Source organism: Eublepharis macularius, chromosome 5 (genome assembly GCF_028583425.1).
Source record: "Eublepharis macularius isolate TG4126 chromosome 5, MPM_Emac_v1.0, whole genome shotgun sequence".
Classification (NCBI taxonomy): domain Eukaryota; kingdom Metazoa; phylum Chordata; class Lepidosauria; order Squamata; family Eublepharidae; genus Eublepharis; species Eublepharis macularius.
This window is the reverse complement of record NC_072794.1, coordinates 120,802,963-120,947,141: the sequence shown is the minus strand read 5'-3', so window position 1 is coordinate 120,947,141 and position 144,179 is coordinate 120,802,963. Positions and strand designations below refer to the sequence as shown.

Here is a 144,179-nt window from a genome sequence, read left to right as displayed (position 1 = left end):
TTTGAAAATAGCTAGCTGAAATGGGACATCAATGGTGAAATGTTTAGTAAAAAAAAGCTTTTTACAGATACACTGAGGGCCATATTAAGTTGTGATTCCTGAGCTTATGTCCCCAAGTCTCTCCTCCAGATTTTATATATTTACCCTAGAAAATATGGGGGGAATGCTAGTCTATTAGGGCTGCTTCATAAAAGTGTGAAGCAGCTCTTGATTTGTCTGTAAAACAGAAGGTCAGTTCTGCAGCTCACTCAAAGTTTTGAGGAATAAATAAATTCAATATCATGAAGTGTTCAAATACTACAGACCATGGGGAAAAAGGATTAGTTATATATGCATTCTGGACTTGCTCTATACACTCTGCTGTTCAGTAGAAAATGAATCATAAACCCCATGAGATCTTTTTCAAATTCAAAATTGCAGTTGCCCAACTGGATACATTATCACAGCTCATGCTGATGAAAAAGCCTTCCTAATGCTAATTTGCCAATTTAATGAAATTCAGAAACAAGTTGCATGCTCATAATGAACACAGATGCCTGCATGATGGGATTATAACACCGGGAAAGAGAAGAAGGGCAATTTCAGAACAAGAGATCAGTATAACTGTTGAATAAAAACACATTCATTTGTAATGAATGCATAAGCCATTGGTATTATGTTATTAGTATCATGAAATATGGGAAGTACTGACTTCATTTGGATCATAATAATCTACATGCATCTACTTTTAAAACTGTGGATAAACAGGATTTTATTGTCTCCACCTCCAATGTCAGTGATTTCAAATATACAGTCTAAGAATAAGCACAGCTAGAAGACTTGCTAGGACAAAACAGTCACAAGGACCTCTGAAATATGGGCATACAGATCACTCCTCCAAATGCTTACTCTAGTGTATCATGAGATTCAATTAGTATTAACAAGGCATAACACTCACTATAACATTTTTACTGTGCTTGAGGGTTTTGTGCATTAAAGTGAACACAAGGATCACCCATTTCTTTGGGACTCAAGTCACAGTGCTATGCAACAGTTCGATGTAATGCACCAACCCCCCCACAAATTCTCCACATGCAAAATTTAGACCATATTAAATAGTTTTAAAGGCGTGTTTTCTTCAGCAAACCTGAAGATATCATAACCAGTTATGCCAACGATCCCCCACTACTCTCCACCCCCCGCCTCTACTGCCGGCGGGGGAGGAAAGCTCGTAGAACAGTCCTCCCAGGCACACTCCCAGTCCAGCATGACAATGTCATCTCTGGGAGTGACATCATTGTACCGCTCCTGAAAGTGCCCCTGCACTTCTTAGAGGGCTGATTTTGGGCCCAAATCAGCCTGATGAGAACCGCGTGTTCGCTCCCACACCTACATGATGACATCAGTTCCTGGAAGTGGTGTCATTCCGTGGGTACAGAAGCATGGAATTCTGAGAAGGTAAGCACTGGGTCAAACCCCCAGCTGAAAGGGTAAAGGGACCTGGCATCCCTATTTGCCACCCACCCCAAACCTCCCTTCATAGGTTTAGGGCCTCCCGGGTAGGTAAAGTGCCCCTGCACTTCTTAGCCTGTCTAGCCTGTCATGATACTTAGCCTGTCTAGCCTGTCTAGCCTCCACTTCAGCAGGCAGAGAGCCTGACCCAAACCCTCACAGGATCCCCTCTCACCTTTTCCAGAGGCTTCACCAGACAAGGAGCCAGTTTCCTGTATGTACCTCCCCTCACTCAGCGACAGCCCAAGGCTATTGGGGAAAAGTAACTCAGAGGTTACTTTCCCTATATATACATTACCACCATTTAAACTAGGCCCATTTAACATGACCAGAATGTTTGAGCCCTGTGTGTGAGATCTTTTCACTCAGCCAATGATTTCAAGCCAGCCAGGGTTAAACAAAACAAAAACAAACTTTATTTACAAGATGGAGCATAGGAGTGAATGGATTTTAAACTAATAAAAAAATTGAAGTTAAACAGAGAATGTTTCAATGTAACAGGTTTGTAATCAGTGTTGGGGATTTGCAAGTGTTTCCATTTCACTCATGAAATAGTTAAACTATTTGTGTTACTTACTTAATTAGTAAACTTACTTTGCATGTAACCATTAGGGCTTTGGGTAAAGATTGCCACCATAGAAAGGGGAGTCTCTAAGCATAATGAAGTAGAATTAGGATTTTCTTTTGGGCAACTTGTTTATTGGGGGGAGGGAATTAAGTGATGCTATATTCTGAAGTTTTATTGCTCTTTGTTCTGTAATCTTCAGTCCTCTGTTAGTTCACTATCTATACTAGCAAGATGTAGTCTGCATAGCATTTATTATTTTCTTCCGAAGTAACCCCATTTTTATCATCTTAGTAAAGTATTTTTCAGAGCTACACTGGAGTCCGTGTCAATTCTCATTACTTCCAATGCGCAAATTCTGCATAATCTCAGCTGATTTCTTACAATCAGCTCTCTCTTTCTGTTACCTTCCCTCAGCAGAGTCAAAAACCTCCCTCTGCAGCTCCCAAAAGACTTCTTTCCCTCCAACAGTCACTAATTCTCCTTGGCCCAGCAGACAGAACTGGAGCCAGTCCTGTCCATCACATAGGGTTCCCAGGTGCCTGCTGGTAGCAGCCAAACTCCTGAGGGTTTGCCCTGTTGCCAACTGCTCTGCCAGTGATTGGCGGGAGCTGACAAGCCCCCCAGTGCTACTGGCAGGCACTCTGGGAATATGCGCAGTGCATGCCCTCCCAGGGGCACAACATCAGGCATAAAGGGAAACAAAGTGACGCTGTCATGTCAGCCGCAGGCATATTTCCTGCTTTGCTGAGGCCAATTTGCACCCCAAACAGGTGAGAATTAGCCTCATGCAAAGTATAGGAGCACACCCGTCACTAGCATGATGACATCACTTCCTGGAAGTGACCTCATCACACAAGCACTAGGAGCAAATGTACAAAAAGGATCATGGTCAAGGCACAAAGTAAGTGCCAGGTCCCTCCTCCTTCTGGAAGAGTAAGGGGATCTGGCAATGCTACCATCACACCAGCATCTTCAGTTAAAATGATTAGGGAGTAAGGCAATATGGAAGACCTCCTCTACCTGAGATTCTGAAGAGCAGCTGCCAAACAGACAGTCTTGAACTTGATGGACCAATAGTCTCTCAGCATAAGGCAGCTTCATTTGTGACTGTTTATATAGCAGTGAAAAGAGCAGGAAAATGGTTTTATGGGTTCATCTGCTCCTTTCATCATGTCGTCAGGCTGTGGTCTCTGCAGTCCATTGCTGCTGATACCAGGGTTTGCAGGGGCCTTTTTGCACTGGGACTTTAAAGTGTTTCAGTATCTGTTCTGCTTCCCATGTTTGCAGGAGTTTCACACTTGCAAGATAGTAATGGGACGCAGTACCAAAGTTTGTCCGTGGTATCCCCAATTTTTTCTCCTGCGGACATACTGTAATTTCATTTTGAAGTCACTGCTCAGTTGTGTCTGGCCCGATTAATGTCAGTGTGAACCCTATACTCCCCTTCTGCTTCTCTTCTCTTCCCTCTTTTTTCCCCTGGGAGCTGATTGGTCTGTGCAGAATTAACCACTCCCACCATTCTCAGGTCTTTGAACTCCTGCCATTTTAAAGCAAGGTAAGGGTCATAAGGCTGCTTCTCTGTTGGCTTCCTTCCTCCCAGGTATGCACCACTCTTCCCCCCCCCCAAAGCCGGGAACAATTCCTAATGTTGCTGCTGCTTATTCCCTGCTGGCTTTAAAAGCCAGGGAAGGGTTAAATGACTGCTTTTCCCTTCTTCTCTCGAGGGTATGTGCACTCTCTCTCTTTTTTTCAAAGCCAGGAATAAGTTGAAAGGTTACTGCTCATTTCTCCTGGCTTTAAAAGTCAGGAAAGGGTTAAATGGCCCCTTTCCCCTCCCTCACTGTGTCTTCTGCTAATGCCAGAAAACCCTAAGTACTTTGCACAGCCCTTTGCAAAACAAAGTAGCAGGGAAGCTGCCAGGAGGGGATGAAGCAGCAGAATTTTAACCCTTTCCTGGTTTGGCTTTAAAACAATAAATGAGAGTGGAACAAATACGAAAAGTATATTTCCCCCCCAGAACTCTGCCACCAATTGCTTCTCCAGTGGACATGGGCCAGCCCAATAAACAAATATGGGGAGGGGGGATAGGTTTCAACATTGCAACATTACTATGCCTGCTCAAAGTGTTTTTTAAAAAGTGTGATTTGAATTGCAAAGCCCCAAAAGCCTGAAACTGCACTGAGGTTTCAATGCCCACCTAAAATGAATAAGATGCCAAATCAAAACTGCCTTGGACAGTGTGGAACTTGGGGGTGCCATGCCGAAGCCATTGTGATCACAGTGAATGCTTATACATTGTGGTTTAAACCATAAGTACGAAAAGGGCTCAGGTCTCCAGCTCTGGTGGGAGACCTCCTGCCACTCTCTTTCCAAAGACACTCCAAGTGGCAACAGGAGAAAAATAAACAACAAAATAGCCATTGAGCCATCAGCATAACATCACTTTCAGGAGAAACCCAGAAATTATGCCAGTCCTCTCTAGGAATCATTGGGAAGTCTATGGTAAAATCATAGAGTTTCCAGTGATTCCTACAGAGGTATGAAGTCCCTTTCAGGTTTTCTCCAGAAATGACATCACTGTCTCCAATGGCACCCCACTTTCTTGCTCCCCCAGACTTCTGCCAGTTGCCTGGCAACTCAAGCTGATACTGTTAAATCTCTTTGAAGGAGACAACTGTGCAATGTTCCTTTGTACAGAGAACAGTGCATCAGAGCAGGTAACGGAAGTAGCAAGACTAGACAGGTCAGTTCCTATAAGCTTTCTTTTGTCTACTCTCCTGCCCAGAATCTACTTGTAGGTAGAGGTTCCTTTATCTACCCAGAATGCTACTTGTAGGTAGAGGTTCCTTCATTCATGGTAACTGAAGAATTTTCAAAAGGGCTATTTGTCCATATGAAAACAGCGAGGTTATGGGGTTTTTCTATGGTAGGTTCAATCCTCTGGAATGGTTTACCACAGCAGGTGCAGAGGGCACACACTTCAGCTTCGTCATCTAGCCCTCAGCTGTCCTACTGGATCCCGACAACAGGTCTCCCAAAGCTAAGGATATCAGGTGTCTGTCAATGATAAGCAATCTCCTGGGAATCCTTGTCTCTGCCTGTCAATTACTAGTTAGTCGGCCAAAGGAGGCTAAATGGGGAGCATGCACTCGGGAGTGCCCTTCTGGTGCAACACAGAAACACCAGAGCCAACTATTTCGGAATTGGTCAGTGTCACATTGCTACGTCCAGGTCACACTGGAAGTGACTGATGTGCACACGCACATAAAAAGGCAAATCATAAGCATTCCCCCTACCTCCCACCAATTGCTAGAGGAGACTAAGCAACCCTACCCAAGAACTCAAGCAGAAGGCATCGCTTCACCTGAATCTTTCTCTGTCTCAGGATAGTCACTCTGTCCTCCTTCCTCTTCAGCCTCTTATAGGAACATTTCTTATAGAGGCAATCTACCCAGCCCTTCACCACCACCTGCCATCCCACCTTCATGGCCACACCTGGTCCAATTCTGGGGCATGGTGACTGTTCCTTCCTTTCCCTTTCCTCCTGCAGTGCTGCCATCCTTCCTTCCTCCTCCAGCCACCCTCCATTAGCTGTGCCCTGGGGCTATCTGGAATAAGCTCACTCCTGCTTCCCTTGGGCCCACCCTTTCCCCAGGCCTCAGTAATGGCCTTGCTGGTGGTTGCTGGTGCCAATGCCTTGCTGAGGCTTCCATGAGGCTTGGCCCCAGCCAGCGTTGACTGCAAAGGCTGTTTCGCCTCCAAGGGGCAGCTTGGAGTCTGGCACCATCCCCAGACACAGGCATTCAGGAAGTCATGAAAGATGGTTTTATTTCAGGGTGGAGGATAAAGTATTTTGGCAGGTTTGGCAGTGATTTTTAATGCTGTTTTTAATCTTGTTAATGGCTTTTCCATTGTTTTTGTGTCCTTGCAACTTGCTGTTACAGGGCTAGCCACCAGAAGTCTAAGGAGATAAGGTGGGATATAAATATTTTAAATAATTAAATCCTTCTATTTTCTGACCTGCTGTCAGACTCATCAACTTGAAGTAACAGATTTTTATTCTACCCACTTTGAAAGAGAAAATATCATTTTGAGTCCCTTAGATGTAGCAAGAATTCTAGACTAGTTGTCCAACTTTTATTCACTAGCTCCTAGCCTCCTAGCTCCTAGCCATCTTAAATGACTACCTTTTTAATTTATAAAGAGCTTTACAGTTTCATTTTGTTCATTTTCACAAGTTTCCTGTGAGAAGGATACTTGTGAAATTAAAGTAAGTTGGATTGCATATTATAATTAGAAAACTTTTGTTTCAAAGAGCAAAGGAAGGAAAGGGAGATTTAGATGGATATTAATACCTAACAAAGGATTATTATTTTATACCCCCCTGTGCTGTTCCAGCAGCAAGCTGAATATATTACTCAGTTAATAGGACTAGAATGTATGCTTATAGTTTTAAGAGAAGTGCATCTTGGGAGTTGTAGTGCCTTACCCCACGGGTTTCAGTTCCTGAGGCATTCAATGTGTCATATACGCCTGCCTGCATATCTGCCATGTATTCTGTCTGCATAACTTCCACGAATGTATTCTGTGTTCTGTACTGGTCATCTGAGGGCATGAGAAGTTTCTTATTGATATTAAGGCAGTAGGTTATCTCTCAAGTATTTACTTTCTCTTTCCCCGCTGCTTCCAGAAGTGTCCTTGAAGGCTGCTTGCAGCCTGTCTAGACCTAGCTCTTCCCTGGTGACCCCCTTGGCTCTTTCGTGCCCAAAAACTTTAACGGTCCTTATCCTGATGGTGGGAACGTTCCCTGTAATTAGCATCACCAACCCCAGTTACGTCACTTCTGCCAATGCGCTTGTCTGAGCACCTGGAACTTGCTGAGTCTATAATAAAATTACTTCAACCAATACACCTGCGTGTTTGCTGTGGAAAACTGGGGGATTCTACCTGCCAAGGACTGACACAACGCCCACCAAAACCTGTTGGCATGTATGCTAACCATGGGAGGCTGAGGCCGGCGGATCACTTGAGGTCGGGAGTTCGGGACTGCAGTAAGCATATAACATCAGAAGACGAATGTATGCCAGCATACCTGCCAATATTGTGTTTTGCATTTTGTACTGATTATAATTGTTTGCCAAAGTTGTATATCATCTGAGTGTGTGTAAACTGCTAACATGAAATGTATAGGAGAGCCCGTGGGGCCTCTCTGTTATCTGTTGAAAATATTTACTTTCACTTTTGTAGCAAGTATCCTTGGATGCAAGCTGCGGGCAGCAAGCGATGTATCTTTTCTCAGAGACTGGGATGATTTCACTTTGTCTAGCCTAAACTAATCAGTTCCCATGTATCTCCTTTGAGTTTTCGTGCCAGAATGTCAACGGACCTGAAGGGTGGGAAGTTTCCCTATAATTAGTAATGCCTTTGTTTGAATGGTCACTTCTGCCAATTGCTACCTTTTGTGTGAACACCTTGGACTGTAGGGATCTCTAATAAAGTTACTTCAACTGGAACACCTGTATGTTAACTGTGGAGAACTTGAAGGGACCTAACTGCCAGGGACTGACACCTGTTAGGGCCATTTCCTCCTTTGTTCAGTCACACCTCTGCAGGGAGAGGAATGAGTCATCTGTTTTTGTTCCACTATGCCCATGCATGTCCAACATGGTGGAATCTGTTACTCACATACTCTGATTCTGTGAATTCTATTGTGAAGAACGGTCTCGCCTCATATTACCTCTCTTGTCTAAATTTAATCCTTTGCAATCCTATTTGGAATTTAGACCAGAAATCTTGCGCAAATTTCTTCTAGAAGATTCTCAGAGCTCAGTAACCTATGCTGTGGCCAAATTTTGCTCTTTAGCTATTAGAAAACGTAAACTTCTTTTAGTGGAAAACAATATAACTTTTTATTCCCATTACTGTCATTCTATTTTAACTTTTATCCCTTTTATATCCTAGATCTTTTTGTAATGATAGTATTCATTTATTATTTGGAACTGTATTGCTTTACACTGCTGGCTTTTGCTGTAATAAATAGAATTGTGCATTGTTTTTGTTCCACCACATTCACTGGGTCTCTAAAGCTCCACCATGGACCTTTAGCCATGAAAGATGCACTCTCTATTTTCATTGTTTAATAGAACTGTGAGTAGAGATTCCTTGCATGGTATGAAGACATTAAATAAAACAATTTAAGCTTGTAGCCCGTGCTTGTGCATTGACACTTGATGACAAAGGGCTGGGATTCCCTCCTCACATCAGAATACCCCCAATACAACCACCTTTTTGATCTGTATCAATGATGCAAGTCTGTTGTTTATTGGTTGCATGTTGATAGGTAATGGATTTCAGGGTCCTGAAGGCAGACCAGTAGAATTGCTATTATTATGGCAATTCTTGTGCCAGCACTTGCATGGGATTTAAAGCAGCAGCCAATTGTTCCTGGTTTAAGACATGTAATGTACCAGGGGCATTGTGAAGTGAAGATATAGTTCATGGGTGTTTTTAATGAGATCTGACATAGGGTGTAAACAAATGAACATTTACAACTGACCACAGCATAAATGCAACCACATGGTAAGCTAGTTGACTTTGTCATCCTGCCAAATGGTAAGAAGTTACTGCGCATCAGATGCAGATGTGAAATATAATGGTTGTGAATGGGAATGAACATTTGCAGAATCCAACCAGGAGCACATGCATTGTTAATATAGTCAATTTAAAAAAATGGACCAAATTGTGAAAAGCTTGCAATGGGGGGGGGCGGAATCTTTGGGGTCATATTACTTGCTGTGTGTAGTTTCAATGCAGCAAGAAATCAGAGACATGTGATATGTGATTGACAGAGACATTGTCCAATCAAGGCATTCTGCCAATATTCACGATTATGCTGATTGGCCTTTATGTGCACAGCATTTCCACTTGCCACCAATCATTGTACTGTTTCAGTGGCTTGGGGGCAGGGCTCAGATTCTGTATTAAGTGTGAGTTCTGTTTTTATGAGCTGTTTCATTTTCTGAGACTTGGCTGTAACCACTCAAAGATAAACAGTGTTGTATAAAGCGGGAAGGAGTTCCAGCATGGACTTTTCTCATCCAAACTGAATGACACATGGTATCTAAGATGAAGAAGGAGCTAAGTTCTCTCTCTATGCAGAAAATGAATGGTGAGAATCAAATTTCTGAGATCTTTCAATATCATTATTTCATGTAAAAGAAGACACACTGTGTTGTATCCTGTCTAAAACTTAGATGCATGGAAGTATGATTTTTCCACCTCCCTCTTCCCACAACAGCCCCAAATCTGCCCCCAATGCTGTCCTGGTGGGTGGGGTACCCCTAGGAACAGCATCAGGGAGAACTGGCAGGGGGTCAGCAAAAATTCTTCCCCTTCCACATCTGGATTGTTTCTAACAGGATCCAAGCCACCATTTCTCTGATATGCTCCCTGGCCCCTAGCTCATCCATTATCTTCAGTTCTGTGTAAATAAAGAAGGTGGAATGTTCAGTCCAGCAAAGCTCAACCCCTGCCCACACCAGTTCCTTATTTCAGACTTTGAAGCATTTTTCTCCGCCTGGCTGACAAACAAATGCTTCAAGCTCTAAAGCACAAGGTGAGACAAGGAAGGGGGGCAGATTTACCCCTCGTCACCCTTGAGCACATTCCATTTGTGTTCAAAAACATGCACCTCAATCCAGTTGGGAGAATGTGATCCCAATTAGGTAAAAAACAAAACCAAAATTACCCATAGATGTGTGTTTCATATTGAAACAAATAGAAATGACAAACCAACAAAGGACTGAAGCCATCTTTTTTTAAAAAAATAAAAAACCTCTAATTTCCAGAACTTTATCTTCATGAAGCAGAAGACAAACAGGCAACATTTCAAGAGGCAGCTCATTGTCCCATTGGTTGTCCTTTCCTGAGCCAACGTAGTTGTTATCTCCACGAAGTCCAGCCGATATAAGAAGTTGAACTGGTCTCCTCTAGCCATCCTTGCCTTTATATGGGCAGCTGATGCATTTCTTTCCCACTGACTGCAGTCTTCTAATTGAATCTCCCCGAAGCCAGAAGAGTTGGCTGGCAAGAGCAGCCTAGAGCAGACCTCCTGCTGCTTGGTCCTGGCAAGTGCCTGCTCATTAGCACAGATGGGGGTTCTCATTTTTTAAGCTAATGGGAACTTAATGGACTGGTTTTATTATCTAGCTGCTCCAAGCAAAAGCACCACTGCCTACAGCATTGCAAAGTTCTACTTCAGCTGCCAGGTTGTACTGCAGGTTGAGGAGTGACCTCAAACAAGCAATGACCTAAGCAAAGAACTCTTAACTCCAGTTGTATCACTTCCTTCCTTTAAATCTTGTCCCAGGAGCTTATTTCATTTCTATATTTGCAACAACTTTCCTGGCAATCTTTTAAACCAATCACTCTGCACTGTGCTATTTTATTCAGGGAGGAGAGAATGCCATCCACAGTATTTATTTATGGATGAGTAGCAGAGGGAGTTTTCTGCTTTGCCATGTGGGAGTTACACTGTGGGAATGATTCGCCATTGCCTGGTATACTGCGAGTTCATTGTCACTGGAGCAATTTCAGAGGAAAGTCAATGGGAAACTCTCCTTGGGCAATGTTACACACCACCAAGCTTTCTGGCTACAATTTGCTGAGCAAAACACTCTATAGCCCAATGACCTCCTAAAAAGTCATAGTGGCAGGGTTGTACCTCTTGCCAGTGCGCTGCTGCTAATTTTTTTCAGCTTTACCAAGCCTGTTTACTTTTTTAAAAAAATCTCCCCAGGCAGCAATAGGCAAGACTGGCTCAAGATCATTCTCTAGCTAAAATTGGATTTGCATGGAAGGAAACTGGAGGGGGCATATCTTAAAACCGGTAAAATTATCTGCTTAGTTCTGGCAATGAGGCCCAGCAAAAAGTGTGTGCCGCCAATCAAGGACCTGCTTCCTCCAGGCAATTAGCAACGTGCAATGTGTATATGAGAGGCTGATGAGGCCCATTTAAATGATTAATTAATTCAGAAGAACAGGGTAGAAAGGTGGCTAATAAAAGTTTTAAAATATATATACATAAACAAATATATGGCACGCACTTCTAAGAAAGGTCATCAGTTCCACCTCCTCTGTATCCACTTTACCTACAGGCAACAGACCAGACATTCATTTCCTAGAGCAATTCTAAGATCTCCTAAACCTAAATTCAGTATGGAATCCATATAGCAGCATAAAGGAAACAATTTTAAAAAATGGTAGTGCTTGATGTCTATAAAGTCCCTTTAACTTGGCAAGAAGAGGCCTGAAAAGATGTATAAACGGATGAAAGCTCAAGGTGCAAATCCCATCCAAACTTTAGGATCAGGTGATCTTAGGCAGATCTCCATCTCTGTTTCACGAAGGAAAATATGACATCATAATACCTACAACACAGAAGTGTTATTGGGATTAATGGATATTATGAAGGGACAGAAGTGTCATTGGAACAAAAAGAAACATCTACTGCCTAATGCCACACAAGCAAGTTATATAAAGAAACTATATACAAAATTTTTTTTAATTATCAGACCAGGGAGCTGGTTTAATATAGTGGCCAAGAGAAAGTCTGTTTGAGCAAGAAGATAACCAGTTCAAATCCCATGTCATCCAAAAACCCTGCAAGAAGAAGTTAAGAATACTGGCCTACCTTATAAAGCAGTTGTAAGTAGTATTGTGATAAATTATATTTATTTATTTATTTGATTTATATACCGCTTCTTTTCAATTAAGAGCTCAAAGTGGTTCACAACAATTTCCTCAGTTAAAACCAATACAAAACATAAGATATACAATCTGAAAGCTCTACATAAATGCAAGTTTTATTACTAGGAAAAGCCTGGTTGGGAAAAGTGCAAGATGCTTCATGTTTTAAAGTGACAGTTCTTGTTTCAGAACATCCTAAATCCACAAAGCTGTAAAAAGGACATTATGGGAGCAATCGCAGCAGGTCTATTGGGGAGTAAATACTATTTTGGTCATGGGGCTTACTTTCAAGACGATGTTCTTTGAACTGCAGCCTATATTCATCTTGACAATATACCTTACTTTTACAAGAAAAATTCTCTGTCATCAAAGATGTTGAATCCATGTAGTGGTCAAGGAGCCAGCCTTTAGATTTAAGAGGGCAGAGTGCAAATCATGAAACTCTCCTGGCAGGAGCTCTCCAAGGTTTCAGGAAAAAGGTTTTCCACATCACCTAACAGTCGAAACACACAAGATGAAATACCTAGGTTCAACTTGTGTTCTCTTACCTAAAGGTTTGTCGTAAAGTGTAGGCGTCCTTGCAGCTTAAAGTTTAGCATTTACAGAGCAGCAGAGAGGGATGTGCGGGGGTCCTTGCAGCTTAAAGTCTCCCGGTGCAGCCAGGGAAAATGCCGTGATGCACCTTGAGAGTGGGAGGAAAGGCGCCCCACGCCTGCACTTACCTCCTCGCTGCTCTGTAAATGCTAAACTTTAAGCTGCAAGGACGTCTGCACTGTAAGTGCTAAACTTTAAGCTGCAAGGACGCCTGCACTGTAAATGCTAAACTTTAAGCTGCAAGGATGCCTACACTTCCCGGCAAACCTTTAGGTAAGAGAACATGAGTTGAATCTAGGTATTTTGTCCCGTGTGTTCTGACTCTGTGTATAAGTAAAGTGCCATCAATTTGCAACCAACTTACAGTGTCCTCATGGGGTTTTCAGGGCAAGAGACATACAGATGTGGTTTGCCATTGCTTGCCTTTAACATTACCTACTACCTGATCTAATTGTTTTAAAGTTCAAATGTTCTAATGTCTGTTGTTCACTACCTTGGAGACCCTATGTGGGTGGAAGGCAGTATGTAAATGTTTTAAATAAATAAATCCTTAACTGAAGATGCCAGAGACTGAACCCAAGACATTCTGCATGTCAAACAGATGCTGTACTACTGAGCCACAACCTCTTCCCTTAAACTTACATTTGCTTCCATAGTGACTTCACCTCTAAAATGATGTGCATCTCTATGCATCCAAAAAATGTGAAGGGTAAACGGTTAGGTGCCAAATCTCCATGTAGCCATGAACTTATTAAGTGGTTTTAAGCAAACCAGCAGAACTCAGCCTGTCCCATAGCTGCAGTACTAGGGCAAATCCACATTACTCATTCTAAGTCGCATGTTCCCCGCATTCCCCACGCAATCCCGAGTGCCGGTCACATTACCTCATTAAACAGATGCACTTCATTCGCATTTCTCCCGAATATGTGGTCACAGGTTTTCAACAGGAGTTTCATGGTGGCCGTGAACGGGCCAATGTGCAATTTACGCGGTTTTTTTAAAAACCACCCCCCTTCCTGTCTCTCTGGCTGTTCCGAGAGTTCCTATTGGCTGATTCAACTTGCAAGTGCTCCGTAGTCTGCAAAAGACTGTTTTTGACTTCATAGCATTGGATTTATTGATTATGCTGTTTCTGAATCAAATCTGGTAGTTTGAAAAATCATTTTGGGGTGAATCCATCCTCAGAACGGACTCGCGAAACTTCCTTTTTAACTGTTTTTTATTTTTTTATTTTATATTACTGTAATATCGAAATTACAAAATATCAAAATAATGACACTCCAAGGAAGTGAAACTTCAGTAAAATTCAGGCACTGAACTGTCCTGCATAGGAAATGCCCACGAAAGCTTCCCACATGCTTCCAAATTTCCAAAAAAGAAACGGGAAAGAGCCATCAGTGCTGTCAGTGGGGGAAAGAGAGGCATCATTATCTTCAATGATGTTTCTTTATAAGGCAAGATCGAAATAATGGAAAAGTGCGCTCAAAAAAATTTTAAAAAATGGGCGGGGAAAAAAGGTCTTGCCCCAAAAAACAGGTTTCGAGTGGCCGCGTGACCGGAGGGACGCGTGAGAAAGACGGATTGGAAGCAGGAATGTGAACGAAGAGGAAAAAATCGTGGATTGGAGGCAAATGGAAGATATCTGATAAACATGCGGGTAATGGGTGAATGTGGATTTGACCCTAGACTAATAATACTTAAGTGTGAGGATCAAGTATGGAGAGGTATTACCCACACACCACTGTTGATTAAACATTTTTCAGAACAAAGGAAGTACATCAGCATGCAATTCCTGGTCATGGTGGCTTGTAAAAAAAAAAAATCATGGCTTGTTGCCATCTTGATTAACTCTTCTCCTGCCCTTAATCTTGCCAGAGCCAGACACTTTTGCAACTCTATAAAATTTCCTCTTTTTGTATTTTAACACATAAAAGCAAACACACATCATTACACCAAATTGTTTAGCTGCAATCATGTCTGTGATCGTGATGGTCTCTTACATTAAAAGCTCAAAATGATTAGAACAAAACCAGATCCGTGACGGTGATGATGCAAGACTTTCTCCCACTGACCTCCTGGCTGTTTCTCTGGCTTCATTATTTAAAGCCCTAAAAGCTGCTCCTCCACCTTATTGCTGTTGAGGCTTATCCCAGAAGGATCTACTCATAAATCTTTCTTCCTGGAGCAGTTGCATGCCATCTCTAGCTTTCCAAAACTCCATGAAAGAACAACTAAAAAGATTACTTTCTGGTTGCATACTGCTGGATATCATAATGAAACTGAGTAAGAATTGCATTGAAAATGTATTTGTCCACAACCAGAAATTTTGAAACATGAATCAGAACACAACCAAAACTAATTTCAAGTTTTCAGTTCCGATTAAGGATTTTAGATGTTGCAATATTTTCATTGACCCCAAGCAGAATGAATCATTAACTCATAAAACCTATATCTGTGAGGATTTTTATATATTTTGGAACTTTTTTTCAGGTGTGTGTAGTCTGCTTTCTTCAGAAGCAAGGAAGAAACAGGTTTCTTTTACGACAGTTACTTTCATCATAGGACAGCAAAATTCTAGTCCAGTGACACCATAAAGACTGACAAGATTTTCAGTGTATAAGCTCTTGAAAGTCAAGGCTCCCTTCTTCATATACATGAAGAAAGTATCTGAAGAAGGAAGCTTTGACTCTCAAAAGCTTATACTCTGAAAATTTTGTTGGTCTTTAAGATGTCACTGGACTTGCATCTTGTTATACTACTGCAAACCAACACAGCTCCCTACCTGAAACTATTATCATAGGAGAATAGTTGATTTCTAGGCAAAGTCCCAGATACAATTCCTAATATCTCTAGTATGGCTATCAGGTAGCAAAGCTGGAGAAAACATGAGTGTGTTATCCTGGGAGTTGTTGAGCATGCTATACTAAATACACTCTTGGCTTCATTGTGGGTAATATGAATTCATAAGACCTTAATTGCCAACTACGGAAACACTGAAGCATTCATAACTCAACCCAGCAAAACAAACGAGTCTTAACATTTCTCAAAAGGCTAGGAATCAAATGAGGTTCAGGAAGCAGGGCATCCCATCATGGGAGTAACAGCCAAGGAAGCTCTGGCTGTTTTCACATTGCTTACCGGCCACGGAACATGATGCCGAGCTCCTGGAACGACAGCGTCTTCCTGGCGCGACTTCATGCAAGAACGATCGTTCTCGCACGAAATTGCGCCAGGAAGATGCTGTCATTCCGGGAGCTCAGCACGATGTTCCATGGCCAGTAAGCCATGTGAAAACAGCCTCTGTCTCAGGTGCTCACTGCCTTCGCAGGTTCACAGAGCAGAGCATCACCAGCTGATTTCAGGCAAGTTCACATTGGTGGAAACATTTCACAATTCATATTGGTGTACATACATTTTCTTTAGCTCTTAAACCTTGGTTAAACAGGAAGCTCACATGATAAGCTACTGGTTTACTTCCTACCAACACAGTTGAGCTGTTGTGTACTGGGCCGAGCAAGGCCTCTAAAGTACTTACTGTATTGATTGTAATGCACTATACTGTGTTGAGCTTGAGGTTCAGTCAAGGCTCCCAAAGCCTGCATTCTCATTGGTCCATAATCCCTGCAATATCACTGGTTACTTTCTCAAGGCAGCAGCCAATCGGTCCTCTATAATAAAGACCAATCAGTGGCCTGTTTACTTCAAACATTGTATATAGTTTATGCAAATGATGGTATTCTAAAATATGTATTCTCATTGGCTATCAGTTATTCTGGGGGTGGAGCTGCTGTATATATATTGAGGGCTTCTGTTCAGTCAGTCAGTGTGTGTTGTGTTCCTGCTAAATAAAGAGCTGTTGAATCACTTCGTGTCTGAACCCACTATTAACACTGGCAACGAGGATGGGATCTCTGATTGGGTATGCAGCCCCAATATCAGAGCAAAATCACTAACAGGGTGCTTGGGTATGCAGCCCCAAGACCTGAGCTGAAATATTAAGCTTGGGTAGGCAGCCCTGAGAAACAGAGCAAATGACTTGCCGGTGAGGAATTGTCGCCTCACCCATCTGGCATACGCTTGCTTTATCCAGAGGGCAGACATGGCCGCTAAGGGCTACTTGGAGCTGTTTGACTCAACAGCCGAGGACTGGGAATCATACATTACCCAGTTTGAATTTTACCTCAAAGCGAACAAGATTGAGGACGCAGATCTTGCGAGAGCGATGTTCTTCAAAGTGTGTGGGCGTTCCACGTTTGATATAGCGTGGGCACTAGTGGCGCCAGCCCCGCTTCAAACTACAGTGTTTGACATAATAAAAAACAGACTCAAGGAGCACTTCTCACCACAGCCATCTGAGATAGCCTGCAGACATGCGTTCTACAGCCGAGACCAGGCTCAAGGTGAATCAATAGCGGCATTTGTCACAGCCCTCCGACAGGCAGCCAGACAATGCAACTTCCCTGACCTTGAGATGGCACTACGTGATCGCCTGGTGTGTGGCCTTTGCGATGAGAAGCTACAGCGCCAGCTTTTCACGCAGAAGAACCTCGACTTCCAAACAGCATTCAAAGAAGCACTAGCAGCTGAAGCAGCAGATCAGTCCACCCGGGAGGTGCAATGTTGGCAGAGTCCAGAGCTGCCCCTGAACGAGGAGCCAGTCCACTATGGGGATTTTGACAGTGGCTCTGAGGAAGAAGACGGTGTGCACAGATTCCATGCAGTGCAAGCCCAGCACTCTGAGAGGCAGCCATACTACGGTTCCCCTTGTTCTAGTTGTGGGGGAGACCACGAAAGAAGGAGATGCTGGTTTCGTGATGCCAGCTGCCGGGCATGTGGAAAGAAGGGCCACATCGCTCGGGCGTGCATAACTGTCAGGAAAGGAGGCTCTCTGCAGCAGTCTCCTCGCCTCACTCCGCGCTGCCAAAGGCCAGGAGGGAGAGAGCGCCAGCTGAATGAATGCCACACCACAACTGTCATCATGCACACACAAGCAGGCAACAAAGACAAGATCTACACCACGGTTTGTATTGAGGGAACACCGTGTGTCATGGAGGTTGACTCCGGGTCAGTGCTCTCAATTGTCTCCAGGGACACCTACATCCACTTGTGCTCCAAGGGCAAGAACCAGCTGCTCAAGCCCAGCAGTCTATGCCTGATGGATCTCCAGGGTCGTCGGGTTCCAGTGGTCGGAGCTGGCCGAGTTGCGGTCAGCTACAAGGACTTTCAAGGCCCCCTTCCTATTGTTGTGGTTAAGGGGCACTGCACGAGTTTGCTGGGACTTGATTGGTTCAAGGCATTGGGCATCTGTGTTACCGGAGTCCAACAAGGCAGCCCATCCATAAGCAAAGCGGCACACAGCAAGTTCCCTGCCAGGCATCAGGGCGCCACAAAGGGCCACCCATCTCCACGCCAGCAGTGAAGACAAGCCGTCGGAAGGAGCATCAGGTCCACTCCGCACTCAATCACATCAGCTTCGACTGCCTTGGCCGCTACAGGAGCAGAAACAGAACCGGGACTTTTCCCTGCAATCCCTGGCCTCAAGCGGCTCGCAAACTCCCACAAGAGACTGCACCTCCAGAGCAAAGCCGGCAAGGAACACTGGGCTGTCAGCCCCAAAGAACTCTGGCGTGACTGCACCGCGCAGGCTCTGGCAGGCTCACCCTTCCCCAGTCTCACTCCTGGACTCTGTTGGCAACAGGTAGTTCCACACTAAGGGGGGAGGGGTGTGATGTATTGGGCTCAGGGCCTGTAATGTATTCTGGCTCACCTTCCCCAGCCTATCTGCGAACAACAGGGTATTCCAAACTAAGGGGGGAGGGGTGTTGTGTACTGGGCTGAGCAAGGCCTCTAAAGTACTTACTGTATTGATTGTAATGCACTATACTGTGTTGAGCTTGAGGTTCAGTCAAGGCCCCCAAAGCCTGCATTCTCATTGGTCCATAATCCCTGCAATATCACTGGTTACTTTCTCAAGACAGCAGCCAATTGGTCCTCTATAATAAAGACCAATCAGTGGTCTGTTTACTTCAAACATTGTATATAGTTTATGCAAATGATGGTATTCTAAAGTATGTATTCTCATTGGCTATCAGTTATTCTGGGGGTGGAGCTGCTGTATATATATTAAGGGCTTCTGTTCAGTCAGTGTGTGTTGTGTTCCTGCTAAATAAAAAGCTGTTGAATCACCTTGTGTCTGAACCCACTATTTAACATGATCTATGATCCTCAGGCTCTATCTTCTGCCCTCCAAGTTTTTCCACACTGCAATATTTTTTGGGAAATAGGAAAGGATTACAGCAGCAGTAACACAGTAGAATGAAGATCCAGCAATGCCGATGTGATATGCAGGCATATTTTGGGCAGCGAGCCCATTGTGGATCAGCATCAGCACTCATTTCTTTTTAACAAACATACAGACTTCTAAACTGAATTTACTTCAACAACCATTTCTGCCTCTTTCCAGTGCAAGTCAGGCATGTGAAGTGCTGATTGGCTGGCCCTTGGGACTATCCATTACATTGCAAACCCCTTTCCCCTTCTCAGCTGGCTGTGCAGAGTTTTGATTGGCGGCAATAACAAAACTGCTTCACCCAGCCTGTGTTCCGAACAGCATTTTAAGTTTTAAAAAATGGACTGACTTCTTTTTTAAAAGTACCAAGTAAACAATTAGATGGATGATATGCAAGGTTTGGGGTTGGAGAGTGGGTCAGAAGCCTTCCAAAAAGCAAGAAGGAGGGGGAAATACACAATGGAATGAATTTTGTTTGGTAGTAGAGGAGGCAGGGCACATCAGGGGGAGACAAGAGAGCTTTTCCCCCAGCAGAAAAGCACATGTCCCCTGCTGTATGCATAATATGCATGCTGGCTCAGAATAGGAGATTCACAGAAACATGAGTTTCTGTGAATCCAGAGCTGCAGTTTCTCAAGATGAGAAAAATCAAACGGCTAACTCCTCTGGATCAAGATGAGAAAGTATCTCTTTTCTCTTCTTAAGCTGAGGCTGGCTCTATCTAGGTTTGCCAGCTCCGGTCAACAGATCAGACTCCTATGTATCTTTCCTTTTGTCTGTTCCTCTGCTCTTTATTTACCCAGAATGCTAAATGCAGGAGACTCCCTCTTTCTGACTTCCATGAGGGCAACATATGCTCTCTGAACCTCCCTCAAGTTTAGGTTAAATGTATAACTAGAATATCTGTCTCTCTTATCTCATAGATTTCTCTAACAATGAAGGAAATATGGTGCTGAACTCCATGCATGGGACTACACGTTATAGGTAATTGCATGAGCCTTTTAAGGAACATTTCCCTTGTTTAAACTATCAAGTTACTGAAACTTCAATTTGAAGCCGAAAAATAGAGAAGGGAGAGGAATTTCTTAACCCTTTCCCCTCATTGTATTAGGTGTTAATCATTTTCCAGAATAGAAGAAACAGCGGGCAGGAAGACAATTTTCAGATGGAAAATACACAAGGGGAAAAGGTTGAAATGATTCTGTCCCTCCATGGTGATCTTTCCTTTCAAAGTGCAAAATCAGCAGCTGTATTATATAAAAGAACAAAGCTAAGAAGAATAATAGAACTTTGTGTAACATGTCTAGATAGGCAGGCAGGCAGGCAGGCAGAAGTCAGTCCTTGGCTGATTAAAGGGAAATTTTGTTTTCTACCCGCAATTGCTAGATTAAACTCCAAAAATAAAGAGCACCCATCTTTTTTTCCTTTAAAGGGTAATATGAGCATGATTTGCAAAACTATTTTGAGATGGAACGGTTAAGCCCCCATCCTGCCATCCGCATGTGGCCCCTAATTCAAATCAGGGTTCCTCACAGCTGTAATTGAGTATTTAAAGACCAATAAAAATCCATGATCTCTGTTTCATCTACACTGACTCTGAAGCATAAGTTTTTCCACCAGAAAATCCAGGAATAGAACACACATTGGATATGGTGTGGGCTATACTTCTTCCCTTTCTATGCATAATTTTCGGCAGCAAATTGCATGACTAAAATGCTACTCTGTATGGATTCCAAAATATACTATTTCTATAAAAGTATTTTCTCTAACAAGTCTAAAACTCCTTATCACTTACTGTGCCTGCATTTTGGTGCAAGAAAAATAACAACTAAGAATATCCAGGAAGTTCTAGATACCAGCTGAGATAAGCTGCACTAGCTCTTATTTGAACGTTCTGTGATATATCACAGGAAAAATAGCCTGTGCTGATGCACCTATGCCTCTTCCATGCTTGTAACCCCATCCTCATTCAATTATTAGTGTTTTATTACCTCCCCAGAAATATGTGCGCATATTTAATTGCCTCCTTTTCCTTAGGAGGAAAAAAGGATAGCAAGTCAAAATTTCATCAAGATATACTCTGATCTTGCTTTGGGAAATGCTTGATCTCTCTCTCTTTCATACACACACACACTCGTTCTAGCCCCCCTCTCCCATCATGTAGTTGTAAAAGGAAAGCCAAGTGCATTTTTTTCCATTTCACAGAAGAAACAAAGTCTTCATCATAAACATTGCTCTAGGCTTTGGATATAAAGCATGGAGTTCAGCTGACAGAATGCCTCATAAACTTTCCATTGCAGAGGTAGAGAAGACTTTGATTTACTCAGGTACCTGAACTGTGAAAAGAAGCAGCATGCTGAGCATTTTGCACATTCCTTCCCTGAATTCTTCAGAGTGACACTGGGACAACCCTCTCTTTCTCCCCCATGACACATCTTTTTATTTGCTCTAGAGCTTGTGAGCAGTTTTCTCCAACCTGCGTGTAATTATTCATGATCTCACATTCTCTCTGTGATGGGCAAGTTTCAATGTGATGTTTGATTTTAAAACATCCCAAATGGCAGCCCCTCAGCTGAAAAGCAAAGAACAGTGGGCTGATCCAGCAGGGCTCTTCTAAAGGTCCATCAAGGCCAGTATCCTGTTTCTCACACTGGCCATCCAGACACCTTTGAGAAGCCCTCAAGAAAGCACTGTTGCCATCTAGCAACTGGTATTAGTACATCTCAGCCACCATACCTAATTAGATGGTGCAAAAGCACATATTCCCCAAGGTCACAGTCAGGTCATGAAAATGACTGACTTGTAAATAACAACAACAACATGTGACTTATATACCACCCTTCAGGATGACTTAACACCCACTCAGAGCAGTTTACAAAGTAAGTTATTATCCCCACAACAAAACACCCTGTGAGGTGAGTGGGGCTGAGAGAGCTCCTAGAAGCTGTGACTGATCCAAGGTCACCCAGCTGGTTTCAAGCGAAGAAGTGGATAATCAAACCCAGTTCTCCACATTAGAGCCCTGCACTCTTAACCACTACACCAAACTGGCATGTAATCATTTAACATCATTTCAGTCTTTTCACCTATGCAATCACAAGCATACTTTATTTTTTTTACTTCATTTATATTCTACTTTTCTTGACAATAGGGACCCAAGACAGCTTGCATCATTCTCTTCACCTCCGTTTTTTCCTCACAACAACAACCCTGTGAGGTGGCTTCTGCTGAGACTGTATGAATGGCTGGTACTTTAAATGAGTAACATTGGCTAGATTTCATTGCCTTCTTCTTGTGCCTGCACAGTCTTGTACCCATCTGAGAAGTGATTGCAAGAACAGATTGCAAATTAACTGAATAATGATTAGACATTGTAGCACATAAAGATATCTAAGTAGTAAGTCTCAACTAAAAATTACAATTCTTTTTGCTTTTTACTATGTTTTTTATAAAAATAGAGGAGGTGGCAGTAAGGACAGCACATGAGAATACAGTGTGATAAAAAAGACACATCTAAATTCAATCAAGCAATCTAAACAGCTTGCTGAATGATCAGCTTCTTGCTCAGTACTGGTGAGCAGGACATGAGTCAAACTGGCAGGTAATAAACCATTGATAGAGTAGTTGCAACTAAGGTAGTCCAATAGCTCTCAGCACTTTAGGTAACTCCACCTTGGCTCCAAATATGGCCAGCACTACTGCCAATTTTGTTTTTCCTAGCCAGTACATTAACTGAGACAAGAGGTGCCAAATTTCATCCCCACTTCTGCAATGTGCTGCTCAAACAACTAAGAGTTTGATTGCTGCTGCTCAGCACCAAGGGTGTTCTCTGTCCAACCTGCCCCACCATTCCAGCCAACAGCCTTTCACCCTTAAATGACTTAAGATGCTCTCCAGCTGTCCTTACCAGTTTTAGTAACTAGCCCTTCCTATGTTTGGTCTAATGTTTCATGAGATCAGGCTTAATGATACACCATACCAAAGATCATCTTGAACAGGTGGAAAAAGATTCCTTAAAAGAACCAATTTGAGGAGATCCCCAAAATTGCTGCTCAACTCTTAATGACAATCTATTAACCACCCCTCCAGTCCCAAACAAGTGGGTGGATGGATCACACACATGCTTAGAGAAGGTAGGTCTACTTTTAAGCATCTCCCTTCAGCCTTCCATTGGCTGGAGCTCCAGCCCTACTTACCAATGATGACTCATGATGACACATTTGAAAAAAGGGGCAAGCAAAATGACATCCCTAAAGCTATGACACACATGCCCACCCACCCACCTACCTTGCTGACCTTTAAACATGTCTTTCAGTATCTTTTCTGTCAGCAATACCTTCATAATTGCATTACACCCAACACAAGGGATCTTTTCACTCAGAGGTTTTTCTGAGTCTGACCTGCAATGTTTTTTTCTCTGAGCTTCTTCATGTCCCTGTTTTCCATGGGTTGTTCTTCTGTGGTTTCTTTATAGTTTTCACGTTTTCTCAAATCAGATCAAAGCTGACTTGAGAAAGCATAGAGAAATGATGAGGAATATCATGGAAAGACAACAAAAGGAAAACAAGAATGCAAGGAAGATTGGAGAAAAACTACTGTAGGTCAGCAACCAGACTACAGAAGACCTCTGTGGGGAAAGGGTGCAAACATATGCACGTTTATTTGTTTATTCTGTCAAAGTGACTTACAGTCAAATACATTAAATTACCATAGAGCATTAGCAGCAAACAATTAAGCAACATTAAACCACCTATATAATTAATTCAACCCCACCACATTTGTAAAATCTAAACTACAAACATCAACAATGTCAGTGCAGGAAGAAAAATCTCAGTTCACATCAAAGGTTTCCCAACATGAATATGTTGTGACATTGCTTTGGAGTATGCTTCACAGAACACAAGTGGGTCTTACTTTTGACTAAACATGCATAGGATGGGACAACATATCCTAATGGCTTCACACAATGAAATCTTCAGGCTGTTGTTTAGGACAAACTTAAGAACTTTAATTATATGTAAATCATAAACTAACAAAAAAAATTGAAGCAGACCTTTCCTGTGAATTTAATCCCCTTCAATTCATTTTAAAACATAAGATCTCCAAGCTGACATCTAAAAGGAAATATAATTTTTCTCCTCTTTCCTTTTGAAAATAAATATTAGTTTCCAAATCTGCTCAGTCTTTTTTTCTCTGAAAAAAGAAACGTTCCCTGTTCAAAGTTGTTTTACAGTTAGATTCCACATTTTTTTTCAAGGAGATCAAAGTACTGTTCTAGCACAATTAACTTTATTGCTGAGTGGAAATTTAAGCTGGGGGTTTGTACAGCTCTCTTACCATAGTGGTTGTCAGAAAGAGGAAAAAAAGCCCTAAGCAGCTAGAAAACACAAATAGGCCCAACAAAATGCACCACCATACAGTTAAAATCATGTCACAAATCATTCAAGAATCAGGGGAGACACAGATATCCTCCCTGTGTTACAGGGATCAAGCCCTCCGACGGTAAGACCTGGGTTCAGTCATCTAAGGGATTTGGGGGATGAACTGTTATCAGCATTCATGTAATTAAAAGTAAATTCTTGGAAATTCATAATAGAAGGGAGAAATGCTTTGTGAGGAAAAAATCCACAAGGCACAAAACCGGCACATTTCCATAAAATGCCAAGCTTATGAAAATTCACTTTTTAAAAAAATCCACTCTTCTTTACCACACAGACAGGTATTTTGATAGTTTTGGTTTAGGGACATATCTTAGTCCTGATTTGCACCTGTTGCTGTTCTCCAAATTTGCTAGTCATGAGCAATTCAAGACTGTACCCAGGATGGACAGCTTGGGCTGAAAGGCACTCCATCACGTTTGGCCATGACATGCAATGACAGAAGGAAGCTTAATGCATCATCTCATTTCATCATTCGAGCTGCATTTCCCAAACTTCTTTTCATCTCATTACAGAAACATTTACTTTGGTGGAGATCTATGGCAATCCCCTTCTGATCCAGAAGTCATTCAACAGCTACAGGCACTCTGGTGAACCAATCAGCAAGGCTCTCGAGTTCTATGGATTGGTTCTCGCTCACCACTCAGAAATCTGCCTCACCTCCATCCACAGAGCTATTGTGCTATGCATTGTTGCACTAATCCTCTAATTCAGGCCTTTCCTCAACACATTAATCCACTGTGGCATGTGTCCACTGGCACCTTATGTAATGAGCTGAAAATAACCGTCTTCTGTCAACTTAAATGTACCAGGGCCCAGGGCATCCTCATAATCTTTCCAGCCTCTTCTTCTAACTCATGTGTCGACAGACTACATGTAACTCCTAGATGCTATGAAGCATCTAGCTATTTTGACAAGTTCCCTTATAATTCTTTCAAAAACCTTGCCTCTTGTGATTGTGCAAATGAATTTGCAAATACAATATGAGAAGCGTTTGCAATTTGCAATAGGAGAAGAGTTTGGAACTACTCTGCAAAAAGAAGCCCAAATTGCTTTTTCATATTTTATGATTTTTAAGCGTACTTCACTGCATTGGGTGGAAACATGAATCTGTGCTCAGAATATGATGCAATTACACACATGCACCAAAAAGTATGAGTGTGTACAAAGCAACCCACACTAAAATTGTCAACCTTTTTCTTGTAGATCTCCTATTGCTCTTAAGAAGTGCAAGAAAAAAACCCCAGAATATATGAAGCTACCTTATATCAAGTCAGGCAATTGGCCTATCTAATGCAGTATGGTCTACTTTAACTGATGGCTGCTCAGATAAAGATAAAGATCTTTTCCAGTATCTGCTACCTGAGATCTTTTTCAGCCAGGGATTCAACTTGAGCACCTCTAACATGCAAAGCCTGTGTAGACCCACTGAGCCATAGCAATTCCCCCCTTCAGGATATGAAGCTTGTCCTATGAGATGGGGAAAACTCCCTGCTGAATTTTGCCTGCCATGGAACAGTTCAAAAAACAGAGGCCTTCTCTGTTTGGCTGAGAGCTGCTGTAGCACAGAGGTTAAGTGGCTGCAAATCAGTACTCTACTGGTTAGAATCCCACTACTGCCATGAGCTCAGTAGGTGGCCTTAGGTAAGCCATTCTCAGCCCCAGCTCCCCAGCTGCATTATGGGGGTAATAATAACACTAACGTTCACTGCTCTAGGTGAGGCACTAATCTGTCTAGAAGAGCAGTATATAAGCGCAGTTGTTGTTATTTCTAGTCAAAGGCAGGCAAATGCACACATAAGCATGGTTAGGAGAATGGCAGCTTCAGTCTGGACTGAACTCTGACCTCTCTTTCTTGAGCACAACACTGGCTGATTGTTCACACTTGAGTAACAGTTCTGAAGTATTTAGCACATACACTTTCCAAGTAGAAAGGATGCACGAGCCAATTGCCATGATCATGCAGATCCTCTGGGCTACCTGCAGCTAAACCACGTAAAGCAAAGGTAGCTCTTGACTCATGGAGACTTCTCACTATGATGCCTGGAGGAAGCTGAAGGAGTTTCTCAACCCTGCAGTTAGACCTGGATTTTTCCCCGAGTCAGAAACAGACGGAACCCCTGTTTAATGCTTCCTACCAAGGCCAGCCCACTTATCTAAAGCCATATTAGGCACCATTTCAGTCAACTTCAGTCTTACTCATGAAAGTGTTGCTGGCTGTGTGCTGAGGAAATGCATTAGGCAGGAAATAGACCGGGACCGGTTTCCTTTCCCATGGGGGAGGGAGGTGATGAGCCTACAGAGAGGGTGGAGCCGAACATTACACAGCTGGAGCAGAGTTCCACTGTGCAAGGATGTTATTCTTGGGTCGTGGGAGGAGAAGAATTGCCAGCAAGGAGGCTCCAGGCCCTTGGGCAATGGCACAGTCAGCCACTCCCTTGGAAAGACTAATTGATTCCAATTTTGCACTGCATGAAGCTGTCGTTTCAAAGAGCAGCCTAGCAAACAGTCAGGATTTGATGGAAGAACTTTCCAATCCAGAGAGTTCGGTTTCCAAATAGTGATGAACATGAGTGGGTGGGAATATAGATGTGACCTTTCCAGGGCACTTAGTTATGGGAAGCAGGAAAGGGATAAAGATGATTATATGTGCCTGGCTGCTGGACTGATATTTCTTCTTTTTCCGGCAGTCACAGAGCTTGGGGCTTGTGTTGTTTTCTTGCAAAACTTTTGTTCTGCTGAAGGACAAGGGCAGAAAACAATGCATTTAAAGGAGAAAAATAATTTAACTATGAGGATTTTAACACATATCAAAGCTGTTTAATTCTGCCTAAATAAAGAACAGTCAAAACAGGAAAGCAAGACAACTTTCCTCTGGCAAAAAGTGAGACTGCTGTATGCCCCACCCAGTCTGCAAAGCCACTCCCATAACTACTAATCTTGGCTCCACCCACCCAACCATACTGACTTGTGGTGCCAGTTTTGTGCAGAAGCTTTGACAGACAGCTATGCCTTGGTGGATTGGCATACCTGGCTGCAATCCTGTGTGCAGTTACACTGTGTGCAGTGTGCAATTCTCTTACACCTTTCTAAATCCACTGAAATCAATGGGGTTGTTTGTAATTCTGCTTGGGACTGTGCTAACTAACTGAATGCAAGAGTCTGGGCTCTTAATCGTCCATTAAAAACATATACATTTCTTACCAATTTTACACTGGATTATGCAGCTGAGGAAAGGCTACTTTTCTCTTTGGCATGTTGGAGAGTTCTATGTAATCTTAATGTTTTCATTTGCATTCCACATATTCCAGTGTTAAAGAAGCTACCCATTGGTCATTCATGCAATAACTGTCATCCCACTGGGAGTTTACCACTGGGGATTTACTTTGTAACTACTGGTAGATGAACTTTAACTATGGCGAAGTTCACATGTGTTGACCAGTGGTACTTTGATGTTACACTACTTCTAGAGGATTAGGTAGTTGCTTTTTCTTATTTTCACTTGGGATGCTTGAAAGAAATAAAACAGATGACACTGGAATGGAGTGCAAATACATTTGCTCCCTGGGAAGAATTAGCTAGGTAAAGTGCCCTTTTCAAAGTAAGGATGTTCCATACTCTTTTCCTCAATGCTTGGCAGTATAGGATAATTTTCTTCTCAGAATGGGGACAAAGTAATAGGATAAGACTAGCAGTTGTTTGGATACTTTACTGCCAAAGTGAATGTGGGAATAAACTATGTAGGTTTTAAAGAGTAAGTATAAAAGCATCACAACTGTCAAAGTATACATTCTGCAGGATAGCTATGTTCTAATCTCCCAATGTTTTTAGCACAATGGCACTGAAGGGCAGGTATCCCCAGTTGGGTAAGTAGCAATTTAAATTTGGAAACTGGCAAAGGGAAAGAGTTAAGCCTTCCTTACCACATCACTGCTGTCAGTTTTCTGATGTTTGTTTCCATGAAAGCTTTTTTTAAAGTATTAACTGAATAAAAGTACCATCCAAAGCCTACAGGAGTACCATCTAAGCTCACAGAAGGGTGTTGCTCTGTTTAGGATCGTCTAAACAAGATCTACTGAGGCTTGTTCATGCTTAAATGGTCCCTTTCGCAGTAAACTGTAGTTCATTTCCCCCTCAACTTAAGGGGAACTAAATTAAACAGGGCATATTTGCCATCAAAACAAAAGAAATAATTTTAATATGGCTAAATCAATATTTGGAGAAAAGCAATGGAAAATGTAGCTTAAGATAGAATGGAACAAAAGCCCACAACCAGGTTGTTTGGGTAGAAACTTTAATTATGGGTCTGGTTTCAGCTGGAATAAGAAGCTCCTCTACATGAAATGTCTAATATATTGAATAAAATCATTTGTACAGACACACACACACCAGCATCAGGTTCTCATTTGAGAAAGGAATCAGCAAGTTCAAGAAGAACGTGATTTCCTAAAACTATAGAAAGTTAGTCATGATGAGACCCACTGGACAGTCATATTCAATGTGGCAGCATTCAGCTTTAGGGGTCTTTGATATGACTCCGTAAAACAATTCCTTATTTCCTTTTCGAATAGTATTTTTCTTGAAGTGAAATTTTACCATTTCAGAAAGTGAATGAGTTACTAATGGCCTCAAAATTTAGAAGACGAGCATATTAATAGTTCTGATGCCTTACATAGGGAAGGATCCTGTGAGCAATCAGCAGAAAGCATTGATGAATGTGCATCTTCCTGGCTTCCCATAAACAAACATAGGCAATCCACAGTCATTTCTGACCACAGGGAGGTTTATTCATGCAACCTGCATGGAGAAATAACCAGGTTGTTTTGTGGAGAGGTAGGATGACTGACTCTAGCAAATGGGGTGGAGCATACAAGGGACTATACAAGGCCAAGAAGGAAATTTTCAGGACTGCTCCTTTTCTTCATGCCTGCAAGAGTGGGGTGGGGGCAATCCAACAGAAGATCAGGGTGATCCTAACTCCCTCCCCTTCACATCTGAGGGCTAAGGGGCCTGGAGGCCCTGGACCAACTCCACCTCAGAGGAAGCTAATGCCAGCCAGGGCAGCTCCTCCCTGCTCAGCGTCAATACTTTGCCTGGTCTTGCATGGCTGCATTTCTACAGTCATTCATCCTTGCGGCAGCCCAGGCCTCCCACATGTCTTTTTAATAAATCTTAATTTTTAAAAAACCTTCCCATCTGCAGAATTATAGTGACAGACATGCAAAGAATGCATGCATAGCAGCAGAGGTGAGAAGCCACTTCTAAATCTGTTTTCTATGTGTACACACAACTAGAGATGGGCACAAACAGCAATCTGAACTAAAAAAACTCACGAACAGCCCAATCTGCTGTTTGCGAACAAGCTGTTCGTGAGGCCCCATTCTAAACGAACAGGTGGTCGTTGCAAGCCTAGTTCGTTGCTGTTCCTTGCTGTTCATCAAGCCAGACAGTCTGGCACCTGCAATCAATTCCATTGGCAACTTAGGCAGGGATTGTCTGAACTCTGTCTGAACTCCTGCTGTTGCCCTAGAAACCCCAATCTAAGCCCAATTTAGCTTGATAGGCAGGTCTTCCTTCCAAGTGTGGACTGGAGCTCCAAATGTGTTACAAGAGGAAAAGACCAGGGGGGAGGGGGGCTCCCAGCTCTGGCTTTCAGGGAGAGACAGCTGCTGTCAGAGAGACACGGTAAGTGCACTGGAGCTTGAATTTTCTTTGTGTGTAGTGGGATAGGGATCTATCCTTTCAGGTTCCAGGGCTGCTGCCAGGCTCTGGGGCCAAGCTACTATTTATTATTGGTACCTTTCCTGCTGCCTGCTCAGGTAGGGTTTCTGGGAGTGGTGCAGTAGGGATCTACCTCTTCAGGTTCCAGGGCTGCGGCCAGGCTCTGGGGCCAAGCTATTATTTATTATTGGTACATTTCCTGCTGCCTGCTCAGGTAGGGTTTCTGGGAGTGGTGCGGGAGGGATCTTGATGGCTGGAGGAGAGCCTGCTGGCCCTACAAACAACGAATAACTAACATGTTCATGAACAGGATCATGTTCGTCAATGTTCATTGTTTGTTGTTCATGGATGGCAATGAACAATGAACAACATGTTCGGGGGGTTTTCTGTTCATGCCCATGTCTACACACAACTGGGGGAGCAGGATAGCTTCCTTTGCATTGGGTTGCTGGTACTCCGGCAGTGCCACAAGAATTTTTTTTTTTAAAAAATGGCTGTTGGAGAAAAAATAGTGGTGGAATCATGCTTCTCTAGGAATCTATGGTGAAACTGTAATTTCTGGTGATTCCTAGAGAGGATTGATATCACTTCAGTGTTTTTCCTGGAAGTGACAACACTCCATTCCTGATATCCCCCCAAGTCTCCAGCCCCTACTCACAGTCTCCTGCTGACTGCCAGTCTAGGCCTGACAACCTGACTTTTGCCTCTAAGCATCAATTTCTCTTCACTGTTACTAGACAGCAGTATTGAAGAAGACCAATATCCCTGGCCTATAAATTACCCCTTTGACGCAGTTTTGCTGCTATTTCAGGAGCTCTTTAAAGGTTTGCTTTAGATTACCTAGTAACCTGAAATGCAGGACTTTTCCCCTATCTCACTGATTCCCTCATTGAGCTTCCTTCAGTAATAACACTCATATAGTGTATGAGGTCATCCTGATGCCAGCCATGTACAGGGAGGTGGGGTTTCCTCCATAAATGGCACTTCCATGTGATAAGAAAGTCAAACATTTGCCAGCATTCAGCAAACAACCACATAAAGGCTATAGAGACACTGAATGGTAAATGTCATGAAGAACTTTTCTTCCATGGAAGCCTTTCTCTCTAAGCACAATATAAAAAGTAACATTGCAGGCCAGGTACTTTTCTGTAGTCAGACTAAAGTGCAACAGAAAAAAGAAGAAGAAGAACTGGGTTAACAATAATATACATATCCTCAATGGGCAAAGGTCATGTCAAAAGCACATCTGAAACAATGGATTGCCTACCTTCTCAGATCTAGCTCCAAGTTTTTGTGGGCCCTGAGTAACAGAGTATAGATAGGTAATCCAGCTTTTCCACTTTGGTACCACTCCTCCTTCCTCCTCTAGCCACACTTCTTCCTCACAGGCTCCATCCTTCCCCGGTCTAACCACACCCCTTGAGGTGGTGGCAGCCATCAGGCTCCAGCAAATGTTCCAGCTCACCAGCTGCTGATGCCAACCCTTGGTTCCACCCTGAAGGCTGGCTCAGAGAGCTCCCACTAGTTGATACCTTGGACATAGCACTTCCAGTTACTCTGGAAGCTCTACCTGTCTCTTCAAGAGCTTACAGGCTGCAAGAGAGTAGGAACACCTTCCTTTGAGTACCCTTTTGTCCTGCTTTCTGGGCTTTGAGATGCAACTAATATCCTTTTTACTTCAGTTAGCTGAAGAGGATGCTGAAAGATCTGATCACTAGAGTACACTGATTTTGGTTTTTCCAAGAATTGACAGCCAGAAACAGAGTCTCCAGATTTGTCAGTAAACTCTAAATTCAAAATCTCATTCCAGCCCTTCCTCCAACCTTTGCCATTCCCCTGCCAAAACATCTTTAATTTCTGATGATGATTTTTAAGGTTAATAAAGAAATCTAGGAGGAACACAAAATTGTAATGGTTGGAGAATGAAACTACTTTACTTTCACTGAACAAATGTAGATTTGGGTCAAATCAAAGACAAACTGTCTAGGTGGGATAAATGACAAAACTGAAGACAATACCTGATTTAGTACTGATTCACTACACCAGGATTTATTTTATTTTTTACATATATATTTACATCATTTATAGTCCACCTTTCTCACTGAGACTCAAGGAGGGTCACATAGTATGAAATTAGGACATTTCAATAAACAATGCCATAGGGTATATAAATGCAAATTTACAAAGACATAACATCAGCAAAAAGCTTATACCAAGTTGAAGAAATGCTGAAAGAGAGTATAAGCAATTCTAAGACTGACATTAAACAACATAGAACTATCCAGTAGGATCATATTTAAAGCAACAGATAGTACATAGTAATGAAGTATATGGTCCCTATCTCTTCAGAGAAGCATCTCTGTGAGACCACCTCCGTACAGTACAGCCCTCCTATCTCAGTAAAAAAAAAAAAAAAACCCTGTTGAATAATTCATTTTTGCATCGTTTGTGGAAAGCCAGGATAGTGGGGGCTCTTCTGACCTCTTCAGGCAAGCTGTTCCATAGGGTGGGGGCCACCACAGAGAATGGGCAGCTGTTGATTTTGCCCATGTGCTGTGTGGCACCTGCAGGAGACTGTTCAGATGTGTGAAGCTGCTATGGAAGAACACAGAGAAGAACATAGTTTAGTGTGAAAATGTAACTATTGCTGAATTGTTGGGGAACAGTGACCACAGAACTATAAATTTCAGCATAGATTTGAATGGAAAATTGCCTCCAAGTCCAGCATAGCCAGACCCATTTGATTTCAAAAGAAGGGGCTTCTAAAAACAAGCAGATTAACTAAAAGAACTATGAACTTCCTTCAGGACGCTTAGAGATTATAGCGGATTTAAATAGAGGCTCAGGCTCAAAACAGAGGAGATGCAAGGAGATCTGTGACTGGATCTTCCCAGTGACCTTTTAAGTTCAATTGCAATTCCTCGGGTCCCTGACTCTTTCACACATACCTCCAAACAGTTTTGCAAATCAAAACCAAGCCCCCTATGCTGTAATCATCTTTCCCCTTCCTTTAAGGAGCTGGCAGCAATTACAAGGGCTTGGTTTTGATTAATAAAGCCTCAAAGAGGTGGAAAGATTAAACCCCCTCTATCTTCTCCTCATGGTACCACATAGACACATGGAGATCCAAGATGGTTCATCATGTCTAGTTTGTCCCACAGATAAGAAAGAATGCAAACAAGTCCAAGAGTTTGTGGATCATGTTGTTAAACAGACATGAAAGTTGTAAGAGGGCTTCTTTTAAAAACGGAGGGACTTGCCCCCAAATAAAGAAAGGGGATGGGCAGGAGTGCAAAGTTTGGCACAACAAATGGTGAAATGGGAGATGCTATGTAATGATTGTTTTCCCACCCAACCCTTCCTTTCTATTCTCAGATACGAGTAACTTTAATGGGGAAAAGAAGGAAGACCATATGAGGATATAGGAAACATATACAGGCAGGGTTCCCAAGTTCCTGCTGGGGTTGGGGAAATCCCTTGCCCATGGTTCTTGCTTCCCACTGCTAATTTGACAGATGATAGGAGGAAAAAATTGCTGTTGGACCACATTGTTACTTCCTTTCTAGGAAAAAAACTGGACGTGGCACCAGTCCATGATTGGAATCATGGTCTTACCCAGGGGTCATTTCATAGAAAAAGAGCTGGAGGAACTCATTAGCATAACTCATTAGCATATGTCACACCCCTTGACATCACCAGCAGCATAACTGATTTGCATATGCCACACCCGCTGACCTTACCTATCCTGGCTGTTTTGGGCCCAATCCTGACCATTCAGAGCCAAAATTGGGCCCAACATGGCAAAAAGGGGCTGAAAATAGCCGAAAAGGGGCCCAAAATGGTCAGGATTGGGCCGCTGCTGAGTGGGAGAGTGATCCATCACCCATCAGAGGCCCGATCCAGGGCGTTCGGGCCCCAATCCAGGCTGAAACAGGCCCCAAATGGCCGAGTCAAGTGGGCGGGGCCACCTGACATGTGACCTCCTTGGGGTTCAACCTCAAAATGAGCCCTGGTCTTACCATAGAACTTTCATTGATTCAGAGAGGCATGGTGTCACTTCTGGGTTTTCCTCAGAAGAAACATTGCACCATTGTCTTACAGTGCCCTTCCCCCCCCCATGTCCTTGCCCTCCTAGTAGGACTTGTCCTAATGTCCTATCCCAGCACCTGTACATGTGCTCTAGCATGTGCATAGGTGGAGGTAGGAGACATAGCTCTCTTGAGCCCTACTAGAATCAGCTTGAGAGGAAATTGGCCCTCTAGAAAACAACAGTGTGAATGGACAGAGCTGCAGTGCCTGGTTACAGTGGTGAGTATTGTGATAGGGCTGTGGTCTTTCAGAGTTTGGAGAGGCTTGAGGGTTCAGTTGAGGAAAGACCTCTGGTGCAGCAGTCCATTTTGGAGTGGAGGGTTCAGGGTCCAAGTCTTTGGTCTGAAGGCAGGGTTGCTTCCCAGGGTGAGCAGACAGACTCTTGGGGCTCCTCTTGTGCATCAAATGGGGCTCCTGGAGATGTCCCAATTGCCTCTTTCTATGGTGGTGTTAGGAGCCCTCCTCCTTTGAGTCTTTGGCCTGTTCATCTAATACTGGTCCATAACCTTTATATAGAGAGAGGACAAAAAGATGAAGTTGTAGAAAACTGACAAAATTCTCTGGGAGTACATGGCATTCTCCCAAGAGTACTTAAAGAGCAGAAATGTGAAACTGCTGATCTAATAAACACACACAAGTTATCATTATAATCAGACTCCTTACCAGAGGATTAGAAGGTATCCAGTTGTTAAAGGGGGATCTAGAGGAGCGCTAGGAAATTACAAGCAATCAGCCTAACCTATTTCTGGTAAATTGGAGGAAAGCATTATGAAAGTTAGAATTGTCCTTGAACCCTTTTCTTCAATAAGGTTGCAACTTTATTGCATTGCAGAATTGAAACAACTGTTCTAATTATCTGTTATAGAAGATCTCTGTGTTTTGAAGAAATAGGTCCCTTCTGCTTTGAGTTTACAGTGAAGTACAAAATGTCATTACATGGAAAGGAACGAAGCATGTAAGCAAAAAAGTTTGGAGGGAGGGAGGGAGAGAGAACCAATGTATAGATGTCACACCCAGCATCTATCACAGTGGCTTGTTTAACTGTCTATCTTGGAAAATCAGTAGAGAATTTCCCCTAGTCTGACACCCATTCCCGGCCCTTTGCACCCTACTTACTCTTTGTACTCTGTACTATATAATGCCTAGGAGCCTAAGGGGGACGGGGAATGGTTTAATCTTCTTTTGATGAGAGTTTTGAATGATCCCACCTCTTCCACATACACATTCTTCCTAACTGGATTGAAAAGGGAACTCCGTGCTTCAGCAAACCCTTTGAAATATAGGGCAGATAGGAGCAAGCCTTTATCTCTCTTTTTCAAAACCAGATGTTTGCTATGGAAAAGGGGAGCCATCTCCAGGAAGGAGATGACTCAAATAGTACAATTCTTTAAAAAGCTATATCCTGTTAAGTCAATAGTCTTAGAAAGGTATAACTCTGTTTAGGTTTGCATTAGAAGTTCTTGTAAGGATCCATACATAATTGGATACTTTGCTGTGCACTACAACAATCATTTTTAGCTGGATTATCCTGTGTGGTCAAGTCAATTCAGTTGTGACAATAGTACAGTATCTAAACAGTGGGGATACAGATAAAATTGGCAAGCAAATTGTGTATTTTCCTCTTTTCTGAATCCTTCAGTTCTCATCTGTTTAGATGTCCCTATTAGTTTATTTTTATGTGCACAAAATAAAAAAAACCCTGCTTGCAATTTGTTGTTTTGCCCTTTAGAGACTTTCTGGGTTATTCTCATCCACCAGCTAGCTGTTTTGACCACGCATACCAATGAGACCTAAGAGGGGGGAGTATGAGCTTTTCCTTATCTCTCATATGCATGTAGATTAGGGCTAACCTAGACGTGACAGCATCCACAGGTCAGAACCATGGATCCACTGCTGCCATTTTAAAGTAATTTGAAAATGCTGTGAGGCACCTTTACGAGTTCTGAAATGGCAACACACACGGCTGTATTGGCACTTGGAAAGGTGCACAGAGAGGGGGAAGAATGCCTCAGCCCACTCCTTGTTGGCATTTTTAATCAGTTTGCAATGGTGGTGGCATCTATGAGTTGAACCCATGGACTTCGGGATCCCATTCCCACCTTTTGCCCTCCGTCACCGCTTACCTTGCTGGCAAGGGGGAGGGGGAGGGAGGCAGAGAATGAGCCTCCCAGGTGTGCTCCCAGGGGTGGTGTGACAATGTCACTGATGCCATCACACTGCCCGGAGAATGCTCCCGTGCTTTGCAGTGAGCCCAAATTGGCCTGCTAGAAAGCGCACACGCACTATTGCATTGGTATGGGAGCACACACACACTTTGCATGTGCATGAGGGACAACAACAAGGTAAGCACTGGGTCTCCACCTTCCCATCAGGAAGGAAAGGGGACCTGGGAACCCTACATGGACTCCATCCCATCTAGTTGGGCCCCAAGTTAAAGAGGAAAATACTAACTGACCTAGGGCAGCATATTCTAAAATAACACTAGGTAGTGGCAACGAGACTACCCACGGTGTAACTCTAGTGACCAAGAAGTCTGGGGCACATACACACAACAGATTCAGAAAAACTTGGGGAATTGCCACAATCCCAACCTCCACTGAAATGGAATGCTGATGAGCACCGGCTCTCAGCCCTGGTTGTCTGAACCAATAACCCGGGGAAATTGACAGGCCTAAGGAAGATTCTGCTCCAATATACTTTCCATTCAATAGCCTGAAAGAGGATGGTTCAGGAAGGATTCCTCAAGAGGTTGTATACAGAAATCCATTGGGACAAGGATGACAGATCTTGCCATCTTCTCTTCTACTTGCAACGGTCTCTTCTAGCTCTATGAAAGTGAATTCCTGGAGTTACACGACCCATGTAGCCAAGTAGATCAGAAGTTGTAAGGAGAAAGAAGGGGACAAAATAATTTTCTCTCGGTTGTTGCGGATTTTCCGGGCTGTATAGCCATGGTCTTGACATTGTAGTTCCTGACATTTCGCCAGCAGCTGTGGCTGGCATCTTCAGAGGTGTAGCACCAAAAGACAGAGATCTCTCAATGTCACTGTGACACTGAGAGATCTCTGTCTTTTGGTGCTACACCTCTGAAGATGCCAGCCACAGCTGCTGGCGAAACGTCAGGAACTACAATGCCAAGACCACGGCTATACAGCCAGGAAAATCCACAACAACCATCGTTCTCCGGCCGTGAAAGCCTTCGACAATAAATTTTCTCTTGCTTTTTCCTCAAGTGCAAGAAGGCTGAATGCCCCAACCAGATATTGTGAGAAAGGTGAAGCATCTGCGCAGACTAAGGGATCTTCCCATGTAGTTATTAAGGGGCCTATATGGGTGTACACGCACCCATTGGCTGGATGCAACATACCAGTTGGCTCTTTAGTGTTATGGGAACAGGATGGGGGAAATAAGCCAAACAACCCTTCCTTCACATAACCTTTAAAAATACCAGTTCCTCTTCCTCCCCCTTTCACTAAAGATCCCAAAAGAGGAACTCAAAAATATGCCTGCTTCAAACTAAAGATGCAAAAATAACAGCTAGACCAAGCCCCACTACCCCTGCAGAAAGACAGGTGTTCAGCCATCCCAACACAGTTAAAACTCCAGCTCAGATTCTCAGCAACCTCTGGCTGCTGCTATGGCTACTCCAGGAAGCACAACTGGTGCCAACCCTCTAGCCTCAGCATGGCAGCCATGGCTCCCACTATCATTGATGCTATCATCACTTGCTATGCAGAGGGCTGATGGAGCAAATCTTTCTGTATCAAGCATATAGAAGACCAAGCCTTGCTGAGGAAGGATCAGTCTGGTAATTACAAACGTAGTCCTGCCTCACTGACCACTTATAATTATTTGAAACTGTATTAACAAATGTATGAGATGATCCAGTAAATATTATATACTTGCATATTTATTTATTAGATATAAAAGATATACCAAATATGTAGTTGCATACTTCTATGCTTATTAGGTATAGTAGTAGCTCTTAAACAACAGTGCTGGAAGCACTGTTTGCTGGGAGATGTAGTCAGATAGGACTAGAACAGGTAGGAGGAGGGAGGAGATTTGGCCTTAGGCTATTTTACTCTGTGATGCAGCCATTGTTATGCTGTGTTTAGTTATACAGTAAAACTTATTTGGAACTTAAATTGACACAACTTGGCCTTCCAAAAAAAAAGAGGTATTTTTATGAACTGGCAACTGGTTAAAGAACAGGAAGTTTAAAAAGACAGTTTTCACAATGAGGGGAAGTAAACAATGAAGTCACTAAAAGTTCTGCTTTGGAATCAGTACTATTTAACTTATTCATAAATGATCTGGAATCATGGTCTTGTAGTGACCATGGTTCAAAGACAGAGTAGCTTCTGTGCATGCAAAAGATTCCATATCCAGTTTTTTGCATCTCCAGGTAACAGGATCTGGTAATAGAAGATGTGAAAAACTTTTACGTGAGACCCTGGAGAGCTGCCAGTGGTCAGAGTAGACAATACTGATCTTTATAGACCAATTGGCTGACACAATATAAGGTAGCTTCTTATATTTAGGGAAGAGGAATGGGACAGCCATGTTTGTGGATGCCACCAAATTCATTTAAGGCAAGGTAAGCCTGAGCAATATTTGAAAGTTCACTCCAAGCTGAAAGAATGGGAGATTGATTATCAATGTCAGCAACTATAAAATGATGTACTCTACACCAAGAAATACAAGCATTATGTATACATTGATGACGAGTCAGAACTGGATATTCATTGAAAATATCAGCTCAGCATGAGTGGCAGTGGAAAAAGTCAAATTCTATATGAGGGATTATTGGGAAAGATACTGAAAATCAAACACTCTAATGTCATTATGGGATTTGATACTACTGAGAACATTTATTGCCACACTAGTCGGAATGAAGAGGCAGACACCAAGTTGGATCTAAGGGCCACTTTATTAACTAATTACAAAGATAACACCCGCGGCAAGGGCCTAAAGCGGTACAGGTCAAGACACGGGGTCCCCCCTGGACCACCGCCTTGACCTGTCTGGGCGAGCCCCGAAGCCCCGGGTGCGACCCATCTAGTAGATGGCGCGGACCCGGCCAGCCAGGCAACGTGGTCACCCCCCTTTTAAGCTCCTAACCCTTCAGCCGTATAGCAGTGAAGGAAGGACTCGCAAGCGAGGGTTTCCAAAGGCAGCCTGCCCTGCCTGGCAGCCGTCAAAGCAGTACCAGGCCCTCAGGCAGGCCCCTCTTCCCCGCTAACGGGGAAGCGCCAAGGGTGCTCACCAGCCCGCACCCTATCCGACCCCAAACCTGCCATGGCACACTAACCAGCACCACCTTAAGCCAATTGCCTCAACCCATCCATGGTGCAAGGTAGGCGAAAAAAACCCCCTTTCATAAGTCCAATTAGAAAGGAGGGAAAAAATTCCTACCTGGCTCTGATCACAGCAGCCGGCTAATCCTGCATCGATACTGGGTGAGGAGGGTGGGCCGAGCGACAGAAGGCAACTGCGGCTGGGCAAGGGCAGAGCAGCCTCAACGGCTCTAGCTCTGCCCCGCCCAGCAAACCCATGCATGGAAGGAGGGCGGAGTTGGTGCTGCCTCCCTCCTTCCAGTGCTGCAATTCACGGCACCCGGCTGTAGCTGCGTGCAGCCAGCCAGGTAAGTGCCGTATTGCCACACTAGTCGGAATGAAGAGGCAGACACCAAGTTGGATCTAAGGGCCACTTTATTAACTAATTACAAAGATAACACCTGCGGCAAGGGCCTAAAGCGGTACAGGTCAAGACACGGGGTCCCCCCTGGACCACCGCCTTGACCTGTCTGGGCGAGCCCTGAAGCCCCGGGTGCGACCCATCTAGTAGATGGCGCGGACACGGCCAGCCAGGCAACGTGGTCACCCCCCTTTTAAGCTCCTAACCCTTCAGCCGTATAGCAGTGAAGGAAGGACTCGCAAGCGAGGGTTTCCAAAGGCAGCCTGCCCTGCCTGGCAGCCGTCAAAGCAGTACCAGGCCCTCAGGCAGGCCCCTCTTCCCCGCTAACGGGGAAGCGCCAAGGGTGCTCACCAGCCCGCACCCTATCCGACCCCAAACCTGCCAACGCCTAGGCCAAGCCTCTGCTTAGGCCTTGGCGCCCCACCGATAATCTAAAGCCAGCAGCAGCCCTTGCCGCAAGTCCTCTAAAAATATCTTATTGCCTTTTTCAGATAAGTGCACCCCATCACCTCTGTAGAGGCCGGGACTGGTGGCCCTAAGTCTGGGGTGAGGCAAATAAACGCCCAGCCCCCCTTCCAACGCCTTCTGGATAGCCCGATTGGCCTTAATTCTAGCCCTCTCAAGAGCCTGTCGGCTCCCAGCCTCCCTCCAAACCAAGCGCGGAACCATAGCTGACCACATGATCAGCACCCCCGGCCAACGCTCAGCAACAACGCACAAATCGGAATGCGCCTGTGCCGACAGGGCCTTGCCCTGCATCAGCCCAAGGTCATTGCCGCCCAAATGAATCACCAAAATGTGAGGAGGTGCTCTCCCTCCTAAACCAAACAACAAAGGCAACAGGCCCGGCCATCGCATGCCCCGGCGCCCTTGCCACTCAACCACGGCCCTCTCGCTCAGTCCCAACTGGGACCCGACCGCCGTCCGTCTTGCTTGATGGGCCGCCCAAAACACATAACTGTGACCGCAGATCAGGATCCTCTGCCGTCCACCGCTCTCCAACAAACCTAAGAAAACAATCATTAGCAACGCTCTCATTGTGAAAAAGGACGAACATAAGAACGGTAGGCCGTGGATTTCCACCGCCCCACCCGCTGAATCACTTGCGCCGGGTATCCCATAGCTGCTGCAGTGGATGCAGCACCTATTCTAAATGAGTGAGTGCCAAAATTGACACCACATAAACCCAACCTAGCCAACGCCCGCTTAGTCACAGTCCAGAACTGGTAACGAGTCAAAGGAGTGCCATCCTGATGCAAAATCAAACAACCACCCTGGGACCCCCTAACCTCCCAGTACTCACGCAAGGCCCGAACTGGGCATAAGTCACGATCAGTACACGGGCCTAGCTGGACCACCAACCCCTTCCTCCGTTGGTCCGTCTTAGACCAACGAATGGTGAGGGTAACACCATCTCCAATAAAACTCAAATCCTCTGCACCCAAAGCCCGACCAGAAGAGTCCTTACCTGATTGGGCCACAAGTTCGCTGACCCGGAGCGCCCCAAAGAACGCTGTCAAGGCTGCCGCGTGAAAAAGAACCGCCTCATACTTAGAACTGCAAACCACTTTCCACGCAGCCTTAAGCCCTCGCAGGACAGCTGGGGATATTGGCTCCCGCAAGTCCCTACGACTCACACCCTCTCTAGTCCATCCTTCTAACATCTTCCTTACCCGGAAGTCTCCCGTGGCCTCCGAAAACCCCCGGGCTTTGCTAACGAAAGCAATCGCCGCTAATTGACCCCGGATGGACTTCACTGCCATCCCTTTATCCTTTTGCCTAACGCAAAATTGTAACAGATGGCTAACTGGCACAGGCCAACTATCACCCAGACCTGCGGTCGTCCTAAACTCCCCCAACTGTCCTACCGCTCTCCGGTATGCTCTCCTCGTGCTCGGCGTGATGGCTAACTGGATGGCCCGGTACGCTTCGGCCTCCCAAGTCGCCACAGCTCCGACGGCATCCGAGCCGGTTGCCGATCTGCGTCCGGGGCAAGCGTCCAAAAACGCTCCATCTGTAGGCGAGACAAAGCGTCCGCCACACCATTATCCACCCCCGGTACATGCCGTGCCCTAAACAAAATATTCAACCGCAAACAACGTAGCGTAAACTCCCTAACTAACCTCATGACCCTAGGGGATCTAGAAGTCAGGGAATTAACTACCTGCACCACTGCCTGGTTATCGCACCAGAAGTGGACAGTGTGATTAGCCAGTTCCTGACCCCAGAGGTGCACCGCCACCAAGATGGGAAAAAACTCCAAAAAGGTCAGATCCCGAACCAGGGCGCCAGCCCGCCAATCCGGCGGCCATTGCTCCGCACACCAATGCCTCCGGAAATAAACCCCAAAGCCAGTAGATCCGGAGGCATCCGACGTCACCTGTAGGTCCGCCTCCAAGAGCAATTCTTCCCGCCATAGAGTAACCCCATTAAACTCATGAAGGAAGCTCTCCCAGACAGCCAAATCATCCCTCATACCTCTGGTCACCCTCAGCCGATGATGAGGGGCCCGCAGGTGAGACATAGCCTCGCACAACCTGCGCAAAAAGGGGCGCCCAGGCGCCACTGCCTTACAAGCAAAATTAAGGTAACCCACCAGCTGCTGCAGCTCAGTAAGGGACACCTTATGCTGACCCCTAAAATTCCGTACCCTTTCCTTAATCTCTTCCAGCTTATCCGTTGGTAGGCGCAGGGACTGCTGGACTGTGTCCAACTCAATCCCCAAGAAAGTAAGAACTCTAGAAGGCCCCTCTGTCTTTTCATGCGCAAGCGGGACCCCAAGTTCCTCAGCCAGCGCCATGAAGACGGCCATCAGCCTGGCACATTGTCCAGACCCCGCCCGCCCAACGAAAAGAAAATCATCCAAATAATGGGCGGTGTCGCGGCAACCCGCCCGCCGCCGCACCTCCCACTCTAAAAAGGTACTAAAGCGCTCAAAGGTGGCGCAAGAAATGGAACAGCCCATCGGTAGGGCCCTATCCATATAGTACCTGCCCTTGAACATAAATCCCAGGAGCTCGAAATCACCAGGGTGAACGGGCAAAAGGCGAAATGCCGACTTAATGTCGCGTTTCGCCATTTCCGCCCCAACCCCGCACCCACGCACCACCCTGACCGCTTGGTCAAATGTGGTGTACTTCACCGAGTACAAGTGCTCCGGTATAGCATCATACACTGACTCCCCCCTTGGGTATGACAAATGATGGATAAGGCGAAATTCACCCGCCTCCTTCTTTGGCACTATCCCGAGGGGGGAAACCCTGAAATTCTGGGTAGGAGGGGCCAAGAATGGCCCCAACACCCGGCCCTCTGCGCATTCCTTATCAATCTTTCTCTGCACAATGTCCTCCTTTCCCACAATCGAGCGTAAATTATCAGACATAAATGGGGCACGAGGACCTAACGCCGGTATCCTAAAACCATCCCTAAAACCCTGTAACAAATAAACTGCGTCATCTCACCTGGGATAACTGGACAACAGCTGCTCAAGGACCCTCAGTCTTACCGGGCTGGGGCCCTTTACCAGAGGGGTGCTGCCCCCCAGCTCCCCCCCCTCCTGACCTCTTACCGCTCCAACCTTGCTTGACCCGGTTACAGGAGTTATAAGGGTGGGCACCTCCACAGGAAGGGCACTCATGCCTGAACCGACATGGCTTCCTAACACACGACCCCTTGTATGCGAACTCCCAGCACAAAAGCCGGGGTTGAACCGGCTGGCCCGCTGCGCTGCGGGCACTGGGGGTCTGAGAAGAGCGGTAAACCACATGCCCACTATCCGATCGGTCAGCCGAATTCGGCTTGGCTGGGGCCATAAGGTGCAGCCATAACTCCTGATGCACCCTATCCCAAGGGATGTTCGGGTTCATGGCCGCGCGCATACGGAACTCCTCGTCGTACTGCATCCATGCAGCACCCGAGAAGCCCGTGTACGCTTTAAACACGATGTCCAGATATTGAAACAACTGTATAGCCCGATTGGGCTGAGCCCTGGCGATGACCCCTGCGTATATCAGAAAGCCAGGCAACCAGTTGTTCCACGTCCTATCCACTCGCCGCCTTTTAAGGCGCTCCTTGTCCCTCTCATCCAACTCATCCTTGTCTTTTTTCTCCAGCTCCCGAAAGAGTAGAGAAAAAACATCCACATACTCCCCCTTCAAAATCTTATCTTTTGTGGCCTGGGTAAGGTGATCACCCAGTGGCAAAGCCGTTTCCCCAAAAGGCAAGGCACTGTAAGGAACTTGCCCATAAGCTAAAGCAGGGTGGGGGCAGAGACCCCACAGGCTCCCGGGAAAACCGGGCCATCCCGTTGGAAAACTAGATAAGGCCGTGACACCCCCGCCACCCCATGTCGAAGCAGCCGGAGACAGCTGGTGGGAGGCAAACCCCATGCCTGACCCCGGCCATGCCAACTGATTACCCCCTGTGGACATTCCATGCAAGGGCGCCCCCGAGCCATGTGGCGAAGACGGAGCCAAACCGGCTGCCACCTGACCCCATGGTCCCCAAGGCCAATGTGTACCAAAGTGTGGTGTGGAGTCCTTACCCGCATCCGCTGGCTCCACCGCTACCGCCACCGGAGATGAGTCATCTTGCCCATCCCGGTCCAACTCCACAGCCGGCTCTTGCTGCTCCACTCCAACCGCATCCTTCCTGCTGCTGCTTTCGCCAGCTGCTGCTCCGGATGCACCCTCTAAAATGGCCAAGCGTCGCAAAATATCCCTGTTAGTTGCGTTCCTAGCTGCACTTCTAATAGGCCGAGCCACGCCAGCTGCCGGAGTCACTACCCCCGGTACGCCTTTAGCCTGCTCCAAAGCCACCAACCTTTTAATTATGTCATGCTGGTCTATAGGACCCTCCTCCTCAGATGAAGACCCAGGCACGTAAAGGCGCTTTGCTGGCCCCTTACTAGCAGGCTGCTTCCCTTTAGGTGCAGCCTTACCCTTCTTGGGAGGCATATCTGCTATAGCAGTTGGCACCACCCAAAATGGCCGCCCTTCAACCTCCCAAAATGGCCGCCGCTGCAGTAAAGGAGCACACCAGCCACACAATAATCGTCCCCAAAGTCCCGCTTGGCCCCCTTGTGCCCGTTTCACACAAAGAAGAAAAAGGGGGGGGGAATGAGGCCAACCCCTTCTCTAGGCCGCTTTATTACAAGAACCTCACACACCCCAACCCGGCCGGGCCTCAAGCCCGACAAGGAGGCAAGCAGACCGACTGTAGCCCTGCCCTGTGGACCCACCAACTGCCGCCTTATTGCCTCACCCAACAGGGCCCAAGCAGCCGCCCCCACCCCGGGAACAGAAAGGCCACCCCACTCGCCGGGCGCCGCCGCGGCCTAAGCCTGCACTGCCGCCGCCCCGTCCCCTGAGCAGGCCCACAGTGCCCCCAAGCCTCAGTCGCCCCGCAGCTGCGGGCGACTCCAAACTCCGCTGCCGCCGCGACGCTCCCTCGCCGCCACGCAGCTGGAGGCCTCCTCTGGCCGCCGCCGCTGCGATCCGCAAGCGGCCGCCGCTGCTCCAAGAGCCCTCGGCGCGCCGACGGCTTCCCCGCCGCCTCTCCGATCGCCGAAGGCTCTTCCCGCCGCTGCGCTGCCGCTCCGCCGCGCAAAACCGCCGCTGCTGCCTTCTCACTGCCCCAGTCGCTCGGACCAACCACTCCGGCCGAGCGACAAAAGGCAACTGCGGCTGGGCAAGGGCAGAGCAGCCTCAACGGCTCTAGCTCTGCCCCGCCCAGCAAACCCACGCATGGAAGGAGGGCGGAGTTGGTGCTGCCTCCCTCCTTCCAGTGCTGCAATTCACGGCACCCGGCTGTAGCTGCGTGCAGCCAGCCAGGTAAGTGCCGTATAGTTGTCTCATGTCACCAAGGATGTCATAGCACTAGAAAAGGTAAAGAAGAAGAAGAAGAACCACATTTTTAAGGGACTAGAGTACCTTTCCAGTGTTTAAAGTCTAAAACCTTTTATTAGTTTAGAAATAAATATGACTAACTAAGGACATGTTAGAAGTTTGGAAAATTAGACATTATAAGGAAAGAATGATTAGGAAGAATTTTTCTCCATCTCCCATAGTATTAGGATTTGTGGCCATGCTGTGAAATTGATCAGCAGTAGATTCAGAGCTGACAAATGAAAGTATAAAATATAATTAGTTCACTCATTATTGGAAGTAGTATTCTGGATTAGATGGATCCTTGGTCTGATATAGCAGGACTATTTTTATCTTCTTGTTTTCATGACCTCTTTCCAGTGATCCATGCCTTGGCTCCCAATGCACAAAGAAATGGACTGGTTGAATCACAAGCCCCCAATTTACGCTTTTAAGATTTGGTCTTATTCTTCAAAGGCAAAGATCCAGGTCCAAAAGTACCTTAAAGACTAACTAGATTTCCAGGGCATGAGTCTTGGAGAGTCAAAGCTCCCTTCATCAGGAGTCTTTTTTCCACTTCTCATATCTGATGAAAGGAGCTTTGACTCTCAAGGGCTCATACTCTGGAAATCTAGTTGGGTCTTTGTGTGGCCAGCTTGAGGAATGGAGGGGCAAGGAGCACATGATAAACCACACCAAGACCTACTGGAGGTAAAAAAGGCCACAACTTTATTGATTACAGCTTATGGAGCATTGGCACTGCACAGACCTCTGATCCATTCATTGGCTGACCCGCCTGCCAGCCAATGACCCCCACAGCCTCTGACCTAGCTACAGTGATCCATGCAACAGTCACCTCTAGTCTGGACTACTGTAACTTACTCTACACAAGGCTGCCCTAGAAACTGACCCAGAAATTGCAACTGGTTCAAAATGCAGTGGCATGTGTTCTTACGGGAACGCTGTTTAGATCTCATATACGTACGTTCAGCTGCATTGGCTTCCAGTTGAATTCTGAATCAAGTTCAAGGTTTTGGTTTTGGTATTTAAAGCCCTTAGTGGACTGGGACCAACATACCTACAGGACCACCTCTCACTATATGTCTCCGGAGGGCCTTATGTTTGGCTGGTCAACAACTGCTGGTGATTCGCAGCCCTAAGGATGTTCGCCTGGACTTGACAAGAGCCAGAGCCTTTTCAGCTCTTGTGCCGGCCTGGTGAAACACTTTTCTTATTGAGATCCGGGCCCTGCAGGACCTGTTGCAGTTCTGTCAGTCCTGCAAAACGGAGCTGTTCCTCCAGGCTGGCTGAGGCAATGGCAAATTGTCCTTCCAGCCCCTCTTGCTTCTGCTTTGGCTCCAGGCCCCACAGTGCTTTGAGTGCCTTATGTGATTACTGAATCAGATGCCATAATTGGACTAGTGTTATTGATGTATATTTTATCTTATATATTTATGGATTTTTTATTTTAAATTTCTTTATATTTGTAATGTGATTATTGTTGTTGTAACCCACCCTGAGCCTTCTTGTGAGGAGGACGGACTAGAAATCAAACAAACTAACTAACATCCCCTCAGCCTACTGAGGAGGGAACCATGGGGTGACAGTGAGTGGGATTCCACTTGGGCATAAGCCTCTGTATGGTTCCCTTGCCAACTGGAAGCGATCATGCCCAGCCAGCCCCAGAGCTGGGCTTGTCCCTGCCATGCCTCGCCCACCCCCCGCCAAGATCCCTTAAGGGGATCACCATTTATAGAGAAACAGGGCACACAGGCAAAACCACCCCACAGAGTTGTGACAAGGAAAGACCCTCCCCAACCATCTCAGTTGACATTGCCTACTGAACAGCCACAAGGTACCCCAACCTAAAAGCTGCAACTGAGCAGAGAAGAGGGGGGTGGGACAGGTGGACAGCAGCTCAGAAGCAGACTGCATGTGGGGCTGGGCAGCTCCCACTTTCAAGCCCAGCCACTGGACCTGAGTGGAGAACATGCATCCCAAGTCCGGGGCCTGCTGGGCCTGCCCTAAAGCACCTGCCCAGCCTGTTTATTGGCTGGACAGGTGGTTTGAATTGTATTGGCTCCCCAGTAGCCTTAAAGGGCTCCTGGGAACAGCCCAAGCCTCAACCTCATGGCAGCTGCGCTGCTCATCACCCCACCCACAGTCCTGCAAACATGGTCCCAAGTGAGTCTGTGGGGGGTTGGGCCTTAAGGTGCTACCAGACTCAAATCTTGCTCTTCTACTACAACCCCCACCCTAAAAAAACCATGGCTACCCACCAAAACTGTCTTTTAAGGCTGCAAGCTTAAAAACATACATGGGAATAAGCCTCATTAAAAAAAAACAGTGCAACTTAAATTCTGCTTAAAGTATTTCAGTCTTTCTTCTGCTGTTTGTGTTAATATATAAAACATAGCTCTAAATGCACATTATCAACTTTCTTACCAGTGAAAAACAGAAAGGAACTTTTAAATACTTATTCATTGGATTCCTGGATCAGCTAATGCATATACGGGAAGGTTGATTTGCATTTGTATGTCAGTCTTCCTGTGCTTTGCAATGCACCTGTGAATTTGGTCTTTCTTAGAAGCAAATGCCACAGATTGCTATAGAACTTCTGAATATGTTGATTAAGTTTGAGTTGCAAGGTTGCAATCCTATGCTGACTGAGAGTCTGCCTGGAATAGGTTAGGGTATCAAACTGGAACCAGGGAGACCTGAGTTCAAATCCCTGCTCAACCATCAAGAAGGCTGGTTGTCTCTCTCGGGACCTCTTTCTCTCAGGCTAATTTATTTGAGGGGGTTAACATACACAGAACAGAGCAACAAGAAAGCCAAATGGATTGCATGATTTCTTTTGCAAAAAGAAATGCACATTATCTTCACCCATTGTTTCCCTGGTTGGGTCTTTAAGCATACAATGGAAGAAAAGGAACAATATTTCAACTCGTGCTTCAGATCACCCGTTGTTAATATTTCTTCTTGAGCAAAACCTTCCCAGCAGTGGTAACAACAGCTCCTGCACAGTACTCTATCATGTTGTATCCTTTTTACAGTGCTCTGAAGAGCCATCAGCTGCACAATTGTTTTCCCACATCACTCGAAACCACATCAATATAACTTGGCAAGCAATAAACACTATTAATTTCCCTCCACTTTCCAATGTATATTTTTTTCTGAACCAGCCAGTCACAGAGGCGAGTGGATTATAAGAGCAAGCAGGACTGTTCTCCAGATGGAGCTGAAAGACATTCATTTTGGATATTCCTGGTGCTTCTGAGATCACGGGAATAGTAACAAGGATGACAGCAAACCCCTCTAGGGACAGTAGTGCTTTGAAGGCTACTGTCAGGCACTGAGTCCAAGTGCTGGCAACCCCAAGTGAGTGAGCATGGAACTCTTTTTAAGAAGAGAAACTGAGTACAGGAAGAAAGGAAGGACCATTTGACTTTGCCAGGGAAGTCTCCCTTAGGGCTTTCTTAGCAGTGTATAAGGCCATAGCATAAGGCTGAGTATACTCTATGCTTTAAAAACAAAAATCAATTCAAACTATGTGCCAAAAGAAACTCATCACCTGCATAAATTATAGAAATGAAGCAAAAGTGTGTGTTTTCTTGTTTGTAATTGTGGATAGGGACAAAAAATACGTATGGCACTGAAGCTTTACCTTTGGACCGCTAGAAACTTACAGTCTCCTCCCATAATTCATGGATACATTTTTAAATATATCTTCATACATGAGTAACTTTGTTTTTAAACAGAAAAAGGTGGCATCCTCAAGTTGTGCCCACATTCTGAGCTTGTGCAAGTTGTTTAGTGCAGCCATGGAATGCTGTGATTAGGAAGGCCACTATTGGTGCTATGGTAGCCAATACGGCAGGTCACAGCAAACCTGGAAAGGGTCCTCTCATTGTGTTGTCAGTGGAAACAACCATTCATAAAGACGAGGCAATACAACATCAACTTTTTGTCCTTATCCTTTCAACTTGGGCCCCAGGGGAGTTGCTCATTCCTGCACTCTCATGTGCCAAAGAAGTTGCCTCTCTCCTTCCTGTCATGCTCCAGCCGTGGCTCATACCAAGCCACCCTTTTCAGGTCTTGCCTAGGCTTACATGATTTTCTTGCCCATGCCTCCATCATTCTTGCTCTTCAGTAAAGCCTCTCCCCCAGTCAAGAGTGTGTTCTGGAGGTACTCCTCAGGCTATCCATCCATGCCTCAGCCACCCACTACAAGGCCAAAGTCTTACTAAAGTCCCGTCTTCTCTCCCTGCAGTCTGCAGAGCCAGACGTCTGACAGGAGGGCCTCCATCTGCCCTGATCGCTGGTCTCTGGGCAGGGAGAGGGGTCCTGACTAGGTGGCAGGCTCATCCCACCACAGATGCATACAATGCTGACCATATTGAGACCTTTGCAAGTCCTAGACTTCAGATGAGCAGCATTAGCCCACCACTTTTCCTTCATCTTGAAGCAGAGCCTTGGGGGATCTGAAGGAGGTGTTTGGCCTCCTGACTCACGTCCTGTGAACTAGAGATATTAGTGTAGGGTAGTCTGGCACAATCTCCTGTTATGCTACAGGCACGTCATAGGCTTCCCTGGACACTTATTGTGCCATCAGTGGTATAGTTTAAGAGGCAGAGTTCACATATTGCATGAGCTGAGAACATGTTTTTTGTCCTGAATTTCTGCCACTGTGCACAGGGTTAAATCAATTGCATCATATGTGTCACAAGAGTTCTGGATTTGGTAAGAAGATCCTACTTTTAGTGTGTTTAGGTACAGGATACACTGCATTGCTCCCTACCCACAGAAGCCTTGTCATGTTCTCTGTTGCCAGTCCTGAAGAACTACTCTTGTCCCAGGTACCTTGTACAGTACCACCAAGGCCTAAATGGGAGCAAAAGTGAAATATTTTTCTGCAGTGAATGCTCTAGTTCCTCAACTTTTCTTCTGTAATATTGGACCTGCAACCTTTTGGTCAAATCCTGTCCTTGCCACCTGCTTCTAATGGGCCTTTTCTTTGGGTTTTTTTCCCCAAGCACCTGCATACTTACCATCTTAAGTTTACAGTGCATTTCAAGGGCCCCTCACTCTTCCTTTTGCACTTGTAAAATCAATTTTCAAAGATGCTTAATGACTGACTCAGGGGCTTGCTGCTATGCAAATCCAGTTTCTTCTCCGTTCTGAATAAAAGAGTCCCCTGAGCTCCATCTGGGGGAGGAGATGGCATGCATAAGCGAGAGTGATGAATGTGTTTTCATAGCATCTCATTGCAGAATTCATGTGTACCTGGACATACCTTCCTAACAAATTAAACTGCCCTATATTGAGTCAGGTCGAGGTCAGTATTATGTACTGAGACTGGCTGTGGTTCTCCAGGGTCTCAGGCAGAGGTCTTCACATCACTTTTTTCTGCCTGATCCTTTTAGCCAGAGATTGTACCTGGGACCTGTGCATGCCAAGTAGATGCTCAGCCACTCAGCCATGGCCCTTCCCCTTGTTCCTATTGCCTCAGCCCAGCAGCTGCCAAATGGGAACAATAATGCTGGATTTACATTGCACTCTTGTAGGGTTTACATAGATAATACATGTGCTGACTGACAGTATATGCAAGGCCCATGTCAAATGTGTAGTGAGAGCATGCCTTACAAAACTATGAATGGTTATCACATTGTCACAGGTAACAGATTTCCTTTACAGAGGCGGGGTCTGGGGGAGCTCAGTGGCACCTGGCGTGGGCTTTCGGGGACCACAGATCTCTTTGTCAGATGCATCTGGCAAGGAGAGCTGTGGTTATCGAAGGCTCATACTGCATTGAAATTGGATGGTCTAGCTGTTTGGCTGCTACAAACTAACAGGGCAAACTCCTTTGAAGCCAACTGATCCACACACCAAAAGGAGATGTTTACATATACTAGCAAAGGAATGTTTTGGTTGCACCCTCCCCTTTCCCCCCCTAATTTCCTCTTCTCTCTCCTCCCCTTCTCTCCCTCCTCGTCTATATTTGACCAGTCTCTGTATCATGCATCTGACGAAGAGAACTTGATTCTCGAAAGCTTATGCTACAATAAAATTGGTTAGTCTTAAAGGTGCTACTGGACTCTTTTTGATTTTACAAAACTAAGGGCGTTGGTGCCACCATCAGGAACACTCTTAGTTTCAAAGTTACACATTTATGTTATTCAAGTTCAAAGCAGAGAGCATATTGCTGACAATTTCAGAAAGAAACAGTGGCCAGTGCCACTGAATCAAAAAGAGCCCAGTAAAACTTTCCACTATGGAAAGGCAGGCTCCAAAACATAGGAATTGCAGCTAAAATAAGATACAGTACTTCCTTTCCAAAGACCTTCATTCCCCAAATATATAATATTAGTATCTGCTTAGATTCTTTGCCAAGATGGAGCCTGCTTTCTGAAAGGAAATAGACTATCTGAAATTGCTGAACTCCCTCTGGGAATTCCTAGGGTTTAGGGTCTTTTGGAGGGACAAGGGACCCACTGACAGCTTACCTAGCGCCATGTGCTACCTACACACAAGAATGACCAATTGATTTAACAAGGGTTGACTGCAGAGAGACATAAAACCGGGACTGAGATGTAACCAGGGCTCAAGCAGGGGAGGGAAAACAGACATTTTAAAGGGGTCCTGAAGGACCTAGTGTGGCTTACAAACCCATATGATCGATTACTTTCTTTTGTCACTCCTGAGATTATAGGTATTAGTTGATGCCAGGGAAATGTGGGGCTGTGTTCACAGGTTTGTACCAAAGATATGAAGCTTGGCTATAGACTGATTCCAGCCATCAGGCTTGTATCTTCCATAGAGGTGATCAGGAGTGGATTGGGAATGAAAATGGTCCTGAAGCAAGCTAAGTTGAGAGGTCCCTGTGAAACAACAAGCCAGCACTGCAGAGTCACTCAGCTCAGTGGGGCAAAGAATGAACATTAGCTCACCCACTGCTTCCTTCTGAAAATTGACGGCAGTTTAGGAAAACACAGCTGGTGAACTAATATGAACTACCATTGCTGATGAAGAGTCTAAACCATGAAGCCCCTGAAATGCTGGTTGGGGCTTGATTCTGTTTGCTGCTGGCCACCAGTTGCCCTCTAGGGCATTGGCCCACTGGAAAAGTTCCCTGTAAGTTAAATAGCCATTCCTACAAGAGCTGCCACTATTGGTTTCGTATCACTGAGATTTCAGCAGAATCTCCTGAATTTGAATCAACGAGTGCAATGTCTGCCTTATTTTAATGCATGGATTGTTCCAGCACCATGTGGTTATGTCTTCAGTTCTGTCAACAGAAGTTCAGCAAGAGGAGACCAAGCCTGTTGGATTCTGTCAAGTCAGGTCTGACTTGTTAAATGTCTGGCTCCACCTCCCTTTTCTAACACTCCCCCTGTCCCATCTTTCACTTTGATACCCGAGAGATACCTGGAAAACTATTCCTCTCTAATATGTGATGAGAGGGCTAGCAGAACTCTGCAGGTTATTTTCAAATCTTTCACTCTCCTTTGAACTTCCTGTACAATTAAAAAAAACAAGAAAAGCTTTCTTTGGCTCCAGTACTGCAGGAAGTTCATGAAAACTTCATGATTACTGCTTGACCAGTTGTTTCCATCATCTCTTCCTTTAGCATTCAAATAGAATTAGCTATGGGTACCACAATCTATTTCCTATCATGCTTTGCTTCATCTATTTAAGCGTTCAAAATACTTATATACTACACTTTCAGTTAGTGAAGTGACTACTCATTGCTACCTGGTGATACCTAATCAGAGATATTATAGGCATTCAGAAATCACTGCAAGAAGGCTGTGGCACTTCATAGTATAGAAGTGGGCCATTTTCACACACGTTAAATAATGCACTTTCAATGAACTTTAGCAATCCTTTGGAAATGGATTTTTTGTTTCACACATGGAAAAGCAGTTTCAAATGTTCACTAAAGAGTATTGAAAGTGGATTATCCAATGTGTGTGGAAGCAGTCGTGGTCTAACACCCCAAAGGCTTCAGTTCCTAGTTCTACTGCAATTTTGTTCAGGCACTAATGCTAAAAGTTAGATGCTTGCTATATCCCACTGATGAGGAAAATACCTTCTTAATCCTCCTCCTTCCAATAGAATGCAAGGGCTACTTTTTCACCTTGTGTCCTCTGACACAAGTTAAAGAATGAATTACATGTTTCCATTTTTACACATACAGATACAACTATCTTATAAACACCTCAGCAAACGTATGTCAATGCTGTGTTCACTTCTACAGGTTTTTTGCTGATTTGATTAGTTTATCTTTGGCTGTATCTACGACGTCTTCTTTATTAGTATAAAAAAGAACACCAACCTTCCTGTTCTTGGAAAATGGCTTTACTGATCTAGAACTGGTATAAGACAGAGAACAATTAAGTCTTAGTTTTCAAAAAAAGGCGATGTATTTGATAATCATTCCATTTAGCACAAAAATTGGATTTTTAAAAAAATTAGCAATAGTTCTTATGCAGGGACGCAGCTATGAGGAAAAGTATCTGCAGTCTTCAAAGTTTAAAAACATAGACACTTCCCAGGACATTTTTCCCATTCAAAACCTCAGGAGGGGGTCAACAAAACAAATCAATCCAGAGAGGCTAATATTGGCATCGTAGGAAAACAGCCATTATGTTTCTTATGTTTCTTAAGTGTAAGCTTTCTCCATGTTTTGGATCATTTAGGCTTCAATATAGCTTGGACCCTGTAATCGTGGCAAATCAATAGAGTATTAAGTGGCACAACAAAATCTATACATTTAAATAAACTGAGTCAACTACAATCCCAAACACATAGGAAAGTTAAGGACACATACTTCTTTAAGACAAAGACCATGGCGCAATAGACAGAGCACATGCTCTGCATGCACAAAGAACATGTTTGATTCATGCCATTATTGGGGGACGGTAGCTGTTGGGAAAGATCAGGCAACCTGGAAGGCTGCTAAGGTGTATTATTTGACACGATTAAAACAACTTCATAATCATATAGCGTAAAAGTATAGCTGATTCCTGCCCTCAGTACCTTGAGATAAGATACTTGATGTTTTCTATGACATCTCTTCTGTATCCCCTACATTTCAGTAAAGGAAGGCAAGGAGAAGGCAAGATTCTCAGCCAGATTTAAAGGCTACTTTAGGATACAGTTTAATTGCAGAAAAGAGCGTTTATTTTAAGAGCATTTGTTGTGTTTATATTATCTTATAACAATACCAGTGCTTTTAACAAAAATCATATAGACCCCTCACTTTTTAATGCAAGGAGTTTCCATCTTTCTATTACTCAAATAATAGTAATAATTAAATACAGACTGTTCAAATAATAGTCACTCATGCTTAAATCCTAAGGTACAATGGGCACAACAGTGCTTGCAGAAGGGAGCTTGCTGATCTCCCCTCCCCTGCTACAGACTATCATGCCCCCCAATCCTGCCTCTGGGTCAGTAGAGCCCTAGAAAAGGCATGAGGATTAAACTGGAGTCTATACAGGGAGTAGGGGGTGGCAAAAATTGTTCCTCCCTGGTGGGCGTGGCTTCCATCAATAAGAAAAAATCATAGTCAAGATCTGGATAAAGAACTAGAGAGCAGGAAGTATAGATGTTCCTGTAGAATAACCATAGGCTGCTACCTGGAAAGTGCAACTCTGCCTTAAAAGGTTCCCCTGTTCCCACCACCAGCAATAATTTTGGGGATGTCCAGTGTTAACTTCATATTCAATATCTGACTGATTGCCATATTGAATTTCTCCTTTGTTTGGCAAGTTGATGTGGAACTAGACAGGTGTCCTTGTAACTTCTCTTATTTCATTGTATCATTTGGAGCTGTTTGCTCTACAGCCCCTTTTCTGAGAAGTTCCTACTCGCTGCTTGCTCCATGGAAGGCAATGTAGGCCATTTCCACACAGCTTACCTTTTGCCGGAACACAGCATCTTCATGCACAAAATCACACCAGGAAGACGCTGTTATCGCGCGAGAACACGCTGTGTTCCATCGTTGAATGGTCCTGCCTTTGGACAGGAAATTATGGATGATCTTATGATCCCCTTCAAGCTCTGTGACTCAAGACACATTTAGCAACACAAACATTTTATAAAATACCAGAACAGTTTCAACAGTTTTTCTTCACTGGGATCATTTTTTAAAAGGAGAATATTCTCTTCAGCCTCTCAGGGGCATTTCTCTCACACACTATCATCCAACAATGGAATGGGCTAAGTTTTTAAATCTCTGGAATGATATATTTAAGGAGTCCTTGCTTATGACTGACATCTGTCAGAGCCCTCTAGAAGAGTTTGTTTGCTGTCAGGTGCAAGATAACAGGCAAGTGAAAAGACTTCCAGAAAGAAATTGAGAATTAATTTCCTTGTAGCATTATGCAGGAGATGAAGGCTCAAAACTATTGTCCTTTGAAGGGTTTTATAACTATATCTACTGAGCAGCAAGCAGGAGAATTACTCCCAGGAACAAAACACTTTGACAAGAGCATTCAAATTGAGTCTGAAAAAGAAAAAAGAATTCATTCTAAGGCTGCTTATTCTAATTAAAAAAAACATTGTTTATCATTATGCCAGATGGATATGTGTGGATATGGAGGACCAATAAACAAGGCATAGATGTTGCATCTTAGATATTTAGATATCCTAGATATTTAGAGGTTTACTGCAGCTGAACAGGAAAGTTCCAAAATCTATCCAATTCCCCTTTATGCTCATCTGCACTCATGAAAATCTATGCTAAGAACATCAATGCACTGACAGTGAATTCCACTATTCAGTTATTCTCTGAGAAAAGTATTTCTTTTTGTCTGTCCTGAATCTATTGCCTGTCAACTTCATTGGCCAGAATGGCATACTAGTTACAGTGTTGGACTAGGATTTGGGAAGCCCAGGTTGGAATCCCTAGTTACTCGTCCGTGGAAGCACCCTCTCAGCCTAACCTACATCACAGGGTTGTTGTAAGGAGGGGAGAAGAATCTAAGCTGCTTTGGATTCCATTGGGGAGAAAGATGGGGTATAAATGAAATAAATAAAATTGGGTGCCCTCAAGTTCTGTTATTATGGGAGGGGTGTTAGGAAAGACCTTACTTTTTGCGTGCCTTATTGAACAATGGCTGAAGAAGGGAAGAAATGATCAGAACAGTGATTCTTAACACAGGCCATAAAACTCCTGAGCCATGATCTAGACATCCTGGAGAGCATTCAGAACTTTAGATGACTGAGTGACTGCAATCTTTTAATTTTAGGCATCCCCCCCTTTCCAACTCCAATGGCTTCTAGCCAGCAGAGGAGAGTTGTCATATACTGCCCACTCCAAGCAGCAGATACAATTCCAGATCCTAGATTTTTAAGCTAGTCTCATTAAAAAATTGCACACAGCAAACAAGAATTAAACCTAAGAATAAGGAATTGGCTTGTGGCCTTTGATACAAGGGTCTCATTTAATGTATGCTTGAACTTTGTAGTATTTGAGTCCTTAGATACCTAGATTTTAAGCATGTAAGCTTTCAAGAGTCAGCGTCAGATTCTGAAGAAGAGAGCTCTGACTCAAAAGCTTGTATCTTGAAAATCTTCTTGATCTCTAAGGGACCACTGGACTCAAATCCTGTGGTTCTATTGCAGACCAACAAAGCTACCCACCTAAAACTATCTTCTCTCTCCTCCTCTTCTGTATTTGACCAGTCTCTGTATCAGGCATCTGACGAAGAGAACTTGATTCTCGAAAGCTTATGCTACAATAAAATTGGTTAGTCTTAAAGGTGCTACTGGACTCTTTTTGATTTTGCTACCACAGACTAACACGGCTAACTCCTCTGTATCTTGAAATCTGTGTATCATAAACATATCTCATCAATTTACTTATCTAAATAATTTGCCTTGTTTTTTTTACTTAGTTTTACTTAATTTTTTATTTATAGCTTGGGAAGCATTCAATTTTGATATTGCATACATGAAGGGTAGTAGATTACAGAACCTCCATATTAGAGAGTGACCAACTGCAGCTGATGCCACTGGATTTCTGTTTTATTGAGCACTTGCAACCGATTGGGCCAATTCTACTCAAACTCGATTCTGCACAGATTGGGCACTTTGGTAGAAAGGTGCTAGCAGAAAGAGTGTTCCTGTATGCTAACTACTAATGCTTACAGTTCATATACAAGTGAATGTGCCTAAGTCTTGGGTGCACACTTGTGGGAGAATAAGGTGGAAGAGCCCCAAGGTAATAAAAAGATCAGTCTGAAAGTGGTGGATTCTAGCTTTTAGTTTTCCTTTGCATTAAAAAAATCTATTAAAATATACTAGCATCACAGCAGCAAGAGAAATTCTGCTGCTTCTTATTTCTTGCTGTGCTGCCTTTCCCTATGAGTTTAACACAGGGGAGCATTCTGAGATCCTCCATCACCTCTCACCTGTAGTCTGAAGTGAGTTAGCCCATTTCACCACTTCAAGTCTCTGCTGTCTCATTCTCTATGAACGTGTCTAAGCAGAGGCATATTGGGAAAACCCATCCATTATGGATGGAATGGTAAGACCTTTAAATGAATAAACAAAGGCTACCATTGTTAGAAGGAAAAGACAAGTTTCATTTTTTCTTTTTCAGTATGGATTGTAATAAGATAGACCAAAAGTGGCATTTAACTCATAGCCCATCAATTAAAATTTGCACCCAGTAATCAACAAACAAGTTAATTGATTAATATACTGATTAAAGACTGCAACCCTAGGGAAAACCAAGCATGGTTTATTAAAGACTTCAGTCAGATAACAGGAGACTTTCGTGGCATTGGTGACTCTGGAAAACTGAATGTAGCTCATTAGTAACAGGTAGCTTAGTACATGTCCCTATAGACAGAGGGGGAAAGACGCCCTCCTAGAAATCAAAAGAGCTTTCTCTTTAGGCATAATACAGCCAGAGTTCAAGTAGATGCTCTTTTTTGGAACCAATTACATGCTCAGCCTTCACATTAAAGGGTATACTCTGAAGGCTGAAACTCTCCCACTTAACAAGCAATGAGCATGCATGTGTAAATATGGGAACTCTCTGCACCCTGCTTCCCTCTGAATTGCCGGATCCTTATCTGATCTTTAATCCTTTGATAACAGGGATGGTCAGTAGGAACATTATTGCATTAAAGGTTCAGAAATGTACATTCAAGCATACTTAAAGCTTTAGGAAAGAAATAAAATCTTCCTTAACTATAAGAAAATTCAAGTAATGGGTTGCTGGAGTTGGGTGGGTAGGGACTTACCTGAGAAACCAAGAAACTGTGTTCAGAATGTGATTATTGCTACAAAAAGTTCGGCATTATGTATCATCTTTTGTGTCCTCTATGTACTAATGAAATAAGTGTCCAGTTCTTGCAGGTGTGTAGTTATTAAGTGGCTGCTATTTAATTAGAGAATATCTGTGCTTCATTCTCAGTGTTTTGTAGTACAAGAAGCATATGAGTGTGCTTTTAAAAATAAGACCCTTTTACAAAACAAGAAAATCTATCAGAAATGGCAAGCCTGATTCAATGGAGAATGGAATACTCTTCCTGAAATATATATACATGCAAATAAACAGCTGTTACTTCTTTTATCGGGGGGTGGGGGTTGTGGATGCATGTTTGCAGCAATACTGAAATCTCAGGGATGGAGAGCTACTAATGTAATCAAGCCCCACCAAGCTGGAAGACAAAGAACCTCTCCCTGTATTATCTTGCACATGGAATGCAGTCACTGAACATTAATGTAATTTGGACCTTAAGTGCTCTGTGATAAACTGAGGATCGCCCCTCCCCCCACTGATTCAAATCTTTCCATTGCTCCCAAAATTGCTACCACAGGTACGACTCAGTGTCATGCCTTCAGTTTTGTAATGCTGTCTCTGTACCAGTCCCTTGTATTCTTGTCAGTTCCTGGCAGGTAGATCCCTCAGCCTCTCTCCAGTGAACACACATTGATTCCAGTAGAAAAGCTTTTATTAGGATTCTTACAGTTCAGGTCTGAACTCCATCACGGAGCTTGGTAGAAGTGACAAGGCAAAGCAGATAAGCATTGTTATACTTGATTATACTTGATTTTCCCGCTCTCCAACAACTGTCTGGATTTTGGCAGACAACTCTACACGGGTCCTGTGAGAACCCTTTATAGTTATGGCTAAACAGTGAGTACACAATAATAGGTTCCCAGAGTCTGGGCAAAGTAGCAAAAGCAGGCACCTAGAGTCTCCAAGGTTGTTTCTAGCTCGGAGATGCATGGTTCTGTGAGATAACACGAGAGGCCCTTCCTGGCTAGAGGGCCTGAAGAAATAAGAGTTATAATATGGAAATAACCTGGCTAAGGAGAGAATACGTCAGGTTAGCATTAAACACTCAATATACTGTGGCATCAGTGACATGACAACCAAACATGGCATGGCTGTACACAGATATGACAATTCTGAAAGGACTCTCTATTCTGCACTCTGGACAATGTTACTTGCTTCCTCAACCAGACTTTTTGATTAAAGCTTTTCTCTGTGTGGTTTTCTGGTGTGTTTTTAATCAGAATTACTTGTACATTTATGATTGGTCATACAGGCACACCTAATGATTGTTTGATAGTTTAATAACAGTTTGACAGTAAGTTTAATAATTTTAGTACAAATGTTTTTAGTATGATTCCACTGGAGGCCTAACCAGCTTTGGTGAGAAATTCCCTGCTCTTACCCCTTCCTGTATCTCTCTTTGTTGTCTCTAACAAAAGTAAAGGCCACCTCTCCCTCATCTCAGTAAGAACCCCATCTCTCTGATTATTTCCCTGCAAATCAGATCATCCCAAATTCTACTCAGAATAGCCGTTTTGGCTAACTGTGACTCTCAGAGGCCATGGAACTAACTGATCCTGATTAGCCTGAATGCAGTAGCTTCTGATACCAACAAGTGTGTGTGCTCAGTTGTAACCTTGGAAGCAGCCCTGAAGCAGGAACCATTATTTTGGTCACCTCCATGGCTTCTCATGCCATATGCCTGAGTAGGGTCACCAGCCTCCAGGTTGTGGCTGGAGATATCCCAGAATTACACCTGATCTACAGGCCAAGGGGCTCTGTTCCCCTGGAGAAAACAGCTGGAGGGTAGACTCTATGGCATTATACCTTGCTGAGGTCCCTCCTCCAAACACCACTCTTTCCAGGCTCCATTCCCCAAATCTCCAAGAATTTCCCTACTTGGAGCTGGAAACCCTATGCCTGAGTGTGGTGGCCCCCAGTTTATGGAATGGCCTACCTGAAGCTCCCACTCACCAGGCTTTCCATAGATAATGCAAAACAGAATGATTCAAGATGACACTGTACTCAGAGAGGAGGGCTGTTCTGTTAGGAAGTGCTCTCAAAGAGATACATCAGTAAAGAGATAGGGACTGTAGATATTATTACTGTGCAATATCTGTTGCTTGAAGTGTGATCCTACTGAGTAGTTCTATGTTGTTTAATATGTCAGTCTTAGAATTGTGTATACTCTGTTTCAGCATTTCTTCTACTCTGTATTAGATTGCTTCTAGGAATCCCAAAGGCACCCCAACACTAGTTTGGGAGCTCATTTTTATCACATTGGCCCCACTTCCTTGTCACACTGGGAATGTCATCATCCCCAGTGCAACAAGGAAATCCTCCAGAGTATGTGACACGGTAATTTCCCCCCATGCCTCCCCCTTCCCCCCCCCTTTGGGCCCCAGGGGATCTGGCAGCCCTTATTTCTGCTGCTTTTAAATCTTTGCAAGTTTTCATTATATACCCTCTTATGTTGTTTATTGAAACGTCCTTGAAACTGACTGTACTAATTCACACTGTGTAATCTGCCTGGAGTCTCAGTCAGAAAGCTGGACTATAAGTAACATAAATAATTTTTAAAAATATAATGCATCTGAAATTGTAGGAGAGAGAGAGAGATATAAAAATTGAGAATCTAAGATCAGGCTACAGGAACACAAAAGCTGACTCACTAACAAGAAAGTAGCCAGGCTCCACTAGGGGCCTTGATACTCCTTCAACAATAGTTCTATTCTTTGACTTCCTGGAGGCTCATCAAAATTCAGGCCACATTTACAGATCATGGTTTGCTGGACAATGATCAACCTTCTAGGACCATCCAGGAATCTGCCTTCCAATTCAGAACCCCCAGAAAATAAGTGAGGCCAGGACATCAGCCATCTCCCAGCCTTGGTTAATCAGGATTGCCACTCAGGTGAATCAATCAAGCAGCCACCCAGCCTTTGTCCAACAAGTCTGAGCTGTCAGGGAAACTAATCAAAGTTTCTAGCCTGGATCCAATCCCACCACAGCAGAGACATTCTCCCCTTCTTGATGCAACTAAAAGTGCATAAAAGCCACCTCTCAGCCCCCACTTTGGTAGCTGGGTTCTGTGTCCTACCTGCCGTCCCAACTCCAGAGTTGGTCTATCCCTTCTGAACTCATTGAGTCTCCTCTGAGCTTTGCCTGCACTGAAATTGGTTCCCAGTGCACTGGATCTCTCCTTCTTCCTTCTGACTTATACAGAATAGGAAAGGTATATCTTTCCTATTTTTCCCTTATTTTCCAATTCATATTGTGCCACATAGAGCAGGTATTTTGCTTCTATCTACCAGTTAGGACTAGACACGTCTCTTCTGTCCTGTTCTCCATTTCCCCCACCTTTAACCCTTTAACTTAGAAGTATCTACTTGACCTTGGGGCAGAACACATTTCACAAGGCAAAGGAAAGAAGGGAAACACTACTGCTACTATTCAGCCCCAAAGCTGTTTAGCTGCTGCTTGAGACAGACTGTAGGCAAGGCAAGGCTATCCAAGGCTCAGCTCTTCAGTAACTGTGGTTGATAAACACACAATATGTTCACTTGTCAAACCTGTTCACTGTGAAGGTCATAGCATCCCTAGTAAATTGTACATTTTCAAGCACACCACTTGTGTAGTTCTGTATTTTTCTGTACTCTGAAATCATGTCTTCCATGTTCCTCCCCTTAGCAGTCTGCCTATAGAAAAACACGTCTTCTAGGAGTCTGAAAACAATGATGGAGGGAGTAACAAACAGTAACAAGTTTATTCCCCATCAAAGAAAACAATTAATGCATATAACTAAAATGTAGGTAAAATAATTCACTCCTGGAAAGATCACTTTTGTGTGGACTGCAAAGTGTGGGTGTCAAATACAACTACCAATCACTTTTGGAACACAAATTTAAAACACAAGTGTGTTGGAAGAGGCAGGATTCGAAGCTGCTCTTGGTTACAAAGCAATGTTATAAGATAAACCTGGCCCTCACTGCAATGTTGATGAACCTGGCCCTCACTGCAATGTTATGAGATGAACCTGGCCCTCACTGCTGATCTTCAAGAGGCAGCTGAAGATTTTTTTTTTGTATTTAGTATTGCCTTTTAATTAACTTTGTTTTATGTTTATTGGCAGTCCTAAACTGTATTTTAAACTTTGTTTTATTCATTGTCTGACTGTAATTTTATTTATATTGTAAGCTGCCTTGAGTTCTTGCAAGGTAGAAAAGTGGCTTATCAATGTTTTAAATGAAATGAAATGCTTCTAACTGGAGGCACTGAGAGTGCATGTGGCTGAGTTTTTTCAGCTGTCATAGAGAGAAGGAGGCTAATCTGTTCTCTAAGAAAGAATTCAAACAGCCATCCGTTCAGAATGTGATAGTTCTTCTCTTTGAAAGAATACCACATCCCTATATGGAAGCAGCAACTAATGTGTGAGCTGAACACCCTGTACTTACAAGGAGCTAAGTTCGCTTTGCAGTGAAGGCTGTAGCTAGACCTGGCAGCCCATCTCTTGGAGGCTCCCTGCCCAAAATCACTCATATAAAATGTTTCTTCATCTCATTACCTTTCTGTCCACACTACAGGCCTGCTGTATATTGCTGAAACAAAAGGCTGGGGCTATGTTTTTTTAAAACTGTCAAGTTGTCATGCTATTAATCTTTCCCAAGCCAGGCAGCCTGCAAAATCCCCAGAGAGCAATGCAGAAGGTTCTGCTATTGTTTACAATGTCAAATCTTTCCAGGGAGAGACAACATTTGCCAAGTCTATGAACTGTTGTGTTTGCTAAAAAGGGAAGGGTATGATTTAAGTTTCACGGTGTCACCCTATGTTATCTTGATATGTAGCTTTGACTGGAGCCTTGCAAGGTACAATCTTTTAATACACATGTACCAAGAGTCATTTTAACCACTCTCCAGAGACCTTTATTTTTACTCACTGGAGTTCCGCACTTCTGCTGAACAAAATTTTGTACCAATCCACTGCCCAGTTTTTGTGTTCATCAGAGCAAAGTGTATTCATTAGAGTAATAAAAAATAATAAAAATAATAAAAATAATTAAAAATAAAAATTAATAATAATAATAAAAATATAAATAAATAAAGCAAAAAAGCCAGTTTGGTGTACTGGTTAAGAATGGCAGGACTCTAATCTGGAGAACTGGGTTTGATTCCCCTCTCCTCCACTTGAAGCCATCTGAGTTCTCTCAGCCCCACCCACCTCAGAGGGTGATTGTTGTGGAGATAATAACAACATACTTTGTAAACCGCTCTGAGTGGGTGTTAAGTTGTCCTGAAGGGTGGTATATAAATCTAAAGTCGTTGTTGTTGTTATTAAAACATTTTATGTTCTGAAGCACTCAAACTACTCTTAATCATTGTCCATGGGGCTGATGTGTATAACTAGCTTGCATCAGGACAGCTGTGCACTTTAGTTGGCCAGTGCTACTTTCTAGTAATACTGCCATGGGTTGAGGCTGTTGTGGGATTGCAGGCTGGCATTCAAAGAACTCTATGCAAGTGAGATTCTGCTCGTAGTAAGTACTGACACTATGGGAGAAGCTGCAATTTAATTTAGCCAACTTGGTGGCCCTGGCTGGGTGGAAAGGCAGGATAAAAATTGGTTATGTTATTTATAGTCCGCCTTTCTGTCTGAGACTCAGGGCAGATTACACAGTGTAGATCAATACAATCAATGGCTGGGACATTCAATAAACAATTCAATAAGGTATGGATTGCAGAAATTTGAAAATAACAAAAATCTGATACAGAGCTGAAACAAAATATAAGCAATTTAACACAGCATATTAAATAACACAGAAACTATCAAGTAGGAAAATACTTACGGCAGCTGAAAGTATATGGCTGTATAGTCTACAGTCCCTATCCGTTCACCAAAGCATCTCCCTGAACCATTTCCAAACCAAATGCTTGCTTAGAGGTTAGACTTAGGTATACCTAAGACTTAGGTATACCTTCCTTTTCTTCTTCAATACACTTGAAGCATCTATGTATATATAATATTCTCATTAGCTAGCTGATGTGATCTTATCATCTGAGCAGAGACGTAGTACAGTATTGCATCAGCTAAGACATCTAAGACAGATGTAGTACAGTATTGCATATCAGCCAAGATGTGATTTTGTAAAAGGGCCTGCATTGCACAAATACCAACATCTTCATTATGATAACTGTAATGCTAAGACCTGATCCAAATGAATTCCACCGACCAGTGATTATGTACATTCATCATTTGAAAGAGTTTGGTATGATTTATGGCTGCCATGCCTCCCTAAAACCAGGTTTTTGAGGATGGTTTCCGAGCTAATCGCCTTCAAAGATATACAAATGTCTGGACGTTTTATATGAATCAGACCTTCTCGTTCAGCACTGTTGTCGGTGACTGGTGGTGGCTCTTCAGGGTCTCAGGCAGACAAAGGTAATTTCCCATTACCTTCTAACTAACATCCTTTAACAGGAAAAAGCAGGTATTGAAACTGGACCTTCCAAATGCCCAACAGGTGTTCAGCTCCAGGCCATGGCCGTTCCCCACTAAACGATGTAGTTTCATGCGGTTCATTGTTGTTGTTGGTTTGATTTATAGCCCGTCCTCCCTGCAAGCAGGCTCAAGGCAGGCTACAACAATAATAATACAAAAATAGTCATTTAAATATATTAAAACTGGACTCATCAATATAAATACAATCAAAATACCAAGATGGCCATGTAGTAAGAAAAAGCCTTGTTTAGTTCAATCTGAGATCCCTTCTTAATCTGTCAATGCTATTTTGCAGTTCATCTGTTTTTACCTGTGGCTTAACGTGGCAACTGGACATGATAAGAACAAAGTTATTCCATATAGACAAAGATCAATTATCAATCAGGTTGAGTAAAAATAAAGAAAAGAGTTACAGTGATCAAAGTAATATTTGATGCCACTAATATCACCACTGGATTGAGAATAGATTGAATGCAAAATGAAATGTATTATAAACATATGTTAGGGTAGTGAATGTTATATAGTTACAATAATTCTGCATTAGAGCATAATGCTCATAATCCAGTTTATCACATGAAAAAATGTATTTTCATCATCTTCATGAGAAAAACAAATCTAGCAGCCAACCAAGCATTTTTTTTCTTTGCAATAATAAGATAATTATGCAAGCCTGCTCAGATAGAGATGCCTGATAGCTAGCATAACTACCGTTTTCACAGTTTGAGGTTTTTATTTCATTGTTATTCATCCTTAATTGCTCATTATAAGGAGAGAGCCTGTGTGATGACTTATGAATACAAATATTATTCTACTATTTTTTAGACTTTTGTCTTTAATTTACCTTCCTATCTCCCAGGTGTCACTGAACCATTTACACATGCTGTGTCTCTAACATCTGATGCTGCTAGGTGCCAAATACTTTGGAGACAAAAAGGATACATGCCTTGCTGGTATAAACCTCTTTCCATATGGTGGCAGCCAATGAAGAAAACATCTAATCAAACCAAACCAATAGCTGCCCTTTTGGTCCATGTTGACACCAGCTGTCATCTGGTGGGTCAAACTAGATGAGCAGGTTTTTAAAGAGTTGAGTCCAGATTCCTCAGACCCAACTTGGGTTCCCTGCAACCACACAGCATCTGTGGAAAATGACTGTTTAAAAATAAAAGAGAGCCCAAATGGCCTCAGAACTCCACCGTGAGGCGTGCCTCCCCCCTCAAGCTGTTTTCCAAAACAGTGGGGGGGGGGTCTGTTTTTGCTGCTCCACATAGAGTATTCTGTGTACATGGAACTGTACAAACAGGGAAAGACCCTTCCCCATATTATTTTGACAGGGGGAAAGGCTGAGGGGAGGAGAAAGGAGCTCTTCCTTCCCCTGCAGTGGTGTTCTGAGGCCATTTTAAAAAAAAAAATTAACAGCCATTCTCCACAGCTGCTGTATGGCTGTGGAGAACCCAAGCTGGGCCTGGAAATTCCAGAACCAACTCTTTAAAAACCAGCATGTCTAGTTTGTGGCCTTGGTGCTAGGCTAAGACAAAGCTGTGTCTCTGATGCTGAGCAGGGCTTTGAGAGACAAATTACATACCCTCAGCCAACACACATCTTATCTTCTTTCCTGTCAGAACAGCTTGATACTATGGCAGGAAAACCTACATATGGGGCTCAAAGAGTGACAAGCTACAGTATATCGTGTTTTTCTCTGCTGTTAAGGCATCTGCAGTCTTTTCCATTACCTTACTCAACAGAGATTGTTATTGGCTTAATTAATTTGCTGTTATTACAGTTAGATTTATAGAAGGCAGAGCCTTCTATAAGCAGTTTTAGCAGTTTAGCTGCAGACCTCGAGTCACATATGCCAAAATTGATGTCACTAATTTAATTGGGATCATTTGTGAATAAGTATCTGATGTATTGTGGCCTGTTTCAGCTTTTGCTAATTGTATTTAAATGTTTAACATTTTGGAGATTTTATAAAATACATTAATTTCCCTTCTTAATAAGGGGATACTCTAGACCCAGTGGGATATTCCCCAAGAAAATACCTAAAGATTATAAGGCCAATACGGGATCAGGAAGAGGGGGATGGGATGCAAACACTATTCTGTTCCTAGGGCAGCTGCCTCCCTGCACCTTTACCTTCAAGTATTTTGCATGATATGGACAAAAATGGTTTCAGGTGGATTGTCATGTTGGTCTGCAGTAGATGAGCAAGGTTTGAGTCCTTGCTCATCTACCTTAAAGACCAACAAGACTTTCCAGGGTATATGTTTTCTAGAGTCAAGCTGACAGTGGTATCTGACAAAGGGAGCTGACTTTTGAAAGCTTGTGCCTAATATACTCATTGATCCAGCAATGCAGCTCTCTCAAGCCTCAGTCTAAATATGCTGAGAGCCAAACTACAAGTGACGCCTGACACAGGTTGGACACTTGTCAGCTTCCCTCAAGTTTTGATGGGAAATGTAGGCAGCTTGGCAGAATGTTGGACAAGTGACAGTTGAAAAGTCCATTGGACAGCAGTTGGAGAGCCAAGCTGCAAGACCAGGACACCTACATTTCCCATCAAAACTTGAGGGAAGCTGACAAGTGTCCAACCTGTGTCAGGCATCACGTGTAGCTTGGCTCTCAAAGCCAAGCTACAAGAGGCAAATTATATGAGGAGGAGCATGTAAAGGGAGTAGCAGCGTTAGCCAGGAAGCTGAGTTTTAAAAGAGATCAGAAGGCTTTGCTAATTTCCCCTCTCTACAGAGCCAGAGAGATCACTGCTCAGAGGGTTTATTAATTTCCTCTTTGCCTCCTGAAGGCTCTGTCAGTTTCACTCTCCCCTTCTCTGTGCATAGAGAAGGTGAGTTCTGGGTACCTGACATCCCTAAGAAAGTAGCTTTTACTGAAAAGCAAGGTTAAAATTTGCATAATAAAATAAAGAATAAATATCAATTCACATCACTGAAAATGTGCCAACTTCAGAAGGAACGTGTTCCAGAGGGGCAGTTGTATCAGTCTGTTACAGCAAGACCATAAAATGTCTTGGGTCATCTAAAAGACCAACAGTGCATTCATCAGGACACTTCCCTGGGAGTAAGGCTCATGAAGCAGACTTGAGTAGACCAGCTTAGGACTTTTTTGTAAGACATCTCTCTGTGGCACACCCTTTGTGGAGCAGAGTTCACTTTGTCAGGTGCAAGGAATATTTCTGAAGGGCAATATTGCAGACATCTCTGTATTGTGGGGTAACTGGTTCTGGTCCAGAGAATGTTAGTCATAAATCTCACTGTAACTTAATTTAATTTCACTAAATGTGATCCATTGTTTTCAGTGGGACTTAACCAAGAGTTCATGAACTAGGACTTTTGTCTAATTTCCAAAGAAAAAAGGAACCCGCTTGCCTTTTCTGTTCAGAATCGTCGATTTTTCTTCTGGATACAGAGAAGCTAAAGACTTTTTTCAGTATGAATAGTTTTTTCACAACAAATGACACATGAAAAATCAGTAGTAATGAAATCATAATTTCTGTGTGTAGATTCTGATTGGACTCAGATATGGAAGCAGAAGTTTAAAGGATAAGCATAAATGTTGCATGAAAGTAATTGAAGGTCTCTGTTTTTTCAAAGCTGCAAATGACAGGAGCTCCCCCTTATTTTAACAGTCAGTTAGATGTTGCATAAGAGGAAGGAAGGAAACACATGATCCAGTGTCAAATCTGATTTTCTGTTTATTGCAGTTAGTGCCCTTGGCAATCTGCTGCCTGAGCTGTAAATACAGATTCTTTGAGGAGAATTGGAGAGTGGTGATTCTTTGTTGCAGATAAAGTGGATGTCAGGAAGAACAAAGATAAGTGAATTTAGTGATAACCTCTTAAAGAGGCAATGGTTGGGGGGGGGGGACAACATGAGATCTTACAGAAGATGTTCAATCATCTACAACCCTTCTTGTCTTGTTAGATGGAAAACCTGAAACCAGCAAGGAAAGGAAAAACCAAAACAATCTTTGTGGTAATCTCGAGTGCCTTCTGCTATGGAGGCAATGGGTCAAGAGAGGACTGTCCTGCCGCTTATGGTGGATTCAGATTAACAACCACAATTTTGACTAAGGTAGTGACATTCCCATGGGATGGTTTCCTGGCTACTGGACCCTCATGTAGATCCTGAGTCAGTCCACCTGAATATCATCCTATTTCTTGATTAAATTACATAAGTGTGCAACCAACCAGAGGCTGAAATGTTAAATTCATGGAGAAAAGTACTCAACTAGATGCGACAATGTCCCCAAAATTTGGAAATAGGTTTCCCTGGTCCTAGTCTACTACTCTAACCACTATCCAACACTGACTCTCATGTCATGTGGCATAGAGAAGTGTTACGTGTTTGTGGCTCATTTGTGGTCAGAGGCAAGGCTGAGTAAGTGATATAAAAAGGAGAAATTCCTATGTGAAAACTGTCCTAAGACTGGGAGGAGTTCCAACTCTGCTTAAACCTCAAGCTGGGGTCTGAAGATGCTTGTGTTGTAATTGGTGTCACATTCTGCTCCTGTTTAAATACAATATTGGATGTATTAAAAATATTTATCCATGCAGCATTCCAGCCACGTGTCATATTATATAAACTGGGTCACAGGTACCTGAGTGTACAAAATAAGCACACAAGGCATATGTGGCCTAGGACTACAAGTCTCTGAATATAGAGGTGTTGCATGTGTCAGCTGGAGCAATATGCTTCCTAAATTATGCCAACCACAGTGACCCCATGTAGGATGGGATTTTCTGTTTTGTTCTTAACACACCCAGCCAATCTCCAGACTTGGAGTTCCTGATGATTCCCAGAGGCTGGGAATCTCTCCACTACCACAGAAGCATCTTTTGGTGCTAAATGCATACACAGGTTGAAGTGCCTTCCAGCGACGGTACAAGATCCTTTGCTAGCTAGGTTTGCCAGGCTGTGCCTGGCAGCCAGTGGGAGGTTTTGAGGCAGGGACATGGGTGTGTGTGTGTGCACGCAATGTCTTGTATGCCACTATATCACTTTCAGGGAAAAGCTGGAAGTGATGTAGGGTAACTCTCAGAATCATTGGAAACTCTATGGTAAAACCATAGTTTCTGCTGATTCCTAGATATCATACGTCGCTTCTGAGTTTTCCCCAGAAGTGACGTTGTAGTGCAGAGGACACCTTTTAAAAAAATTTCTCCCAGGCAGCCAAGGACAGCAGCCAGTGGGAGGCCTCCTGCTATAGTAGGAGATATGTCAACCCTACTGCCAGTTGAGCTCACTTAGTAATTCCATTGCTAGCAGATACAACCAGTCTCTTTACTTACATGAGTATGGTGAGAGACATGTATTAGGAAGGTTAATCTGATCCTTAAAGAGTCCTAAACTTCAGTTAATTTAATGGAAAGCTAATAAAAAGGAAGTCCTTTCTCAGCTACCTGACTGATTTAAATAACCCCATTGGTTAAATAAATAACAAGGAAGGCAAAGATATAAGAAACACAGCCAAACTCCAGAAGAAATTAACCCTGCTACAACTTCATTGCACAGGGTTGGGAGGGTTCTTTTTCAAAATTGCTTTGCAAGCACACTATTTCTAGAAGTGGTTTAGAAACAGGAGGGATGTGTGCATATTGAAACAGGAAGTGTATGGCTTGTGGAAGGCATGACACCCTCAAGCAATGGCTTTGCTGTGAGTAACATGGAGTGCCAGATGCACAGGGACTGTTACAGGGGAGTTCCACAGGAGGATTAGAGAAAAATATCCTATGGTATACACTGCAAGTCCAGTAACTTGATTGTTTGCCTTTGGGAAGGAAGCATCCCAAGGCTAACAGCAGCTCAGGAAGTGGTCAGTTAACCCTTTCTCCCTCTCAGCACACTACCACTCTAAATCAGGGGAAAATCTATTCACTGATCTTCCAGCATCACCTCTGGTTTGATGCTTGGTATTTACTAGGTTGCCAAGCCCAGACTGGAAACAGATGGCGTGGGGGGATAGGGGGGGGCAGCTGTCAGTAGCTGCATGACATTATTTCCAGGAAAACCTGTAAGTGACATCACACATCTCTAGGAATTTCTGGAAACACTTCCATGGAAGAGACATCACTCCAGGGGCCCAACAGCCATTTTTCTATTTTTTTTTTCCTTCTTGCTACTGCTTTGAGTGCCCTGACCTGAATAGCCCAGGTGAGCCTGATCTCATCAGATTTCAGAAGTTAGGCAAGGTCAGTCTAGTTAGTTAATAATAACACTTTGTAAACCGCTCTGAGTGGGCATTAAGTTGTCCTGAAGGGCGGTATATAAATCGAATGTTATTATTATTATTATTGGATGGGAGACCTCCAACAAAGACCAGAGTTGCAGAGGCAGGCAATGGAAAACCACCTCTGTTAGTCTCTTGCCATGAAAACCCCACCAGGGGTTGCCATAAGTCAGCTATGACATGAGGGCACATTCCACCACACTGCTCTGAGCAGCAGCAGGAAATAGGAGCTGAGGGTGGGGGATCCAACACCAGAGGACTGGCAACTCAAGTCTTTACAAGGTCTAGGAGGTAAGCTATTATAACCCAACTTCCTTTCTATCTAGGGTTGCCAGTCCCCCAGTGGGGGCATGGGATCCCCACTCCCAGCCTCCACCCCTCACTACCACTCACCTGGCCAGAAGGGGAACAGGCCTCCTGGGGCAAGCTCCTGGTGCAGCATGACATCACTCCCAGGAGTAACATCATCATGCGGGCTCCAAGAGTGCTCCTGTGCTTTGCGCCGGGCCAATTAGGGCCCCAAACAGGCCAGTTCTGTGAAGTGCAGGAGTGCTCCCAGGGCTTACACAAAGACATCACTCCTAGAAGTGATGTCATTGTGCCGAGCCAGGAGCACTCCTGAGTTTTGCGCCAGGCCAATTTGGACCCCAAATGGGCCCAGAGTGACTTGCAGGAGCACTACTAGGGCCTGCACAATGACATCACTCCCAAAAGTGATATCATTGCGCCACACCGGAACCACATGTGCGCTTTGCGTGCACACAAGGAGATTCCAAAGGTGAGTGCTGTGTCCCTTCACCACCACCACTAGGATGAATGAGGGGAGTGAGGGGATCTGGAAACCATATTTCTATCTGTCACATACTTTATAATTTAGTATAAAGAATACTCTTTGGTTGTATAACAAATGTAAGTTATTCAATAAGATGCTACCTCAAAGAATCAGTTCTTTAGATATAATCAGAAACTGGAAGGGATAGAAATACTAAAAGGATTTTCATTCACAATTAAAAACTTGAATAGAATTGCCAACAGGCCTGGAGAGAAATGTCTTGACCCTCTATTGAGGCTTTTTTAAAAAAAAATAAAATTTTATTAAAACTGTAAAACACAACTATAAACTGTTAAACAATAAGCACACAAAATTTAAAAACATGCATAAAGTCAAAGCAAGTAATAAGTAACAATTAAATATACAAAGATTTATAACTCACAAGAAGTCTATGTTACTAATGAGTAGTAATTATACTAAGTTATGCTTATTACAATATAAGGAATTATAGTTGATCTAGTAAAGAGAGGGAATTCTTACAAAGTACATCAGATATTCTATGAAACTTGAAATATAATAAAATGTAGAGGGGGGTGACTTTACCGGGGGGGAGAAGAGGTAAAAATGAATCTCTAAGCAGTTATGTTATTAGATTGATATATATAGAATAATAAATAGAATATTGATAGAAAATAACTAACCACAAGGGTTAACTATAAGGATTGACTAATTAATAATATTTTCTTTTTGATTTTGTACAATGTACCAAACTGAATATGGTAATATGAAGGTATATATGAGTCAAATTGATTGATATCATATACAAAATATTAACGTAAACTAATATAATTAAAACAGAAAGAAGAAAATAGAATGAATAATATATAGAGTATAAGTTAAGTTGGTTGATATATATGATTGTATGGCTTATATAGTTTATATAGTTTATGTTATTCAGAAATATTTGAAAATGGAATTATGGGATAAATTGTTTATCTATTATGGGTACAGAGTATTAAAAATAGTCAAAGAAGTATTGCTTAGAATAAAAGGAGAATACATATTTGATTAGATAGAGGAATATATAAAGAGTAAGGGAAAAGGGACAAAGGGCTGGAAAACTGTTGGAAGTCAATAAAAAGGGGGGGGAAAGGGAGGGGGTTAGAAATTGGTAAATGGGAGAATTGATTGTAATGTGAAAATAATTGATACTAACCCAATAAAAAAAAATTTCAAAAAAAAAAAAAAGATATTCTATGAAACTAAGAGGTATTTTATATATTTGCATATGTATGAAAAAATTTTAGGCCGGGCATGGAGCTGTTATATTCCAGATATTCAAAAAATGGAAACCATTTCTCCATAAAATTAGTTGTTCTTGGGAAGTGTTCTACTTGATAGATTTTATCATACAACTTTTCCGATATATAATGGTCCCAATTTTTTTTTTGCCAGTTGTCAATTGAGAGGGTAGCCTTAGATTTCCAAAGTGTAGCTATTGCACTCTTTGCAGCTACCAGTAAGGTGGTTATTAGGTTTCTCCTTAATGTGGGAATATGGGTCTGCCAATTATCCCATTGATCTAACAGGATAATTTCTGGTGCCAGAGGAATTTCATATCCTGTTATTTTCCGGATTTCCTTTAGCACTTCTTTCCAAAATGCTTACACCTCCACCAGGTGTATATGCTTACACCTCCACCAGCAGTGGGCAAAATCTCCTTCTCCACAATCTTTCCAGCAATTAGGGGAGGATGAGGAAGAGATCAGGGATATTTTCTTTGGAGTTATATACCATCTGTTAACTATCTTGTAGGTTTGCATCTTAGTGACAATTGACTTTGAGGTATAGGCATTGCAAGACCAAATTTTTCCCCATCTTTCTGTAGACTGCTCTATTTGACAATCCTTGTTCCATTGGGCTTGAAATTTCTATAATTTATGTTTTTGGATGGACAGCATTATATTGTAAATTTTGGATAACAAACCTTTTTTTATGAAGAGAAGGAGAGTCTAATAGGCATTCAAACTCTGTTTTGGGGGAGGTAATTATTTTTGATAAATTGATGTGATCAGCCAAATTTTGTAATTGGAAGTACCTAAACCAGTGGATTTTATGATTCATGATATTCTCTATTTCTGATTTTTCTGCTAATCCTTTAGGCGTGGTTATATCTATTAATCTAGTTATTTTTTCTTGGCTCCAAAATTCTGAAAAGGATTTATCATGACTCTGAGGTAACCAATGTTGGTGCGTGAATGTAGAATATCTTGATATCACTGGAACTAGGTATTTTCTATTCTTGTCCCATACTCTCAGTAGGGAAGCTAAATAATTGGGTTTTTAAAAATTTTCTTAGGACGGTCTATTGAACGTTTCCAAATTATATCACTTATGGTATATTTTCCCAAGACAGGTTGAAATATTTTAGCCCAAATTGGGGGATTTGCTTGATTGAGAATATGTAGTACGTTAGCCAATCTAGCTGTGGTATGATAGTTGTAAAGGTCTGGATATTTAAGACCTCCATTCGGACGTTTCCGGCGCAGTATTTCAAAGGCAATTCTCAGCCTTTTGTTTTCCCAGAGAAATTTGTTTAGCATACTTTGTCATTGGTGTAATTGTTTTCTTGGAATATCAATTGGAATGGTCCTCAACAGGTAGAGTATTTTGGGAAAAGCAAATGACTTTACTAGATGTAACCTATCGTACCCTGATAGATGCAGGTTGGTCTAGTTGTTAAAAAGTAGTTTAATTTGTTTCATTATTTCTGTGTGATTCAGTTTAATGAGTGAGTTGATGTTGGATGAAATGTTTACTCCTAAATAGTGAATTTGCTTCAAGGCTATTTGATATTTGTAATTTTTTGAGATTTGTTTACACATTGTTTTATCCAAATTAATTGGGAGAATATGAGATTTTGTGATATTGACTTTCAGGCCTGCAATGTTTCCAAATTCTGTTAGTAGTTGCTGTAGATGGTATAAGGATGAGTGTATAGGTATAAGCCTCTATTGAGGCTTAATGTGTGGAAATGGGCAGCTGAAGCTTTTCATGGCATGGAGTTAAATAACATCACCTGGTAAATAACATCCCCTTCACAAATTTCCCCCCAGGCCTTTTGGTAACTCTAAAGGGGGAGGAAGGAACTAATACACAGGGCCAAGTCTCTATATCATGTTACCAAAATGAAAAACATTGTGGTAGGTTATCTTCAGAAACCTCTGTGAAAAAAACCCAAACTTGTTGATTATTCCAGTCAATGTCTATAATACTGCACAACCACCATTCAATAGTGGAATACAAAGCAATGAGAAAGCAATTATTGTGGCAGAAGTTTTTGCCAGTTAGAGGCTGTCAAAGAGAGAGGCTACTTCCTTAAACACGTTACTGAAAGTTCTTTGCTTCCTGCTGGAAGGTATTGCCATCTTGTGGTCTCACACAGTATAATTGCCCCAATGATATGTTGAAGCAAAGTTAACCTTGCCAAAAATAACATTTTTGCTGATGTAGGTGGATGATAGATCACAGTTCTCAATAATTTGAAACAAAAAATAGAAAAAAAAATCTATTTGGGGTTTTGCACAGGTTTGTTATATCTTTATTGAATTGCTTATTTATTACTATTGGTTTCATTGGTAAACATATTTTCACTTTTTTTTGCTTCTCAACAAGTTGGGATGAAATTTTTCGAGTTTGTATGACTCCATTAAGAGTTTGTATGCCAAATTTCAGAAAGATAAAGGAAAAGTTCCCCTCATTCAAGTGCCCTAACCTTCTGAGATTAGGCAAGTGGCAACTCTAGAGAGGGAACCTCTCAGTCATGGCACTGAAATTTTCCCCAGGGACACTCATCTGTCCTCTTCTTTTGCCATCTTCCACCAGCTGTTGAAGGGGTTTTTTTTGTTTCATTTGTGTTCCCTCCTTCCTACCCAATGTTTTGTTATTTTTATGTTTTTGTATGTGTATTTTAGCTCTGATTTTAATTGCTTTAATCAGATGTTTCTATTGGTTTTAATTATTTAAGATGTGATTTTATTACGTATGTTTTTAATTTCTTAGATCAAGATGGATAGCCATGTTTGTCTGTAGCAGTAGAAAAGAGCAAGACTCTAGTAGCACCTATAAGACTAACAAAATTTGTAGTAGGGTATGAGCTTTTGTGAGTCACAATGAAGTGAGCTGTGATTCACGAAAGCTCACACCCTACCACAAATTTTGAAGAAGTGGATGATATAGCTAGTGGACATGACAGCTGTATTCATATGAAAGGAGTTGCAGATACGTTGTTGAGAAAACAGCAGGAAATGAGGCAACAACAAGCCAGGCCCCTTGTCAGATGGTGTCTGGAATGATGAATTTCTCTTGCAAAAAATAAATTAATGGACTGATTAATAGAATTATATGTACTTAAGGATTATAATACGGGTGATCCTCTTATGACTATGTATCTGTAAGAGTGTTGTTACCTGACTTGCATATGAACAGGCATTGACAAGTGGTTATATATTCTGTTGGTTCATTTTAAAAGTTGAACTGAAAGCGTGCAAGCAGTTAGATTGTTATGGTGGTGTTTTTCCTTTTTTTGCTACCTGATCCAAGGCAGAGTGAATGCCAACTAGGTGGGTGCCTGGAAAACTATCACAGTATGAGTCAGAGGCAGTTGGGCATGGAGTAGGGGTCACTGGGGAAATTGGGGGGGGGTAGTTATGAAGTTCCTGCATTGTGCAGGAGATTCGACTAGATGACCCTAAACGTCCCTTCCAAACCTATGATTCTATGACTGACTGATGGCCCCTTCACACCCCGTAGAGACGCAAAGATAATGAAGTTTCCCAAGGAAACCCTTGTCTAATCCCATCAACACCCTGCTACATTTCCTCTCATCCACCTATCCTAATCAAAGTTATTTGGCAAACCTGGTAGCTTTTCCCACTCAGTACTAAAAGGGTCATCAAGCACCTTTCACACATTAGGTAACCTCTCCCAACTCCATTGTTCACCTCTGGAGACAGCCATTAAGCCATTGTTTTTAGGGCAAGGACATCAGCTCACCCCAGGGAGCACTTCACCCTATAACTAGTCTCTCTAGGCATGTGCTCTGTGTGCATGTGTGTGTGCATTCTGGGACCCCATCCACACACACCCAAATTCATTTGGGCCTTCTCTTCCCTCCATGAAACACTAGTTGTTTTGCTGCCTCTGTGGACCTCTGCTCTTCAAGAATGGTAAAAATTGCCCTCCCTGAAACTATTTTCTCTTATTTTCCTCCCTCATTTTCTTGGTTAGCCTTGTATGTGTGCTGTATTTGTGTTATTGACCTTTTCCCCATTTAATAAAAAAAACTTTCTGGTTGAACCTCTTTCTGACTTATTTGAGGGTTCTTTAAGGGAACAATCCCTGTAAACATTGGTGGAGATTTCTAGTCACCCCCTTCCCTGTGCCTCAATGCTAATTCTCCAACCCATTAAGAATACCTTCTATTTGTGTAGCAGTCTAATGGTGGATTACGCAGGCATCACCCTGCACATCTGAGTATTGTGAGTTGCAATATGAGGCTTAGAGTACAGATGTAAGGAGAGAAACTCTTGCTGAAATGCGTGTGAGTGCATGTGTGCAAATCTGTTTGTGTGACACTACAAGAGCAACTATCAGGGTGGGAATCATTCCCCCTTTTCATCTCTTTGGCTCATATCATTCAGCCGCACCTATTGGCCCACACAACAGTGCAAATGAAGTTCTGTAGAACACAAGGGTACGGCATGTTCTTTCCAAATTTTTCCCCATCTTGAGTTTGTTCCAAGTTGGTTGGAAGTTAGGGTAGGAGCCTGCAGAGCAAAGCACCTCTCGCCTCTGAAAAATTTGCTGGACTAGGTAGCATAGGTTTGGTTCTTGACCAATTACTGTTGCCAAGTAGGCCCCCTCCCCTGCTTTAAGGCCTGCCATGAACTGTGTTAAAGTTTCCTGCGTTACTGTTTTACTGCTGCACAAAGATTGCTTTACACGTGTGTGTTCTGATACACGTGTCAGTTTCCTGCCTGCGTGTCAATTACCCTGCTGCTGTAATAGACTGTGTAGTTTACTGACTCCATGTTTGAATAACTGCACAAAGGACTCTCTTTCTGGGCAGCCCTGCCCTGACCTGTATCTGGAATTCCCAGTGTGTGTTTGGACTCTGTTACAAGTGTGCCCCATGCCTGCATTGCCATCTGCCACGGACCGTGTCTGTTCCCTGCCTTGGACTGTGTTTTAAAGTGTTGTTCCCCCTGCCTCCATGGAAGCCTGCCTCATATGGGCCCAAGCCGCTGCTAGCAGCCGGGCGCCTGCCGGGGAAACCTCCAGCGAGCCTGGCTAGGCGCTCCCTGGTCAGTTCCCGCCTGGAGCCTCCCGCGGGCCGGTCCCCGAGCTTGCCCTCGCTACCGGGCAGCCTGCAAACCAGCCTCAGCTATGCCCAGCCGGCGTCCATGTTCTCAGGCAGCCAGAAGACCCTGGGAAGAAGACTGCTTTGGGAAGCCATTTCGGCGAAGCGGGCACACCACGTCCGCAGCGAGAGTACCTCGCCCCGCTCTGCATATCTTAGGAGCCGCCCCGGAGAAGAACTAAGTGCCGACCATCCCAAGCACTTAGAGAATGCATCTCAAAGAAACCTCCGCATTCCAGAGGCTGATGACATCAGGACAAGCCCTGTCCGCTGGAACATCCTTTCAGCCCACTTGGATTTCCCCCTCCCTCTTTTGTCCCCTCTTCCTGAGGTGTCACTTATCACGATCAGATTACCAAAGTGGCCCATCCAAGCCATTCAGTAGCCCATTAGAACCTTTGTTTTAATCTGTGAGAACCACCAAGTACAGCACCAGCCCCAGGGTACGTTTTGGGGTATTTAAGCTGGTCTCCCAGACCACTCGGTGCTTAGGCCATTCCTATCCAGACCCCCCCTTGCTGTCTGTGGCTTAGGCCATTCCTATCCAGACCCCCCCCTTGCTGTCCGTGGCTTAGGCCATTCCTATCCAGACTTCTTTGCTGTCCGTCTGTGGTCCCAGTGCTGGCATTGGGCCACCCTCGCTGTTGTGTCTCTGCTTCGCTCCAGGATAAGTGAGTATTCCCCCTATCATCGTTGGGAACCAGCTAATGCGAACGTCTCTGTATTTAATACTCTGTACTTCCTAGATCTTGTGTGTTTCTTGTATGCTTGTGCAAGTTCAGGCTTACGCCACATTGTTAGACAATACACGTGTTTGAACCTATTTGTAGTCTGCCTCTTTTTCACTAGAGTGTCTGGGATCGGGACCTCCGTATACATAGGTTATGATCCGCGCTTAATTTTAAGTTACAGACTGCTATAGCTAATTCCCCATTATAATAAAGAGCAGTTCTGGTAACATTACTACCAGGGAGTCTATGATTATGATGAGGATGACTTTAAGTGGATGCTTTATGCCAGCCTCAATTCACAATCTAAAGTACCATTAGGACTATTAGAGCAAACAAACCTCGCCTGGAGGGAACTTTCAGATAGAATTAGAAAGGTAGGAGACCTTTTGGGGGAGTCTGGAACCCTTAAGGCCCCAGCACAGAACTACTGCAGAAAATTAGACTCCAGGCACCCTGAGCCCATTTATATGGTTGTGTATGCCAATAACAGACACCATTCCCTGTACATGAATGATGGAAATAGCCAATTTGCTCAACTTCATGTAGGCTGGGGGTGGGAACTGAGAGTGGAATGGGGATGGCAGGAGCAGCTGAAACTGGAAGGGCTAGCACAATGGTCCTGGTTCCAGCCCTGCATGCCATTTCCAGGATGATCATGAGCTGCCCCAAAATACAACCCAGGGCTTCCCGGTCAGAATCAGCACTCAGCTTGCAGGCAGGCACAACATCCTCACTCACCCCAGCCACTCACAAGGGATGAGTATTGCCCAGTGATCTGGGCTCAGCTTGAAGATACTGGGGCAGACATGACCCAGTATGATAAGCTGCCCATGTCTGTGCTTTCTACAGCCCAATTTGAGGCCATGAGGAGCAAATCAAATAGGAACACCCAGCCCATTGCCACCCTGATGGAAGTGCTCCGGCATTTTAGTCAGCTCCCAGATGTAGGAGGTTTGTGCTAGGGAGGCCCGGGGGTCCCACACTCTTCTGCAGAGTTAACTGCCCTCATGAGTGTTGCAATATATGTTGCAAGGTCTGGCATTCAGTCATTATGGGGTTAATGTGTTTACCTGGTGTTCTATTGTTTGTATTGACCTGGAAGAAATACTGGCAGAGAGCCAATAGCCGTATCTGATTGAAAGCTCAGGAAACTGAGATGTGTTTGTAAACTGTTATTGGTTAATAGGTCAGTGATTTCTCTCAGGGGTCAAGAAGAAGGAGGAGGAATCTCCATTACTGAGTATGGTCTAAGTTTAGCATGCGGCAGCAAGATGTAGCCAACAGAGTTCTTTGTGTACCTTTTTCCTTTAGAAGTAAATATTTTAAAAGCAAACAAAGTGTCTGACTATTGATTCAAGATCCATTGGAACTCTGAATTTAAACTATTTTTACCCACTTTTCCAAGCAATGAGAAGACCAAAGGTTGCAGCTAGCCTTAGACCTCCAGGAATTAAAATTAGCTCAAACTATAAAAGAGAATAGAAAAATACTCAAGGTGTGATTCATATCCAGAACCCCCCAAAAACTTTCTCAGATGCCCCTAAAGGAAAACTGGCAAAGTAAAATAGCAGAATTTATAAGCCCAAATAGGGAACAGAATTTGAAAATAAAGGTGGTGAAACTCAGTGGGTTGCCCTCAGAGAAAATGGTCACATGGCTGGTGGCCCTGCCCCCTGATCTCTAGACAGAGGGGAGTTTAGATTGCCCTCCATGCCGCTGAGCAGCACGGAGGTCAATCTAAACTCCCCTCTGTCTGGAGATCAGGGGGCGGGGCCACCAGCCATGTGACCATTTTCAAGAGGTTCCGGAACTCCATTCCCCCTGAAAAAAGCCCTACATAACGTAAATAAATAAGGTGCCTGGCTAGATATTTTTATTCTGGCCATAAAGTTCTGGTTACCCACTACTTAATATTTCCTGGTTCCTAAATCCTGAAGAGAACCCAATTCTCTAATTTAACCACATAGATTCATCTGCTTTGCATATCCCATTTCAGCAGTGTGGTCCCTCATATATTTCTCTTCAGTCTCTGTTATAGTTGTCTTTGTAACCCCTCCAGGGCTTCACAAAGCTTGTCACAAATTGATGGGTTGCCAGGCCCCCTTAAACTCCCAGCGGGGGATTGGGGCCTGGCTCTTACCTTTGAGAAGGGTGGGAGTGCACACGCGAAGCACGCTCACGCTCCCACAAGTGTGATGATGTCACTTCTGGGAAGTGACATCATCATGCAGCCCTGGGAGAGCACCCACAGTCCTCAGGGGCTTGGGTTGGGGGCTGCTGCAGAGCGCAGGAATGCTGTTGTCCTCCACAGCAGCCCAAAATGCACCCGTGGATCGGGCCCATTTTGAAGTGCTGTGGAGTGCGGGAGTGCGGGAGTGCTCCACAGCGGCCCAAAATGAGCCTGATCCGTGCCCGTTTTGGTGTAGATTGGGCCCGTTTTGGGCCGCTGTGGAGCACAGGAACACTCCCGCGCTCTGCAGCGGCCTCAATCTGGGCTAAAACAGGCCCGATCCTGGTGGCTGCTGCACGCAAGAGCGCACAGCACTGCAGGGGAGCATGCACAGAAGGTGTGCGCCCCCCGCTGGCCAGGTAAGTGGGGGTGGGGGGTGGGGGGCGGAGCAGGGTGGGGTGGGGGATCCCCCGCCCCCACTGGGGTCTAGCATCCCTAGCATGTTCCATGATATGTTTGGTATGGGTATTTTATTTAATGTATGTATTTATACATTATTGATTTACATATTGTTTTTCAAAATGGCTTTCAACACAGATACAACATAAGATTTAGGACGCATGTGTATGCAGCCCACATCTGTTCCAGGCTCTTCCCTTCAATACTAGAGAAAAAGAATGAGCTGTAAAAGGTGGACTCAGATGCTGGCTGACATTAAAGATGTCAATTGAGAGAAGTGTCTTTCTGTTGAATCGCAGCTCTTGTTTGCTTTGTAGAAGGAAAGAAATTTATTCATTAAAAATAGATATGCCCCACTTTATCTCCACAAACTCAGGCAGCTAACAAAACAGCAGAAACTGCAAGATATCACAAGTGTCCAGCAAATTAAAACCAATGCAGAATTAAATCTTAGAGTTACAAGCCAGCACACAGAATTGTCCACATTAAACAGTTTGCCCTCTGGAACCCAACAGTCTTGCATGCCTTCCTGAATGTGGCCACAGTAAAGGTGCCCACTGCACCCCCTCTGGTAGGCTATTCCAGAGGAATTGACCTATCACACAGAATGCTTGTGGCAGAACTGTGACCAAACAGATCATCCTAGATGAGGGTACTGCCAGGAAAACATTGCCTGAGGAATGCCACTGTGCAGAGTATATTGGGAGATTCAGTTTGAGCTGAATGAAGGTCCTGAGCTGTGAGGAACTTTGAAGGTGATAACTAGTGCTTTGAATTAGGCCTGGAAGGTAACCAATGCAGTTGACACAGGGTAGACAATATATTACTGCATGGCCATACACTGGTTTTAACATGCTCCCTGCAGCCTCTGGTTAACTGAAGGGAACTGCTTCTTTACAAAAAAGAGAGTTCAACAAGGTCAGATGGTTACCTGAAGGGAAGGGAGCACTCCTGCCTTCCCCTAAGCTATTTTCCTGTGCTAAAACAGTATGCGGGAGGAGTTATTCTGCTGCTTTTGCTGCTGTATATGGAGAACCTGTAGATTCTCCACATTGAGATGCAAAATCAGTGAAATAACTCCCCTCACATGCAGTTTTCATGTGAAAAAACATCATTAAAGAGAGGGCAGGAACGTTTCCTCCCCCTGAGGTGCTGTTCTGAGCTTGTCTGAACTCTTTTTTTTTTAAAGAAGCCGTCTCTTTAGCTGATGTCTGACAGCAAGGGAGCCCATTAAAAACAGTGCATGTCCATATGGAAATGAGACCCACAGTACTGGCTTTATATGAACTAGACTTTCTCTGAGGCTGAGTAATCTAATACTGTTTTTCTCAGAGATTATCTTCTGACAACTGACCTATCGATGTATTCTCTGCACCAGGCACATCTGGTTCTTGTTTCATGCACAAGATGTAAGTTTTCAAAATCAGGATATAAGTTTTTCTGAACTTCTTGATCCTGAGGGCATAAACAATAGGATTCATGGCTGAATTGGTATGGGAGAGTAGAATGGCTACATATAACAATTCCACAGGTATTCCACATGTTTGGCAGAAATGTGAGATAGAATTGAGAATGCACAATGGTAACCAACACACAATGAAGAGGAAAAGGACCAGGGCCAAAGACTTGGCTGTTCTAAACTCCCTTCTATAAAATATTCCTGTTCCTTTGATTGGTGCTGCATTTTGTTTCAGCTTTGTTTGGATGATGTGGAAGACCTCTGCGTAGAGTATACACATGATCAGCAGTGGAACAAGAATCCATGAAAAGAAGCTGAAGTACACCACGTAATCCATGTTCATCACTTTCTGGTAATAACATTCCAACTTGCTAGGGTTTTGGGAGTTCCTGAGGTTCCATCCAAACATGGGCACAAGACCCACTAACAGAGAGATGAACCAGCAAGTTCCTAGAGCCATCCAGATTCTCCTCCGTGTGACAATTATCTTGTACCTATATTGAGAAACATGTTAGTTGCAATTCTTTTACAGTCAGGTCTTTCATTGCAACATCTTGCAATGCTGTGCAGTATGAACCGTAACATTTAATGCTTTTAAATGTTTTTAAATGTATTATTTAATGCTTTTAAATGTTTTAATGGTGGGTGATGTTTGTATTTTGTTATCCACCCTGAGTCTGCGAAAGCGGGGAGGGCGGAATATAAATATAATAAATTAAATTAAATTAAATCAAATCTTCAAGCACAATGATTTCCCTGGAATTACATGAAATCTGTTACAATCACCCATACCTAAGTGGAGTCTTAATATGTTGCCCTCTTTTCCACTCCTGCCTTAATATGGTATGCATTTCCCTTGGACCTTCTGGTTTATACAGATTGAGAAGCTCCAGCATATCATCCTTAACCCTTTGCTTTATTCATACAGTGAAGCCAGTCACTAAAGGGCTGACTTGTTATTCCTCAGCTCCAAGCAAACCCCTGTGTCACACTTCAAGTGACGCCTTACACAGGTTGGATACTTGTCAGCTTACCTCAAGTTTTGATGGGAAATGTAGGTGTCCTGGTCTTACAGCTTGGCTCTCCATTTAATTGAAGTTTACAGAAACCCCATACACACACACTCAGCGGACGGGAAGGGGGCGCCCGGTGAGAGCCCGACGCCTGCACTTCCCTCCCGACCACATGTTCTCCCTCCCAAAGACTGCCGCTCTGTAAACTTCAATTAAATGGAGAGCCAAGCTGCAAGATCTACATTTCCCATCAAAACTTGAGGGAAGCTGACAAGTGTCCAACCTGTGTCAGGCATCACTTGTAGCTTGGCTCAGAGTGAGGCAAGCTGGCAAAAGTAGACTGTGGATGGCAATGGCAGGAAGAGTAGGATAGGCATGGGTGGGCAGTAGGGATATAAAGAGAGAGGACAGCAAGAATTGTCTTGCCCCATCTCAGTTTCTGGTGGGAAGGACAAAGGCAGTTTTGGATTTAGGGCATTTATTTTGGACATAGACTAATAAACTAACAAATTAAAATAAAAAACTGAAACAAAGTAATAGTTATTTTTGCCAGCCAGAAAAAATTATTAAAATGGCTGTAGTTAATTTTAATTAATTAGTTTAGGTATTTATTATAGCCTACTTTCTACTCAAACGGGCACCCACAGTGGATTACAATGTCATTCTCCCTCTTCTATTCTATCCTCACATTAACAACCCTGTGAGGTAGGTTAAGCTGAGAGTGACCAGCCCAAGGTCACCCAATGAGGTTTCATGGTGGAGTGCAGGATTCACACCTGCCGCTCCATATCTGTTAGCTCAGCTGTTGAGATGTTATAGAACATCCACAAGCATTTCAGTTGTTTCAAAGTTTTTTTAAAAAACTGACAGCACACAAGACCTCTAGGCAAATCTGGCTGCACGTTGTTGATGAGAATAGCACAGAAGAAATTAGGCAACCATTCCACAACTGTGTATGAAAATTATTTATGTATTTTAAAATTTGTGGCCCACTAAGAATGGGGTCTTCAAGGTGATTATTAACAGTATATGAACAGTAATATATAAAAATACAGAAATAATATATGGCATGTATACAGATCATATATCATATACATATATATCATATGCAGAAATAATATATATCATATAAATTGGGAGAGGTAGCAAATACGATCAAAGACAGAGTAAGGATGCAGGATGATCTTGATAGGCTGAAAAACTGAGCTAAAACAAATAAAATGAATATTAAGAGAGATAAATGCAAAGTTTTGCTTTTAGGAAGGAAAAATCTAATGCATAATTATAGGATAGGGAAAACTTGTTTTGGCAGTAGTATGTGCGAAAAGGATCTAGGGGTCTTAGTAGACCATACACTGAACATGTCAGCAGTGTGATATGGTAGCTAAAAAGGCAAATGTGGTTTTGGGCTGTATCAACAGAAGCATAGTGTCCAGATCACAAGAAGTAATGGTATCGCTCTACTCTGCTCTGGTTAGACTTGTGTTCAGTTTTGGGCACCACAATTTCAGAAGGATATAGACAAGCTGGAACATGTCCAGAGGAGGGCAATGAAGATGGTGAGGGGTCTGGAGACCAAGTCCTATGAGGAAAGGTTGAAGGAGCTTGGAATGTTTAGCATGGAAAGGAGATGACGGAGAGGTAATATGACAACCATGTTCAAGTACTTGAAGGGCTGTCATATAGAGGATGGCACAGAGTTGTTTTCCACTGCCCCAGAAGGTCAGACCAGAACCAATGACTTGAAATTAAATTGAAAGAATTTTCGGCTAAACATTAGGAAGAACTTCCAGACAGAGCAGTACCTCAGTGGAACAGGCTTTCTTGGGAGGTGGTAGGATCTCCTTCTTGGGAGGTTTTTAAGCAGAGGCTAGATGGCCATCTGGCAGCAATGCTGATTCTATGAACCTGGACAGATCATGATGGGGAGGGCAGAATGGGTTACATCAGTGCTTAGTTCTTGTGGCCTTCTTACATGCCGAGGGTAATGTCAATCGCCACCTTGGGGTCAGGTAGCAATTTTCAACAGGACAGTTTGTCTAGGGATCCTGGAGGTGTTTTCCCATCTTCTGGGCATGGAACAGGGGTTACTGTGGCAGTCGGGGGTGGGGTAGTTGTGAATTTTCTGCATTATGCAGGGGGTTGGATTAGATGACCCTAGAGGTCTCTTCCAACCCTATGATTTTATGATTCTATGCCATATACGCTGCATAAGCACAAATATTGTATGTGAATGTTGTCTGTATATGAATCTTGAGTGTATGAATGAGTATAGGTGTATGTCAATGGGAGAGAGTGGGAGGGGGTGAAGGACAGTGGATACTGAGAACAAAAAATATGTCTCTCCATTTATTGTTTATACACATTTTATATTATAGACTCCTTTGATATAAAGCAATGAATCTTTAGGTGACTGATGAGTTATTTGTAGAGGAAACACATCCTGACGCTTGCTTTGGGGAGCGGACTGACTGCTCACAAGTTCAAACAAATGGAATGAAGGAAAGACAGGATGCACTAGGGGTTTGCAAACAACAACAACAACACATTGCTTTGGTGTTAGCACTTATGGTGATTTTACTTGACTTTAACATTGCAAGTAAATCTAGCTGAATAAAGAAATCAGTCCAATCATCATTTCCTGGGTTCAAAGGGAAACATATTTCCATGTATAACCCTGCCGCCACAACCAGCATTTGGAATAAAATTTTCAGGACTTTACTCCTCACCCAAGGGATCTTTCATTCTACATTTCAGCCCTATCCCCAACTGTATCTTGCTTCACTCTGCTTCATTTCTTTTAACTTAGCTATTGGAGACTAGGTAGAGAAACATACACTTTCTGAAGTGCAGCAAGGAAAAGTGGGGAAGGTTAGCTCTCATTAGACATCGGCACGATCAGAAAATAAACCCTGAACATGGTGTTCGTTGTTCGTTGCCATTCATGAACAATGAATATTGATGAACATGACCTGTTCACGAACATGTGCATTGTTCGTTGTTCATGGGGGCCAGCAGGCTCTCCTCCAGCCATCAAGATTCCTACCACACCACTCCCAGAAACTCTACCTGAGCAGACAGCAGAAAATGTACCAATAATGTACCAATAATAGCTTGGCCCAGAGCCTGGCAGCAGCCCTGGAACTTGAAGAGGTAGATCCCTATCCCATCACACACAAGGAAAATTCAAGCTCCAATGCACTCTCCCTGTGTCTCTCTCAAAATGCCAACAGCAACTGTCTCTCCCTCACTGTCTGCAAAACCAGAGCTGGGAGCCCTCCTCCCCACTGCTCTTTGCTTCCTTGTAACAAATTTGGAGCTCCACACTTGAAAGGAAGACCTGCCTATCAAGCTAAATTGGGCTTAGATTGGGGTTTCCAGGGCAACAGCAGGAGTTCAGACAGAGTTCAGGCAGTCCCAGCCTCCGGTTGCCAAGGGAATTGATTGCAGGTGCCAGACTGTCTGGCTTGATGAACAGCAATGAACAGCAAAGAAGGAGGCTTGCAACGACCACCTGTTCGTTTAGAATGGGGCCTCACAAACAGCTTCTTTGCGAACAGCTGATTGGGCTGTTTGTGGCTTTTTTTAGTTCGTATTGCTATTCATGCCCATCTCTAGCTCCCATTGCTTGTGTGCTTTTTAAAAAAAATTGAAAGTAGTCTTCCCACTGCATCACCCACATACAAACTTGTAAATATCTGCCCCCCTCCCCCCCCAACTTCAAGGCTACCATGCTATGAAATACAATCAACATCTGAAATCAGTAGTTCTTTCTTATACAGATAATCTAACCCTATGACATCACTAATCTCTCTTGTGTGTTTGCTCTTTACTATTGTGGGGAGGAAGCCTCTGTTCTATTCCCCCCCACCCCCATTGGAGATTGCTTATCATGCAGAATAGGGAGGGGCAAGCAGAGCCCTTAAAGCTGCCTTGTGCATGGAGCCCAAAGGAACAAAATATATCATGCAAATGCAGGATTTGAGCTTATTCGGTATCCGAAATCCCTTCCAAAGCCATTGAGAATACATAATGATCAGCAGACGGTGGAAATGCTGTGCACAACACACCCATTGGGGTATTCTGTTTAGCAGGTTAATCTATTAACTTTGCTGGTTGCATGTCATCCTTCCCTATCAGCCCATATCTGCTAAGATGTTTTTTCCCCTTGCTTCCCCTCCTGCTGCTTGAGAACATTAAACTAGAAAATTAGGTATTAGAATAGTTGTCAGAACAGAATATTTCCCAACTGTCAGAAATAATTTTGTTTGAATTGAAAACATTATAAAGGGATATTGGGGGTGCATATTTTGTTTAGTAAATTTCTGACAAAACCATAACATAACACTGTTACTAAGATTGCAGACAAGTGGATTTCTGTATCTGTGTGGACGGGAAGAAAGCACAGGAGAAAGCTACAAGAGCCATGGCATTACTGATACATGAAACGTTCTACAACATTCTGGAATGAAATTCATTGCCACAACTTAATGGTACTCACTGTGTGGGAAACTTCACTCTCAAATACCGATCAACTGCTATGGCCATTAAGGACATGATGGATGCGTGAGAAAAAACCATCAAGAGGCTGCAAACAAAAAGGCAAGCATAGAAGTGCATCATAATCCCCGAGCTCACTGTGATGGCCAACGGAATAACAAGAATCCCGACAGCAATATCTGCCAGGGCCAGAGACACAATGAAGTAAAAAGTGGTATTCTGGTTAGCTGAGATCAGTTTCACCACCCAGATTACCAGAGCATTTCCCAAGATGGCACTCACTGCTATTAGGGCCTCAATAGCAATGTAGACAATGTATAGGGTGTCCTTCGACAGGTTGCTTTGGGTCATCGTCCGCTAAAATCCAAATGCTGTGCTTACAGCAAGAGAGTTCAGCAGAGAAAAACGTGATGTAGTCCTTCTCTATAGTTGCTAATCCACTTTAACGTCCCTTCACAACCCCAGAATTTCACTTTGTGCAGAATTATAAAAATTGGATGAGCTGTTCTTCTGTGCTGTGTATCTTATAAAAGCAGTTTTTGTAGAGGAATCTGCAGGACCAATTTGCCATAGAGGTTTACTCTTATTTCTCTCCAGGCCTAGTTTGTCACCCTGAAACAAACAGATAAAGGATATCAGACCAGCCTCTTCAAGAAAACATTAAAGTAGCAAAAATAAAATGTACATTGAAAATCCATCGTAGAAAGTAATTATATAAACTTCACCAGCAGGTTTCCTAACGGTAAAGTGTGCCACTTCTGGCAACAGCTACCACCATCTGGATGAAGCTAGGCTTTCTATGGGCTTATCTTGATAGGTTCCCAGGTACATATGTGCATGTACGCGCACACACGCCATTCACTACAGCAACTGAGGCCTTTCAAGGAAAATAACAACCTTCTCCTACTATTTGCTCTGAGAAGGGAACTTACAGAAACAGAAATGTTGTAATCTAACCTCAAAGGAAGTTACAAACTTCTTTAAAAGATGAAATGTTTTTGAGCGTTTTGAACATTTTTTTTTTTACTTCAGACAAAACATTTAGAAAATGGAAGTGTGACACGAAGCAGCCACTGCTTCGTCTCTTTGCTCAGCTTCGGCATGGTGGCGAGAGATACACGGCGGATGGACACGGAAAAGGAAACCCTTTCCTCCCGCTCTTGACAGTCACTTCTGGTCTAAGCCTTAACGGGGTTGCCTCTCTGAACTGCTTGCGCGGTCTGCGGACTGCTTTTGCCATAGATATGGCAGTGGTAGCGAGGCACACATAGGGAATGAGAGGAGGAGGAGGAGGAGGTTAGCCATTGCCCTGAGCATTTTGAACACTGATGAAATGCTTCAGGGCATATACTGATATTCTAGTTTCAATTTAAATTCAGCAGAACTTTGAAAATGTAGTCAAAATAACTGGCCAAATATTTCACATCCATCCTCTCCCTTCAAGGAGAGGGTAGTAACCTTTACAGGATGTACTTGGAAGGCAGAACATATCTCTGGAGACTTATGGAGTCTGTTGTTATAATCGGTTTATTTGCAAATGTTTCGTACGCTAGCCTTGTTGTGGTGAGCATTTGTTTTGGGCAGAAGACAATACTCTTCACCCCAGTTGTCTATCTGTATGTCATTGAAAAAACACTTTCTAGTCTAAAATAGATTATATGTTGACAATTACTATGGGATGGTAGAATTAAGCACATAATTAGTGTTTGTCTCAAAACAATGCCAGTCTGACTCCCTGAAATTCAAAACCATGAAATCCTCTGACAGCAAAAAGTAAACTGTTACTATTCAACTCTTCTTGCGTCAAGATCAAGAAACAATGCATGATCACGTCACTCTCTGGAGTAATGCTAACATGTTGCCTTGAGAGTGCTTCCGCGCTTCTCAGTGGGCCAGTTTGGGCACCAAAAAGGCTGAATTGGGTCAGTTTGGGGCCAAAATCAGTCCGCTTAGAAGCACATGTGCACTTCAGGGCTTGTGCTATGACATCACTTCCTGGAAGTGGCGGAATTGCGCAGACCAGGAGCATGAACTAGGAGCAAAACAACAGTGAGTGCTGGGTCCCTCCCTCCCCCACCAGGAAGTTAAGCTGACTTGGCAACCCTAGGTATTACCCATGCATATTTGTTGACCATTTTACTGTATTGTTGGGGCCTAACTTCACTAACTTCCCATAGGCCAAATTTAGAAAGTGAAAATTGAATTGGTTTTCTAATGTGCTGCATTATCCACATCACACACCACAAGGAGGACATAGGGTTCCCAAGTTCCAGAGATCACTTCCCCTTGAGAAAATGGCTGCCTTGTTGTAAGGTGGACTCTGTGGTATTATACCCGGAGGAGTTCCTTCCCATCTCCAGCCACCATATCCCCAGGCTCCAATCCCCCCAAACTCCAGGAATTTCCCAGTCCAGAGTTGGCAACCCTAGAAGGATATTAAAACCACAGCAGCATTAGCAATTTGTACTATCTTCAGGTTTGATAATGAGACTTTCCTCAAGATGAGAATTCAGGAAATCGGTGAGTGAGTGAGCATTTACAAAAATTTGGTCTGCCAGTACAAAAGTTATGGATTTCCCAAACTGTCTTCCAGCACTATATGAGATATCTGTTTGTCTTCTCCCAAGATACTGACTTTAGAAAAAAGCAGTCTGACCTCTGATGTCTGTATTGAAATGAAAGTTCAAAATAATATTGTTTTAAATCTTAATCTGCTTTATAAGAACCATGTTTTGCTGTTTCTTGTATATAGCATAATAAATTGTATATGTAGATTTGATAGATTGCAAATTATTTTTAGATAACCACATAGGCGCAAACCTTTCAAGGGAAGAGGAATGTCTTTCCTTGGGAAGCACTCTCTCAGCATCAGTAAATGGAAAATTAAACCTTCACCTACCCACCAATTTCTCACGCCCCTTTGTTTTGCCACATTTCAGATACATGCTTGCAAGACTTTATTGTATGAGCTTAATCTCAATGTCAGGGCTCCAGCTTTGCACGCAGAAAGTCCCAGGTTCACGCTCTGTCATATGTAGTTAAAAGAATCACATGCATCTGGTGATGAGAAAGAACTTTGTCTGGAAGAGTTGCCAGTCCAAGTAGATGGAGCTGAGATAGCTGGACCAAAGACTGGGCATTATGTCAGACAGGGAAACCTCTAGTTCATCTTCATAGCTTCTGTGCAGGCACACGTTGAGACTGTGCACACGCAGGTCAGCCACAGAAAAGATTTTCAGAGCTTTCTTGAAGACTAGGAGCATCCTCCCTGCTGGCGAGGTGAATGATGGCAGGGGGTGGAGGGTGACAGTGGGGGCCCCCCACTATCAGTGACGTAGCGCGGGTTGCTAGCACTTGGGGCAACTCCCAGCGCATGCGCTCCTGGGACCACGCAATGATGTCACTTCCGGGAAGTGAAAACATTCTGCCCCCCCGGGAGCACTCCCGCAATTTGGGCCCGCTCATGTCCCTGCCCCTTACCTGGCAGTCCTCCACCACAACTGATAGCCCCCCAGGAGCACTCCCACGATTTGGACCCGCTTGCCTCCCTGCCCCTTACTTGGCAGTCCTTCGGCACAGCTGCCCACTCCGCTGCCGCCAACTTGGTGCACTCCTTGGCCAGCAGCTGCTGCAAGAGAGCCAGCTCAGTGCCCAGCGAGCCAGCCACCCCATAAGCGCAGCAGGCGGCATGGGCAGCCTCCTGTGGATACAGTGCAGGCTCTCCTTGGTGTGGTGCCCCCTAAAGATTTTGTGCCCAAGGCGACGGCCCCTCTAGCCCCCCCCCCCACACACACACTCTGCCACTGCCCACTATCCTGGGGGACTGGTAACTCTAATCCTGTTGCTGGGGTCATTCCTACATGACACCATTTCTAACAAGAGCCAGTTTAATAGAGTAGTTAGAGTGTTGGGCTGGGATCTGGGAGATCCAGATTCTCATGCCATTCTGCTTGAAAGGCTTGCCTGTAGCCTTGAGCCCATTGCATTCTCTCTGACAGGCATTAGCCTTCTCCCTGCTGCCTCAAACCCGTCAGCATTCATTTCATTTTTCTACTCTTACAATGACTGAACAATAATTTTAAAATACCTTTCAGCTGAAAACTCTGTGTTTGCCATGCTTCCTTGATGTGGTCTGTTTGCTTAAAGTAAAGAAAGAGATCAGATTTTCTATTTTCCCCTAAGGAGGACTTGGGGGTAGCTGGGGAGGCTATTTTTCAACCAGATGACAACAAAATTGCAGTGGATCATCTTCTGACTGTCCTTTAAAGAACCTCCAAGTTTCAAGCAAATTGGCCAAAAAGTTTAATTTCTAAAGACCCCTGAACAATCAGTGGGAAAGAAAATTCTCCAACACAGCCACCCACCACTGTTACTTTTGGTGGGTGGCTGGGTTAGTTCCCCCATTTTTAATCATTTCACATTTGTTTGGTAAACCTAGCTTCCCCCTCTCAGGTTTGCAGAAACCTATACTCTAGCCCCCCCTGAGTGGTCCCGTTGTGTGAATTCTTCATCTAAACTGGCAAGGGGGGCACTTACGGCTTTCAGATAGTAATAGGTTGCCATCAGCTCCCAGTTGGGAAATTCTTGGAGATTTTAGGGGTGGATCCTAGGGATGGTGGGCTTTAGGGAGGAAAGGGACCTCAGCACAGTATAATGCCATAAAGTCCACCCTCCAAAGGAGCTTCTTTTCTCCAGGGGGACTGATCTCTGTGGCCTGTAGATCAGCTGCAACTCTGAGAGATCTCCAGCCGCCACCTGGAGGTTAGCAATCCTAGATCAGAGATATGGATATGCAGTGACTCCATGGAAGAGCAGAGGTTGCAAACTGTGAATTCAGAGTACCTCTGGTTTCATTTTAAAAGGTAGGCCATTTTTCCAGTAGGCCATAACTGAAGTTCAACAATTGATCTTTTAAAAAAAATTCTGCCCTTTTAAGAGAATTTTTTCACATCTAAGAGCTCAGTGCTTCTTCCCTTAGGATGTTAGAGGCAGTTGAGCATCAGGGGGATGGAGAGATCGGCTTGCTGAAGCTTCTAAACGTGCACTCAGTTATTTTTGGTGTGTACTCACGATTTATATAAAGCTTAGTACCACCTTCTTGGGTTTATACTGCATTACTGCAGTCATGGTTCACCGTGGATAGAAATCCTCCCTACTCAGAAAACTCATTATGTTCCTTTCTTGTGCAACCCAGAGTAGTTGCTATGGTCCCATGACAGTTACCACAGTTCTTTATAACTAAGCAGGAAGTTCAAGAAGGACCAGTAAGTGAAAGCTGCAAGCAGAGGCAGACATGCAGGAGCCCTCTGTGATTATGTGAGATCAGAATGCAGTAGGGTGCATTTCCACAGCTCAAAGTAAAGTCTTCACAAACATTCCCTGAGATAACATAGATAAGACTCCACAGCAGAGGGACATCTCATTGGATGAATGGAATTGCAGTATGGAGGAAAAGCTATGGACCATTTTTATAAACACCCAAAGCTGATCTATCTTGCATTCTGAAATGTTAAGTACTCAACTGTTCGTCTTCCTCTGAAGCTAAACTGCTTTCAGCATATGTTACTAGTGGTGAACAAACTGGGCTTCATCCATCAGTAGACAAAGTAGCACAACTGAGAGCTCTGGAGCATGGGACAAGATTTTACTTTGAATGCATGCAAGGAAGTTAAATATGGAGAACTAGAGAACGCCAGGCTAGACCAGACAGAGACTCAGTTAGCATTACTGGTTACTTCCCCATCATCAAAGCACTGGCCACTGAATTATCCATAATGTCTGCATTTCCGATCCAGTTAGAACGAAGAGAACAACAACTGCCAACTATTGTGGCAGTCTTAGATATCAATAATGGAGTTATTCCACACTGTACTGTCCGTCCCAGGAAAATGCTTTCAGAATTTTCAGAGAGGCATGTATAGAAACAGGAATCCTTGCAGAAGGCTCTGCCAGGCTCTTGATCCAAGGGGCAGTCTTAGGGTCTGGTAACACACGCTCTAAACTTGTGTGTGATTGGGGCAGACCCCAGCTCAGTTCAAGTTTAATGTGTGACCACACTCACCTTCAAAAGGGTTTGGAGGATGAGGGTTCCCGCGCATGTGCGCAGAGGCAGGAGAGGCTTTGTTTCTGTCCCTGCTTTCCACCAAGCATGCTTTTGGGGTGGGCTTTTTCTCTTTTCCTCACGTTTACCCAGGAGACACATGGAACATATGTGTGGGCGCACATTACGCTTGACTTCAGTTGGGGTTCCCCCAATCACACCTGAGTTTAGTGGATGTGAAACCAGACTCTCAGTGATTCTGGGACCCCAGGCAAAAATCCAGGATGTGGCTCAAGAATTACTGCCACCCTCTGCCAAGCCCCCAGCTGCACCTACCCCTGCCACTCAGGTCCAAGCAAGGGTTTTCACCCTGTGTGAGGTGGTGAAGCTGCTGCCGCCACCAGAAGCCATCTGCCTGAGTCTCAGGTAGAGCTGCTACAAGTGGGAACTACTGCCGAGACAGCTGCCCCCTCCATGATGGGAGTGGGGCCTTGATCAGTCAGGGACCCCCAGCTGCCCCTGTTGCCCATTAAGACTGCCCCTGCTCAATGGCAAAACACACTCACAAAGCACTTGAGAGTGGTTTGGACAGAGTTCATTTTTTGGATGCAAAGAAACCCTTGAGGGGGGGAATCAAACACTGACACAGTTTTAGTGGATGAGTACAACAAGGCTTTGTGCTGTGACAGCAACTGTGACAGCCTGATCTAGTCAAGACTTTTTTCAGTTGAGGAACCCATGGAAACAATTCTTCTTGAGCTGGGAATAGAGAAATGCCAGCACTTTGGATGTTACACATTGTGGTAAATGTCTTGCTTACCCTTCTGCATGCTTCTCATAAGCAGAACAGGAACTGCATCTACTGCATCTTTTGTCCCATGACAGATTTTGTATATAACAAAATAAATTAAGCCAGATTATGCCCACGTACTGTGCACATATGACCCATCTTGCAGAGCAACATCCTGAGGTTTATGAAATGTTCAAGGACAAAAGCTTCTCCGTCCAGGTCTCTGGTAGCAATCCCTTAGGGCACAAGAGCCAGTGTGAGGTAGTGGTTAGAGTGTCAAACTAGGATCTGGGCGCACCAGCTTCAGTTCCCAGTCTGCCATGGAAGTGTGCTGGGTAACTGGCCCAGTCATATATTCTCAGCCTAACCTACGTCATAAGGTTGTTGTGAGTTTAAAAAAATGGAGGAGAGGAGAATGATGTAGGCCACTTTTGGTCTCCACTGAGGAGAGAGGCAGGATATAAATAAAATAAAAAATAAAAAATAAAAAAATAAAAAGATCCAATTCTCACTGGGGCATGGCTCAAGGGTAGACATGGGCACGGGCCAAAAAAATTTAACGAACCAGCGGTTCGTGGTTCGGTGCCGTTGATGAACCCAAATTAGCAAACCGCAATGAACTTTTCCCGTTGCTGAACCGGTTCGAGGTTCATGGGTGTCAGAACGGCCCCCGTTGGACTTAGAAAGCCCATATTCACGGGGAGTGTTTAGCAGGCTCTCCTCCAGCGAGCACCCAAGTTTGGTCAAGATTGCAAGAGGGATCTTGGAGTTATACCCTCTCCAATCCGAGGCCCCCTGGAAAGTCCCACTTGATACAATTAGAGCCACCAGTTGACCTTGGCCCAGTGTACAAGGGGTGTACTCAAAGGCAGGCCACCTCCCCTCTAGGAGGTGGGGGTCTGGCCGCTCGCCGGTGACACCCCCCATGTGCCCGCCCACCAGGCGTCAGAGGAGCGCGCTCTTATTCCTGGCGCAGGCTAGAAGATGGGTGATGGCGGCGGCGGCTGGGCCTGGTGGGCACGGGGAGGCGGGGGGTCTTGGAAGTGGGAAGATCCCCCAGCAACCATGGGGCCTCATCCAAGGGTTCCATTGAGGGACATCCACCCTGAAAGAGTGCGCAGACTGCTGTGGCAGAGGCTTCTCTGCTCCCCCTGCATCACAGTGGAGGCTGTTGCCAACAACAATCACCTTCCTGCCTTTGAGGAAAGGACGTGACTGGTCGTGGCATTACCCATTCACCCCTGCCTGGAGGGGATAGCCGTTGCTGTTGACAGGGGATGCCGAGCTGTACAATTTTATGCGCAACAGCAGCGGAGCTGCCCCTCATGGCCAAAACCACCACTGGCAGACATCACCCATCTTCCTGCCTTCGCAGAAAGGACGTGACTGGTCGTGGGACCCATTCCCCCCATGCACAGAGAGGACAGCAGGTGCACATGGATAGGGGTGCACCGTGCTGCACAACTATACACACAACAGCTGCTGAGCTGCCCTTCATGGCCAAAACCACTACTGGCAGACATCAACCACCTACCTGCCTTCGGGGAAAGGACATGGCTGGTCGTGGCATTACCCATTCACCCCTGCCCAGAGGGGACAGCTGCAGGCAGAGACCACAGGCTTGGGTGATGCCTCTTCAGGTGCCTAGTCAGGGTTGTGGATGAAAAGTGCTTCAGGTCATTGCCCCTGTGCACCAGGCCATCATACACACAGCACTGCAGCACACGGGGGTCAGTCAGAAGGGCCCAAAAGTGTCTCCATACATTGAGGTTGAACCGTGGCCCGCTAACGGTTCCAGGAGAGGGAGGATGAAGGATTATTGGCTGTGCCACGGAGCTGGCAATGGAAGACGGAGTAATGAGTAGACTGCAGGCAGGGACAGCACCACCGGTAGTTTGGGATGGGGACGGGCTGGATGTTTCCTCGAACCCCAACCATTCCTCCAAGGATCCCCCGGCCTCCTCCTCCTCAGACATTTTCAAGAATTCCTCTTCCACTGGCGGCAAGAGCTCTTCGGCCTCCTCCACAGCCACAACAGGTGATTTTTTGGGAGCGGGAGTCTCTGCTGCTCCAGAGCCCTGCACAGCACTGCTTCCCATGGTGCAACTGGGACAATCTCTGCACTTCCCCCCACAACCACTCTTGTCTACCACACGAAGCCTCATAGTGCCAGCAAACAAGAATTGAGGAGAGAAGAGATGACATTGTGAGCCCTCAGCCAAGGTGCCCACTGAGCTTGGCCCCAGAGCCTGGCAGCAGCCTTGGCACCAGAGGGAGGGAGGGACTAGAGCCCTAGCCCACCACTCCCACAGACCTGACCTAATCAGTCACTGATTAATAATAATCAATGTGAGCCCTAAGCCGAGGTGCCCATTGAGCTAGGCCCCAGAGCCAGGCAGCAGCCCTGGAACCAGAGGAGATAGATGCCTATCCCCAAAATCCAAGCTCAATTAAACTCTCTCTGTCTCTCTCCCCAAAGGCTAGCAAGTAGCAAGCAACAGCTCTCTCTCACTCCACTGCTCGCTGAAAGTGAAAGCCAGCCTAGGAACGCAGTGCTTTTTATAAGCTAAGGTCCCATTGAGCAACGCAGGAGGTCTATGGTTGGCCATCAGAGCTGCCTATCAGGGTTTTCAGGGATGAGATTGGAGTGCCCATGGCTACAGAATACCCCCTTCCCCCTTCCTTCCCCGGGTGTCTTCTCCCAGGTTGTAACCACTTTGCAGCTCCATGGTTGGAAGGAAGACCTGCTGATCAAGGTAAGCTGGGCTTCCATTTGGGTTTCCAGAGCGACAGAAGGAGTGCAGACAGAGTTCAGGCATTCCTCCAGCTCTGTTTCCAAGGGAATTGATTGCTGGTGCCTGACTGCCTGGCTTCACAAACCACGGAAGAACGCACCAACCGCACCTCTAACAAACGCTGGTTTGTTGGCTGTGGACAATCACGAACTGCCGGATTGCGAATAGACGATCGGGCAGTTCGTGGGTTTTTTTGGTTCGTAATGCGGTTCGTGCCCATGTCTACTCAAGGGTACTGCACCTTGTTGGCACGGAATGGAAACTAGAATCCAAAGATGAGACCAAGAAGATGGTTGTACACGGGATAGCGGGTCTGCCAGCACCCGAGGTCATACATTTTGCAAGCAGTCAAAATACACTGATAGGGTTCAACTTAAGGGGTGTGTGTGTTTAATTAATGTTCATACTATTTTTTTTTCAATTACAGATTTTTCAAAGTGACAAGGGAGCATTTGCCACACAAACCCTCTCACCCACATCTTTACAGTCTGAAGTACTACACTGCAGAATTCTATCCGCTTACTCTATAAAAGGTACCTTATACCTCACTGTTGGGGATACTTTCATCATATAGTTATGAAATATAAAGAGCCTTTAGAAGCCGTTAAAATCATATCTGTCATTAAGTCATGAAACCACAAAGTGCTGCTTCCTCTTCAAAACTTCACTTCCTAAGAACTTCACTTATTGACAAGGAAATGTGATAATTAGTTCTGAGCAATGTGTGAATGTGGAGATATCAGCGGATGCTCTATAGTAGTATTCCAAGTTGGGTGGTTCAGTCATCAAAGCTGATGCCAGAGGCTCCAGTTTCATGCCTCTCATCTTGAAGAGAAGTTCTCCATTACCAAGATGGGGACTGATGGGCTTTACATTTTCCTGGAGTCTGTGATTGCTGTGCTTGCTATCTTGGGTAATATCCTAGTCATCTGGGTTGTGAAGCTAAATTCAGCTTGCCGGACAACGACCTGCTACTTCATTATCTCACTAGCACTGGCAGATATTGCAGTTGGGCTTGCGGCACCATTAGCCATCGTGGTGGATTTAGATGTCACACTCCCGTTCGAAGCCTGCCTCTTCATGTGCTGCTTGCTGGTAGCTTTTACTCAGACCTCGATCATGTCCTTGCTTGCTATTGCAGTCGACAGATACCTGAGAGTAAGGTTCCTTACCCGGTGAGTTATACTTGTTAAAGATACTACTTTTTCATCAAAGATTGTTTGGGTATTTGGGTTTAAAGATGTGTATGTTGATACTCATAGGACAGTTTGTAGTTTCTGTTGGCAGAAGCTGATCTGAATGCTGACCTGTGAGACTTGTCCTTCCCATTACCAAACAAGTGGGGTGTATAGGAAGGAGTGTGTGAGAGTGTGTTATGTGCCATCAAGTCGTTTCCATTTTATGGCGATCCTGTGAATTAATTACCTCCAAAACATCCTATCACTGACAGCTTTGCTCAAGTCTTGCAAATTGTGAGGCTGTGGGAGGAGACGGGCTGAAATCCACTTTCAGCTAGGATGCTCTCTCGTTAGCCATGGGCAAGTCACTCTTTTTCCAGTGTAGCTTATCTCATAGAGCTGTTACGAAGAAAAAATGAAGGGGAGACTTAACATACACGGTCCTGATGACCTCCTTGGAAGAACAGTAGAATAAAAGTGGGTCAAGATGGAATTGCTGTTGGTAGGATTTAAGCTTAGTGTTGTCCTGAAAGGGGGAAATTTTGGCTTGAGTATGTTGGTATAAAAATTGTATGTATTTGATTTCTTCCAAGATTAGGTCTACGTGTATTGTACTCCAACTAGATTATTTCTTCACAACTGAGTGAGGGTAGATTATACTAATAGTGATTGATAGTACCCAAGGTGAGCTTCTTAATTGAATGAGATTTGGCCATGGCAGCACAGCCCTTCTAAACCCAGTAAAGTTAATGGACTTAAAAGGGTATAAATCTGTTTGGGAATGAGCTCCCTCAGGATAGGTGTTCTAGTTTGCCATTGTAACTACTACACTAGTCTGGGAGGGATCAAGAAGGATATGGATGCTTGAGTATGTGTGTGAGGTGTTTGCATTGATCATAACCACCATTTCACTGGGCCGACAGGACAGTAAGATTTCAGTGCCCACCCTTAGCTATTTTTTAAGATTAGATAGTAAGGAAGAAATAATTTTAAGAGTATTTGCTGTGGCTCCTTTATTATACCTTGCAATAACTGTAGAAAAGTTATAACTGTATATCCAAATCACTTTTTAGGTTTAAGCAGCTATTGGTGTGCCTTTTGTGGCTCACATATAAAACTACTTCTTTTATCTTATTTTTACACAGACAAGTAATTTGCAAACTAGTGAGATATAGCCAAGAGTAGAGGCACTCATAAAAACAAATGCAAGTGGTCTAGGTTTATTTGATACGGAGTTCCATTTTTTTCCTCTTGAACGCAGGTATAGGATATTAACCAGCCAGAAAAGAATTCAGATGGCTCTGGGAACAGTCTGGCTGCTGTCCCTGCTGGTGGGGTTTATACCCATCTTTGGATGGGCACAAAAAAACCCAACGGACTTTGAAAACTCAAGCTCCAAGGAATGTCATTTCACCAAAGTAATGAAGATGGACTACATGGTGTATGTCAGCTTCTTTGTTGGCACCTTTATCCCATTGATCATCATGGGTGTCCTCTATGCAAAGGTCTTCTCTATCATCCGAACAAAGCTAAGACAATGGCCAACAAATGTCAGAGAAAGAAGAATGTTTTACAAGAGGGAGTTTAGAACAGCCAAGTATTTGGTTCTGGTCCTCTTCTTATATGCTGTGTGTTGGCTTCCTCTGTGTATCCTGAACTGTATTCATCATTTCCACCCTGCTCTTGAGATCCCCAATTATGTATGGTACATGGGCATCCTTCTCACCCACTCAAATTCAGTCATGAACCCCATTGTCTATGCTTTTAAGATAAAGAAGTTCAGAGAAACATGCATCCTGATTTTAAGAACTTATATCCTCTGCAAGGATCCTGAACATGCACTTAACAGTACTTCTTAACATGGGAAGCTGTCAGACTGTTGCTCTTGTGAGCTGGGTATTGCCAGTTCTGAACATGTCTCTCTGAAGTGGCAGGCGAAGCACATTGTAAGCCCTACAGAAAACTTGTCTCAATTGGTTGTCACATATATGAATTGAAGATTTTGTATATCCAAAGTATGTTCTGTACCAGTGTGCTAATTCCTCCCCAGGTCATCAGAGCAAGACATAAAACTGGGCAGGAATAAACAGTACACATTTAAGGTACAGCCAGAATGTTACTTTTATCACCCTTTTACCCATGTTTTATCCTACAGCGTTGAAAGTTCAGTTATAAGCTCTTTAAGGCAGAGATATTTCCCCCCCATGGCCTTCTGTTCTGTAAATCAAAACAAGCAGCTCCGGTGCTATAATACTGATTCTTCACAATGAAAAACTGCTAGCATGGTGCAGTAGGTGGACTAGGATCTTGGAAGGCTAGGTTCAGTCCTGCCCCCTGCCCCCTTCACTCCAGCACAGATATTTGCTGGATGATCTTGGGCCAGTCACACACTCTCAGCCAAATCTACCTTCCAAACAGTTACTGGTATGAAGATAAAGTGGAGGGAGAATGATGTTTTAAGTCTCTTTTTTATTCCCAGTTGGAACCCCAAGGTATAAACATCAAAATAAAATAACCAAGTGATAAACGGAAGATTTGGGATGAAATCATTTGAAATTAGGCTTCCTAGCAAATGCCTACCCTGGATGAGAAACTGCAGGCAGTGAGAGCCAGTGTTGTGTTGTGGCAGTGTCAGAGTGGGATCTAGGAGACCCATGTGCAAATCCCCACTATGCCATGGAAGTTCACTAGGGGACCTGGGGTCAGGTCATACAATCTCAGCCTAATCTCCCTTGCAGAGTTGTTATGAGGATGAAATGAGGAGAGGAGAATGATGTAAGCTGCTTTATGTCACCACTGGGGAGAAAGAAGGGAAATAAATAAATAAACGATCAAGTGATCCTCGCCATCTCTTCCGTTCTTCCACTAATTGAATGCAGGTCAGGTGGGCAAAAACAGAATTAAAATTTTAAAAGCTGATTTTTCAAATCCATCCTTAAAACTCATGATCCCAGGTGTCATAGACCTCCACAAAAAAGACAAAGTGAGATGGATAGTTAGTTTTCTTCTGAGTGATGTACATAATGTATTATTTCAGCTGGAACCACTGGATTCAGCATTAGTATGTTCATTGAGCTTTGTCAGCAGGCAACCAACCCACTTAAGGAACAAGCACCACTGAGCTACTTCCCATGACAAATTATGTAGTCCTTGCAAAAATACTCCTAGGCAGGTTAGTCTCTTGCCATGAAAATCCTACCGGGATCGCCATAAGTCAATTCTGACTTGAGGTAGGGATGCCAGACCCCAGGCAGGGGTGGGGGATTCCCCACCCCCCACCCCCCACTTACCACCAGCACCTGCCACACCTTTAAAATACACTTGTTATAGAGTAAGGATTCTACTACACTGTAAATTATGAAAAAGGACCTCAAGGACTGCTGAAGCACAAGATGAGTGTCATTGATACTGATGATACTCTACCTTAGAATCTGAAAATGTTAGAGGTACTGGCCTAGGATTTGATAAAATCACAAACAAACAAGGGGTAAAAATAGTCTGACATTTAAGCTTTTAACAAGTTTAATTCACAGCGAGCAACCAGTGAAACTATTTATCGCTTACCTAATAAAAGATGGTGATGGAACTACTGTTAAAACTAAGAAGCAAGAATCTGGTAACCTTATGATCTGGCACAGTATATTAATACACCAAATTATTAGCAATACAATAGCCAAAAAAGGTGTGTTAGTAGCGCAACTAAAGTCAGGTGAGAGTAAATTTCCTATTATGTATAGTTAATTTGCTGTGCATACACCATCATTTAACACAACTCTGTAGAAGGAACAGTGGGAAACTGCAGATGCATAGAACATGTCCCCTGCACAAGCATGAGCGTTCCCAACCATGGTTCCCTGCTTTTCCAGAAAATTCACTTACGTAGGCCTATTCCATAAATTGTTAACTAAGTCTTGAGACTTAGAAAGTAGTGTTTCTCTAATTCAGGTTTCCCCTTCCTCCACATACTTTGAGTTGTCCCTCCGGGACTCCAAATGAGCTCCTTTTGAGAATGGAAACAAATTAGAAAGTGAATTACAAAAAGTAAAAACAGAAAGCGCTGTCCCACTTCCTGTACATATACCTGTTAGATACTACTAACTTCCTCAATGCAGTTATTAGTAACCAGGAATGTGCACTTTGGGTTTGGGATCCAGGTTCCCAAATCAGACACGATTCGGGATGTTTTGGCATTCCTGAATCAGTCTCAGCATTGCTGAAGCGATTCAGAAATGCTGAAGCAAAGCTTACTGACGCAAAGCTTACCAAAGCAAAAGGAAACAGTGCTTCCATGGCTAGTGGGGCTTTATAGGTGGCTGGGGGTGGCATTTTGCAAGTAAAATGCACCAAATTTGCAGGGGACCCTCTCCTAACCCTCCTCTCAGAACCACCCAAGTTTCAGGGTGATTGGACTTGGGGGGGCATATTATGCCCTCCCAGAATAAGGTGCCCTTATCCACTGCCGATCTCCATTATCATTATCATCTATGGGGAAAATGGGGGATGGATTCCTAGGTGCCTGGGGGTGGCAATTTGCAAGCAAAATGCATCACATTTTCAGGGGACATACACCTACTTGTTCCCTCATGACAACCCAAGTTTCAGGGAGATTGAACATTGGGGGAGCAATGTTATGGTCCCCCAAAGAAGGCACCCCTATCCACCACCTATCTCCATTATTCCCTATGGCCAATGGGTGGGGAAGAGGGGGTTGGAGTGAGTCAGAAGAGGGAGGAAGAAGGGGAACTGGGAAGGGAGGCATGAATCTGAGAGTGGCCAATCCTGCAGCAGTTCTCCTTCCAGCCAATGGAGATTCGCTGAAAGTAGACTGCCTTTTTAAAAATGCTGCAAGGATTTAAATTGGAGGATAGGGGCACCTTCTTTAGGGGGCTATGCCCCCCCTGAAGTCCAATCTTCCTGAAACTTTGCTAGTCATGAGAGGACAGGTAGGTGTATGTCCCCTGAAAATTTGATGCACTTTGCTTGCAAAATGCCACCCCCAGGCACCTAGGAATCCCTCTCCCATTTCCCCCATAGGGTATAATGGAGATCGGTGCTGGATAGGGGCACTTTCTTGTCCAATCTCCCTGAAACTTGGGTGGTGGTCAGAGAAGGGTAAGAAAATGCCCCCCCCAGACCCCCACATAGCCGGGAATGGCATCTCCCATTGGAAACACTAGCTGAACCTTACCTAATTAATCCCAAAGCAGTTAAAATACCTGAAGCAACTTGACTTCCGGTTTGGGATTCATGGAGGTCTAACGCAGCTCAGGGAGCTGGGCTGTCCGTGCCACTGTTTGTGGAGGCTGGAGGGGCACCAACTGCCCGCAGCCCCCTGTTCTCAGGCGGAGAACAGGCAAGTACGCTTAAGAACCTGAGGGCGCGTTGATCTCGGGCGTGAGGGGGGTTCTACACGAGCCCCCGTCCACTCTTGAGGTCCCACCCGAAGAAAGGTTGCCAAAATCTCTGCAGCGGCTCTGGAGTCAGTTTCTGGCATAAGACCTACATACCCAAGCTTCAGTAAACCGAAAAGGGATTAAGAACTAACTGGACACTTGGAAGCAGCGATTACAACCCAAGAGAAACGTCTAAGAAGGTAAAGATTGCTATCTCTCAATACGGGACAGATTATAAAAAGGAATAAAGTGATAAAGAGAATCCAAAAACTGCAAGAGACTTGTTATGTAAAGGAGGAAGTTCCGGCAAATTAAATTTTAAAAAGTGACATTGTAAAGAGAAGTTAAGGTGGAAAATTGACTATTGTTTACATACCTGCGGCTAGGAAGAGTTAGCAGACTGTGAGAAAGTTTTAATATCGCGAGAACTGCTGTGAAAAGAAGAGGAACAGGAAGTACGTCAGAATCATAGAGACTGGCAAGAAGCGGCCTGTTAACAACGGAAGCGGAAGGTCGCCATTTTGAAACAGGGCAAAGCTGTGACTTCAAGGAAAATGGAAGTAGGCCATCTTTGGTGAAGGTAAGGGCGATTGCTTCAATACAAAACCATAGAAAAAAAAAACGCCCGACATTTTGGACTATGCAAACTTTTTTCTTTAAAAAATAAACTGAATCTGGACTATTAAAAATAACAGAAAGCAACAAACTAGCGCCACGGAGTTGAGGAAAAGAGCGGACACGTGGGAGCGAAGCAGAGCTAGCCCCACGATGAAGAAGGAGTGGCAAACCGTGCTGGAGAATCTGGATAAAAAAGTTTCAGAAGGAAATAAAGAGCTTAAAGAAATGATGCAGGAGAATTTTAAGGACTTTAAAGAGGCACTAAAATCGGAGATGGCAGAACTCACAAAAAAAAAAGGATCAAGTACAAAATGACTTGCAAGCTACACAGCAGAGTTAATGTAGTAGAGAACGCGGTTGACACCCTAACAGACGTGCAGAGAACGGAGATGCGAGGAATGAAGGGAAGAATGGCCATAGCTGAATGTAAACAAATGGAAAAGCAACTCAGATTACGCGGGATTCCGGAGATTGTGGAAAAAACAGCCTAAGAGCAGATTACAGAAATTTTGGCGGGTTACTTGGGGAAAGAAGAAGAGGAGGTTGCAGCTCTTCTGGACGTGGCATACAGAATTAACTCAAAACTTGCAGCTCAGAAGAAGTTACCAAGGGATATGATCGTGCAATTTACGACCAGAAACACAAGAGAGTCAATTGTAAGCAAACAGTTTCAGGAACCATTAGAAGTCGACAGGAAGGTGGTGAGAACTTCCCAGAGCGGAAAAAATACAGAGAGCTGGTCCAGATGTTAAAGGATTTGAAAATTAGGTACAGATGGGAAATACCAGAAGGACTGGCATTTGAATTTGGTGGAGTAAGGAGAAATATCAGGTCGGGTCACGAGATGGAAAACTTTATTAGGGACAATGAAAAGGACTTACCAAAAAGTACAAGAATGTGATCATGGAGTGTAAAATAATATCTGGGAATGTAAATGGACTAAATTCACCTTGTAAACGTAAGGCTATTTTCCACTGGCTTTTAAAACAAAAATGTAATATAGTATGTCTCCAAGAGACACATATTAGAAAGCAGGATTTAAAGTATTTGAAATTTGTAAAGCTTGGAAATGAACTTGCTGCAGTCTCCAAAAAGAAGAAGAGAGGAGTTGCGTTGTATATAAAGGAGGAACTGCAGCCAAAATTAATTTTAAGTGATGCAGAAGCTAGATATTTAGCAGTGGAAATAATTTGGAACTCGAAGACGACCTTGGTGATTGGAATTTATGCACCCAATGGTGCGAAAGAAAACTTTTTCAAGGACTTACAAAAACAACTCGATGAGCTGACCTATGATCAAATAATTCTGGCAGGCGACTTCAATGGAGTTACAAACTTGGAAGAAGATAAGAAATCTAAAATTGCACAAAAAAAAGAGGACTTTTGCCAAAGTCGTTTTTTGCGATTAAGGAACAGGAAAGTTTGGAAGATGTATGGAGGAGCCAAAATCCAAAAAACAGACAATATACTTTTTATTCTGCGAGACATGCTACTCTATCAAGAATTGGTATGATCTGGGCTTCCAGAGAACTAATGTTGTGGACTAGAGATGTGGAGATAATGCCTAAGGTAGGCTCAGATCACAATCCTATCATGTGGAAATTTGGGAAAAATACTAAAAGAAGAGGATGGAGAATAAATGAAGACTTGCTGCAGATAGAAGGGAACATGACGTTGCTACGAAAGGAGACCAAGTTCTTTATACAATACAATTTAAATAAGGATGTGTCAACTCATAAGGTATGGGACACTTACAAAGCTGTAATAAGGGGAATATTGATGGACTTGAATGCAAGGGAGAGAAGGAGAAAAGAAGAAAAAAGAAAGGAAATAACTGAAAAAATTAAAGCCAAAGAGATACAACTTAAGACCAGGGAAGAAGCATATATATCAGGATATAAAAATATTGCAGGAGCAACTGACGGCAATGAATAACAAAGAATTGGAGTGGGATTTGAAAAAAATGAATCAAAAAACATTTGAAGGTGCAAATAAACCTGGCAAATATCTAGCTTGGCAACTAAAAAAGAAAAACGAGAAGAAAACCATAATTAAAATACGAGAGGAAGACAGAACATTATTGGACCAACCAGCTATTAGTAGAGCTTTTTATAAATTTTATGCAAAACTGTACCAGAAAAAGAGGTGAATAGAGATTCAATAGCAGAGTATTTGGAAAGAATGAAACTTCCGACGATGTCAGAGGAATGGAAAGAAAAATTAAATAGGGAAGTGACAGAGGAAGAAATAAAAGAGGCCATCCAATCTACGAAATTAGGGAAAGCACCGGGACCGGATGGATTGACGGCAAAGTTTTACAAAATGATGGCCAGCGAACTGGCACCTTTTTTGAGAGAGGTAATGAATGAAGTTATGCAAGGCCATAAGATTCCCGATTCATGGAACGAAGCTAACATATCACTGATTCCGAAAGATGGACAGGATTTGACCAATGTTAAAAATTATCGGCCAATTTCGTTGCTGAACAATGACTATAAAATATTTGCAAAAGTTTTGGCGGAAAGGATAAAGGGATGGCTGTTGGAATTTATTTCAGAAGAGCAGGCTGGATTTTTACCTAATAGACAAATTAAGGACAATTTAAGGACAGTAATAAACGCTATTGAATACTATGATAAGCATTGTGATAGGGAGGTTGGTTTCTTTTTCATGGACGAAGAAAAAGCATTTGACAATCTGAACTGGGACTTTATGTTTGCCACTATGGAAAAGCTGCAAATGGGAGCAAAGTTCATACAAGCAGTTAAAGAAATTTATAGAGACCAAAGTGCAGCGATTGTAGTGAATGATGACTTAACTAAAAAGTTGAAAATAAGTAAAGGTACAAGACAGGGCTGCCCTCTGTCTCCATTGTTGTTCATTTTGATTTTGGAAATACTGATGATTCAAATACGTGAGGATGATACAATTCGAGGCATAAAAATAAAGGAATTTTCCTACAAGGTCAGAGCATTTGCGGATGATATAATGTTAATAGTAGACGATCCAACTGAGAATATGCCTAAAATAATGGACAAAATAAAAGAGTTCGGAGACTTAGCTGGATTTTATGTGAATAAAAAGAAGTCGAAGATATTATGTAAAAACATGACCAAACAGAAGCAGCAAGAACTAATGGAGATAACGGATTGTGAGGTAACTAATAAAGTAAAATATCTTGGTATTGAACTGACTGCGAAAAATATAGATCTATTTAAAAATAACTATGAGAAATTGTGGATACAAATAGAGAGAGGCTTGATAAAATGGAACAAACTGAATTTATCATGGTTGGGAAGAATAGCAGCAGTAAAGATGAATGTTCTACCACGTGTGATGTTCTTGTTGCAAACAATTCCAATTATCCGAGACTCTAAACAATTTGACAAATGGCAAAGGAAAATTTCAGACTTTGTGTGGGCAGGCAAAAAACCACGTGTGAAAATGAAAGTATTACAGGATGCGAAGGAAAGAGGTGGTTTGCAATTGCCCAATATAAGACTATATTATGAAGCAATTTGCCTGGCATGGTTAAAAGACTGGATAACATTAAAAACCCGTAAATTGCTGGCTTTGGAGGGACATAAAAAGTTGTTTGGATGGCATGCCTATCTGTGGTATGATAAAGTTAAAGCAGACTCTATGTTCTTGCACCACTATATTCGAAGAAGCCTCTTCACAATCTGGAAGAAGTATAAGGTTTATTTGGAAGATGGAATTCCTTCATGGGTGGTTCTGTACGAAGTAATAGATCCGAGAACTGTCGACAATGAACAGCAACGTTTCACATACAAGGAGATAACACAAATACAATATTCAACAATAAGAATAAAGACAGAAGAAGAGCTGTCTCCTTGTTATGGATGGTTTCAATATAGACAGATCAGAGATCTTTTCAAATCAGACTGTTTAAAAGGAGGAATAAGAATGGAAAACTCAGAATTAGAAGAAGTGATATTACAAGAAGGCAAAAAAGAAATTTCAAAGATTTATAAAGTACTTCTAAAATGGCATACGGAGGATGAAATAGTAAAAGTCCAGATGGTGAAGTGGGCAGTAAATTTCAATAAAGAAATAACAATGGAGGCGTGGGAGCACCTGTGGAAAAATACATTGAAGATTTCAACCTGTATGAACATTAAAGAGAATGTATACAAAATGATCTATAGATGGTATCTAACACCAAAGAAGATTGCGCTAGGAAACACTAACATGTCAGACAAATGTTGGAAATGTAAAAAGCACGAAGGGTCACTATATTATATGTGGTGGACTTGTGAGGTAGCTAAGCAATACTGGGGAGATATAATCGAAGCAATTAATGAGATTTTACAAATCCAAATAAATAAGAACCCAGAATTGTTGCTACTGAACTTGGGAATGGAAGGTGTTCCAGTGCAGTACAGAACATTGTTATTTTATATGACCACAGCGGCAAGACTTTTGTACGAGCAGAAATGGAAAATACAAGAAATACCAACTATAGAAGATTGGATTTATAAATTGCTGCACATGGCGGAGATGGACAAAATGACAAGAAAACTTATGATCCAGGACAATTTATTGCTGATTGGGGGAAATTGAAACAATATTTAGAAAAAATGGGATGTGAAGGGAGAACTGTGGCAGTTTGAGAACTATTAAAATGTGATGTTGTAAACAGAAGAGATAAGCGACTTTACCACTAAGGGGGAATTTAATTATTATAATCTAAGCTAGTATTATGTTTAAGTAAATCTTACTTAGAATATAGAGTTTAATCAAGGAAGAGACACATTGGTGGATCAGTGATTTTAATATAGTATATATATAAGACAATTTGAATATGCTTGGAGTAAGAAATATTATGATATATGTGTTATAGAAGAATATAAGTGAAGTCAAGTTAAGTAATAAGAAGGGTTAGGGGTTGGAAAGCTGTTGGAAGTAGATAAGGAGGGGGGAGGAAAGGGTGGGGGTTAGAGTAAATTAGATATGATGGGAATGTATGTATTAAATATGGAATATAAACTCACCAATAAAAATTTTTATAAAAAAAAAAATACCTGAAGCAACTTATCGCTTCAGGCTTCAAGTTTACCCAGTTTTTTCCCCCTCTTCAGTAAACCCAAAGCAGGAAACCCGAATCTTTTTTTGGTGCACACCCCCATTAGTAACTGTAGACAACAGTAATGCCACCTATCTAGCTAGATATATTATACGTTACTGCTCAGCACTTGATCACTCACATTTAAATGTGGGAACTGACATGACAAGAAAGCGCTATAAAGTTGTTATTATTACTGTTAAAGTTCTACCTGTGATGTAAATAAATGACTTATTTACACTTGCAAGTTATTCGATCATCAAAGCCCCAGGATAGCTTCCTCTGGATCTATAGCAAAGTCCAGGTTTCCACTAGTGTTTTTCGGCAGCAGGTTATTTTCAAGGATTTTGCAAGTTTGTATAGTGAAGAGAATCACTCTCTCTCTCACCCTCTCGCTCTCTCACACACACACAGAAACACAAATTAGACTTCAGGCATGGTATATTGTCATGAAAAGCTACAATTACTTTGAGACTCTAGTTGGTGCAGACATCCACAAATTGATTATTATCAGAGCTAGGTGGCATATGCAGAATTCCCATTCAGCAGTCACTTCACTGGCTACTTGTCAGTTACAGGGCTCAATTCAAGGTATTGACGTATCACATACAAAGCCCTTCATGGATTTGGCCCTCATATCTGTGGGACCACCTATCTCATGCTCTGCCACATCAGCTTTGTTTATCTGAGCATGGCGTATGATTTTTTAAGGGACGAGTCTTATTCACATGAAACTAAACACTTTTTTAAGGGAGCAGAAAAATGTTCAGGATCATCACTTTGCAATGTGATGGCATTCAGAAGCACTTTATATTCTCGCTCAGAATTAAGAATCATTGCAGAAGGTACATGTGATCAAGCTTCCTCCACTGACTCATGTGGCACCAGGAGAGGCTACAAGTAGCTATACAATCCAAACAGCAGACTTCTTAATGTTTCTATAGATATTAAGCTGTCACAAATGATACTGCAACAGTTAAGACAACATTCTTTGCTCTCCAGAGTCAAGACTTACCAGGAATAAGACTTCAGTATTCTGCAGTATTCTTCCCAGGAATAAGACTTCAGAATTCTCCCCATGAATATAAAAACAGGGTCGATGACAGTCCTAAATGTGTGATACTATCCCATGCTAGAACTGTTTAGCTAATCACTATTTCTGTGGTTCATTTGGTTTATATACCAAAATGCCTTGTCGCAAAGTCATGAAGACCTCTCCAAAATAACAACCAGAATCTCCATAACCTAGGCTGAAAGAGAAAGATGACCTTTCAACTGCCATCGAAACCCTTATGTAGCACCAGCTTGGGAGAAGAGCAAGGGCTCACAGAGTGACTCTACTAGAATCAGACCAATCTACTTTCCGAAGCTGGGGGAGGACTAATGGCAGGCACAAATGGTAGATGGTTTCTGGAGTCAGCCGAATCCAATGCAAGTGAGTTCCATTTAGAAAACAATTTTACTAATTATGCTGGTAGCCATCTGACTATTAGACACTAAATTGGAGGTGAGAAAATAGCAAGGATGCTTGACCACATGATACTGAGGCTAATTTGTTCTTCATTCGCCATCACTTTAGCAAACTTGTAATGCATACCACCTTCTATTTTAGGGGCTGAGGACACTAGGTTAATTTTTTTTTTATTTTCACTTCTTGGCATCATTTGCACAATCAAACTGCCATATGAGGAACAAACTCAAGGAGTGGAACTTTGTCTGTAGCTGCAAGAAAGAAAACACAACAATGGTACAGATGTTTAATTAATATCAATCATACAGTTTGACAGGTTGCAAGTAAAAGTTGCATTCAGACAGCTGCCTGTGCAGATTTTGACAACACCTTCAAGTCCAAGATGCATTTGGCAATGCTCTCCTTTTCCTGGAACAGAAACAAATGAATACTTTGAGAAACAAGGAGAGAGAGGAGGAGAAAAATATGTACTTGTCACCAGCAGATTATTATAAAGCAACCTAGTGTGTAGCCACATTGCTTTGATTTGTATTAGAACTACAAAAAACATTAATTAGCAATCATGAAGACAAAGGAAAACCAGCTAAGTCCAGCCCTTAAAAAAGGAACCCCAGCACAAGGCCTGTGTACCCAAATCTTCCCTCTTAGAACCATAGGACCAGACAGAGTGTGATGCCTGCAGCTGACAAAGCATAAGCCCTGAGGTTCCACAAACTGAGGGTGCAAGAAGGCACAAAAGTTACCAGGGACAAGTTTAAACCCACTCCCCTGGGGACTTCTTTGTGCACTCCTTTACTTCCTCCCAAATAAGTAAGTGATAAGCTACTCTGCACTTCACTTCCGTAACAAATGTGTGGCTTTCCTGCACAATGCATTATGAGGAACAGCCAAAATATGTAAAGATGCTGGCCTGCGCCAAATTGATAAATTCTGTAAAGTTTCAAGTAACTGAGCTAAAATCCAAAGAAGTTATGCATGCCTAAATCCACTAAAATGAAAAAGGAGCATAACTGCATTGGACTGTGGTCTTCTTTTGTAAAACCTTAAACGTTATCTAAAAGCAACTGTGTATAATACTATAATGCTATCATTTGTTCACGTGTTGTAATGTGAGCTCAACTACTTACATTCTGGAGTTTACAGTTACTACAAAATTCTTTTCCGGTGACAATTTTGTATTACTTAAATCTCCAGGTTCCTGCTTGACGCTGTCAGTACTAGGGATCTGTGATTTGATATATCTGGTCTAAAACTATACTCAAAAATGCTTATTTCATATTATTCAGGTATATCCAGATATATCTTTCTCGTTCAAGTATATATAGATAAATAGGTATTTACATTGCTGAATTTATCTGGATATATTTTAAAGGTTGCAGCTGCTTGTTTTTTCCCTCTTTGCAGGTTTCCCAGGCTATAGAAGGAGGGGGAAGAGAAGCAACATTACCATCTGTCTGTCTGTGTCTGTGTTGTTTGCTTGCCCTATGTCACTGTCAGGTCTGGCTGCCTGCCGCTGCAGTACTGGTTTCCCAATCTGACTGCTGGGATTCTCTGGTTTGATGTTGGTTCTGTTGGGCTTACATTGACCCTGGGTTCTGCCTGGCATATGTGTGTGTTGGGCTTACAATAGTGCCCCTTGCTTCAGCTGGGTTCTTCAGGGATTCTCTGGTTTGGTGTTGGTTGTTGGGCTTTGTTGGTTGTTTTTGCATTGGGAGGCCTGGCCAGTGTGGCTCTTTAAGCCTTCTATCTTTGCTCCGAAGAAAACATTGGATAAGTTTTTTCTTCCACAGGAAATAATGAAGAGTGGCTGGGGGCACCTTTTTAGAAGCCCATAAAACTGGATCCCTTGACCAAACTCTGTGTGTGTGTGTGTGTGTGTGTGTGTGTGTGTGTGTCTCTCTCTCTCTCTCTCTCTCTTTATTGGACAGTAAGGACCAGATTCCCTGCCATTTTGATGTAATTTACTTGAAAAGTGCCCCCATCCCCCCAGAAAGATTACTCTATGGGGAATAATGGAGCTTAAACATATTCAGAATTCCTAATAAAACCTGAATCCAAATATTTGGACTCTATTTTTGGACTCTAATATTTGAATACCAGATATATATGGTATTCCAGACACCTGAAGTTGAAAAATACCATTTTTAATGCACACCCCTAGTCAATACATGCAGAAATGCAAGCATGAACTTCAAACATATCTGAGTTAGTGTCATCCATCCCCTCACAGCAAAACTTTGAAGAATTCATGTGCAACATCCTAAACATTAGTCTTAATAATATATAAATAACATTCCCTGCAATCTGCCTCTACTGCTGAGGTAATCTTCACAGGCATAAAACGTCAGTCACAAGTGTGTGGATCAAAGTTAGTCATGCAACCATTTTGTAATTACCTGTTGAGCTGTTATACTCTTCCTAACATTTTGCTCCACCCAGTTGATCATGTGATCTTGTTCCTTACTCTGCTTAAAATTCTGCATAGCTACTTGATAGTCCAGCCGCTTCTTCACTTCAGTATAAACAGTGAACATCCTCTCCCTGTAGTTAGTTTCGAGCAGCATAGCAACATTGTTCTAGATGGGCAAAGAAAAATAATTTTCTACAGCAGTTCTTTCAATAATGTTCATTTCACAGAAATACTATACTGTACATATATAGCATATCCGCCCCCGCCCCCCAAATAATTTACAGGTATACACTGTCAACAAATACCATACATGAAGATCTGTTTGAAATAAGATATGTCTTGGCTATACTTTCATATTTCATACTATTGATAAATTTAGACTATAGCTATCTTATGCAGACTATGTTCATTCTTCCAGTAATATATAATTTTTGTACAGTTATTAACATTATCAAAATTGCTTCCATTGTGATATTAAGACATTTAAGGATATAGTCTCTCATTAACTTAACAACCCAAAATCTCTTCATATGCACATACTTCCAAAAAGCTTCTGGCAAGAAGCCTCACTGAAGACTTCTGAGTGAGCTTAGCAATCATCATACATTAAAAGCTGGTTCAATGGCAGGAACCAGAATAGGAATAAAGAGATAGTTCTCTCAATGGAAGGAAGTGAGCAGAAGGATCTCAAAAAGGTTGGTAATGGGACCAATGCTATTTAACATGTTCACAAGTCACTTGAAATTGGGGGTGAATAGTAGTAACAAAGTGTACAGACAGCTCCGTATCTCATTATCCAAATTATATGGTGATTAGGGTGTACAATTCAGGTTCGGTATTTGGGAAAATATTACTGAATTTTATCTGATTACTAAACTTAAATCTGTATTACCAAATAAATAATTCCAAATTTAAGTTTACTGAATTCATTCGGTAAAATTCGGGCATCACGGCTGGGCTGTTCCTTTGCTAGGGAACAGCAAAGAAATACTGCTTCCTGCCTTTTTTAACCTGATGGGAGGAAGGGAGGGGTGAGTAAGGCAGAGGCAAGAGGAGGAAGAGAGAAGAGGGAAGAGAGCGTGAGTGGCCAATCCTTGTAGCAGCTCCAAATAAGCTGCTTAGCTGATCTTTCTAACGTAGCATTAAGGAAAGCTTTCACAAATGCTCATTTCCAAACCGTACCAACTGAGTATTTACAAAGCAGATTTTAAAAAAAAACCAGTGGAACAAACCTCTGCCCATGTGGTGTTAACCAAGTGGAGGACATTGTACACTTTATTTTACATTGTTCCTTCTATGGATCCATTCAGAATAAACTACTGAACCAGTTTCATGTAAACTTTTTTGGTTCAGATGAGGAATGCATAAAATTTTATTGGCTGATGTTTTTCCTCTGGTTAGTCCTAAAGTGGCTATTTTTACTTTTCTTTCAACAACATAAGTAAGAAAATGGCTAAAATTCTTACAGAATTAGGAAAAACTAAATTTTATGGATTTTTTCTGCTTCCTTTTGACACCTCTTTTTACCATCCTAGTTTTAAATTTTAAGCTTTATCTCATCATGTTAATATGTAATTATGTTTTAACTCTTTCAGTATGTCATTTTATTAGAACAGCCAGTATTGTACAGAGATATGGAGTGGCCTCATTTGGAATGCTGTGGGCAGCTCCGGTCTCTGTATCTCAAAAAGGACACTGGAGAGCTGGAAAAGGTACAGAAGAGGGCAACCAAGATAATCAAGGGGTTAGAGTAGGGGTGGGCAATCCGGATCGGGTGGGAAAGCTGGATTTTTGCCAATTTGGCAAAATCCAGCTCTCCTGGATCTCAATAGAGAATCTTGGATTCGATCTGGGTACCCAGATTTAGATCCCCAAATTAATCCCAGTAAATCTGGGAAACTTGGTGTTTCCCTTTGTCTTCCTGCAAGCATGAGTCAGGTCTTTTTTTCTGTAGGAAACAATGAAGTGGTTAGGAGTAGACATGTGCACGATCCAAAAAATAATCCCGATTTAGCTGATTGTGATTCCGCGGCGCCACTGAACCCCTGGTTCCCGAACCTCACCGATCAAGTTCTGTTTCTGATGCAGAATCGGGAAGGCCGACGTGGGAGGGCGCCCCGCCGTTTCCAGCGCTAAAGGAATGGTGGCTGACGGCGGCCGCCAAGCCCGGCAGGCCCAGGGAGGCGGCGGCGAGCCGCCTCCCCTGCGGGGGCGGGGGGGCCTGGCTGCTCGCTGGTGGCACCCCCCATGTGCCCGGCCACCGGGCCAAAGGGAAGCAGGGAGTATTCCCCACCAAGGAAGGGAGGTGGGTGATGACGGAGGCCGCCAGGCTCGGCAGTCCAGGGGAGGTGGCACCAAGCTGCCTCCCCTCAGGGGGCGCTGGGGTCTGGCCCCACGGGAGTGGGCCGGTACTGTCACTGGGGGGGAGTTGACATTTTACTGGTGGGCGGCCAAAGGGAGCGGGCTGGTATTCCCCGCCAGCAAGGGAAGAAGGTATGTGCTGTCGGCATCTGCCAGCCCAGTGGCGACGAGCCATCTCCCCTCAGGGGGCGGGGGGTCTTGCCCTGCGGGAGCGGGCCGGTACTGTTGCTGGGGGGGGAGTTGACATTTGCTCGGGGGGCAGCCTGATTCTCCCGCTCTCGGGTGACAGCAACATTACCTCCAGCTTACTTTGCGTGAACTCAGCAGCAGCTGACCTCACTCACCTTCCTGCCTTGCCAGAAAGGGGCAAGTCATGTCACCATGTCATTGGGAGGATACGAGGGACTGGATGTGTCGTCGGGAAGAGGGTACTGGGGACATGCCTTGTTGTCATGAGGGTTGGGGGGGAAGGTTTCCCCCGTTCCCGACAGGCCAAATTAGAACGTGCTGGTATTCTTGCGGGGGGGGGGGACATTACCCCGTGGGCGGCCTGCTCCCCCAGCTACCGGGTGACCGCACCTGAAGTTCCAGCTTAGCGCGTTTACAGTGGCAGTTGACCTCACCCACCTTTCTGCCTCGCCAGAAAGGGACAGGGTGTGTCATCATTGGGAGGACACAAGGGACTGGATGTGTCATCAGGAGGAGGGGGAGGATGGTAGAAGTCCCACAGCTGCTTAGTGTCCTCAACTGAGGGACCCACCACCGTGGAACATTTTGGCGGCGGCTGCCGACCTCAACCACCTTCCTACCTCGCCAGAAAGGATGGCATGGACAACAATCGTGCCTTAGACTGTTTTTTCAACATACAAATTATAATGGAAGTAGTTGACTTTATAAAGAATAAGAGGAGGTACTTTGAAGGTTCGAGGGATGGGGCTTGTCGTCAGGAGGAGCATGCCAGGGACGGGACATGTTAGCATGAGGAGGATACGAGGGACACTACGTGTCATCATGAGGAGGGGGAGGTCCCACATCTTCTGAGTGTCCACAGCTAAGGAAGCCCCTCTTTAGGCAACACATGACGGCAGCTGTCCTCACCCACCTTCCTGGGTGCATAAGGGCATAAGGGCCGATTCCAGACGGCCCTCCCCATTGCGAAACGTCACGCATCATCGCACAGAAAACACGAAATATCGCATTTTCTCGCGCGAGTTTTGTGTGACGTAACGCAAAACTCGCGCGAGAAAATGCAATATTTCATGTTTTCTGCGCGACGACGCGCAACGTTTCGCGATGGGGAGGGCCGTCTGGAATCGGCCAAGGTCTCTGTAAGTCAGAAGTGACTAGACTACATACAACACACAACACATTTTTGTTTCATTCAACAATGAAGGCAACATTGAAAGCAAAAACCCATTTACCATTATCCCCTCCAGTCAAAGAAGGGCTTGCATAGGGGGGCAGGGGTTGGAGGTAGGGAGTTTTTGTCCATTCCTCTTTCAGCCTGCAGCTCCCTATGCCTTATTCCGTGTAGCTACCAAGGGTTGCCATGAAAACCTATGAAAGGACTCAGGAACAGAGTCATCAGTAATAGCGTAGGCTGTCAGGTACATTTTGTGGGAAGAACATGACTTCAGCTATATAGACATCAAGTAATACTTATGAAAGAAAGACGAGGGCTTCTTGACTAGCACTGCTCGTTGCTTTCTCTGATGCACTGCCACACACCTCCTCATGGGAAGCCGGGCCTTCTGCCTTCTCTAGTCTCCTGCCACTTCTGCTGCTTGCAGCCCTTGGTCTCAAGTTCTCCGCCAAGCAAAAGCAGCACTTGATGCATCTGGCATAACAGACACATGAACCCTGCTGCTTACTACGACAGCCCTCCCCCTCCCCTTCCCCCAAGGGACTCTACAGCGGCATGACAACCAGACATTTAACAAGAGACTCTGCAGAGATTCAGCCATGTCCTCACCCACCTTCCTGCCTCGCCAGAAAAGGATGGAAGGGATGGGACATATCATGAGGAGGATACGAGGGACACTACGTGTCATCATGAGGAGGGGGAGGAGGGGGAAGCCCCACATCTTCTGAGTGTCCCCGGCTAAGGAAGCCTCTTTAGGCGACACACGATGGCAGCTGACCTCACCCACCTTCCTGCCTCGCCAGAAAAGGATGGAAGGGACGGGACATATCATGAGGAGGATATGAGGGACACTACGTGTCATCATGAGGAGGGGGAAGTCCCGCAGCTACTGAGTGTCCTACTTTCCTTAGGCGGGGGTCCCACCGTGGAACAGTGCGGCGGCAGCAGCCAGCAGCTCACACCTTCCTGTCTCGCCCAAAAGGATTGTAGGGACATGACGTGTCATCATGAGGGGGGGCAGGGGGAGGGGGAAGGTCCCCCAGCAACTGCGTGTCCTGGTCTGAGGCTCCCACCGAGAACCATCGTGACGGCCAACAGCACCCACCTTCCTTCCTTGCCAGAAATGATGGGAGAGACATGATGTGTCATCATGGGGGGGGGCATGGGGCAGGAATGTCCCCCAGCAACCGTGTGTCCTTGGCTGAGGCTCCCACCGAGAACTAGTCTGTGACATTCACTGGCAGCACCCACCTTCCTGCCTCGCCAGAAAAGGATTGTTGGGACACGATGTGTCATCGGGGGGGGGGGGGCAGGGGCGGGAAGATCCCCCACAACTGACGGGCCAAAGCCCAGCATGAAGTTAAGCCCTGTTTGGGGGGGGAGGCGACATTGGCCCCACGGCAGCCCGATCCCCCAGCTACCGGGTGTCCTCAGGCTCCAGCTTCGGAGCTGGTCGACGGCTGCCGACAGCACACACCTTCCTGCCTTGGCAGAAAGGACCAGAGTTGCAGGACACATCCCCACCCAACTGAAAGAGTTGGGGAGCCTCCAAATGGTCAACCAAATGTATCCTCACACAATGCAGTCGGCTGCTGTAAAACCAAAGAGAGCAGCACAATATCCGAAAGCAGCCGACTGCACCCACACACCTTCCTGCCTCACCAGAAAGGTCCGCTCACATTCCCACCCAGCTGAAAGAGGTCCCGTCAGCCCCGTTGACAGGGGAGCCGCCACGTCGACAACCAACTCCACTCCTATATGGTACAATCGGCTGCTCGATCACACAACCAAGCTGTGTATGTGACCAAGGAGGGAGCAGTCACAGGAGAGTCCCTTGTGAAGCGGGGGGTAGACTGGATCCGCCGTTCTGCCTGTGTGGAATGTGGGTGATGGGCAGGACAGGAGACATCAGCTGGATGGACCAGCGTGTTTCCTAAGGGGGGGGCGAAACATGACAGCAGCATCAGCAACAGAACTCAACTCCCTTCCTGCCTTCGCGGGGCGGACATGATGAGTCAGGGGACCCATTCCCCCCTGTCCAGAGGAGACAGCAGATGCCCATGCAAAGGAGGAGACAACGCGCAGTTCCACTCTCACATCGGCAACCTCTCCGGAGACATCTGTCTTGCCCCTCAGCAGCAGTGGCAGACCTCAATGACCTTCCTTCCCTCGCGGACACCAGGTGCCCATGGAAAGGGGAGTTTCCTTGCCACACAACCATACACACAACAGCTCCTGAGCTGCCCCCCTCATGGCCAAAACCACCACTATCAGACGTCAACCACCTTCCTGCCTTGCCAGAATGGGACAGGACGTGTCACCATTGGGAGCATGTGAGGGATGGGACGTGTCATCCTGAGGAGGGGGAAGAGGGACGCAGTTATGCTAGGCGTGGGGAGGCCGCCTGGCCTGCTCCATAGATCCCTCCCACCGAGGAATACTGTGGCGGCAGCCACCAGCAAACACCTTCCTGCCTTCGCAGACAGGACGTTACATGACTTTTTGGTGTGTCCCATGCCCCCCTGCCCAGAGGGGGCAGCAGGGGACCGTGCAAAGGGGGGGTCCCTTCTGTACACACACCAGCAGCAGCTGCATGGCTGCTCTTCATGGCCAGCAGCCGCATCAGTGGGCAGCACGGCACCAACCATCCTTGGCAGAAAGGACGAGTAGGGAAGGACATGAGAGGTTGCGGCTTGGGGGACCATGTTGGAGCCATCTGTGCAGATCCAGAGAGAGAGAGGAGGGAACGGGAACTAGTCTGGAAGAGGAGGACAAAACAACATCCATGGAAGCTGCCACGAGAACCGAGGCAGGCTCGAGCCTGCTGTGGACGAGCTGGGCCGGCCACTACTGGAACTAATTGACCAGAAATCAGCCAGTGATGAATGCAGAAGGAATACTGAGCAGAAGGCTTCTGCAAATGTATGTCTAGGAAATAATACCCGGAAACAGGTCACTTTGACAATTGGCAAAGGAAATACTGCATGAGATATTCTTATATCAGATTTTAAATTGCTGTTTTTTCCAGTCACATTGCTGCTTCGCTTATGATGACCCCAAAACAGGAAGAAGAGAAACCTGAAGACTACCGAGGTATCATTGTTGCTGTCCTAAAACAGCAGCAGTGTCTCATAGCACCACAAGCCTAGCGTGGCTCAGAGCCAGAGGCGAGCCCGGGGAGGTCCAGGTCGACAGTAGGGTGGCCCAGTTGGTTGAGGGAGAGAGAGGGAATAGACTAGAGCCTTGACCCACCCACCACCACCACCACTCCCCCAGACCAGAGTGACCAGGCACTAGAGTGTGTAATACTGTGTGAGCCCTCAGCCAAGGAGGTGCCCACTGAGCTTGGCCCCAGAGCTAGACGGCAGCCCTGGAAGCAGAGAGAGAATAGAAATAGAGCCCAACCCCAGCTGCAACACTCCCCCCCAGACCTGAGCCCTCAGCCGAGGTGCCCACCAAGCTTGGCCCCAGAGCTAGGCGGCAGCCCTGGAACCAGAGGAGATAGCTCCCTATTCCCTAATTCCCTATCTGCTGAAGCCCAAAGCTAAAGCTCCCCCCCTCTCTCTTGCGCTTTCTCTCTCCAAAAGCGGCAAGCGAGAGCTCGCCTCTGTCCCACTCCACCCGCGTGCGGAAAGTGAAACTTTGTTGCGCAGCACACGGCTATTTATAAAGCCTGGGTCTGCTACACAGGAGAGCTGTGTTTGGCCGTAAGAGCTGCCTCTCAGGCTTTGCAGGGATGCGATTCGAGTGCCCATGGCTACAGAAGAACACCCCCTTCCCCCCCCTCCCCTCTCTTCTCCCAAATGGACGAGACAGGCGCGCGCTTTTCTGGCTGCTCCATGGTTGGAAGGAAGCTCTGCTATTTAAGGAAAGCTGGGCTTCCATTCACGTTTCCAGGGTGACAGAAGGAGGGCAAACAGCTCCGGCATTCCCCAGGCTCTGTTTCCACGGGGCTCCGTTCCCTCGGGAACAGATGGCTGGCGCAAGACTGTCTGCAGACTGCAATCCCGAATGTAAACTGATCAATCCGATCGAGACCCGATAGCGCGCCCCACCCGAGCGCTGAACCGGGAGCCGTGGACGGAACCGATCAGCCCGGTCCCGATGGCGCAAACGCCAAAATCGGGGCAATTTTCAGACCGTAATTCCGATTGTGCCCATGTCTACTTAGGAGCACTTTGTTAAGGGGTCCATAGCATTGGACCCCAGGGGTCCAATCTTCACAAAACTTGGGAGGGGGTGGTCTTTAGAGGACAGCGAGGATTACATTCCCTGCAAATTTGGTGGAGTTTGCTTGAAAAATGACCCCCTCCTCCCAGGTCCCCAGGATAGTTTTCCACATAGAGAATAATGGTCCAATTTCCCTGATCTGTGCAAGCTGGATCAAAGAATTTGTCCAAGATTTTGGGAATCCCGGATTATCTGGGATCCCCAATCTCCCATATTTTTTGAGGGGAGCACACCTCTAGGTTGGCGCACTTTTTTCATTAGAGGCTGAAGACTCTGGGATCTCCAATGGCCAATAAGAAGCTGAGGTGAGCAAGAGCCCCCCCTACCTTCTGAAAATACTTGGCAGGTCCCAGGAAAGGTTGTCACCAAGTGCCACGGCACCCACAGGCTCCGCACTGGGGACCCCTAATTTAATATAATAGTAGATTGTTTCTTCCCTATTTGTCCCAAAAGATCTTTTTAAACATCCATGATCAGTACTTCCAACATTACATTTTCTTGAAAATTGGTAAGAATCCTAACAATGTAGAATAAAGCAAACCAAATGTAGAAATATAGATACTGGGTAACAGGGGAATGAGGAAAAGACAGGCAATTCGTTACCCATTTTATCCACTATGCCCTCATAGGAAATCATTAAAGGTTAGAACATTAGTATTTTCCCAAAAGCTCAGATCACCCAGGATAGCTTTTTTCATCAGTCTCCTAATTATGGCATCTTGACTTTAATGGCAAAATGCCAGAAAATCTTAAATTTATTCCAGAATTTCCGCCGACGTTATGACATTACAAACACAATCTTTCTTTTTGTCCTGCTTCCAGGGGTTGCCGAGTCTGCAGAGTGCTGCTGACAGGTAACGAGGTCCAGCTGGCAAGGTGAGGCATGTGCAAAGTCCGTAAATCAAGGGAGTAGTCGAGGACAGGCTGGGTCAGAGGTCAGAGAGACAGTTCCAAGGAGCAAACACAGGCAGTACAGTAGCAGCTTAGAGAACTCGTTGAAGCCACGCTGAAGGGAGCCCTCCCTCTGGCTTTTATACTCTAAGGGCATTCGGTCAACTCGCACAGCTGCTTCAAGTCTCCTCCTCTGAAGCCCCTCCTTCCTCTGAGAAGGCTGGCCTGTTCAGAGCCCGGAGGCGTGCAGATTGACGTCGGGTCTGTAAGTCTCTTCTGTCCCTGCTATGCCGACGTTGCTCTCGATAGTCTGGAGATGTTGGAGGGGATAAGGAAGCTGGCTGCATCTGGGCCGGTGGCTCTGGGTGGGGAAGGGGAGCTTCTGGCTGGGATTCAGCCTCTGACTGTTCAGCTGTGGTCGGCTGCTGGGAGACAGGCTGCTCCTCCTCAGGAGGAGCAAGGCTGTCAGCAAGCGTCAGCTGTTCCAGTTCCTCCTCCTCAGAGGACTCGTCAAGCTCAGGCTGTACTATGACACTTTTTATATTTAGCAGGGCAGTGCAAAGAGTAGTTTTAAAGCACTTCAAAATGGTTTTGTCCCAACAAACTTTCAGAATATGTTCACAAAATTTTACTCTATTGTGCTATCACAGGTTCAAAATAGTCGCAAGGAAAAATTAAGGAATGAGAAGCACCTTGGATTTAAAGAAAAGGCAACATACTAATTCAAGAGAAATTATATTATTTTCTAGAAAATGGTTGGACAAAGTCCAGAGGTTCTCTCAAAATAACCTTTCATAATGCTTTTTGACACCTGTAAAATCCTACAGTTACAAACAATGCTTATATATTTGCAATACTGTACCCGCTTGGTATCAAAGAGATAGTGGCGACCTTCTACCCTCCACTGCTCTTTCTTCTCATCCACAATTGCCTTCTCCAAGCTGCTTATCATACCTTCTTTTACAGCTGTGGCAGTAGCGATTTCTTCCTGGAAGCAGATTAATTTGAGAAAGTTGCAGCTCTGTGCTTAAAAACCTTTAAGGTATCTTCATACCTTAATACTGGAAACATTACAAGTCACAGTACTATTATTTGATTTGGATTTGTTTTTAGCAGTACTTAAAGTAAGCACAAGCAACTCCACACTGGACAGGTGCTTTCAACATAAGGCTAGATCTTATGGATCCTTTCTACTAACAGTGATGCTTTTCTTGAGCACAAGAAGCCTGGACCTTCTGTCAGCAAAAGGGCCTCTTGTACTGGAGGGAGGTACCACCATTACAGGAACAGTTTGAAGAGACCCATTCCAGCTTTCCCTTTTTTCTATTTGAACAGAGAAATAGTACATTGGACTAAACACCTTCCTCCACAAATTTCTCATTCTGATTCATTCTGCTATGTTCCCAAGTGAAAAGTCCATTCACGAGAACAAAGCCTTCTAAAGTTGGCATCATGCAAAAAGATAAAACTGGCATCTACCATATTATGGAAAGGTCTATCTACGGCTATTAGGAAGGCCCCCACACTTCTATTGTTTCACAAAATGTGCAAAACAGAATTGTTCCAGTTGACATTCTTGTATAAGAAGTAAAGCTGTGGTGTAATGGATGAGCTTGGGAGGTGACAGTTCTTCAATCCCAGCTCCACTGCATTATGTTGTTTCACTAGAGATCTTTGCTACCAGACTCAAATGTTATCATATTATGTAATCAGTTTACTGACAGAATTAGTCAGTCAATCATACTTGTAACGCACCTCAAGCCCCAGTAAGAAAGGCAGACTATAAATGAAAATAAATAAAATAAGTGCTACATTCTGCTGTACAACACAAAGCCAATATCTGAATAGCACTTCTAGTACAGCATGAAAACCAGATTTAATCTAAGGCTGTTAAAACATTAAAAATCCTGAAAGCTCAGGATTTAAAATTCTTTTACAGAAATGTACAATAAAACTCTCTTCCTCTTTTCATCGTCTGAGAAGGCACGGTAATCACCTAGAAACTACTAGAAATCAGAATTAAAGATAAAGGATAAGCACTGAATTGCACTAAAGCAAATGTTATTGTACTACAATCTAATCATTGTGGGTGTGTAGGGGAAGTTAAAGAGTTCTTCATGTGTGCTTCACACTATTTACAAATACAGAAGAGAAGACACATTTTGGCTTACAATGTAGTTTTGGTGTTTTATGCCTCAGACAGGTTATAATATTCTTGCAAATATACCAGCAGCAACATACTACAGCATACAATTTTTGTAGTATTAGAATTTTATTAGTGTTAGTAATACAGAAAGCTTGTTGTCTTACCTCAATGAGCTTGTCGGCAAAAGCTGCTACCTTACCACCATACTTCTTAATGCCATAGATGAGGATTCCCACAACACATATTCCAGATATTGTTTCATGGTTAATTATGTAAATTTCCTTGGAGAGAAGATAGAGCAGAAGCCCAGTCCCAAGCATATAGGGGCCTACAACAAATAAAGAAACCCTTATAAAAACAAACAAGATTTTTCACATAATAGAAATTGAATTTAATTTTTTTTACAAGAATATTGAGAATTTCTACCATGAACGTATACATCTGTCAGCGTAGAAAGCTCATAGTGCAACACTAAGAAGTTATACCCTTAGAACTCCACTGACATTAAAGAAACTTAGCAAGGTGTAACTCTGCTTGGGATTGCTCTATGATGGTTCAGAGGTCCTTCTCTGTGTTGACTTTATCTGTTGCTAGCGTTTAAACCCACACTTTCAGAAGACCATACTAAACCATCACACTAACAAACAGAGACTAGGGGATGGATCCAAATGACATAACAGCAGTTTTGTGGACAAACAAGGAAAGTGTAATTTTTGCCACAATCCTGCTCCCACTTCAGACACCCCCACGCTGTTCCTGTGATCCCCAAGCAGACTTTTAGGAAAGTCAGACGGCTACAGCAAGGGCATTCCCATTCTACTGGCTTAACTCCACTGGTGGTGCTTTAGATCCAACCTTATGATTACCACTTGCCAGGAGTTGGCTTTCCCCCAAGATAACCTTCATGTAAGCACACGTTAGTAGGTATACTAACCTGTGACTCCTGTTTTAGGATACAGGAACTGGAAAAACTCTTCAGGAAATATCCCATGACGGACTTTACCTCCTGTCTCCGGCAGAGGTGGTACGGGAGCCAAGTGTTGCTGACTAGTGTGAAGTGGTCTTGATATATGCACCACTCTGCAGTAACAAAGGCAGAGTGATGCAATATTAATTCCTTCCCCCAAAGTTGTAACTGTACTTCCAACACAAATAAATAGCTTAAGAGATCTGTTATATGCATGCTACTGTGCTTTGCAAAGGCCGAATAAGGTCTTTAATCTTAGTGTGGAAGAAACACTCGTGTAAGGTATTATCGGAAGTTAAAAGGCAAACAGCAAAGCATCACGCAAGACTTAAATTGAACTTCAGTTTGACAATATTGGAATTTGTCTCACTCTGTCAGCATAAACCTAGCAATAACTATACCATGAAAAAAAACCAAACAAGTAAGTGGGTTCTAGATCAAATCAGTGGCAGTAATCAAATCAGTAATAACCTAGACTAGGCAGAATTTGTCAGAGCTTGGAAGATAACCAGGGTTGGTCATGTTCAACACTTAGATGGGATAGGATGGGAGACTGTCAAGGAAGTCCAGAGTTGCTATGCAGAGGCAAACAAATGCAAACCGTCTCTTTTCATATCTTGCTTTGAAAACTCCATGGTCCTAGGCCTGGCCTGAGTCAGATGAGGATGATGCTGGAATTCTCCCTAGAATATAAGTCACTAAACTGAAGCTATCATAGTTTGGTTACACCACGAGAGGGACAAGATACATGGGAAAAGTCAACAGTGCTAGGGAAAAATTGAAGGCAGTAGGAAAACAGGAAGACAACATGAACAAGGCTGTCAATGAAGGTCATCAATGCATAAGGGCCGATTCCAGACGGCCCTCCCCATTGCGAAACGTCACGCATCATCGCACAGAAAACACGAAATATCGCATTTTCTCGCGCGAGTTTTGTGTGACGTAACGCAAAACTCGCGCGAGAAAATGCAATATTTCATGTTTTCTGCGCGACGACGCGCAACGTTTCGCGATGGGGAGGGCCGTCTGGAATCGGCCAAGGTCTCTGTAAGTCAGAAGTGACTAGACTACATACAACACACAACACATTTTTGTTTCATTCAACAATGAAGGCAACATTGAAAGCAAAAACCCATTTACCATTATCCCCTCCAGTCAAAGAAGGGCTTGCATAGGGGGGCAGGGGTTGGAGGTAGGGAGTTTTTGTCCATTCCTCTTTCAGCCTGCAGCTCCCTATGCCTTATTCCGTGTAGCTACCAAGGGTTGCCATGAAAACCTATGAAAGGACTCAGGAACAGAGTCATCAGTAATAGCGTAGGCTGTCAGGTACATTTTGTGGGAAGAACATGACTTCAGCTATATAGACATCAAGTAATACTTATGAAAGAAAGACGAGGGCTTCTTGACTAGCACTGCTCGTTGCTTTCTCTGATGCACTGCCACACACCTCCTCATGGGAAGCCGGGCCTTCTGCCTTCTCTAGTCTCCTGCCACTTCTGCTGCTTGCAGCCCTTGGTCTCAAGTTCTCCGCCAAGCAAAAGCAGCACTTGATGCATCTGGCATAACAGACACATGAACCCTGCTGCTTACTACGACAGCCCTCCCCCTCCCCTTCCCCCAAGGGACTCTACAGCGGCATGACAACCAGACATTTAACAAGAGACTCTGCAGAGATTCAGCCATGGGAGAAAAACGAGATGGCCCCCCAAAGCCGCTACCCCACGGCCCGAACGCCCCGGTACTCACCCGGCGGAGAGACCGGGCGCCAAGTTCCTCAAGGCGGCAGGAGCTGCAGGAAGCAAGGACAACTTGTCACAGGCCAGTCGAAGGGCGACACCCACCCACGCACGCACCCTGGGGACCTTCCCTTACCCAAGCCGCGCAAAGCCAAGCGGGCCAGCATCGCGTCTCCGGCAGCGCTGCCCTCCCTGTCCCGATGACCGCCACCGGCAGCAAAAAGATGGCGCCCCCCGCAAGGTAAGTCTCGCGAGAACACACATCCTCTTCGTGTCGCTTTGAACTGTTTAGAATCCAATCTCGCGACAACTGGCAGAGTCACGCGAGAACACAATCCGGAAGTGAAGCATAGACCTAAGGGAAATAAATGTTTTCAACGCCGACATGAAGTCCTCCCCAAACCATAATGTTCCGCTACGTCGTTCCAGCTAGTTTCCATCTAAGCCCTTTTAGAAGCGGCAGCGGTAAATGTAATTATGAAGTGCCTGCCTGGCCAAAGAGAGATTAAGATTTCTTTTTTTCTCGCGATATGTGCGACGAGAAGAAAAGATTTCATTAGCTCTTATCGCGAGAGTAGTGAATACCTGCTCTGGCTATACGTTTCCTGTTCTCTATGACCCGAGGAGAGACCGACAGGTTATACGCTCTCGCGAGAAGAGGGGTGTCTTGGGAGCACGTGGGCGCGCTCCGAGTTTCTTCTTTGGGCTCCTTTTGAGTCGCGTTTCCGTTATGAACGCCGCAAAGCCGCATTCCGGGCAAGCGGTGGACGGGGAGCCTGGGGCCGAGTGGAGCATCCCTCCCAACGCGCCCGCCTGCATGGAGCGGCACCTGGACGGGGCCCACTACCGGACAGGTACTCGCCTCGAGCGCCTCCCTTGTCCCCCTCGCCTTCCTGGCCGCTTCTGCTCTGGGTGCCTCTTTCGGTGAATCCCAGATGAGGAGCCTGTCTTTTGATAGAGGCGGCACTCCTGTCTCCGCCGTTGCGCCCCCTGCAGTACTTGGCTCCAGGCTACACCCCCCCCCCCCAGCTATAGCGTTGTTGCAAAGACTCGGTTATGAGACTCAGTGGGACGGCCTTGGGCCAGTTACTGCCCCTCAGTGTAGCCTACCTCGCAAGGTTGTTAGGAGAATAAAAGTGGAGTGGAGGAGACCCTCAGAGGAAGGGCAGGATAGAAATAGTTAACATCCAGCCTCTGTTTTTAACCCATAGTGAAATTTAATTATCGTCCCTTGTTCAAGGAGCCCCTAGCCTTGTTTGTACCACATTCAAACTTTTCCTCTTCATTGACTCTTGTTTTCCCCAATTTTCAGCTTTCCCTCGCTCAGTCTTGGTGCTTTGCTTTAACATGGAATGCAGTGTTGAGTTTCAGGCTTTGTGACGGGAAAGAAAATACATTTGGGAACTTAAATAAAGTGGGCCTTCTAAAAAATGTTACAGGTAGGTAGCCATGTCTGCAGCAGAACAGCAAGATTTGACTCCAGTGACACCTTAGAGACCAACAAGTTCAGGGTGTAAGCTTTCTAGCATAAGAGCTCCTAGTTTCTGAGCAAAGGGAGCTTTGATTTTTGATAGCCCATACCCTGAAAATCTTATTGGTCTCTAAGGTACCATTGGACTCAAATTCCGCTGTTCTAAAAAAAGAATCAAGTTATTGCTGGATAGTCATCTTTCTGCCATTCTGTTCACATACTGCCACCCCATGGACTCCTGCACGGTATCTTAGCTTTTAAGGTTTTTTTTTAAAGCTGCATTTGGTTCTAGAGCCATAGGTTGCAAACCTCTTGCATTGTTGTTAAAATAGAAACTCTAGCATCCTCTTTGAGTTCCAGTTATTTAATTATTCTTCTGTTTTTGAGTTGGTGTAGCAGTACTGTAATTGTAGGTAAGCTAATAAATATCTTTATGAATTTCTTTGTGGGCTTATTTGTTGGGAATGGAGCATTGGAAATAGTAGTGTTAAATTTGGACTAATAAAATATTTGTACGGAGTGGAAAGCCGGTACACTGTTGTGCACTGTTTAGAAATCTTTGTCCTGTGCATCACCTTTGTACATGAACTGATCATGACCAGATCAGATATTGCACTTTGGGTTTGATGATAATATTTTTCCCTTAATAGCTTATGAGTGGCAAGGCTTAACCCAGTTGATAAAATTAAAGCTCTAGAGTGCTTCATCTGACATGGCCTCCTTGAACTCCTAGACCATATTGCCATAACAGTTCCCTGTCTTTAAGATATTACCTGGTATTTGTGCTGCCAGATCACCTGTATCTGTTAACATGTACTAATTAATTAGTACAAATCTTACATCATGGCATGCTTATTGCAGATGCCAGTTGTAAATATAGCAGCATGGGAAAGGGTGAGAATTAAATGAGTAGTGTGCCTGGGATAGGGATAGGGTTGAAGGGACAAAAGATGAGGAAGAGAGATGGAAGACACTGAAAGCATGCATTAGGCCAGGAGTGAGGTTCCTTATGTACCTTGGGGCATGGGAGGGTAGTCTGGAATCCAAAATATGGGCGACCTATCCATTCAGCGTGCCTGTTAAGTGCTTCACCAAAGAAATTATTATTCCTATGCTGGATCCATCTGATTTTAGTTGACTGAGAAGAGATGATCCCTGTAGCATGCATTCTAAAGGCTATCCCCACCTTCTTTGCCATATCTTAGGGCATGGTGACATTGCACGACTCTTTCTGCAGTTTCCTCTGTTACATGTTATAAAATTTCTCTTCTCTTTTTTCCTCCTATACATTTTAAATACATTACGTTCAGTTAATAGTAATGAAAAAGCATGCAGTAACTTGTCCTGCTTCATGCAGGATTTTCCATGGCTCTTCATAAGGTATATGTCCTGGACATTGTCTTGACGAATGGCTTTTATTGGGGCATTGGTTTACAGAGGCTATTAATTTCTAGCAGTCAAGATTCTAGATCAGTTCCTAAGTGAATTTGGGTTTAGTTAATGTTATTTTTGCATTTATCGTCTGCTGTTCTCAAAGAGACACAAAATGGTTTTTGTTCTAGTGTTTTCCAGTGCCGTGTAGATTGTTAACCCTCTGAAAAGAGGTTGTTGCCCTTAGGTTGAAGATCTAGCTCAACTTTAGCATTACCTAATCACTAGTAATGTTTCTTTTTCTGTTTAGTGTTAGGTAATCAAAATATACTGCAGATATTTCATTGTCACTTAACTTTTATGTAACTCCCTATTTTCCAGATGGTGCCTTGCTACTGGGAGCATCCAGCTTAAGTGGACGATGCTGGGTTGGTTCCATTTGGGTATTCAAGGATCCATCAAAAGCTCCTAATGAGGGCTTTTGCTCAGCAGGAGTTCAAACTGAAGCAGGCATAGCAGATCTGAAGTGGGTAGATGGTAAAGGCATCTTGGTGGCTTCTGATTCAGGTGAGTATTAAGGACCTCTTGTCTAGCGAACAGTCTCATAAGTAGCTTTTCGCTTTTCTCTACTTTTCCAGCAATGAACTTGTGTTTGCCTTTACCTCTGCAGAGACTTTAGTTAATAATTGCAGGGCAGAGCTCATGCGCTAAACTGCTTTCTGAAAATGTTACTGCTTTTAAGAGCATCAGCTGCTTTGGGACTCTTACTGTACAGTAAACCCCTGACTTACAAAAGCCAACAGTTTGTGCTTAAAACCCAGCAGAGGCCAGGAGCTTAGAAGGCAGTGCAGGGAGCAACAGATGACTGAGGACGGACAGTGGGGGAGCAGGGGAGTGTTGGAGTGAAGGGAGAAGAAACTCAGGAAGTGCACATAGAGAAAGGGGGAAGTCTTTGTTCTCACCTCTTCCTCCTTTTAAATATTTTTTCTGTTAGCTGTTCCAGAAAGAATCTAGAAATTTGAAGTGTTTCGGCTTCAGGCATGAGATCTCCCGAAGTGTGATCTGTGCCATGCATCTTTATCTTCTCTAATTAAATCTGCTTCCTGTAAGAAACGCTGCACCAGCATTTAAGGAAGTTTTAAAAAAATCTTCTACATTTATTCCGTTGTTTGTCTCATTTAATTACTGCACAGAATTATGATGTTTGCTTTCTGCTGTTTCTCATTGCAAGCATTCGTTTATCTCTCTGGGAAAATGCATCCCTACTTACAAACTAGTTTTTGGAATATGGCCCATTTGTAAGGATGGGTCTTACGGTATTTGGATCATGGATGTGATCTTCTGAGCAATATTGAGAGAGGCTCTTTAGATGTACCAAGACCACTGAGTAATGAAGGGCCACCACTTGTCATGTGTATGATAGAGTTTTCATAAGAATCTGTTGGCTGAATTTGTTCCCATTTTTTCCAGGTGCTCTGGAACTTTGGGAGCTGGATGAGAACGAGACCTTGATAGTGAACAAATTTTGTAAGTACGAGCATGACGACATTGTGACCACAGTGAGTGTCCTCGCCAACAGCACACAGGCCATCAGCGGCAGCAAAGACTTCAGGTGACCCTTTGTGGTGTTGCTTTTTCTGCTTTATGGAAATATATCCAATCTTCTTCTTAATGTGGTTTGGATTTTGTGTGTAGTGTGAAGATCTGGGACATCCCTCAAGAAACAGTGCTCCATTCCTACAGAGGTGAGTGCTAAGCTTGTTTCCTTCTTTTTATTATGTCCTGCACTTTCTCCCAAGTAACTCAGGGTATTGTACACTGAGCAACCTGTGACAAAGGTTAGGCTAAGAGAATGACTGGCTCAAGGTTCCCCTTTTTGTTTCATGATTGAGTAGGGATCTGCATCCAGGTCTTTGATATCTAAATACAGGAGTCTGCCCAATATATTGTAGTCTACATGGCACTGCATTGGCTCTTAGTTTTGCATTTTCTCTGCTCTTCAGACATTTTGGGTTTTAGCTGGATTAAAGCAGCACTTGCAGATAATAACTAACAGATAACGTAAGAACTGTGTATAAAATATTTTGCATAATAATTGATTATACAACAGCAGCATCTTAACATGTTTTCAGTAGCACCTCCATAAGAACAGCAGTAGTAAATTTCAAAAGCTACACATTAGCAGACAACATATTAGAACCAAATAGTTTCTATTACTATAAAATAGGGTATATGCAAGATTTTAAAACTCTTAAAAGCAGGTCCAGTAAATCCCCCAGGACACTAAAATCAAGAATTTACAGATGCCTGAGTCAATAAATAAAGCTTTCATTTGGTGCCACAAAGTTATCGTGCAGAAGGATGGGGGCAAGGTACCATGAGAGAAAAAGCCTTGTCTCTAATGGCTGATTAACCATCTAATTTCTGAGACTTGGAGCACATGGAGATGGGCCTGTGAGGATGATGTTATAGCTCAGGCAAGCTTGAATGAGTACAGGTATTGCTTTTGGTTTCATGGTACCATGTGGTTTAAGGGTTCAAAGGTAAGAACCAGCATTTTGAATTCACCCCAGAAACAAGTGGATAGCCAATGAAATGCTTTCAGCACTAGTGGAAGGTGTTGCCTATAATTATCCACTTAGTTTTTGAACGATCTCCAAACGCAGTCTCACATAGAGTGTACTGCAGTAATTCAACCTGGAAGTGACCAGAACATGGTTAACTGCAGCCAGATTTTACATTTTAAAAATTTTATACAAAGTTTCAAAATTACAACAAATTCAAAAAACAGAACATCCAATGTACATAGAAAAACAGTTGACCATATCTAGTTAATTCTTCAAGCCTTTGTATAATCGGATGCTCTACATACTGCTTGAAAGTTTGTCTGCAGCAGTGGAACTACTTCATCGGTCAGGCTATGAACACTATTCTTTAAGTGGAAGTGTAATCTCATCGAGTGTGGGCGAGTCGCATTCTTGTATGGTCTTCCTTCTCCCAGCACTCGGTGAGGTCACAAATGTGTTGATGGAAGCACTTGTAGCTCTTCTACCTTTTGGTCATGTTGAATATTCTGATGGTACTTGAGATGTTTAGCATGATCAGGAGATATAAGTTCCACACTGTTTTTTTGTGTACAGTTTGGAACACCGTGTTCAGGGCTTGTCACAGCATCAAATAACATCTGTGCTATAAGCTAGACAGATGAAAGGAGAACAATAAGAGTGAGAAAAGATATGTGAAAGACAGATTTCATTTTTCTGATTAGAGATGGCCTAGTTATGTTTTTTTCAGTGGGTGACAGTTGAAAAAACCAAATGATAAAAGCTTTCTTTCTGTTGTGTAGGACTTGCTATTTTCAGCTGCTGATCTCACTGAAATCAGTTGCTGTTATAAAAAATTGCTGAAGAGGACTTCTTTCACTTTTGGTTTCTTAGATTTGTTTTGTTGACTCTGAGTAAAGAATACTTTGATCTTTCCAGCATGACCCTCACTCAGTTCAGGATAGGGAAGACTGTTAATGTTACCTTACCAAAGCTTGGAGTCATCTGGCAGTTATACCAGCAAGAACACAAGCAAGCCCTGGCAGTCTTCCCTCCACTACAAACAATGGCTCTGGCAGAATGTGTCACCTGAGGCTTCATAATGGAATATGCAAAAGCAGCCAAAGCCCGCATTTTTCCCCTTGCTGCTTCATTTCTGAATGCAAACCGTGTCCTTGAGGTCTGTGTTATTTCCAAGTTGTGGTGTAACTGCCTTAGGTCCTGAGTCTCTGCCTCTGTTTTTTGAGACCGCTTCGTTTATTAGTTTGGGAACCATGATGCTAACTGGGAAGTCTTTCTCCACTTCCTAGCCAGTGAGCTCCTTAAGCACGTTGGGGACAAAAGCCCCTTTGTCCCATGAATGTGTAGTGAAGCCTTCTACATATATGGCACTGGGCTTTGATTGACCAGCCAGATTATTACTTCCACCACCAAAGCCGTGTGTGTGTGTGTAAGCACACTACTATTTCTATAAAATGGGCCCATATTAACATGAAGGTTTTCTTTTTGTGTAATTTTCACTAGCACATTCCGGCCAAGTGTCATGTGTTGCATCCTGCCCTGGAAAGGATACAGTGTTCTTGTCCTGTGCTGAGGTAAAGCCAGCTTCTTGCTTCTGATTCTTTGTGAGTTATAAAACCAGGTTTGATCTCTGTAATATTGTCAAGATAAGCAAAAAAGCAACAGTGTCAGTTTCATAGGGCAGAGGGTAGAATCTGGCATGGTTGAAACAGCTACTTCTTACACTTAATTTGTGGTTCCTGGCAGTTAAGATTTTGCTTTTAAAAATATTTGAATAACCTTCCATTTGTTTTGTTTTTAGGATAGCAGGATTTTACTCTGGGATACCAGGTCTCCAAAACCAGCAACTCGCATTGGTATGTCTTTGATGCCAAATATGTTTTTTGTTTCTTCTGGCTAGGAGTTGGAGGAATGAGCTTTTCAATTTGAAAGTTTGTTGCCTTGCAGAAATTCCACACTACCTAGGAATCCCCTAAAGAGTTATAATTGATTTAAATAATTTGTAACCACAAGTCGTATAGACGCATGGCCAAAATGGCAGGCATAACCTAATCCAATGCAGCCACAACACTCTTCACCTCTAAGTGCTGATTGGAGTTGCATGGTACCTCATTTCCTCGTGTGTGAATTTCTGCCTCCACTGTTTGCCATAATTATAGTTTTGTATTGTCCAGACTTAGGTGGTAATAACACTTAAGGCTAAGCAGGATTGCCCAAAACCACAGTTGGCAAGTTAAATCATGGTTTCAGGACATCTTGCTTACACTTAATCCTAGTGCTAGTGCAGGTTAAATGAACGTTACAGTATGTCGTAGAAAAGGACAATTGCATGCAAGGAGTGTGTGGATGAATTTATGCCATATTCCAGTTATGGGTGTTGTATCTGCAGTGGACCACAGTGATTAAAAAGCTCCCTTGAAAACCTTTTTCCTTCAAGGCCCATGGTTGGCTAGAATTACATTGCTTTTAGCAGTAACTTGCATAGAAAGCAGCCTCGCTTGATGGCCAATAAATAAACCTAGTTAAAGAACTTAAATTCTGTACTTCAAACAAATGCTTTTTCGGCAGCCTCATTAATGCACAAAGCATCTTGGTATTGTCTGAACTGTGCAGCACTAAAGCTTGAAAAAGAAACTATTTTCATGGTGATTAATACTGTTGAGGCAGGTGAGCAGCCCAGTTGCATGCCTACGTTAGTTTATCTTCTGGAAATCAAAGAAATATAAGCAACTGCTGCCCAGCAAAAGGATCTTTAACCTAGTTTTCAGTGGCTAAAGAGCAAGATTTCTTGATATTCAATATATTAAAATAGGTAACATGAATTTTTTGGCCGGAAGCCTTTCCCAAATTACTGCTAATTAAATATAACTAGATGGACAATATTGGGGAAAGAATAATGATAAATTCCAAGGCTAAGGAAGTCCATAATAACCAGCCTTCTGTGTCCTCCTTTCTCCCTCTCTAGTTTAAAGCATTAGTCAGTCACCTATGCTAGGAAATAAAATAAGAATGATCTTTATTTCTTTTCTTTTTTGTCCCATGTAGCTTGCAGTGCCTCTAGTAATCTTTCTACCTCACTGGTGTGGCATCCACATCAAAATGACACTTTTGTTTTGGGTAAGGAATGTTTCCTGATTCTGGTTACTTCAGCATTTACAGTCACATTTTAGTTTCTCTCCAGTTGACTTGGTAATAATGCTGTTCTATGTCGCCCTTTCCAAGGTGATGAAAATGGAACTGTGGCCCTTGTGGACACAAAGAAACCAGACTCTGCGCTCAGCACAGTTGTGCACTCCCGAAATGTTACAGGATTTGCTTTTTCTGCACATAGGTATGAGCCATAATATTAGCATGTGTCAGCATTTGTAGCCATGCATGTTTAGCCAACTTTGTTTAGACAGAGTATTTCTGATGAGTAAGTCAGTGTAACATGAGGTCTCATCCAAAGCTAGGATTTCCTTTCTTCCCTTGTAAAATGCAGTTGTTCCAACTGTGAGAAGTGACTATACTGTATGCTTTGGGTAGTTTAGTTGTGTGTTGAAAATAGGTAAATCGTTTGCCAGTTGAAGCAGTATTCTTGCAGTGAGAATCGGTGATAACAGAAATTTCGATTTGCATGTTTTTTTCTGGAAATCATGATGGCTTGGAACATGTTGATTTTTCAGATTCTGTGTTATCCGTTTCTTCCATTAAAATATCCTTTTGGTTGTTGTGGATTTTCCGGGCTGTATAGCTGTGGTCTTGGCATTATAGTTCCTGACGTTTCGCCAGCAGCTGTGACTGGCATCTTCAGAGGTGTAGCACCTCTGAAGACATCTCTGTCTTTTGGTGCTACACCTCTGAAGATGCCAGTCACAGCTGCTGGCGAAACATCAGGAACTACAATGCCAAGACCACGGCTATACAGCCCGGAAAATCCACAACAACCATCGTTCTCCGGCCGTGAAAGCCTTTGACAATACAAAATACCCTTTTATTTGAACCAAAAGCTTTGGGAAGATTTCACTAAAGTTAGAACCCATCATTAGTATTATCACTCAGTTTTGTTCATTGCTAATATGTCTATGTATAGGCCTGCAACTTCAGTTTTAAGCAGTAGTGACTGGTTTACAGTGCTGTCCTAAGAACACTTTCCTGGGAATAAGCCCCATTGAATATACCTGAGTAAGATTTTGAGTAGATCTGCCACCCAAAAGTATCTAGCCTAAAATTTGGTACTTGCTGCCCTCCACCTAGAACACCTGCATCTCTTCCTTCATAGTTCACTGGTTCTGTGAAGCCTTTGCTGTAACCATCTCTGTGTAATGGAGATGAAGTCTAATTAACCTTTGCACGTGTATATCATGTTCTAACCATACCCTTTTGTCCTATCTAAATGTTGGTTTTTAATTCTCCTCTGTGATCTGTTTGTTCTTGCTCATGTTACTCTATAAAGCCCATGCACACTGATGGTATTACATAAATATTTAGAAAATGTAGCCATGGGGCACCTCAGATCACCCTGGGCATCTGCTGTTGTGTGGCCTATAAGAACTAAAATGCCAGTTTCTTCATGTGTTTATGAGCTTTTCTCCTGTCTCTAGTTCACCCCTTTTGGCTTCCATCAGTGAAGACTGCTCCGTAGTTGTTCTTGATTCCAGCTTTTCAGAAGTGTGAGTACAAAATATTCCAACTCCCTGCCTTTCTCTCAGGCATGATTCAGACATAACATGTAGCTGCTCAACTTGAGCAGCAGCCTAGTTTAAGCAAGCCTTGTTGCGAGGGGAAAGGGTAGCAGGAAAGTGCTTTTTGTCTAGCAAAAAGTTCTTTCCTATTTAAATTGAGGCTTAATTTTCTCAATCAGACTAGGTTCCACTAAATTGCTCTATAGGTGATTTTGTTTTGACATATTTCATGTAGGAGCTGCCTAAACCTTTACAAATCCATAATGATACCCTTCACAATGAATTGCTTCTAACATGGCTTTGGTTCATCTTTGTATGTGGACCAAATATTAACAATGCATTGTTAAGAGAAAGGTGCAGTGGAGAGCTATCATCCCAGCTGCCACCAGAGGGCATGTAATGAGCAAAACTGGGCAGGGCAAAAACATGCCTTGCCCCCCATCACTTGCTGAGATGGGGAAGAGTTGGAGTGAGGTGCAGATTTACCGTGCCCCTTTCTTTTAGCCCATCAGTCAAACCACTGCTATTCCACAGGGAGGGAGGGAGGCTGGGTCTGCTTCCTTAGACCTGTTATCATTTTATAGGGACAATTGGGGACCACATGAGGAAGGCACATTGACTTCCCTGTTGAGTGATGGCACTATCATTAGTTGAGAAACCATAGATTGAAAGTGACTTTGATGATATTCCAGAAAGTGTCCTGTTAGTCCCTCAGCCTATGGATATGTGTCAAACTGTTGTGATGATAGTCGCCTGAATCAGTAAGCTCCGCCATGCTTTAGAATTTGTCTAGTTACATCCAATTTCTCGTATTTCACAAGCATGCATATAGTTTAGGAAGGGGATTGCTTGTTTGTGATTGTAACCTTGTGATTAGAGATGGGCATGATCCAAAAAAAAATATCGATTAAGCCATTCGTGGATCCAGGCCGCTGCCGAACCCAGGCCACCGATTCTAACAGATCAAGTCCCATTTCCGATCCAGAATCGGGAAGGCCAAAGCGGGAGGGCGCCCCGCTGTTTCCAGCGATATAGGAACGGTGGTTGGTGGCAGCAGCCGCCAGGCCCGGCGGGCAGGGGGAGGCAGCGATGAGCCGCCTCCCTTCAGGGAGGGAGGGGACATTCACACACACACACACACACACACTTAGAGTAGAGGGGGGGAGTTTTTAACCCGGCAACGAGCCGCCTCCCCTCAGGGAGGGGACATTCCCAGGGCCGGATCTACGGTTGCCAGTGCTCAGGGCAACCATAGTCGGGCTCTCTTGGGTGCCCCCCCCCGCCCACGCAGCAAGCCAGCTGTCCTGGTGCGCTGCGGAGCTGGCGGCAGCGCGAGTGGCTCGGCTGCCCGCGCCGTTCACCTGCCCCGCAAGACAAAGGGCGGCTGGCTTGCCCGTGCGCCCCTTGCCCTGGGGAAAGGCAAACGGCGCAGGCGGCCTCCCGCGCTGCCTTTTGCCTTTCCCCAGGACAAGGGGCAGCTGGCTTGCCCGCGTGTCCCTTGTCCTGGGGAAAGACGAACGGCACGGCCGGCCTCCCAACCACCCGCGCTGCCTTTTGCCTTTCCTTTGTGCCCTTGGCTTCAGAACACCCCCTTCCCCCTCCCTCCCCTGGGTTGCTGCTCCGTGGTTGGAAGGAAGCCTGCTAATCAAGGAAAGCTGGGCTTCCATTCGTGTTTCGAGGGTGACAGAAGGAGGGAAAACACAACTCATCCCCCTGGCTCTGTTGCCCCGGGAATAAATTACTGGCACCAGAGTGTCTGCAATTCTGAACAGAAACCAATATATCCGATCAAGTCCCGAACAAGCAAACCCCCGACTGCTGGATCAGTTGCCGTGGACAGAACCGATTAGCTGAGTCACGATGGCGCAAACGCCAAAATCGGGGTTTTTTTGAAATCGTAATTCAGATCGTGCCCATGTCTACTTGTGATCTCCAAATAACAGTGTAACATTGCATGGTTTTCTCAGTTTCAGAAACCGCTCCCATCGAGACTTTGTGAAAGGCTTGTCGTGGTCGCCATCAAACAAAGGCTCCTTAACAACGGTTGGATGGGACCATCAAGTTCTACATCACGTTGTCCCAACACAGAATAGCCATCCTTCTAGCAATAATGATAATACTGCATAGATTTTTTTTTATATTCCTTATTGGGCCCTTCTCCCTGGAATAGCTTTTGTTTTGTTTTGTTGTGTCCTGAGGTTGAGTGTGGCCTTCGAGCCAAGAAGAAAGGTCCTATAAACAATTTCATGTTAGATGAGGGCTAGCCTCTTACTTGTTGTGCCAGTCAGGATCTGCCTGTAAATAGAAGTTTTCTTGCAGGGCACAGGCTCATTTTGGCATCTGTCTTTGAAAGTCATGCATTCGTTGTCTTTCTAACTTCACTGTACTTCTCAGAACAACCAAGTAGCAGGGAAAAGGTTTTTTTTTTTTTTTAAATGGGGAAATTGAATCTTCTGAGCTTACCTGCTGACTTGAATAGGGATTGAGTTAAAACTGAAGAGATGGAGTAACCCAGCCATGGGAACAGAGATGACTCAAAGGGAGCTCTGTTAGAGTTGTTGATGTCAGCCTCCATCTTGGTCCCATCTGGGTTAAGGGCATCACTTTAAATTGTTCAGCCTTAAGGATGGAATGCTTTGTGATACAGATCAGCTCCTTGGTAGGGATGGGGTTGTACATATCAGAGACATAAACACATGAGCCACGTGTAGTTAGCCTGTCCTCCAGACAGGCTGTCTAGCATTCGCTAGCCATGATTGTTGTGCCAGAATTTTGAATTCCCAAATATTCTGATCAGGGAAGCTACTGTCCTATAAAGGAAAAGTTCATCATCAAATTATGTAAAGCCTTTTTTAAAAAATCCCTTGAGTACCTCTGTCGTGGGTTACTAGATGTCTGTGGCCTGGATGTGTAGAATGGCTGAATTTGATCCATGTGCCCCAAAAGTACTTGAGATTTACGTTTCTTGAACATTCTGTATGGCAAAAGCTTTGGAAGCACAGGCCAGGTAACAACAGCATAGGGCCTTGCTGATCAAGGAATTGGAGCTGAGGGAGAAGCAAAAACCTTGGCTGGGTTGACACCACACCTTAGTCGAGGTGTCTGGTCCCAGCCCATTGCCCCTATGAACCCACATCAGTACTCAAGGAGAGGCTGGTTCAGGAAGCTGTACTGACTAGGGAAAAATGATCCATTTGGCCCACTTTACAGTTACAAGGGGGGAAACTTTTTTTCATCTGTGTTTTGTCTTCTGACTTTTGAGTGTGTAATATGAAGGAAAAGGTGTTCTCATCACTTCTAAGGTGCTGAGCAACTGCAGCATGCTTTGGTAATATCTTGCCGTCTTCATTGAGTCCTTGATTCTGCTGCTGCCTGCCATTGTAGTATGGAGGCTTTGGGGGAATTTGGACTTAAGATACTGTTTTATTTTTTTAATGTTGAATCCTTGAGGAGTGAGGGGAGAACAAAGCACTCATCTGTAGTAAAGTATTGGTTGGAACCTGGTTCACTTATTTCCAGATTATAATGTGTGGAATTTTATTTTGAGGAGGAGGAGGAGGAGTGTTAGACTGCCCTGAGGATCCCGGAAACCTTTACAGAGGATTATATCTGAAAACCAAGCTTGGTGATTTGTGCACCTTTCATGAGGCAGATAGTTGATTGTCACTGCTCTTGCAATATGCAGTTATCAGTTCTTCAAAAAGAGAGAGAGATCTGGCAGCTCTTATGCTGTTGCAGATCTCCTACTGTGTGAAATACTAACTTTTTGTGGTGCCCTGCAGCCCATGTCCGGGCAGGTAGGTTAATGTGTTAATGTGATTTTTCCTTGTTAGTTTTATTCATGTCACAGTTCTGTGGTGGAGTAGAAGGTTTAGAATGGGCATGCTGATGCCAGACGTTGTGATATTGTCATGGGAGACTTGCAGAAGAACTGATAGGATGTGTTTATTCATTTTTCTTCTGCTGTGATCTGGAGCAAAGGAAGACAAACTTTATGCTGATTTGATGCTGGTAACAAGCACTAATCCAGGACCTGTGTGACATACAACAAGAATAGAGATGACCACAGGAAAAATAAGAAAAGGTAGTTCTTTTTTAATAAAAGTATTTTCATTTTTAAACAAGTGTGTGCTTAATGTGATTCTTTTCACTGATCTGGCCCACACACCCTACATCTTACTCAACCATGTATTCATTTTTCCTTGCTTTGAACAATGTTCTTCATATAGATGCCACAGTTTTTAGGCTTACAGTGATATTTTACGTGCCCACTCTTGTGTGTGCAATGATCTCTCATCAGATTTCAGATCATGTGGTATTTGCAAAGAAAAGAGCCAAGTCAGTCATTACTGCAATTTTAGACACACACGCTTTGACCAATTGGAACACCACATAGAATGAGTGGTAGGAAAATGATGCACCTTTCTTCATTTAAAGAGCCTCTTGCTGACATGAACCACTTACAGACTGGTGTTAGTGTTTCCTTGCTCTAATTTAGAAATGATGCCAATATAGCTCCCCTCACCAGAGTTTGGAAGTAATTCATGTTGTTTGTGGTGATAATGCACTGGTAAGCCTTCAAGTGCTGATTCTCAGTTGACCCTGCTGTGCACTCTGCCATCTTGTCAGGTTGGCAGGACATGAGTCATGAAGAATACATTCAAAGCCCCACCTGTAAAGTCCCACAAGTATGCTTAACATGCTTGGCAATTTATGTGGCAAGTCTCTTAAGGATTTCTGATCATGAGGCCCACTTAGCGATAAACTTTATATGCTGTGTTTTTCTTTGTTGGGCCACATGGGGGCAGATGTTGCTTATCTATGATAAGGTCTCATTGTAGAGGATTGTAAAGGCTTGGACCTTTGGTATAAGCTTTTTGCAAGTATTGGAGTCTAAAAAAAAGTAAGTACATATTGTGCAGATGAGAGTTAAATGCATATGGGTGTCTCTCCCATTGTATTGAAGACTACAGGTGAAAAATGAAATGTTAAAATATTGTTCAAGGGCTATTTAATAGAATTAGCTGTGGCCAAAACTTACCTTAGCTTCTAGGGGTGTGCCTTCTGATATACCCAAGTCAAAAATAAACCCAAATATCACTGGAGTCAGCTCCTGTATGACCGCAGTGACTCAAGACATTCCTGGAAAGTCTGGGGGTAACAGTAGTCTCCCGTAATTTCAGAATAGTTTGGGGGCAGGGAAGGAGAAAGGGGAACCTGATTTGGCAAACAGCTGTTTGGTAGCGCCTGGTACATTTATATTTTAAAGGCCTATTTTCTCTGTGTGTAGACAGTATTGGGTCTGCTCATACAGAAGATAATGACCCTTTAAAATTTAAACAGCCAAACAGTTCTAGTACTAGGTGGTGGCCCAGAATATGAATCCTGAAGTGGTCAGTGTACACCTGAAAATTCAGAATAACAAAGCAGGTAATCCAGATCTGAAACAATACTGGATTTTTTAAAAGTGCACACCCCTATTGGCTTGATATGAGCTTGAGAAGATAGCCTATGTAGAAAACTTCTGCCCTTTCAGAAGCATCCATCTTGTTTGCTTTCAATAAAGGA

At 43.9% G+C, this 144,179-nt stretch overlaps 4 protein-coding genes across 4 annotated transcripts; 2 read left to right on the top strand and 2 right to left on the bottom strand.

Moving 5' to 3' along the window:
* Positions 1–44,895: 44,895 nt before the first annotated feature.
* Positions 44,896–89,418, bottom strand: LOC129330404 (adenosine receptor A3-like). Its single transcript, XM_054980433.1, has 4 exons — positions 89,069–89,418; positions 83,478–84,048; positions 45,436–45,513; positions 44,896–45,321 (listed from the first exon to the last, which is right to left on the bottom strand). Exons 1-4 carry the CDS (start codon positions 89,416–89,418, stop codon positions 44,896–44,898), a joined length of 1,425 nt encoding a protein of 474 aa, XP_054836408.1.
* Positions 89,419–99,544: 10,126 nt separating this feature from the next.
* Positions 99,545–101,729, top strand: ADORA3 (adenosine A3 receptor). The gene is made up of 2 exons (XM_054980430.1): positions 99,545–99,867; positions 101,132–101,729. The coding sequence occupies exons 1-2, from the start codon at positions 99,545–99,547 to the stop codon at positions 101,727–101,729; spliced, it is 921 nt and encodes a 306-aa protein (XP_054836405.1).
* Positions 101,730–112,709: 10,980 nt separating this feature from the next.
* Positions 112,710–128,787, bottom strand: ATP5PB (ATP synthase peripheral stalk-membrane subunit b). The gene is made up of 7 exons (XM_054981615.1): positions 128,678–128,787; positions 128,552–128,594; positions 126,773–126,918; positions 126,003–126,166; positions 124,555–124,680; positions 114,834–115,013; positions 112,710–112,845 (listed from the first exon to the last, which is right to left on the bottom strand). Exons 1-7 carry the CDS (start codon positions 128,706–128,708, stop codon positions 112,774–112,776), a joined length of 762 nt encoding a protein of 253 aa, XP_054837590.1. The 5' UTR covers positions 128,709–128,787; the 3' UTR covers positions 112,710–112,773.
* Positions 128,788–129,179: 392 nt separating this feature from the next.
* WDR77 (WD repeat domain 77) lies at positions 129,180–142,735 on the top strand. Its single transcript, XM_054981570.1, has 10 exons — positions 129,180–129,395; positions 131,765–131,950; positions 132,854–132,995; positions 133,079–133,128; positions 135,451–135,521; positions 135,749–135,803; positions 136,993–137,064; positions 137,170–137,278; positions 138,531–138,599; positions 140,579–142,735. Exons 1-10 carry the CDS (start codon positions 129,272–129,274, stop codon positions 140,736–140,738), a joined length of 1,038 nt encoding a protein of 345 aa, XP_054837545.1. The 5' UTR covers positions 129,180–129,271; the 3' UTR covers positions 140,739–142,735.
* The last annotated feature ends 1,444 nt before the right edge of the window (positions 142,736–144,179 follow it).

Bases quoted from the DNA above. Each gene is read 5' to 3' on its own strand.
- LOC129330404 (XM_054980433.1), bottom strand. From the start codon at position 89,418: ATGACCCAAAGCAACCTGTCGAAGGACACCCTATACATTGTCTACATT. The intron at 45,514-83,477 runs GTGCCTGGTGCA...TACCTTTTCTAG, and splicing joins GCATGAAACAAGAACCAGAT to TGCTATGACATCCTTGGTGA. The intron at 45,322-45,435 runs GTGAATTGCAGC...GCCCTTGCCCAG, and splicing joins CGCAGCTACAGCCGGGTGCC to CCGCAGTTGCCTTTTGTCGC.
- ADORA3 (XM_054980430.1), top strand. From the start codon at position 99,545: ATGGGGACTGATGGGCTTTACATTTTCCTGGAGTCTGTGATTGCTGTG. The intron at 99,868-101,131 runs GTGAGTTATACT...TCTTGAACGCAG, and splicing joins AGAGTAAGGTTCCTTACCCG to GTATAGGATATTAACCAGCC.
- ATP5PB (XM_054981615.1), bottom strand. From the start codon at position 128,708: ATGCTGGCCCGCTTGGCTTTGCGCGGCTTGG. The intron at 126,167-126,772 runs GTTAGTATACCT...TATTTGTTGTAG, and splicing joins TCCTAAAACAGGAGTCACAG to GCCCCTATATGCTTGGGACT. The intron at 112,846-114,833 runs GTAATTACAAAA...TTTCTGTTCCAG, and splicing joins AGAGTATAACAGCTCAACAG to GAAAAGGAGAGCATTGCCAA.
- WDR77 (XM_054981570.1), top strand. From the start codon at position 129,272: ATGAACGCCGCAAAGCCGCATTCCGGGCAAGCGGTGGACGGGGAGCCT. The intron at 133,129-135,450 runs GTGAGTGCTAAG...AATTTTCACTAG, and splicing joins AGTGCTCCATTCCTACAGAG to CACATTCCGGCCAAGTGTCA. The intron at 137,279-138,530 runs GTATGAGCCATA...TCCTGTCTCTAG, and splicing joins TTTGCTTTTTCTGCACATAG to TTCACCCCTTTTGGCTTCCA.